The 137,462-nt window shown below is 27.0% G+C and overlaps 1 protein-coding gene across 1 annotated transcript; it reads left to right on the top strand.

Annotated features, from left to right (window-relative positions):
- Positions 1 to 55,311: 55,311 nt before the first annotated feature.
- On the top strand, positions 55,312 to 137,105 carry LOC147806831 (puratrophin-1-like). Its single transcript, XM_087167266.1, is given in 21 exon segments — positions 55,312 to 55,809; positions 59,497 to 59,595; positions 62,695 to 62,804; positions 72,103 to 72,243; positions 78,089 to 78,164; positions 81,421 to 81,594; positions 85,412 to 85,501; positions 86,622 to 86,765; positions 90,245 to 90,322; positions 93,574 to 93,756; positions 99,680 to 99,857; positions 102,022 to 102,138; positions 105,493 to 105,696; positions 112,530 to 112,690; positions 119,294 to 119,409; positions 121,854 to 121,927; positions 124,075 to 124,278; positions 127,638 to 127,802; positions 134,498 to 134,583; positions 135,850 to 135,985; positions 137,021 to 137,105. Coding segments are annotated over 13 exon segments (1,647 nt in total). The 5' UTR covers positions 55,312 to 55,809; positions 59,497 to 59,595; positions 62,695 to 62,757; the 3' UTR covers positions 119,348 to 119,409; positions 121,854 to 121,927; positions 124,075 to 124,278; positions 127,638 to 127,802; positions 134,498 to 134,583; positions 135,850 to 135,985; positions 137,021 to 137,105.
- Positions 137,106 to 137,462: the final 357 nt, after the last annotated feature.

The raw sequence follows: 137,462 nt of genomic DNA, 5'->3' as shown, positions 1-137,462 counted from the left end.
AAAAAATAGGAGCTTTTTTTTCTAAATTTTGTATTTAGCTGTAAGCATGGACATCGGATATTTTTTAAAATTTAATTATGTAATAGGATAAGATTTAAATTAATCTAAGAATTCTAAAATAGCTTTCTTAAGAGCTATCAAGGTGCGTATCGTTTTTAAAGGTGCTTATTTTTGGTTTACGTTTCTTAAACTCTTGAGGAATCTTTTTCAATTTGGGGATTGTAAAAAGGGCTTTTTTTTTCAAACTGACAATTTTTCTCTGCCGTGTCGTCAAAAGTTACGAAAGCAAAATCATGATTTTCACTATTTTCCTTTCTATATTTATCAGAAACTAGTTTTTTTTATCACAATTATTTAAAGTCATGGAAAATATTTTTACATTTGGTTGTTTTTATTTTATAAATGAACTTTAAACAAACTAAAAAAAAACTTTTTTTTATTGCTGTGCATATCCTAATAAGGATTTTTTTTTTTTACGCAAGTGTTTGAAAATATTTTTAGATTGCTTGAAAATTACTTAAAGAGTGCTTATTTTTTCTTGGAAAGTTTGACTACGCACCCTGACCATGATGAAAACCTTACTAATAATTATTAACTTTCGGAGCAAAAGACGGTAACCTTCTCTTACAACCCTCCCTTTTTTTGTGCCAGTCTGTTTTCAACAATCACAAGAAAGAATCATATTGAACAAATATCCCTTTTATGCTTTGGAGATATCTAAACGTTAAAATGATATTCTGTTTAAGAACGTTTTTTCCCCTTCTTTGAGAATTATTTAGGGAATTTAACCTTATTGTCCCGGGCATATGAAATTCATTGAATAAAAAAATTTTTCAAACAAGTAGGGCAATGTACGTTTAATACGTGAATGGTATAAATTTAAGTAAATCGTTTTCTTTTCAAAAATGTTATGATTCTTTTATCATTCATTCATTTCGATATGCAATCATAAGATCTTAAGAAATATTTCATTATAAAAACATTATCAGAACTTCATAAATAGCTGAAATCAAATTAGTTATTTTCTGTTGCAAAATTTTATACAATTTAATACGTTATGGACTAGAGACAATAGTAACCTTTCCCTCTTTTATTTTTGTTCAAGACTTAATTTTGAAAACCGTTTGATTTTGTTGCATTGACTACTTAATAAAGTTTATGATTAACTCAGTAACTGTTTCCAGATTTTGAGCTAAAACTATGCATTCAACATACCAACTTATTCACGTGTCAACACCATATCTTTTGAAATCTTAAACACATTGAATGCCACGCTAATTTTACATGGCTTGCCCGTCTGGCCAAAATGATTTTTGTGTGTTCTATATTGCATTAATTTCTTCAAACCATTTTAGCAACGATAATATTATTAAAAAAAAAATATTAAAAATTTACTCGAATTATATGTTTCCAATAATCTTGGCCCCACGGGGGTCACAGGTGACCCCCGTGGCGCTACGAACAAACTCAGGCCGGACACCGGTGACCCCAAGTCATTAAACGTGTTAACACAGTTCCAGACTCGGGGACAAATATAAATCGGTATACACTCCACTTTTTGGGATTATTTTTAATAACTAATCCACACTTGGCTTCATGGAAAGGAAAAGTAAAAAACTTTCTATTAGCCCGATGATACTTTATAACTATACTGTAATGAATTTCCCGTCCATCGCTTCTGTTAATTATGTAGATTTTTATTGAAAAAAAGAGGAAAATAATATCTTCTAGTTTTCTGAAAAGTAAGGATTATTTTTTTTATCGTTATTACAAAAAGAGTCAATTGCTTTATCTAAATATCTTACCCCGTCGTATTATAAGTGTTCTAATTAAAAATACACCAGTCTTTGGTTTCATTTGAGCCTGAGGGCCTGTTTAAAAAAGATCAATATCAACTTTTATTTATTTCATTAGTATTATATTTGTATTATATTGATATTACATTTATGTTTCCGTTAATTCACTTAATTCATAATCAATCATTCGGCAAAAAGGAAATTGAAGCACTTTAAAAAAAATATTTTTAAAAAAAAATTCATGATTAAATTTGTTTTATTTACTGCGATTTCGAAACTTAAAGGTGGTTAGAGAATCGTAGAAAATTATTATAATTTTTTGTTAAACGAAATTAAATGAATTCAGTTATTTTATATTCATTACGATGTTGAAAATTGACCGATTGAAAATTTTTTCTATTGGCAATTTCTACTGGTGTATCCTTTACTATAATGAAAAGTCCTCCAATAAAATGTAGCAATAACTTTGCAAAATGTTCATTGTTAATTATATTAAATGAAAGTCGAAGTTTTATTAGCCTGAGCGTTTTTAGTTTGGCAAACGCAGTGATTTGAAAACACAAATACTTTTAATTTTCGTAGAAAAAGTTCTAGATTGCCATAACTATAGTAGTTTATTGTATATTTTCTTTTAAATTTACATGCCATAAATCTGCACTAGTTTCTTGTGATGATTTAAACTTTCGTTAATAATATTGCTGTAACACTAGAAAGGCAAACACTTTTCATAAAAATTTTAATATTTCAAACGTCTATCAAATCTACACAGTTTCTTCAAGTAAGCATTAGTACCACGTTTGATTTTTTTTTTTATGTATTACCTGCCCTTTTTCGAAAGAATAATCTGTAATATAATATTACATTATATTGTAACATTGTCATTGCGTAAATAATATTTTTAAAAAATTTAATCGCTAAAAACTATTACATATTGTATTTTCAACAATATTCATCTTTAAATAAAACATCATGTACTTCGAAAAAACATAAATTTCTTATGAGGGTAAAGACGACCCCAAATGGTGGTTTTAGGTAAGTCCAAAATCTAGCTGTTCTAGTATTAAGCAAATGTTTTTTATTCTTTTGAAAAATCAAGTAGTAGGTAACGGAAGAAAATATTAATTTAGTTTAAAAAAAATGATCATGTTTTGAATAGTTTTTTTTTTTTCGTCACGGAATATGAAAAATTAAAGCGTTAATGGGTTTCAATAGTTGTTAGACGTACATCGGTATTCCTCTGATACATAATAAAAACTAATTTATTATCAACATATGAGACTTTTCTCCTAAAAGGGGTGGAAAAATTAGAATTACCTATAAACAATTTATTTACTCAGAAAAATTTCAGCTGATCAAGATAGAAATTTAATTTTAAAGTTTCGATTTTTTGTTAACAAGAAGTCTGCAGAAAATTTCATTTCTCATGTTCACTTTTTTGTCGTATTGGTTTCTTTCTGGAATACTAAAAATATTTACTTGATTTCTGATAAGTTGCTAAGTCATTATAAGTTACTAATCAAAGTAGAGTTTTGTTCACATTGAAAATCTTAAGATGTAAAAGTATAATTATTAATTTTCTGAGTCTAGTTTTAAAACTTTAATATATATATATATATATATATATTAAAAAAAACATTTAGAGAAAAAAATTTAAACTTCGTTAAAAAAAAAAAAAAAAACGATCTTTCGAAGGTGCATGCTAAGCAACAGGGCCATGTAGTGTATAATAATTTCTTTCGATGAGATAAAATCTAATGAAAAAAAGAACTTCTTACTAAGCAGAAATTAATGAAATTAAACTTCGTGAATTAATGAAAAAAAATTTAGAGCCAGAAGTGTTTTTATTGCGCGAAACATAAATGTCAGATCTTGTTTATTCCGATAACAAAATTTTATTATTTTATTCTATTTGGAGTAGTAATCGATAATTCAGTCATGCGAACTTTAACATCGCCAATGTCGCAATCATGCAAAGATTTATAAATACGTACTGTTGCTTTTTTTTTTTTTTTTTAGTTAATTGCACGACAATTTAAAAGCTGTTTTGAGTTAAAGTTAAAAATATAAACCAGTAATAAAGGTTTTTTTATCTTGTGCATAAATTTGAATTGTCATATTAATTATTAAAGGAAAAATTAATGTATTTGAATTAATTTTCTAAAGCTATTCCTGTTCATCCTACTCTATTAGAATTTCAATGTTTGCTTAAACTGATTTTAAATATTTGTAAATGCTTAAAATCAATATCAATTGTAAAATTTCGAAATTTTCTTTAATTTTCCTTAGGGATTTTTTATTTCTTGCTATTTTGAAGTGCCGTGAAATTCTAGTAAAATCCATCGCCGAAATGACGCTTTATGCTTGTCGCCAAACTGTTACCAACGCCGAAATGACTTATTTACATTGAAGTCAAAAATCAGCGGCGTAGATAAAAGCATATATAATTGTTACCTGAATACGGAAAATACATAAACTTACAACGAAAAAAAAAGCAGTAACCTATCAGAACTCTCCAATCACCATCTAATTAAATTGCAAACTTTAACATCGCCAATGTCGCCAAATCTATCGTGCAAAGTTTACTAGGATTAAGCCTTAAGTGAAATTAATTTACTTAAAATATAGAAAACTCTTTTATTCCCTATTTGTTTTTACTAAGATGTGTTATTAAGTAAAAATGAACTGTAGGGAAATCATTGCATGTTATTAAAATCTAAAATTTTAAATTTAGTTTCATGTTTACATATTTTCCATTCTTAAGAGCCGTTAAGTTTTGCATTTTTTTTTATTGTTGATGATTTAGGGTATAAAGGCATAAAAATGCAGTATAAAAATTTTTCAACTTGTTTAAGAATACGTGATTAAAACTATTAAAATGAATGAATAATCTAATAAAATGCTGCAAATGAAACATTGCTCGAAAAGAATAAATCACATGAAATTTCTAAATTGAAATTAATTTCAAGAAGTCGTGAAAGAATAGAGGGGAAAAAAAATTCTTTCTTTTATTCTATATTTAAAAATTTTTGATTTCAAAGCAAAGTTATTACTAAAAAATATTAAGCGTTAAAATTGAGTTATAAATGTGCTCGTTAGTTTGCGTGGAGACAGAGTAAAACAATATAAATACTAAAATTTGTGAAAAATAATAATGAAGAAAACGTATCCAATTCTCCTTTATCAATGCGCATTAAAAGTTTGAGAGTTAATTTGCTTGAGCCATGTAAAACGTTTGGTTTATTCCATTTAAAAATTATATCCTACAATTATAAAATTATTATTTATTTATAAAAAGTTTCAGAACACATCAATTTGTTTAAAAATTTTTACTCACAACAATTTTTTTTTAAACTTTTGGGTACATGAAATTCAACTGTTCTAAATAAAATTGTATTGAAAATTATGGGAAGAGACTAACAATTTATTTTGGAAACTTATCAACAACAACTATTTTTCTGAAATATTTTTAATAAAGAATTATAAATTTTAATATAAGTTATTATTTCTTGTTTAGTGATATTTTTTTTATCTCCAAAATTTGGTGATATTTTAATTTTATAAACCAAAAAGGTTCAATAAGAAAACTCGCTGTACAACATACATAGTATGTTGAAAATATTTATTTGTTATGAGATAATAATTAATAAGATTAAGTCACTAATAATTAATTATTTTTAAAAAAAATCTAGTTTTAAAAAGTAAAAAATTCTATCAACAAGTCTTTTCAACATAACGTATACATATAGAAAAGGATAACGCCTTGATAATTTCTTTTACTTATGAAGAAAAAAAAATGGAAAGAATGCGCAATTAAATTTGAAAATGTGAAAACGACTTTTCAGTATGAAAGAGAACAAAAAATACAGCTTCTAGCTAATTTGTTTAAATTCTTGTAAAGAATAAGAGAGAATGCACTATAAAACGCAAAATGTAATTCAAATAGTTTCGAATGCAAAATCACTCTCGTACAATTTTAAAATCACAATATGAACACGAATTACGAGATTTCGGAAATTGGCGTTTTTCTTTGGATTCTCGTCACGCAAAGTTACATTTGGCGATAAAAATGTCAAATTTTTATATCTTTACTGTTGTAATTTTGCAGCCAATTTTCAGGCTATGGGTTTTCTATCAGAATACCTGTAAAATTCTAAGATTTTTAGCTTGGGAGCTTTTCCTTGTGAGTTGAATTACAAAAAACGCAAATGTTTCTGGAAAACAAATTTTCTATAGTGGTTGAAACAAAGAAAAAATTTTTATATTAGTTCTCAAGAGTGCATGAATATTTTAGTAAGCTTTTCTCAAAAATCATTTTCTGCCACAATGTTATTTATTCATGGGTGGAGTAAGGTAGCGCTGTTTTTATTGGGGTATATATTTAGTAAGAAAAATACCAAAATTAAAACGTGAAGAAATAACTTTTTTTTGGAGAAAAAATCTCTCAGCTTCAAACTCAGACTCAAAAAATCTAACTCAGAAAATGTACAAAAATTCCTCTTAGAAAATTAAAGCGTAAATGATATGTTCCAGGCTATTAAAAGTTTTTAAACACTAATTTATTTGCTTTTATTTAGATTTAAATTATAGGGTTTGATTACAGGTAGAATGATTAAACAAAACTGATAATTTTACAGAACCTATTGGTGTTTCGAACAATACACTCTTTTATTTTAAATGTAGATGAATGTGATAAAATGTACAAAAGTGTTCATCTTAGAAAATTAAAGCTTAAATGATATGTTCCAGGCTGTAAAAAATTTTTAAATACAATTTATTTGGTTTTATTAAGATTGAAATTAAAGGTTTTCATTCCAGGTAGAATGATTGAAAAGAACTGATAATTTATAGAACCTATTGATGTTATAAAATCATGCAGTCTTTTATTTTAAAAATAATGGATGAATGTGATGAATGAACTATTTTCTTTCCATCTCATTGTAAATTATAAGTTAGGAAAAATTTATTAGGCATTAATTTTTTTTCTAGTTGTTAAAAACTTAGTTATCAAATGTTATCATGTCGTTGAACACACAAAAAAGTTTTCTTATGCTATTAATTAGAAAACTTTACATTTTAGAGGTTCTATCTCATTTTATTTTTATGAGTTTGTCCTTGGGTTTCCATGCGCAAACACCTAAGGGAAATGTGCACTTTTATTATTAACTAGCCGCCTAAGGCGGCCAACTGTCCGCCACTCTAAAGGTTTTCACAAATAAAGTTTTTTAAAACATAGCAGGAAATCTGAAGATTAGTGGACAATTAAAGTGGTCTTGTCCTGCAATTTTGTCTTCATATCCTTGGGCCCTAGCACTGCTAGTAGAGACACTATCCTCTTCCAATCTTCTTTGACGTTTCTCTGATATTTCTCGGACCCTAGCATTGCTAATTGAGACACGATCCTCTTCCAATCTTCTTTGACGTTCCTCAGGTGTTTCTCGGGCCCTAGCATTGCTAGTTGAGACACGATCCTCTTCCAATTTTCTTTGACGTTCCTCAGGTGTTTCTCGGGCCCTAGCACTGCTAGTTGAGACACGATTCTCTTCTAATCTTCTTTGACGTTTCTCTGATACTTCTTGGGCTCTAGAATTGCTTGTCAAAATTCGGTCATGTTCCATCCGTCTTTCACGTTCCACAGACGTGTCTTGGGCCCTTCTTCTTTGAGAATCTCTTAATATATTTTTCTTTGACAAAATACAAAGTTTTTTGGAAGGCGGTTCTGCCATGTCAGTAATCGGGTTTTTAAGAAGTCAAAGAATACTTCAGAACAACAATTACTATGAAAGCAAATCATGAAACTTCAATATTAAAATCTAAGTGCTTACCTGCAAACTGAAGCTTTTCTGAAAATAACTAATTACATTTAATAAAAACTGTTAAAATAAAGAATAGAAAAACCAAAGAGATCCAAGGTAAGTGTGATCGTTCCTTCAAAAATAATTAAATTCCTATTTTATATAGCTACAACGCTTAAGAAGAAAAACACTAAAATGCTAAGTACATGAAAAGAACACGAAAACGAATTAATTTTTTATGGTATCAATTTCTATTTCTATATAATTTTTATGGTATCAATTTCTATTTCTATATCGCTACAAAAATTATCGTCTTAACTTAAGAAAAAAAAATAGAGCGTGGAAAGAAGAAAAAAAACTTATTATAACAATTATGCACAGCGACAAATAAATCAAAGCGAAGCGTTCTATTTACGTATCGAATATGTTGCCACATTTTTAATACAAAAGTTAAACTTTTATCCACTTAAACTAATGCGAACCTTACAATTAAATTATTAATTCCTTTGTATATTATTGGTTTAAGTTGTCGAAAATTAATATTTCAATTGTAAGGTTCGCATTAGCATACGTTTATAAGAGTGGAGAAAAGTATATGCATTTTTTAATAGTTTTCTGAATATGGCTCTTTGAAGAAGAAAAAGCATAGATTTTCTTACAAAATGACTGATAACTAAAAAACTAATCCAAATTTTTGAAAAAGAAAAAAAATACTTCTTCATTATGTCAAAACACAATTATGTGCCGAGTTTCGTGCCTGGGCGAGGCTTCTGGGGCGATATATTGTGATTACAGACACACACACACACACACAGTCGCGTTTATTATTATGTATAGATTAAACTTAATTGTTATTAACTTAATTTTACCATTCTTAATACAATAATTGTTTATTTTGGTTAGTAATTTGTTTTAAATTAAAATATTTATAATCAGTGTCTGTATAATATTAAAAAATTTTCAAAATTTTTAATTGATGCAAAATTATTATCTCCTTTTAAATTGCATTTAAAACTTTCTTTTGGGGATATAGCATTTTCAAGAAGCATTCAAAATAAATTTTAAATTTTTTAGTATGTAAATATTGTTATTGTTCTCTTTTGATATAACATAGTTTTGAATAAAAAAAATTCGAACATTTTTTTACAAAAAATACAATAATATAGTAATAATAACATAATAATATAGTAATAATAACATAATAACATTCTTTTATTTATTATTTCAAAAATATCAACGTACAACAAAAAATTTAAACAATTATAATTAAATTAAAATATAGTTCTCCCTCAATTATTCACTCGTGTAGACAAGTGATAAAAAATGTAACAGTTTTACAAATAATTAAAAACATTTTTTTAGTGTTGGTGACTTGAGTGTGTTCAACTTGTTTCGGCTTAACATGTGTAAGCCTTTTAGTATTGTTAACAACCTTTTGTGTAACAATAATCTAATTGTTAAGAAACACAAGAAAAAAAATGTTTAACAAATTGAGTTGCACTTGCTTAAAGCGGGTTTCAAATGTCGTTAATACACTTTAAATTTATTATATATTAATGATTGTTTTTAATTAAATATTGTAATGATATTTTGACTTCCTTGATTAATAGTTTCTATAATGCTCATATGTTTGGAAAGCTTTTGCGTTATTAGTTAAAGTAAATATTTACAAACAATTTAAAAAAGATTTAAATCAATTTATTTTTTAATGGATAAGCATGTTTTCATCACTGTTCTTTTCCTAAAATTTTTAAGTGGTTTAGTTGCTTTTGTTAATTGACTTGACAAATTGTTATAATGCAAAACAATCAAAATACAATATTATTTTAAGAAGCTTTTATATTTAATCGATTTTCTTATTCAATATTTTTCAAGACTATAAATAAGCAGCCATGAGTTTAAAACGAGAATATGAAAGAAAAATCGTATACTGTTGAACAGTGTTTGCAAGATTCGTGCGTATTTTTATTCTCATTAAAAAAGAAGTCATTTCAAGCTTAAAGCAAATGTCTTCCCATATTTAAACTGGTCGTAATGTGTATTTCTGCTATTTGATTTAATAAAACAAAAGCGAATTTACTCTTCATACTCATCAGTTTTACAATATTGAGAATCTCGTCCTTAGCCGCGATGTAGTTAATACCTCAACTGAATTCACATTTTTAAATTAATTATAAAACAACTTCTTTTTTTAGAGTGAATGAGCTTGGAACTAATAGTTAGTAGGAAGATTACTATTACAATTACCGATAGCACTAGTATCTGTTTCATATATTCTATATTATAAATTTTAAAAACTCGTCAAATTGAATACTTTTGTCAGTAACAATGTATATTGCATAGTTAATAGAATGCATATTGCATAGTTCATATTATGCATATTGCTTAGTTCATGTAATGCAAGTAACTGCTACTCGTGATCAAAGGTGACATTCTTACTATCTGGCTTATTTAGGTTGTTGCAATTCAATTATTACCTTTTTTTGTAACAATTTCCGTGTACTAGAACATTGTAAAAGTCATGTTTACCATAACATTCGAACATGTTATGTGATATTTAATACATATCCGTGTATAGTAATTAGATATGCACTAAAATTTAAATTTTTAAAATTACTGTTATTGCTTTACGTTACACATTCCAAAATTATATCTGTAAATTACTAGGCGTTGACGTCGAAAATTGCAATTTATTTATTTTGAAACAATTCAGCCAAAAGCAAACTGTTATTATTATTATTTTTATATTATTATTTTTATATTATAAATCTTACGACATCAAACAAATTTTCAGTCAATATTAAAATACAATTTTGTAAATATATTCCTAAGAATTTGTAAACTTCAGAAATTTTTTTATTAAAGTCGTGCAGATTTCAAATCCAGGCTTTTGATTGCTAGAATTGTTCCCCTCTTGAATTAAAACATTAAGTTTTAAGTAGATTTTTAGTAATCCTTTTAATTTCTTTAATTGTATTTTAGATATTTAATGAATTTCTGAGTAATTGAAATTTATTTTACTTGTGGAATCATAAACTTTATTTTACAAAATAGGTAGTCATTTATTTTCCTATTCCATTAAAGAACTTCTATCTATAAGTAAATGTTTAAGAATTTTTTATCGAAACTAATGCAAAAGCAAATAAATTTAAATTAAATATCATTTATAATGTAATATTACACATACCTGTATTAGGTATGTGTATAAAAATGTTTTACAAAATTCATATTTCAGTACAAATGATTGAAAATTTTTATTTTTTTTTCACTAAAAGTTAAAAAATTAACGCATTCATCGCGTGTGTTTAAATGAAAGCTTAAACACAACCCGTCAAATAGTACTTAAAAAACATATTCAAACAAATTAAAATACTTTAATTCAAGCATAAAACTTACTGATTTTGTAAACGATTCACATCATAGTACGTGTTTACTAAAATAAATCTTGTTTTCAATCACATTGTGAATGAGATCTCTCGTATTAATTTAATTGTGAAAATTTCTGGGAGACGATATAAATCGTTCTTAGCGATGAATGCGTTAATTTCAAACATTTTTTTAGTTTCCTTTATGTAATTTTTTCCTAGATAATATTTTTTTTAATCTTGTTTTAATGCGTTAAGTGCCACGCCAGTCTAAGGTGACTTACAATTGAACTTTTTTTTTTCTAGTCAGGTCACCGTAGACTGGCAGTGTAAAATATAATATAGAACAAAAAAATTTACATTGTTTTAACCGATTATTAAAAAATTTACTTCAAAATTACTTAATTTTTATGTATTACATGTCAATTTTTTATTCGTTTCATTCTGTTAGTAGTGCACTTGTAAGTAAGCGCTTGGTCTGACGGAGATTTACGTTAAAAAAAGAATTTAGCTTTTATTTGCATAAAAAAACTTAAATGTCTGATTTGTAGATGTAGCAATACTTTACTCATAATATAAAGATCGAAATTTATAAATGCGATAAATGTATATACAGTACCTTCATGAGATGCTTAATATTTGTCTGCATTTTTTATGAACTCTCTTTATAGGTGAATAAATTTTCAAATAATTCATCTTTATCAAATAATGTAAACTTATTTCTGTGAATTACTAAAATAAAGAATGTGTATTGTTGTGCTCAAAAATCGACAGCTTATTGGAGCTTGGATATTCTCTAAAAGTAAACTGTTTCAAAAATGTTAATAAATACGAAGAAGTTTCTTAAATTATAATACCCAAGCTGACGAAGAATGCTGAGAGTTCCAAAATTTTAAAGGTAATGAAATACTAAGGTATGAAAGATTAAAAATTTTTATGTGAATTAAATCAATTATTCTAAATTAAGTCTTTGTCTTCTATCTAGTCGTAAAATGTATAAATACTAAAAAGAAATTATTTGAAAACAAGTAAATAAAAAATAAAGATATAAGAAGAAAGAAAATGAAGGAAGATTAAACAAATGAATAAATAAATTTTTTTTTTAATATCTGGAGCTAGTGAAGGACATTAGTTTATCTTCCTATACTTTATATTCATCTTCAAGTATATATATATATATTTTAATTAGATTATGCTTCTCATATTTTATTTGAAATTTTTTTAAAAAGTAAATTAGATTATTTTACTTTTTATCTCATTAAACGATCAATTCTATCAAAAAATTATTGAACTTGCATTTTACTTAGATTCTTGAGCACAAATATCTGATGTATTACTGTGTACTAATGCAATTTGTCTGATATATATGAGTTTTTATGGTTTAAATCATTAAAAATATTGATCCTGTTCTCTCATATTATGATTGGAATACACTTGTGATTTTCTTTGCAAGATTGAGAGCCCCCATCCTTTTATGAACATAACGTCAAAGACTTCAAATTAGTACTATAAGTTTTCGTGGCAAAAGAAAATCTTCGCCGTTAATAAAAGAAAGAAATAGAAGTATAAATGTGTTGAAATGAAAAAAAACCCCAATAGTTTATAATTTGATGACAAGTTAGTGCGAGATATGAGATAGTGCATGCGACACTTGCTACAAGACTGACTGTGGATGTAGCATTGTCTTGAATTAGTGAATGAAAACAAAAATGCACAAAAACTAACTGAATCTGGATATTAATATAGGAGTTAGTGCACACAACACTTCTTCTAAGGCTGACTGTGGAAGAAGAATCTCTCTAAATCTGGTTAATTAAAAAAAAAAACAGGACCCAAACTAGATTTTTGAGCTATTGATGTTAATAAGTGCACGCAAAACTTCCTACGAGACTTGGATGAAGCATCCTCCAGGATGTGGTGAATGAAAAAAAAAAAGACTGACTGTGGAAGAAGAATCGCTCTAAATCTGGTTAATTAAAAAAAAAAAAAAAAAAACAGGACCCAAACTTGATTTTTGAGCTATTGATGTTAATAAGTGCACGCAAAACTTCCTACGAGACTTGGATGAAACATCCTCCAGGATGTGGTGAATGAAAAAAAAAAAGACTGACTGTGGAAGAAGAATCGCTCTAAATCTGGTTAATTAAAAAAAAAAAAAAAAAAAAAAAACAGGACCCAAACTAGATTTTTGAGCTATTGATGTTAATAAGTGCATGCAAAACTTCCTACGAGACTTGGATGAAGCATCCTCCAGGATGTGGTGAATGAAAAAAAAAAAGACTGACTGTGGAAGAAGAATCGCTCTAAATCTGGTTAATTAAAAAAAAAAAAAAAAAAAAAAAAAAAAAAAAAAAAAAAAAAACAGGACCCAAACTAGATTTTTGAGCTATTGATGTTAATAAGTGCATGCAAAACTTCCTACGAGACTTGGATGAAGCATCCTCCAGGATGTGGTGAATGAAAAAAAAAAAGACTGACTATGGAAGAAGAATCGCTCTAAATCTGGTTAATTAAAAAAAAAAAAAAAAAAAAAAAACAGGACCCAAACTAGATTTTTGAGCTATTGATGTTAATAAGTGCACGCAAAACTTCCTACGAGACTTGGATGAAGCATCCTCCAGGATGTGGTGAATGAAAAAAAAAAGACTGACTGTGGAAGAAGAATCGCTCTAAATCTGGTTAATTAAAAAAAAAAAAAAAAAAAGCAGGACCCAAACTAGATTTTTGAGCTATTGATGTTAATAAGTGCACGCAAAACTTCCTACGAGACTTGGATGAAGCATCCTCCTGAATGTGGTGAATGAAAAAAAGAAAAAAGGCTGACTGTGGAAGAAGAATCTCTCTAAATCTAATTAATTAAAAAAAAAAAAAAAAAAACAGGACCCAAACTAGATTTTTGAGCTATTGATGTTAATAAGTGCATGCAAAACTTCCTACGAGACTTGGATGAAACATCCTCCAGGATGTGGTGAATGAAAAAAAAAAAAAGACTGACTGTGGAAGAAGAATCGCTCTAAATCTGGTTAATTTAAAAAAAAAAAAAAAAAAAACAGGACCCAAACTAGATTTTTGAGCTATTGATGTTAATAAGTGCATGCAAAACTTCCTACGAGACTTGGATGAAGCATCCTCCAGGATGTGGTGAATGAAAAAAAAAAGACTGACTGTGGAAGAAGAATCGCTCTAAATCTGGTTAATTAAAAAAAAAAAAAAAAAACAGGACCCAAACTAGATTTTTGAGCTATTGATGTTAATAAGTGCATGCAAAACTTCCTACGAGACTTGGATGAAGCATCCTCCAGGATGTGGTGAATGAAAAAAAAAAGACTGACTGTGGAAGAAGAATCGCTCTAAATCTGGTTAATTAAAAAAAAAAAAAAAAAAAAAAACAGGACCCAAACTAGATTTTTGAGCTATTGATGTTAATAAGTGCACGCAAAACTTCCTACGAGACTTGGATGGAGCATCCTCCAGGATGTGGTGAATGAAAAAAAAAAGACTGACTGTGGAAGAAGAATCGCTCTAAATCTGGTTAATTAAAAAAAAAAAAAAAACAGGACCCAAACTAGATTTTTGAGCTATTGATGTTAATAAGTGCACGCAAAACTTCCTACGAGACTTGGATGAAGCATGCTCCCGAATGTGGTGAATGAAAAAAAAAACAAGCATTGACACTACATATTGTAACTTTTAATACAGGAGTTATCACACGCTGCACTTCTTCTAAGGCTGACTGAGGAAGAGGAATCGCTCTAAATCTGGTGAATTAAAAAAAACAGGACTCAAACTAGATTTTTGAGCTATTGATGTTAATAGGTGCACGCAAAACTTCCTACGAGACTTGGATGAAGCATGCTCCTGAATGTGGTGATTGAAAAAAAAAACAAGCATTGACACTACATATTGTAACTTTCAATACAGGAGTTATCACATGATGCACTTCTTCTAAGGCTGACTGAGGAAGAGGAATCGCTCTAAATCTGGTGAATTAAAAAAAAACAGGACTCAAACTAGATTTTTGAGCTATTGATGTTAATAAGTGCACGCAAAACTTCCTACGAGACTTGGATGAAGCATGCTCCTGAATGTGGTGAATGAAAAAAAAAAGACTGACTGTGGAAGAAGAATCGCTCTAAATCTGGTTAATTAAAAAAAAAAAAAAAAAAAAAAAAAAACAGGACCCAAACTAGATTTTTGAGCTATTGATGTTAATAAGTGCATGCAAAACTTCCTACGAGACTTGGATGAAGCATCCTCCAGGATGTGGTGAATGAAAAAAAAAAAAGACTGACTGTGGAAGAAGAATCGCTCTAAATCTGGTTAATTAAAAAAAAAAAAAAAAAAAAAAAAAAAAAAAAAAACAGGACCCAAACTAGATTTTTGAGCTATTGATGTTAATAAGTGCATGCAAAACTTCCTACGAGACTTGGATGAAGCATCCTCCAGGATGTGGTGAATGAAAAAAAAAAAGACTGACTGTGGAAGAAGAATCGCTCTAAATCTGGTTAATTAAAAAAAAAATAAAAAAAAACAGGACCCAAACTAGATTTTTGAGCTATTGTTGTTAATAAGTGCATGCAAAACTTCCTACGAGACTTGGATGAAGCATCCTCCAGGATGTGGTGAATGAAAAAAAAAAGACTGACTGTGGAAGAAGAATAGCTCTAAATCTGGTTAATTAAAAAAAAAAAAAAAAAAAAACAGGACCCAAACTAGATTTTTGAGCTATTGATGTTAATAAGTGCACGCAAAACTTCCTACGAGACTTGGATGAAGCATCCTCCAGGATGTGGTGAATGAAAAAAAAAAAGACTGACTGTGGAAGAAGAATCGCTCTAAATCTGGTTAATTAAAAAAAAAAAAAAAAAACAGGACCCAAACTAGATTTTTGAGCTATTGATGTTAATAAGTGCACGCAAAACTTCCTACGAGACTTGGATGAAGCATGCTCCCGAATGTGGTGAATGAAAAAAAAAAAAAAAAACAAGCATTGACACTACATATTGTAACTTTCAATACAGGAGTTATCACATGATGCACTTCTTCTAAGGCTGACTGAGGAAGAGGAATCGCTCTAAATCTGGTGAATTAAAAAAAAACAGGACTCAAACTAGATTTTTGAGCTATTGATGTTAATAAGTGCACGCAAAACTTCCTACGAGACTTGGATGAAGCATGCTCCTGAATGTGGTGAATGAAAAAAAAAAGACTGACTGTGGAAGAAGAATCGCTCTAAATCTGGTTAATTAAAAAAAAAAAAAAAAAAAAAAAAAAAAAAACAGGACCCAAACTAGATTTTTGAGCTATTGATGTTAATAAGTGCATGCAAAACTTCCTACGAGACTTGGATGAAGCATCCTCCAGGATGTGGTGAATGAAAAAAAAAAAGACTGACTGTGGAAGAAGAATCGCTCTAAATCTGGTTAATTAAAAAAAAAAAAAAAAAAAAAAAAAAAAACAGGACCCAAACTAGATTTTTGAGCTATTGATGTTAATAAGTGCATGCAAAACTTCCTACGAGACTTGGATGAAGCATCCTCCAGGATGTGGTGAATGAAAAAAAAAAGACTGACTGTGGAAGAAGAATCGCTCTAAATCTGGTTAATTAAAAAAAAAAAAAAAAAAAAAAAAAAAACAGGACCCAAACTAGATTTTTGAGCTATTGATGTTAATAAGTGCACGCAAAACTTCCTACGAGACTTGGATGAAGCATCCTCCAGGATGTGGTGAATGAAAAAAAAAAGACTGACTGTGGAAGAAGAATCGCTCTAAATCTGGTTAATTAAAAAAAAAAAAAAAACAGGACCCAAACTAGATTTTTGAGCTATTGATGTTAATAAGTGCACGCAAAACTTCCTACGAGACTTGGATGAAGCATGCTCCCGAATGTGGTGAATGAAAAAAAAAAAAACAAGCATTGACACTACATATTGTAACTTTCAATACAGGAGTTATCACATGCTGCACTTCTTCTAAGGCTGACTGAGGAAGAGGAATCGCTCTAAATCTGGTGAATTAAAAAAAAAAACAGGACTCAAACTAGATTTTTGAGCTATTGATGTTAATAAGTGCACGCAAAACTTCCTACGAGACTTGGATGAAGCATGCTCCTGAATGTGGTGATTGAAAAAGAAAAAAAAACAAGCATTGACACTACATATTGTAACTTTCAATACAGGAGTTATCACATGCTGCACTTCTTCTAAGGCTGACTGAGGAAGAGGAATCGCTCTAAATCTGGTGAATTAAAAAAAAAACAGGACTCAAACTAGATTTTTGAGCTATTGATGTTAATAAGTGCACGCAAAACTTCCTACGAGACTTGGATGAAGCATGCTCCTGAATGTGGTGATTGAAAAAAAAAACAAGCATTGACACTACATATTGTAACTTTCAATACAGGAGTTATCACATGCTGCACTTCTTCTAAGGCTGACTGAGGAAGAGGAATCGCTCTAAATCTGGTGAATTAAAAAAAAAACAGGACTCAAACTAGATTTTTGAGCTATTGATGTTAATAAGTGCACGCAAAACTTCCTACGAGACTTGGATGAAGCATGCTCCTGAATGTGGTGATTGAAAAAAAAAACAAGCATTGACACTACATATTGTAACTTTCAATACAGGAGTTATCACATGCTGCACTTCTTCTAAGGCTGACTGAGGAAGAGGAATCGCTCTAAATCTGGTGAATTAAAAAAAAACAGGGCTCAAACTAGATTTTTGAGCTATTGATGTTAATAAATGCACGCAAAACTTCCTACGAGACTTGGATGAAGCATGCTCCTGAATGTGGTGATTGAAAAAAAAAACAAGCATAGACACTTCATATTGTAACTTTTAATACAGGAGTTATCACACGCGGCACTTCTTCTAAGGCTGACTGAGGAAGAAGAATCGAGGAAGAAACACTTCCTATAAGACTTGTTTCAAGCATCCTCCTGAATGTGGTGAATGAAAAAATGAAATGCTACCCTAAGTTGACCTTCGTGTCATTAGTAAAGAAAGCTGCTGTTCAAGAAAATTTTATGGAAACATATGAATGTTCCACATTTCTTAATATATTTGGCGAATTATGAAAAATGATCACCGCCGGATGTTGTGGAGACATTGATAAAAGTGTATCTTCAAGAAAATGTTGTTGTGAAACTGACTGGGGACAGACTTAAATTGAAAATTTGAATTTTAAAATTTTGGATTGTCAAAATCACTAAATAAATGAAATAGCATGAGCCCATGCTATTGCCTGGAAATCTTAATAGCTTCTGAGTAACATAATAACTTCTGACTGAGAAGTAATAATAACTTCTTATAAATATAAAAGGAAACAAGTTTGGTTGGGGGCTCTATGTTTACAAAGACATATACTGATGGAAAGAAATCCTATTGCTTACTTTGTTCTTGCTTTGTTTTATTAGTTACGTAAATATTAAATTTTAAAAAAAATGATCTTTTTCAATTTCTTTTTCTTAAAGTTCTTATGTCAATTTTTTGGTTATAAGGTTTAAATGTTACAACTGTATGCACGCAATAAAGATTTAATATTACAAAGTTTAAAAATTTATATATATTTTTAAAAAAATTACTTTTTATTTTAACTTTTTTATTGTTTTAAATAATTTGTTCAGAAAATACTAGTTAAATTTAAATACTTATTACATTTTACTAATTTGCTTAATTATAAAAATTCTGCTAGCTTATGCACTTAATTCCTGGAGTAGCTTTATTATTGCATAATAATAGCTGTATGTTATAAAGAATAACCCTTTCGAAATTGTCACTTTGACGTAAATTTTCTGAGTTAATTTAAATTTGCTGAAAACTAATTATATTTTTTATAATGTTATTTTTGTGCACTTTTCATAACATTTCATTTGGACGCAATGCTTACCACCAAACCGCAATCGGTCACGATGTTGTGGGGCCTTAATCTCAATGATTTTCCTGATTCACAAAGGAGTGTCAAAAGAATATTTTAAGTGCCTTAAATTTTAAGTGCAAAAAAAAAAATTTTTTTTAGTTATTTATAATTCGTTTTTGTTGTAACTCTGGTATTGTCTTTGATAAGATAATTGATTATGTATTTGTATAAAATTATCTCATGTTTTAAACCTGACTTCAGTTTGCAAAAAAAAAAAAAAAAAAAAAAGAAGAAAAAAAAGTATAAGAAATTAAAAAAAAAAAAAAAAAAAAAAAAAAAAAACAGTATAAGAAATAAAAAAAAAAAAAAAAAAAAAAAAAAAACAAAAAAAAAAAAAACAGTATAGAAAATAAAAAAAATAAAAAAAATAGAAAAAAAACATGACACAAAATAAAACGAAAAATATTTTTAAAAAAAATAGAAAAATATTGAAAAAAAAAAGATATAAAGAAAAGTAAAAGCAAACTGTTTGGTCAGTGTTTTTATTGCTACATATCTTTTGCTTGTGTTTTATATTTAAAAATGTTGCAAAATAACTTTGTGCTTAATTTCATTTTGAAGGTACTGTATTAAGTTTAAACGCGTTGAGAATAGAATTTTATTTTCAATCAATTATATATTCATAAAATTAATGTTTGTTAATCTTATTAATTTTCTTTTAATTGAGCTATCATATTTAATTATTTTTATTTTTAATAATATTACTTTTTGTACTGAAATATATCTCGTAGAAAAAAAAACATATTTTTCAAAATATCAAACTATGTAACTAAAAACATAGTTCTGCTCTTGCATTAGGTTTGTGCATAAAATTCTTCAACTTTGATAAATAGATCTCTTAGAGATGAAAATAAAATTCTTAACTTTTAAATAAAAAACAAGTATCTAAACTACTTTTCAAGATATTAAGAGGATACTTTTAAAAAAAGTTAATTTAAAATGTGTCATTTGCACTACCAAATCATTTTAAAAAAAATAATAATTAAATTTAACTAAATTTTATAAATATTAGTATTTTAATTATTTATAATTAGTATTTTTTGTAGGCATTTGTCGCTTTCAATGTCAGCATCAATTCACAGACTTCTTATTGATTTGTTTTTCGAATATATACGCATTAAGATTCATTTGACTACCGTTAATTAAAATTAACAATCTTGTGAGATCTGCTTTTATTGTGAACATTATTTTTCCTGAATTTAATTTGAATCTGCTGAAAAGTCAGTTATAGCATCACTAATTCTAATATGTATCTTTAGATTTTTATTCTATTCTAGTCGATTATTCTAATTTGTTTATTCTAGTTAGTTAATTTAATTTCGGGATACGAATCGATTGATTGTATTATAATCTTTTTATAAGTTTTTAGTACTTCATTCAATCCGTAATTCTTAAACTGTTCAGTTTAAAGAGTAGATTCGAATCATTTTATTCAAAAATAATAACCTGATTCAGTTCTTGATTAAAATTCACTTAATAAGCGTATTTAATTGATTTGAAATTTCTTACAAAGGCTCATTTTACCTAATTTTTAACTCAAGAAATTCAATAAATTGCGAGTAGTAATGAATGGTAAAATTGATCATGAGTAGTGGATATTTTGTTGATAATGCATTTTTGTTCTATTTCAATACGTTAACAAAACGATATTTACTATTTTATTTTAAGTTAAAAGTATTTTCCGTAATCTAACATTAAAAATTTTAATTAGCACCATTATTTAAAACTTTTTATAGTTTGAAATTATTTCGAATTCTTTTTCTAACTCAAAAATATATACGTTGTAATTTGTATGTTTCATTTTTGCATGCGTGATAAAAACAGTTGAAATGTTTAGCACCGTTGTTCTAATTGGAGGAAAAGTTTTAAAATTTGACAACTAATTGTTTGGTTTCATCGAAAAAATAAATAAATAAGGGAAAGCTAATTAGAATCATATTTTAGTGAAAAAAGTAGTTTGAAAGCATGTTTTGTCCACTAAAAATATTATAAAATTACCTTCTAAGAGTAATTTTTTTTTTTTGTTTTATATTAAAAATTTGGGTGATTTAATAGAATTCATTGCTTAAGAATCTTGTAAAATGTTTTGACGGAATGTAATGTTAATAACTAACTTGAACAAGGGAGTCAAAAAGCGTACATTCTTTCTCTTTCTCTCTAAAAAAATAATTAAATTAAAAAAAACTGCTAACTGTTAATATGAGGATTTTTGGGTAAATTTTTTGAAATTAGTGCAAAAGTCTAGTTTATAATAAACTATTTTAAACGCACTACAAATAAGTACAATACAATAGATTACATTCTATAACTTAAAGGCAACAGTTTCCTAAATTTGCCTAAAGCAACAGATGAAATTAATTGAATAATTCAGTTGAATTTAAATTGCACTACTAAAAGACATATCGAAAGATAAACCATGAAAACTAATGTTCCTCACGCTACTGTAATTTATGATAGTTAAAGGTTCAAAATGAATGAATAATGAATTAAAATTCGAACTATCTAAAATGTATCAGTGTCTGCATGGCTAAGATATATTTATCATGTGTGTACAGTCACCAATACTAAAAAATGCAGCAAATTTTTTTAAAAAAAAATTTCTGCAAATGATGTAAAAATAATAACACGCAAAAAAAAACAATAATTAGATAAAATAAATCGATAGATAAGAAAAATGTAACATTATAGTTTATTCACTAAGCTAAATGCTGCTAAAAATATCTTTTTTTTACTAATGACTTCATATAAATATAATTGCACACAAGATAAAAAAAAATAAATGAAATAAATAGATAAATAAGAAAAATTTAACATTATGGTTTATTCATTAAACTAATTGCTTATTAAAATTTGTACCATTGAAGCGCAAAATGAAAGTGGGTAAAAGAAATTTTTATCCAAATAAAAGCGATTTTTAATAGTGAAATAATGACGTCATATGTCCAACATCTTTGCAATCAGATAATTAAACTCTCTAAAAACACGAGACATCTTGGAATTATTATTACCTCTTATCTCCTTCGGAATAAGGATATTTCTAACATCACCAACAAAGCTGCTAATACTATAGGTCTTAAACTAAATTTTTCACATGCTGAAGGCATAATACTTGCGCATTCAAATGGATCAGCATTCGCAATTTCTGCGCATTGAAAATGTAAACATCTTTATCTACGAACGTTGCGAAAATTTTATGATAAGGCTTAAGACTGTGCAATCAGCAATTTTAACTAGTTACTTGACGTGATATAAATTTTATTCCTAATTTAGTCCTCCTACCGCTCATTTTCTTGCGGTGAGCCTGCCTTAAAACCAATTTTTATTTCATTTATATTATACATTCATAGATTTTACAGTTCAATGATCTTTCGGTATGCGAGAAACACTTAGGGTGGGTATCGGGGGATCAATTCATTGATAACTTTACCGTTATGAATAACGTAGAAACGAGTGGTATTATCGAAACACCTGGGTTCATTTTAATTAACTTTAATTAAGTTCTATTTAATTTTATATAACTATAAGTGACTTTTAATTTTTATTTTTAAATTCAACTCAAATTTTAATTTGTTTTGAATTAAAAAATATCTGCATAAATTTTTTAAAAAATTTTATAGCTATATCAGGAAATTAGATTTATAGATTACATTTTGTTAGGTGCATAGAAGTAAAACAATAAATAAGGAGTTGAACTTAAAAAAATTTCTGAAAATGTTAGAAGTTGATTTTAAAGTGCTAAGTCAGTTTATTTTAATCTCTTTCAAAGATTGCTCTTTTTAAAATATAACTTTCGCTTTTTTAATGTCTATTGCCTATATGTGGAACAAAAGGTTGAAGAAAGTAGCCTAATCAGGAGGTGATCAATAATTATTGATATTTTATTTCATTAAAGGTAATACTAATGTGATTTTTTTTATTTTTGATAATAGATTTTAAAGTTAATATTTCTAAATAATTGTTAGTTTTGAAATAGCTATACTTTTGATATAGTTATAACTCTTTGTTTCGTAGCAGATTGAAATCGTGAGAAAAATATTGTAAAAATTTGTTAATCATTTATAGAAAAGTTAATTGCTAGTATTCGACATTTAACTTTCAAAATGTTTAACCTCGCTCTGAAATTACTTCCCAACTTCTGCAATGATCTTTGCGTGAAATTAGGCTTTGTGGCAGAAAATGTTTTTCAGATTTTAAGCATTAAAATGGAGATTTTACATTTTCATATAACATCCCGCACTTTCACACATGTTCTACACAGCGCTGTTAACACCTAACAATGTCGGTTCTCTACAGTACATGCGCAGAACCTACTTATGTGATCGCGCTAAAACATGAAAGTTCAAAATCACTAAAATAAACTATCCCAGTTTAAAACGCAAAAGAATTTTCATTAATAATAATTATAATTCTACTTATTATGAGGATCACATTCATAATTAAAAACTTAAAATTGTAAATAAATTCATTCTTAAAATCCAAAAGCAAAAATATAATTTTCAGTAGTTAGTATACAAAGCTTTAAATTTATTAAATATTTCGTTCTAATATTTTTTTAATGTAAGACTTTTCGCAGTTTCTACGATTCAAATAACTGGCTTTTTCTAATTCTAAATTCTAATTCTAAGTATTTCTTACATGTTCCATATACTCAAGAGGGAATTTGATAACTGCCCTTTATTATGTGTGGGTCAGGATAAGGAATGAAATCAAAATTCTACTTTGGAACCAGGTTTTGCATTTAGATTTTATTTACAGATTGAGAATGGTAGAACATTTTTATTCACTACCAAATTATCAATTTGAAAAAAAAAAGGATATAATATTGATCACCGTATTTCAAGCATACTGAAGTTTATTAGTGTTTAATTGTAAAGACTTTTAATTTCAATTTGTGATGAACAGGAAGCATTAAAAGAGCTATAAATCAATCAAAATATTAATAGCTCTTTTTATGTGCTTTTAAATTGTTTCTACGGTAAATGTTCAAAAATTTGCGCTTATATGCTAAAACTAGGCTTTTTATTTCAGCTTTATTTATAAATGCTTCCTTCCTTTTTTGATGCACACCTTTTTACAACTTATGTATATATATTTGATGCAAAGGAAAAAAGAGAAAAAATGCTTGCCATGCTTGTGAAAAAATGGCACTTCAAATATAAAATTTTCAAAATATTGTTAGAACATTTTAAAATTTTAAAGCTCTTGAATCCGTCATGAGTTTTCTGAAACAAATTATTTTTTTTAAAAGAAAACTTAATATTTACCATTTTTACCCTTATTTTTTAAATTTAATTGCTAAATGATTGTTGGTAAATGTATAATTTAACTGCAATAATTATTCATAGTTTGATTTGTTTTTAAATTCTTTTTTAAAAAAAACTTTGTTATTTTTCGAAACAAGCTCTTCTTAAAAACTTGTGAATAAGAGTTACTTCAATATAAAAGATAAATTTTTTTTGTTTTTAGTTCGAACTTTCAAACTGTTCTTTTTTTGTAATTTTTCTGATTTTTAAACGATTTCTGAAATGTTTTTGACCAATTAAATGTGGTTACCTAAAATAATAAGAATAAAGTATTCGTCCCATACAATATCTGCATAGAAGGTATACGTTTCGTAGGAATGGTTACGTACATTGTGTAAGAAATCAAACATGAAAAGCAATTTACTTCAGTTGTTGTAGGCAATGTTTATTTCAAAATTAAAAATTAATGGGTTGATTCATACTTTTTTGAAAATCTTTTTAATTGTGTAGCTTTTTAAATTGATGAGTCTCATTTTATAGCGAGAACTAGTGTTCCAAGTAAAATTTTATTAGTTTAAATGTGCTTCCTCTTCTTGATCCAATATTTTAAAAATAATTGTTAACTAATTCAAAATTGCCCGATCGTTTCCAATAGTAATTTTTTAGCTATTTGCTAGTTAGCCGCCCCCCCCCCCAAGAAAACGCAGTATCCTGAATTTTTTATGTTAATGTGCCCAATACCTGTTTTTAAATATTTAGCCAATTATTATAACAGCAATTGATTGTCTGTGAAAAACACTGACATTAATGATTTGCTTAAAAAATAAAATTACCCCTTGTATAATTATATTTTTTATTAAATATTTATTATCTCGATGGTTTAGTATTTGATCAAAATATAAACTACAGCAATGAACAGTAATTTTTTTCTTAAAACTGCTGCAAGTTGTAGAATTTCAAGTCGTTGGTTGAATAATCATAATTTCAAAAAGAAACCAATATATCAAAAAAAAGCTTTTATTTTTAAATTCTTTTTTATTCACTTTATATTCAAATCAATATTTTTTTTGCTTAAATGCAATAAAAATTCATTGCATTTAAAAACATTTTAATTGTATATAACAAGAAACTGTTTACTCCCTTTTATATTTAGTCCTAAAGACAGTCATTAAAGTTCACCATGGTTTGTTTATGATCAACAGTTAATATGTAAATTGTTATCATTCAATTTAAGCTTGTAATGAGTTTTAAAACTATCATTTTTATCGCATTTTTTAAGTTGTTAGCAAATTATTCAATGCATATTGCAAAAACGAAACCGATATCCTGAACATTTTTTATGATTTAATGCAGAGGTCGCCAAAGTGGTCTATATAGACCCCCAGGGGTCTATTTAACAAAAGCGGGGGTCGATCTGAGCCAGGGGGTCGAATGGGGGTCGATCCGAATCGGAAAATCACACGTACTTCATTGAGTATGCAAAATTTGTGAATTTTTTTATAATTGATTTAAAATCAGTTTCTTTATAAAACATAAATTAATAAACGTATCGGGTGAAACAAGTATTTACGTACCAGCGCGCAGTGGCACGAACTCAGCACAGTTTATAAGTCAGATGCATATGTGCGCTTGTCCAAATGTCACGTGTGACAAGCATTGACGTTACAAACGCAAACGTCATGGGCAGTTTCAGCTATCTCTGCAAACTGTAAATAGAGTTGAATATTTGCAGTGTCATTCATAAAACTTTTATAGTTTTGGATAATTAGTTATTGTTTCGATAAAAACCATTCGTTTAGTTTAGATATCAATTTTAATTATCAATGCATGTAAAAAAAGAAGGTAAGCATTAATAATATGGATTAGTACAACCAGCGACAGAAGTATAGCACACTTTGTATTTTTTTACGAAAATTAAAATTGACCAATTTTGAGCCCAATATAGCGAATTTTGCAAAAAAACACCACACACACCCATCTCATTGATTAAGAAGCAAGAAATCTGTAGTTACTTTACTTATTATTTCCACTTATTCGTAATTACTTGTTATTTAATAAATATTAAGGTATTTAAATTTCAACATTAATATAGTTTTCATAAAACTATTGTTACACAATGTACTATTACTTTAATAAATGTTTAAAATCATTAAAAACACAGTATCTAAAAAAGTTTTATTTTAATTAACAGAAAATTACTTTTATGGGGGTCGATGGAGATTTCGAAAAATTATGTAGGGGTCGATGATCAAAAAAGTTTGGCGACCCCTGATTTAATGTGTTTAAGACCTCATTTCACTGAGTATTAAATATAAAATAAGAGGCATGGAATTTCGCAAATGAAATTCTTTTTTTTTTATGCAGCTACATTAAATACATAAAAGAAGTTATGTATTCAGATATCGACTAGTTATAAAGTATTCACTGTAGTGAATTAAAATCATTGCTGAGTATGACTACACAGATTTCCCAAAATGGATCAAATCTAAGCACAAAACGATTTCACACAGATCTATTTTTTTACATCGGTTTTTCTTTATTTTTAGATAATTTTCATACACTTAATAATGTAACTGTAAAATACACTTATAAAGCAAACTTGTAATTTACCATTTTTGCTAAATATAAAGTGACAAATTATCTATATAAAAATGTTTTAAAAAAGCCTTTATGTTTTGTTTTAAATTTTTTTTTATGAATTTCGCTATAATAAAGTCTTTTCAAGCTTTTATCCTCCCTCTATAAATCCTTTTTTTTTCAGTTTGAGGAATCTGAAAATTAAAATATAATTTCTAAAATGGTTCATTATTCCTTGGATAAATAGTGCTTCTATCTGTATAGTATCAAATATCTGTGAAAGGCCAAATCAAGTAATCATATTTCGTTTTTCTGGAGCGATAAATAAAAATGAAATTGCCAGTTTTTTTTTTTCTGAGTTTGTAACTATTAAACTAAGTGAAACTGCCTTCGGGATATTCATAAAAAAATTCTCAATATTTTAAGCAAAATTGAGTAAAGTTCGAGGGCTTTTTTATAGTGTAAAAAATACAGAATCCTAGAAATTGCCAATACGGTTTCAACCATTAGATTTTAATAAAATTGTTATAAGTAAAAAATATACAAGAAATGATATATCTTTTAATTTTTATTTATTCAAAATTTTATAAACTACGAAAGATTTGTATAAAAAAATATACTAATCCTCAAATTTAGTAATTTATTTGAATTCATTTCGAGGATGTAAGTATTCTTTATGCTGTTGGCAGGATCGAATGATGTATAATTCACTTCTCGTTGTCGCAGATTCGATGATTTGTTTGAGACTTCGAACATTTAAGATTTAATGAAATGATGTTTGAAAATTCAAATTCGTTTTCCAAGTTTTATCCAAATGTTAACAATTTATCTCGTATTTACCTTATTATTATAACCATATTAATTAATAAGTCTCAAATGTTAACTAATACAGGACCGGCAACTTTTTACGCTTTTTGTAAATATTTATTCTAGTGGTAACTATGTTTTAATTTATTATTGTTCATTCATTTAAACTTATCTTCCACACCACTACGTGCAAACGATTTAAAAGTTACTAGGTACGTGATGAGAGCTGTAAACTTAATACAGCTGTCACGACAGACGTCTCACAAGCGCTCAAAATCCTGTAAACTTAACATAACTCTCCCGGTCTTTTGCAAATACGGTCTTTTGCAACTGATGGTATCCGTACATCGATTTCTATGCCTGATAAAATTTTGATGGGGAAGTATTGTGGATTAACTACCACTTCGATTATTAAACATCGCTTTCGAATATTAAACATCGCTTCACTAGTTATTATTAACATCGATTATTAAACATCGCTATCGATTATTAAACATCGCTTCACTAGTTTATAACGATTAATTTGAAGAAAAGGATTGTTGTGAAACGCTTCTTACTTTGTTAACAATGTACCAGTTTCGAAATTCAAACCTTGATGACAATTTGTAAAATGAACTTAATTTCGCTGCTCGAACAATATGCTAACACTAAAGCATGATGGTACGCGGCTTGCACCAAACAGTAATAAACAAGTTAAAAAAAAGAGGCCAAATTGGAACTGCCAAAAAAGCGAGATCTTTCTAAATTTGGCAAACATGTCACCTTTTTTTAACAATACTTTTCTAAAGAACTAAACAAATTTTCACTTAAAACTCACTAACATTAATAATTTCATTAATTTGTTATGAAATACAATAGATTTGAGCTCAGAAATTATGTAATTAATTTCTTTTATTAAAAACAAAATTATCTGTTTGAAAATATGGCCTCGCAGAATAAACTGTAGTAAGCAGCTGTATACTTTCTAACAGGAAGTAGAGCAGGTCAAGAGACTGTTGTTGTTATATTGAAAACACTCTCCATTATGATTCATTAAATGTTGTTTATCACTATTTTTGTCGTTGAAAGTAGTGTTTAATAGCATAATTACTGCAGGCACTTACACTGCTTCAAGCACTAATCACAGTTCAATGTAATGAAATCATACGGTGATATGAAATAAGTTTGATGCAAAAAAAAAGAGGGACAAAATAATTTGTAAGTCTCATGCCCATTTTGTGTGAAAAATATAATTTTGAAGGAATTATTTATTTCAATGCATTTTTTTTAAATATTTCCTTTACATAAAATAAATGCTAATTATTTTAAATAAAATCTCGGTCCAGCATTCATTACTATTTTTAAATTAGTATTTTTTTTAATATTTCATACGTACTGCATTGGTCAAAGTTATAACGTAATTAAAAGAGCTTTAATAGAGCTTAGTTTGGAGAATGACGTCATTGCCAAGATAATACTTATTTTCAAGTGTTCCATTAAGCAATAATAAAAACCGTACGTATGAACCTTTTCTTAAACAGCCTGAACATTAAAAATATATTTATTGTTATTGAAAAGGAAATGTACGTAAATTTAATATATATTTTCGGAATTAATCTAAGGAAATCCTCATAATTTTGTCTATAAAAAATATTTGTCATTCGAAAAAGTCCTATTGAATACGTTATCGTATTAGTTTGAAAACAGTTATTCAGCTTAAGTATTTATAAACTCTTTTTTTTTCAAAGCTTTATTGTGAAATGTTTCAAACTCAATAGTAACGAATTTTTTATTTATTCATTTTAGAAAAAAAGAAAAGCGAATGTAACTTTAAAACTAATGAAGATTTTTGTAAACTTTCTTATACATACTTACATTGATGAAGAAATTGTTTGGTTAAAATTTAACCAAAAAATTATTATTGATGTGTGATTCCTGCCTGCCACAATACTTAGGAGCATACAGTGTGAAAGAGACCTCATCGCTCATCAGAAAGGAAAACCTTTTAAACACCTTATCGCAGAAACCAAAAGCTTAAAATGCTTTTATGTCTTGATTGAAACAATCTGGATCAATTTTGCAATAAAGGGATTCCAGTTCAAATTGCGACAAAAAGTACCGCCACTCACTATGCTGGTACTTTTCACAGTAAAATCCTTTTTTACCGGAACATGTTCATTTTTAAATAAAAAAAATATTAAAAAAAGATTTCGTCTGACACGTTTCATGCTAGTTCATCTAATTAGTAAAAAAAGTTTATATTGAGATTCATATTTTTTATTTATAGCTCTTAAAACAAATACTGTAGTGTGCCTATCACTACAAAAATACAATTCCACTTCGCTAATATATAAGACATATTAACTCGATTCTATGCTGGGGTTCATAGAATTGAGTATTTCATAGATGAAGGTTAACATCCATATTTATCTTGAGATTAATATTTTTTTTTTTTTTTTAAAGATTCATATATTTTAAAACAAATACATTCCAAATTTCTTGATCAATAAAAAATATTTTTGGATTGGTTACACTTTTCTCTCTTGTCCAAAACATATTTAAATTGTGTTTAAAAGGCTACCGTTTTCTTAATTAAGAAAATGATTATTTCTTCATTCAAATTCTCCTAAGAGTTTTTTTCTTTTTCTTCAACCAATCTGTTTCAGGAAGGTTGCATTATTACGCAGGGTGCGTAGAGTTTTTAGAAAGTGTTTAAAGGTACTTATTTCTGATTAACGTTTTTTAAAAAGCCCTTAAAGGTGCTTTTTGTTATTCGGGGTTTGTAAAAAGTGCTTATTTTCTATCTTTTAAAAGGAGAATTTTTTCTTTACCGTGACGATTGTCGTTCTAAATTACAAAAAATGCATGATTTTTTGCACTTTTCTCTGCAATATTTATCAGAAACTAGTTATTTTATCATAATTACGTTAAAATTTTTGAAAATTCTTTTGAATTGTTTTGATTTTTTGTTTATAAATTAAGAACTTTAAGCGATAGAAAATTTTTTTATTTCTGCACAGATCCAAATTAAAAAAAAAAAATTTTTTTTTTGAAAAGTGATTAAAAATATTTTTTGAGTGCGCAAAAAGTGCTTATTTTTTGTTAAAAACCTGGCTACATATCCTGTTACATAAGATCGTCAATTGAATAAAACAACTATTGCAAAATGAAAATAGCTGTAATTTTTAATTGTTTGATTCCTTTTCTCCAAAAGAGAGACGTTACTAATAATTAATAAGATAATTTCTATTCTAAGCCTATTTGCCTAAGCCTATTATGGCCTAAGCCTATTTGAATTTGACAATAATTGTTTTTTTATACTTATCAAATTGTTACTGTTTCTATGAAAGTGGCCGTAAAAATTATTTCAAAAAATCAAATGACAACGAATTACTTAATAAAATTTTATTGTACATAAGTATGATTCATACTATAAACGTAAATTTATTATTTTGATATTCATTTCTACTTTAAAATCCTATTGAACAATCATAATTTAAAAGGGTACAAAAATCGTAATCCCATATCTTAAAATCTAAATTAAAAACAAGTGTTTGATTCAAATTACATCCTGTAAAATAACTGGAATATTTGAAATAGCGTTTAAAATTTAAAAATTAGTTTTCGATATAGATGGATCAATATTTACAAATTTATCATTTTTCCAATAATTTATCGATTATTTCCAATAATTTATCGCTGTTCTGTTTGGCACCTCATCTTTTAATGACCTTTAATTAAAGTTAAGATAAAGTCTTCTAATTTTTTTTTGAAAAAGTTTAAAGTATTAAAAGTCAAATAGTTTTAAAAAACAGTATTGGTTTTGAAGGAAAAAAACTAAATGTTATAAACAGCTCTTTTGAAATATTATGATTGATATGATACTGAAATATTATGATACTATTATTGATAATTATTATTATAATTTTCAAATTCTTTGACAGTGCTGAAATCTACTTGCGTTGTTGTTCACAAAATCAGTTACTGCTATCAAAGATTTTTGTAAGGTTAATTACACTAAAATAATCGCAAAGTTTTTTTGTTCGTGACTTCTGTGCAATCGCCCACTTAACTGGCAGAAGAGAATCGTATAACCCCAGAAGAAAGATAAGAATTGGACATGTGTCCACCAATTCTTTTGTTTCTATTACTTCAGTTGCTTTATTTCCTGGCATACCTTAGTTTGAAATAAAGCACTTATTAATTGATTAACGAGTGATCTAGCTTGGATAAATCATCAATATTTAACAGCAGCCTAAGATACGTTTTAAATTCTTTCCACAGTTCATCATTACATTTTAGATCAGGGGTTTCCAACTTACATGAGGCCAGGGGGCGCAATTAAAACCACCAGTCAAATGGCGGGTCACCACTTTATCAAAATTTTATATAGGACTCTTTTATGTTTGAAGGAACATTAAATATTATGTCAGATTTTGATCAAGTTGTACAAAACAAAAGTATTGAATCATAAATTAAAATAAGTAGATTTTTAAAAATATTTAATTGCGTATTAAAAATTCTGGCTGCTATAACTTCAAAGTGCACCTATGTATTAAACAGTTAATGTGCAACAGATAGGTAACACAACTGACACTCATTAGCGCCTGCAACAAGGACTGAGGAAGTGTACTTGCATTCGAATGGAAGCTTAATAAAATAAGAATTATATTTTGTCTTTAAATATAAAATTTCTCTTAATATTAAAAAAAAATAACAAGCATTACAAATAATGTGATTACGTATCATTCTGAATCTTGCCAAAAAGAAAAAAAAAATCCTCGAGCATCTGAAATTAATTTGTTTTCTTTTCCGCTTAAGCCATATTCAATTGAAAGAAATTAAAGTTTAGTATGATACTACATGGTGGTCCACTTATTGTATCAGCAGTATGTAAAGGGTTAAAAAATCAGCAGCAACGGAAAGAAAAAATGTTTCAAAAAGCAATTTCCTTGTGTATATGGTAGCAGAAACCCTGTTCCATAATCACGGAAACTGCAGGATTTATTTGTTTTTAACTCCTTGGGTGAAATAAAAAAAAAAAAAACATTATTTGAATATAAAACGTTTGCATAAAACTGTCAAATTCAAAAATTTTTCTATACATATTTATGCTTTAATACTAAAGTTTTTTCATTAGGCTCAGCGTTAGACCAAAGCTATTCATTTTTAACAATACCATTTTTTTAAAACGTCTTTAAACTTTTTTTTCAGTCAAAAATATATAGCTGAATTAACAGAAGAGCGAGAATAAATTGTTTGTTATATGCTAAAGTAAATTTAAGGAAAAAAAATTTCAAATTAATTTGCATTTCTCGCAATTTTTGGAAACTTCAATTTCATAAGTTAGAAAGAAAGAAAATTTTGGGACGGGAGAGACGAATAAGTACAGTTGGCGAAAAGGGGATTACTCCCTTTGTATATGCAAAAATTTTGAATCCATCCATAAATTCTAATCTGAAGATATAAAATTTATTTTCAAACTGTCCTGTTTTTTTTAATTGATCTAAAAATTTTCAAAATAAAGAAAATTATCCAAAAAAATATAACAGAAATTCCTTTTATTAATTTGCAAAAAATGTTGATATATCGATAAATTTGGTTTTTTGTCTAAGATGGTTGAGCTCGCGAATTTCCCACATAATCAATTTCAAATAACTTTAAATATCAGAGTTTTCTTAGTTCCTAATTTTTTTTTTACTTTTAAAAGGAGCAAAAATAAATTGTTCAATCTTATATTTATTTACTTCATTAATGAAATAGTTTAATAAATACAAAAAAACGAATATTTTTCTTTGAATGAGTCAAGATTTTGAAATTTTTGAACAGTTTTAAACATTTGAAATTGCATCTAGGAAATTATCAAATAATTCAACTTTTTTTATCAGTTCTTGCACCAATTTTTCAAAAAAAATGTTCTAGTTTATTTCCCATTTATTAATTTTTACTGAAGACGTTCATTAAACTGAGCAAATAAAAAGAAATTTCAAATAATTTATGAGCATCCATCAATCACAATAAATTAAATCAATTTTAATATTTCGGCTACTGTAAGCATTTAAAAGTTTGTACTGTAAATCTTATTGTAGCTGTTTAATATCACTGAAAGACAGTAATAAAAATATATTTCTTTTGCTGATCAATTGTTTGGTAAATAATTTTACCATTCATGGTTTGCATCCCTTTATATTCTCTAACCTCGCTCTTAATTGTTGAGTGTTTCAATCTGAATGTCGTAAATACCATTTTCATTTTTCTTCAGTTCCAGAACGTAAATGGTAAAAATCAATATCCAATTTTTTTTTTGACAAGCATTGTTCTCCAGCATGGCATTTTTACCACGATTATCTCATTGGATATTTGTCTTTTCCTACAAGACATATTAAAAATCGCTTTAACGTGGTGAGTATGTTAAGGTTCCTGCATTAATTAAGAGAGAATTTTACATCAATCTTAAGTCTTTCGAGATTTTATGTTCGAGATATAATAGAGCATTGTTTAAATTTATAATTTTTTATGGTGAAAGTTTAAAAATATTTTTTTACAATGTTTTAAGATATAATGAAATTCTAGATTGAAAAAAAAATGTGGCAAAGGAGCAAGATCTAGCAGAGTTTGACTTTTTAACATCAAATTCAACTGAAAATACCAATGAAATTTTTATTTTCCCCTTTAATATTCATAATTTCAAGGATGGAATTAAATAATTGTTCATCCCATTTTTCTATTTTATTAAAGAATAAGCAGTCTCTGACAATGAATTATTTTGACCTCTCAATTAGTGTACATAAAAGATTGATTGAAATGTGTTAAATTTAATGCTTTCTCGATGCCATGGTCTGTCTCAGGTAATTAAATTAGAACAGGAACCCTGATACTGCATCCAATAAATGCTTGCAACCAATATCAGCAAAATTTTCGCCAAAGGAAACTTTTTAATAGCTTGAAATTGATAGGTAAGAATAACTAGACTTCTTAAGTTAATATATTCTTAACACTTGCAAAATAGTGGAAAAAATAAATCACATTATTAAATAATTCAGATGTGCCCACAATCCATTTTTACGAGTCAATTTTCTGCCTTTTCTTATTAGTTTTTGAGTAGAAAGCTTAAAAGTGGCGATGAAGAAAGTGGCGAATGTAAAAATAATGGGTCCATGATTATTAAAAACAAAACGAATTTCGTTCTGTCCAGAAAGAAAAAAAAAAGAATATGAGATGCAGAAATAGTGAATAACAGAAACCGATGAGAGGATGTTGGTGTACGCTGATGTGAGGAGGAATCAAAATAGGTCATTGCTTGTTTCGAATGCCTAGAAAAAAAAAAAAAAAGGGTTTCTAACACGAATTAAGAATATGCCCCTGAAAAATTTCATTTTTCCGACCATGAATGATGTCATGGAGTTCCTAGATCTTCTCAATGAACTAAAAAAAAAAATATTTAGACTTTAAATACAATGCAAATTCCCCTTTTTTGATTTCTTTTCTTAGCAATTGAGTTTAAAATTCATGGCCACACTTTCTGAAAAGGAAGTAAATAAAAGTAAATTCAAGTTAAAAAATTTTGTATTTGTAGCCTGGGTGTGGCCTGATGTGACCACATGCATATTCCGAGTAACGTGGAAATGGAAATATCCATCATTGCCTCATTCTATGAAGTGTCGGGGAAAAAATATATGGACGCACTACTCTATGAGAGCATCATTAGGAAGTCCTGCAATTTATGGGGTGTAACACTCTGCCACGGTTTCCTTAATGCTGATTTCATATAGAAGTGCTTTCATATGTATGATCCGTGGCATTCCATTGGTGAGGGGCTGTGATAGATGTTCCAACCATACTCATAGAGTATATACGTGAGAAAATCAGGTCGCACTTGCGAAATTTAACATAGAGTTACTTTTAAATTAATGCATAGCATCAAAATTTAAGGGGGAAATTAAATTTTAAATATATATTTTACAATTTTCCTGTATATTTACTTCCTTTTGCATGTTTTCCTCCCTTTGCATGTTTTTTACTTATTTTCCTTAAATCTCTCGAATTATTTTTCCAGCTAATTTTTTTACTTATTTTTTGCTCGCTATTTCGAATTATTTTATTAAATATATTTTATTTTATATTCAATGTTTTTTTAAACTAACCATTTCTTTTCCCGTTTACTTCTAACCTCTTACCGCTCCCTCCTTTGATTTTGCTTATTTCTAATAACTAGATTCGTACTTACTTTTTTTATTCTTATTTTATATTTACTATTTGAGAGTTTCTACAGAGGTTTCGATGCAGTGTTTGAAATTCTTTTGAAAATGCATAATCAATTTATTGTCAATGTTAAAATTTGATATAAAAAATAAATTTTTTTTACATAAGTTAAAAACTTGTTTGGAAACTGTCTTTTAACTTATTTTAATGTATATTTAATGTTTAAAAGTATTTTCTCGTTTTTAGGTTTCACAAAATATTGCCAATGATCAAATTTGAGAGCTATATGTTTAACTGAAAATGCGAAGCTTGTGACAAAGTCCACACGCGCCGAATTGCTTTCACTATGTTTTTAACGACATGCAGAATTGACGTGGAATGTCACATAGCGATTTATATAGAATTTAATACATTATCCATAAATCCTCGTAATTTTGAACTGAACTCAGAAGCTTAGAAATGCATTACCAAAAAAGAAATTTGTAAGCGACGAAAGAAAAAGTTTCCGGTTGGTATAATCCCGATGAGACTATAATGTATGATCTGTTTCTGAAGACTTATCTTTTAAAATATACGCGAGACAATTAAGCATAACGCAACTCTCAAGGCCGAATTTCGGGTCACAAAACAAGAGATCATATTGACTTGATTTTTTTTTATCAAATTAAAATTTTCCCCCAGGGGATTTGCTTAACCCTACAATGCGTATTTTTTTTAAAATATTTTTTTAAACTTTATTCTAAATTCTTCACTTTTTTTAAAAATTCATCTTGTGAATTGCTTTCGTTCATGTGTAATTCTCTTGAAAAAAAATTCTATTTTAAGAGTAAAAACAACTTATTTTTAAACTAAAAAATAAAAATATTTTATTTTCATAAAAAAATTAAGTTTTGAAAATTTATAAATTTTATAAAATTTAAACATTTAATTGCAAAAATGTTTTAAAAAAATTTTAATTTCAAAAGTCAAATTTCTACGTTTCAAATAAAAAAAAATTCTTATGGGGGAAAAAGAAAATTGAAGATCAATGTGGAAGAACGGTTTATGTCCATTTTTTTCAAAAATGAAGCTTGATTCGTCATCTTGTGCATTTTGAGGGCATAATTAAGTTTTGACAAATCATTAAACGTGCAAAATCTTCACGAGAGTTATTACACTGTGAAGATGGGCCGTGCATGGAAAAAATGGTTCCTGTATAGACGAAAGCTAAGAAAACTATAGTGAAGACCAATGAGGAAGGGGAATAATTAGTGGGATATTATTCTGAGGAGAAACGATCCTTGTCCAACCCGATTTAAAATTTATTTTTCGGAACATTAAAAGTTGTAAACTTTAAATTTAAATTTTCAGTGGACGTGGATAAATGCTTGCAATATTCGTTTAGATTTTTATTTTTTTCGAGTTTGCTTGCTCTGAAAATTAGCTTGCCTTGAAATTTATTTTTCTCAGAGTCAGCTTTCCTCCACCTTTGATCTATACTTGTAAGTGCGTCAGCTAAAATTGTAGTGTTAAGCAAATACGGGCTTCACGAACCCGGGTGCCCCAGTGACGTCCATCTTCGTTTGTGTGCGTAATTTTTTACTCAAGTCATCTTTGAGGCATTTTTTAATTTTGGCCGTGTTTACGTGTTTCCATTTACTTCTAATTGCCAGAATTTTGACTATTATTCTTTTCTGAAAGAAAAGTTATGTAACCGAGAGCCGTGTTGGGGATAGAACTTTCCATTTAGATGAACCGCGTTCGAATCCCACCGATATATTATTTTCGCCCCACAAAAAGGGAGATGGACGGTTCCGTAATAGTTTTTTCGGTTTAGGAAATTTTGCAACTTTTTAAGAATTAGTTAAGATATTATCTCAAAAAATAGCTTCTAAAAAATTATATTAGTCCTTTAAATAAATGATTTTTTGCATATGCACAATATATTCGTTTTAGATAGCTGCACTGAAAAATAATCAAAATTAGTAGAATGGTTTCATTATCCAGCTTTACTTATAAAAGATTGTCTAAAATACTTCTTTGATTAAAGAAGGTTTAATATATTTTAAAGAAAAGGAATTCTGCAATACTTTCATGGTTTTGAAGATCTAGAGCTTTCTATTTTTAAAAATGTTTTTGAATTGTGATATTTTTTAATGTATGGAAAAACAAATGCATTCAGAGGAAAATATTTTCTAAAAATCTTAATTATTAACATTTTGAGTGTCTATTTTAATGGGTTTTTTTGGTAATTGATTTAAGTCGAATCAACCACCAATTTCTCTATATGATCATAATCTTCCGATGAAGGAGTGAAAATGTTCACCAAGTTTAAATTCCGATGCATTTGTTTTTCCAAATTGGAAAGTTTCTGTTCTGAATTTAAAGAAGTGTTTTAAATCACAACTGATAAATCTGTTTAGCTCAAAAATTGCATTTTGGTTTAAAACTGAGCATAAAAAGTGGTTAAAAAAATCTCATATTTATTTTAAAAATTATATGCAAAATATCTTACAGAATAATCAACGTATTTTTTTAAAAATAAATGAAAGAAAGGTATGGCTTTTAGGAAAGTAATGTTTATTTTTGGAAACAGATGCATAAAAAATAGCTTCTTTAAATGCAGAAACTTAATCATTTTTGAGTTAATATATTTTATATAGTTCAATGTTTTAAAATACTTTTTCTAACATAAATAGTTTACTAAATAGTTTTCGACAAATCTTTTTTGTACTGTTGTAATTTTTTCAGAAAAAAAATTTTAAAAAGTAAGTGAACCAATAAATGGAATAAATTTCATTATAAAAATAAATTTCTTTTCATAAATTAAAGAAAAAAACAACAGATTATTCATTTTGAATAATCTTTGTATTTAAATATTCTTCATTTAAATAATTCATCGTTTTCCCATTTGAGAAAACGATTATTATTCCTGAAAAAATTTCCTCTTCTGTTTCTTTTAACACAGGGGTTTTTCTAAAAACAGTATAGAAAGCATTTTGTGAATATTAAGTATAAATCATATTGAAGTATCAAGTATCATAGTTAAATTGGTATTTAATTATCGCACTTGATACTTATTTCGAAATACAATTTAGAAAATATTGATTTGTTGAAGAAATTTTGTTTTACATTCCAATAAAAAAATATTAATTATATTTAAAAAAAGAATGCGTGTGTTAGTATTGTACTCACTGTTATTCTAATTGGTTTTTCGTTTATAAAAATAATAGCTTTTCCCCCTTTGAGATAGTCTTAAATTGAAATTGTCCTAAAAAGAAATATCTTAAAATTTTACATCTTAAGAAGGAAATGTTTTAAAGAAAATTTCATATTTGTTATTTTCAAAATTCATGTTTAAACATACATATATTTAGGTATCTAAAATGTATCTTTGAAACAATAAAATATTAAATTTACTTTAATTTAATGTTAATTAAGCATGATATCAAAACGTTCAACAAATATAAGATCTGCTCTTTGCTTAGATTTAAAAAGCAGTGTAAATATTAGAAGCTGAAGTTATTTTTTATTGTGACATTTTCGTATTTTCATTGTTACTATGAATAATTGAGAGAAAAACAATTCTATTTTACCTCCTACATTGCACCAATTTAAGACATTTCAAAAGGAAAATTTGAGTAATTGATTCAATCCAACGTTTAGTTTTTTTTTCCTTCCTGGATTTGAATGAGCCAAACTGTGGTTATTTAAATCTTGAATCCTTTTTGTAAATCTGAAATTCGTGTTTTTACAATATTGTATAATGTAAAAACATAAATGTTAGCGCATCATGCATTATGTGTTTTTGATTGGATGACAAGATTTTGTTCAAATTGTTTTCAAATGTTATTTTTAAATAGAAAGTTTCATAATTAATCCCGTATTGCACACACATAACTAAAGATTTTCAAAAAGAGGAAAATGATAGTTTGGTATTTAGCCGAAGTTTGTTTAATGTTGTTAGTAATTATTTCAATTAAAAAAAATGATGACATTTTTGAGTTCTAAACACAGATTTTTAAAATATCAATGTTTGGTAGATATTTTTAGAACTTAAGGAAATAAAGCAATGCTCCCACTTTTAACATTTTCCGTTTTTACGAATAACAACTTAAATATAAAGGCACGAAAGGTTAAAAAGACTCACAAGTACCTATTTTCCAACTTTATTTTTATTTTAATTGGACTTAAACAAAATATTCTTAAAATTTCCTTAGAATTAAAAAATCCACATTTTTATTTTTAGAATGGTAAACAATTGTTTGATACATTAACGAAGCGAATTAGCTTTATATTTTGAAACTTTCTATTTATTCTTCGACTTAAGGAGGTGCCAACCATTACGATTTATCCGTAATTATTATGGTTTTGTAATAAGGATTACGGTTTTACGGTTGAGAAATGAGAATTTTTATTGTCTGTTAAAAATATTTTTTCCTTTGACTGGTATGAAATTATATCGTTTGCAGCTTATGTTTGAAGAAAAAGTAACTCTTAAGTATTTTTTCATTTTATTCTAAACTAACATATATAATATTATTAGATATATACATATATAGAATTAAGTAGTTAATTTGATTTTATTTCTTTAGGTTATATATATTATTGCATACGTTATATGTTATATGTATTTAGGTTAACTATATTATTGTATTTGTTACCTGTTTTGTATGTATAAATTTTATATATTATTGCCTATATTGTATATATTATTGTATATTAGTGATATCTTGCTCGGAAAGTTGGCACTTCTATATAATTTATTGATATTGAGTTTTCTTTCCTTGATTTTTAAAAACCCTAAATTTTCTGATTTTTTTTTCTTTCTATTTCTTAGATTTTTGTTCTAATGCAAAAAAGTGTTATGATTTATATTAGTCTTCTTGAATATGTTTTGTGATATTCTCTGTTTTCCTAAATAGAAAGCTTCTAGAAAATGAGACTGTTGGCTTAACATTCAAATCAAGAGTTCAAAATTATCCATAGACTAATAAAATCGGATTAGACTGCTACCCGAATCATAAGACCCACCCCTCCTCTTAAAACTAACTATCCCTGATCAAATTAATTTAATAAATAACTTTTTTAATACTTTCAAAATTTCCTTTTTTTAAAAAAACATAGTTTATGTAGGTTAAAGGAATTAGAAAAAATTTAAAAAAAAAACTGAAGCACAAAAAAGAGAGGAATATAGCCAGCTGTTTCTCATGATTGAAAGATTTCATTAAATTTTCTATTTTTTTTCTGCGCAACTAATAAACTTATTGTTTTAAATTGGGTTGTGAAAGAATTAGGAAAATTTTCTGAGAAACTAGTAAACTTATATAGTTCCAAATTGAGGTATGGAAGATTTAAGTAAAGTTGTTAACCACGATTTTAAGTTTAACTGGTAAGTTTAGTATATTTTAAATAGTTAAGCTGTTTTGTTTTTGTAAAAATGATGAGCTGTAATTAAGGACAAGCAAAATTAATTTACGCAGACCAAAATATAATATACAATTGAAAAAACAGACAAACTAATTGCAAATTTTAATTTACAATGTAATTGAAACAATTGAAGACAGTTAAAAAACTTCCAACAGTTTGTGCGAAATATAATATTTTTTTCTAAAACTAATTTATATATTTAATTTTAATCTAATTGTTTTCAATCGAATGTTGAATTTAATAGGAAAATATTTTCTTTATGAAATCTCTGTTTTTTGTTATGGTTCCGTTTTTAAAAAATAAATATGAAGCAAAATTCGATGCTGCGAAATTATTGAATGTTTGCTCAAATTGAACTTATGTCACCTGTCATTAAAATTTTAAAAACCCTTAACAAAAGCAAAAATTAATTTTCACGCATTTGCTTATAGGATATGAATTCGGATAGCTTAGGTAATATCTTAAATGTAAATATAAATTAAGAAAAATATTGAACTAAAAATTATAAGTTTACAAGTTAATTTTGTAAAAAAATTTTGTAATTTATTCCATAACGTAATTGTTAAAAATCCAGCATATATTGAACTTTGAAGTCTTTACCTCGTTTTAAAAGAAAGTATGAATTATTTTATATCCAATTGCAATGAAGTAATTATTTAAAATACATTTAAAAATACTTTAAAGCACCAATATTTTCATTTATAAACGTATTATTAAACACCCGTTACATTTTTTATAAGTTTGTGAGATATTATAGAATTTCCTTTTGATTTGTCTGGTGATTAAATACGTTGCATAGTAATTTTCAGTAAGAAAATATTGATTTTTTATTTTATTGTCGCTTTGAGTACAATTAACAGTATGCATTATATATAATGACAATATATATATATATATATATATATATATATATATATATATATATATATATATATATATATATATATATATATATATATATATATATATATATATATATATATATATATATATATATATATATATATATATATATATATATATATATATATATATATATATATATATAATGGCAATATATAACAATACATAAAATGAATGCAAGTATAGAGTATAGCTCGAATTTTATCTCACTAAAGAAAATATTTTATCACATTAAAGAAAATATTAACCACCCATGAATTTTTTTAAAGGATATTAGCTGGATAGAGAACAAGTTAAAAAAGAAAGAAAAGAAAAATCACGTAGAGAAGGGAAAAAAAACATTTTTTAAATATTTTTAAAGAAATTAAATATGAATTTTCGGGCTTTTTTATTTGGCACTAATATGGGGTTGACTAGATTCACCAAATGCTATGTCCGGTCCTGCCTAAACACAGCCATTATTGGCCATTTGGTCATAAGAGTCTTTCTTTTTGGCAATCATAAATGAACAGTCTACCTATATTATTATTCTATGAAAGAACTCTTCTGAATGTGGAGCTAACTCTATTTATTCTGTTTTGTGCCATGCATAAAACAGAAGGTAATATTTTAAGTGAATACGGATAATGGAATGTTTTAATGCTTCTGAGTTTAGAGTTCAAAAAAAAAAAAAAAAATTAGAGCTATGCAGGTAAGAATTATCGTAGGTTATAAGAGATGAAGAATTAATACGTCTGGAAAAAACTAATTGAAAATTTTATCCACAAATTTGAATTTTATTTTACAAATTAATTATATTAACGTGCAGTGTTATCAACTGCTCATTTCTTAATCACCAAATTTAATCTAGAATAATTGTTGTTCATTTTTAAATTTACGACCTCGATAGTCATACGTCTACTTTTTACTCTTTAAAAACTGTTGCACAATGTTTACTTTTTAATTAAGTATTTCATTTTAGATTTTAATAGAATTTTTTTTCAGGTGAAACTAATGAATGTCTTAGATTTTTTTTAGCTTATCGAAGCCGTTATCTTGTGTTCTCTGATATTATTCGTATGGATGAATGGCTTTTTGAATGCATAGGCGCAGGTGAAGAGAGCAAGAAATAATTAGAAAATTCTCCAGTCTTTTAATATATCAGGTAAGTTTAACAATTATATATGATAGTGAGTTCATACTAATTTGAAACCGATTTCCGTAAAAGTTGTTGTAAATAAATATAATTTTTTTATGTTTACAATCGAGTAAAATCCGCAGTGCATAAAAGAAAACCATAAACGAAATTTCCAGATTATCTTTTGATCTAAGTTTTACGTAGTATGGCTCAATCTTATCGGTTCAAGGGTCAAACCTTAAGTATGCTAATTAATTAGTGCAGACGATTTTTTTGTTATGAAATCAGTTACTAAAACGTACTTTCTCTGAACACAAATACCTTTTCCCCCCTTAGAATTCGGTTTGCCAACCCTCAAAATATGTGTAGGTTTACCCGGAATTGGGAAAAGAGTATAATCTGGAACTAGTCTATCCAGTTTGAACTTTAATTTTACTTTTTCCGTATTTTGCCATATCGTATTCTGCGTATTTTGCCAAAATTTTTCCACTCAATTATGAAATTTATTTAAAGATAATTTGATGCAAAAAATATTTTTAATAATTATTTATAATTTATTTTCTTTATTTAATAATGGTCGAAAAAACTTGAATAGTAAATTATACATGTTTTTACATCATTTTGACGAAAACATTTTTGAATGATAATAAACAAAATTTCTACAAAATCGGCCGAATAGTTCTTGAGAAATAAAATTTTAAATACATCGCATTTTTCACGCACTGCGCGCACTAATTCACGTTTTGTAAACTGGTCCATATATTAACTCTTTATTATTCAAATGAAGCACAGGAATCAAACGATGACTAAAGTCAAACTTCTCTTCATTCCTAGTTTAATTAAATTCTTTTAAACTTAAACTATGATAATGTTTGCTTACACGGTCGTTTGGAAAGATTTTAAAGAGTGGTATTATAATATAACTTTCGCTTATGGTGTACCAGTTAAGCCATCACTTGTGGCCCACATGTTGCACCAGCCATAAACAAAAGGTTAAGGTATTTAGAGTTTAAAAACTACTTCAACATTCTAAAGTTACGTCTAACTCGTGAGTTCTAATTTTTTCAGTAATGGAGCCCTAAACTGTCAACCTTTGTTTTTGTTTGTCATGGATTTTAGGATTTTTGGGCTGATATTCATGATTTTTGTTTGTATTCAAAGCATTCAATTTTCAACGAATACAAAAGCGAATTTTTTGCAATAGATTTAAAAAATAAAAATATTTATATTTTCAATCTAACATCTTTTAATTTTAATACTGCTAGTAAAAATCGCTAGATTCAATTGTTGAAACTTAAAAATCATTCACGAATTGCAGTCATATTCACAACTTGCAAAATTTAAAGATTCTAATTTTATGGGACTTAGGTTGGAGTTTTGAAGTTTCATAATTATTGATTCTTCGCTTTTATCAAATTAAAAAAATAATGGATTTCTGTCAACAATACAGTAATATCATAGAATTTTTAATAGATTTAGGAATCATGCACAAATTACTGCTGTACAAAAATGGGAAACGGCATCTTCCCTGTGTTTTTGTTCCGAGATTATTAAAATCCTTTTAAATTATTTGAAGAAAGAATACTTGAACTCAATTAGAACTAATATAAGCGATCACTTATTAATATACACATCGATCACTTACTAATATACAGAGCAATCACTTATTAATATACACAGTGATCACAAATTAATATAAGTGATCACTTATTAATTTACACAGCGATCACAAATTAATATAAGCCATTCTTACGGATATGTTTGAGAATTAAAATTTCAGATAATGGAAGATTACTTAAATGTTTTCTTTTGCACTTAAGTATTAAGGTTACAACTAAAAACTAAAGTGTGGAACAGTTTCCATGTTGAAGAAAATTCGATTGTTGAAGTGTTGAACAAAATTCCACAGCAATACACTGCACATTTCAACGTATTTTTCAAAGCAATCTTTACTGCATAAAAAAAAAATTTCTCTTCAATTTTTAAATATATAGGTGATTCTTTGGAAGCATGACAATTCGGAAATTTGGAAACATGACAAAATAAAATTTCTTCAAATTTAGTCTTCAAAATAATCTGAATTTTTTTTTGTATATTTATTTACTTACATTTATTAATATCTTACAGACAGCAGTGTAGTTTATTGACATTTGCTCAAGAAAAAAAAAATAGGAATTCACCAAATTTTGAATGCCAGGAAAATGACATACTAGCTTCAAAGTTAAGAAACCAGTCATTTTAAGCTAATAGTAACTAACTCAACTTAAGAAACTCAAAAAGACAAAGTTGAAAAGTTAATTTTAACTTTTTATGTAAATGAATTCCAAAAATAATTATTGTGAACAATTTTAAAAAAAAGGTTTCTTCTCGGCTTCTCGTTTTTTTTCTCGGTTTATTTTTCCTTGATTGTTTTTAGGCCCCATGTTTTGAAATAATCTATTAAAATTAATTTTATAGTAATTTACATCAGAAATTTTTTATTATATTATTTAAATTTAAAATATTTCAATTTTATTTTACAACTTTATTACATTTTTTAATTTATACACCCAAGCAAAGTTTAAAGACTCTGGCAGAATTAAATTGTACAGTGATGTTCTTAGCTTATCCTTTATATTTTAACTATCTGCGTTTTGAAGAAAAAAACCTAAAGCCTTGTGTTAGACGGACCATGAATTGCTTAAATTAATTCTTTTATCTACTGTCAAAAGAATCAAAAATGCTTTTGTTGTTGACATGTACAGAAGGAAATTTTGTACAATAAACAATCATTAAATAAATAAATAACTTTGATTACATATACAAGCATATTACAATCTTACATAAACTGAGTTTTAGGTTAATATTTGCTTTCCCACTTTACATTATACTGTTTAAAAAATTTTATGGTAACGACAATTTGCCATTTTACAGCATTTAACTTTAATTTAACATTTCAGTCTAAGAAGTTTACTTTCAGCAGAAAACAACAGAATTTCTTGAAATAACTCAGGAAAATCTATGTAGTTCATGTTATTAATGATTTCAAGAAGACAGGAAAATGGCAACATAAAAACCTACTCACCTTTAAAATTTTTTGAAATGAATTTTGAACCAGAAAGTTGGTTCTTTATTCCTGAAATAAGACATGTTCTGATAGGATGGTATTCTAATCAATCTCTTAACCTAAGGTATTGGTTGCTGGCCCTATCTATTTTGATTATAAATTACTAAAAAAAAAAGTGGTCATGAAAATGACTGATTTTCATATGACAAACAAATTATTGACTTAAAAAAAAATCTTTTAAACTAAGTTTTTGGAAATAATACCCTCCGCATATATTCTAGAAATGCTTACAACGGTTGAGATAAAAAAAAAAATTAGACATTGAAAAATCTATGGGAAGTTTTGAAGCTAGTTATTATTGGAAATATTGTTTGTGACATGCCAGGAAAATGACATTTTGAAATTCAGTTAATTTTTTTAAATATACAAAACAGTAAATTTTGAAAGTCATTTTAAGTCATGCAAAGTCATTTTAAAATGCAAACAGCAATACTATATTTTTTTTAAAAGTTCTTTTAGTAGTATAGTATTAGATCTTGGAGCAAAAGACTGTCAATTGTCGTATTTCGTGAGAATCACCCATATCTTGTTTAAATAAAGAATGTTACGCTTAAGGAATAAACTATTTTTCTTAGAGATGGACAAATTAATAAGTATTAATACATGACCGCAATGCACACTTCTTCCATTATGAATGAAGTTTAATTTTCTTAATTTTTCCTCCCTAGAACCTGTGAAGAACTCTAGTAAGTACCCGGTCTCACCTATATGAATGAAATCAGTAGTGTAGAGTAACTGAATATTGTTGGTAAGTTTTAATCCACATTAAAAGATTTCTTACGTGACGTTCAGAAAATGTAAGTAAGTTCATTAAACTTAAAGTAAGTAAACTTAAGTAAGCTCATTATCCACTTATTTATCCTAAGTTCTGCATGGTGCAATAATGGAAGTGAAAGCTCATGCATTATTGCATGGTGCAATACTAGAAGTGAACGCTATGTATGAAGGTAAAATAGCTTTGTTAAATGCATTTCTTTTTTTTTTCTTTTTTTGGATAGAAAACAGAATAAATTTTAATCGGTTATTTTTTCCCTCGGTGATTAGCTTATTTCCATTTAAATGTGCCGCTCGCTAACAAGCTTTCGAGATTTTCCCACTTTTAAATCAGACGCGACGAATTTCAATCGGTTTTCGTTTTTTCCTCATTGTTTTAATGTTTTTCATCGGGATCACACGCGGTTTTTTTTACATCGGGTTCACACGCGACGAAAGTCGATCGTCGAATGTCGCCGATTTTACCATTATTTCATGATTAAGCGTTTTCCGTTTTTTCCCTCATTATTCTATTTTTTTTTATCGGGTTTTCAAGTTTTTTTTTAGTATTTTTTCTCTTAGTTTTTCTTTCCTATTTGTGTTACAAACTTTCTCTTCTAATGTTTGTCTTCTTTTTTTTCCATCTAGTGTAGGTGTTCCATTTTTTTTTTTTTTTTTTTTACACTGCGTTAGTGCTCCGGATTTTTTCCCCCAGTGTTTGTGTTCCGAATTTTTTCATCCAATGTTTGTTTTTTAAATTTTTTCGTCCAGTGGTTGTGTTCCGAATTTTTCTATTAATGTTAGTGGTTCAAATTTTTCAATTAGTGTTTGGGGTCCAGATTTTTTCTTCCAGTGCTTGTATTCCAAAATTTTTTTTATCCTGTGTTGATATTCCAATTTTTTTTCATCCATTGTTTATGTTCTAAAATTTTTTATCCAGTGTTTGTGTCCCAAATATTTTCGTTTAGTGTTTGTTTTGCTATTAGTTTCTTTCAATGTGTGCTTTAAGTGTGTTTTGCATTTTTTCAATGTTTTTCTGTAGCTTTTCCAATGTGTTTTTCAAAATTTTAGTTCAAATACATTCGATCGAATTCCCCCATTCTTTTATCGCCTTGTTTTTAACGACTCCCTCTTTTATGCCTTTGTTACGTGTTCAGTTTTTCCCCATGTTTTCAATTTTTTGCATTCAATTATTTATCATTTTTCCAATTTCTGTTTTGATCTTTCAAATTTTTTTATTCTTGTTTTCCAATATTTTCTACCATTTACTGTTTTTAATTGTTCCAAATTTTTTCGCCTGATGATATGTTTAATTTTTTTCATCCTTTGTTTTGTTCAAGTTTCTTTCTTCATTTGTTTGTGTTCTCAATTTTTTCATCTGGTGTTTGTGCTCCAAATATTTTGATCCTGTACTTGTGTTTTAAATTTTTCCATCCAGTGTTTGTGATCCAAATCGTGTCTTCCAGAATTTGTGTTACAAAATTTTTATTCTAATGTTTCTGTGTTCATATTTTTCCATCCAATGTCTGATATCCAATTTTTTTCTTCCAGTGCTTGTATTTCGAATGTTTTTATCCGGTGTTGGAGTTCCAAATTTTTTTCCCGCAGTCTTTGTGATAAATGTTTTTTGACCCAGTCTTGGTGTTTCAATTAGTTGTTTCCAATGTGTTGTGTTCCTTTTTTTTTTTTTCAATGTGTGCCTTATTGTGTGTTTTGAAATTTTTAAATATTTTTTGCAGCTTTTTCAGGATGCTTTCTGATTGATAATACAGTTTCATTCAAGTGCATTCGATCCAATTCGCAATTTGTTTTATCGCCTTGCTTTTTTTTTTTTTTTTTTTTTTTTTGTGAACAGCTCTTTATGTATGGTTTTTACGCATTCATTTTTTCCATATTTTTTATTTTTGCATTCAATTTTTTCACTTTTCTAAATTTTGTTTTCGAATTTTCCAGTTTTCTTTTCCAATTTTGTCAACGACTTCCTGTTCTTTTATTATTTTTCCTATGTTATCCATTGCGTTCTAGCTTTTCATCGATTTCTTTAATATAGACTCTGTTTTTTTTTTTTCAATTTGAGTTCTACTTTTATTCCTAGTGGTTTCTTTTCAATTCCCAGTTCATGTTCTGATTTATTCAAATTTCATTTTCCAATACTTTATTTTCAAACTTATAATTTCCAATGCACGTTTCAATTTTTTTCTTTCAATGTGTAATTCATTTTATTTTTCTTTCAATGTGCGTTTCAACATTTTTGTTTCAATGCGTGTTCAAATTTTTCTGCTTTCAATGTTTGGTTAAATTTTTATTTTCCAATTTGTGTTTCAAACTTTTTTTCAGTGTTTTTTGTAATTATTTTCTTTTTATCCAGAGTTTGTGTTCCAATTTTTTTCACCAAATGTCTATGTTACAATTTTTTCACCTCCTTGTTTGCATTCCAATTCTTTTCACCCAGTGTTTGTGCTCTCAACTTTTTCATCTAGTGTTGTTGCTCCAAATATTTTGAACCTGTGCTTGCGTTCCAAAATTTTCCATCCAGTGTTTTTGATCCGAATCTTGTCTTCCAGAATTTGTGTTCCAGAATTTGTGTTCCAAATTTCATTTTCCAAGTACATTTCATTTTTTTCCCTTCCAATGTGTGTTTAATTTTTTTTCTTTCTATTAATGTTTCTGGTTTCAATGTTTGGTCCAATTTTTATTTTGCATACCGTTGTCCAAATTTTCTCATTCAGTATTTGTGGAAATTTTTTTTTTATACAGTGTTTATGTTCGAAGTTTTTTGCCCGGTATTGTTTTTTATTTTTTTGTCCTATGTTTTGCTCTAATTTTTTTCGTCATATGTTGCAACTTTTTCATTTAGTGTTTGGACTCTGAATATTCTGATCCTGTGCTTGCGTTCCAAATTTTTTTCCATCCAATGTTTGTGATCCAATTTTGTTATCCCAGTATTCGTGTTCCAACTTTTTCGACCCAGCGTTGGTGTTTAAATTAGTTACTTCCAATGTGTGTGTGTGTGTTTTTTTTTTTTTCTTCAATGTGTGCCTTATGTGTGTTTTGACTTTTTCAATATTTTTCTGCTACTTTTTCAGAATGTTTTCGGATTGATAACATTTTTTTTCAATGTGTATTTCATTTTCTTTCTATGTGTGTTTCAACGTTTTTGTTAGAATGTGTGTTTAAATTTTTCTTTCATTGTTTGGTTCAATTTTATTTTGCAATGTGTGTTTCAAACTTTCTTCCAGCGTATTTTTGTAACAGTTTTTTTTTTCTATTCTGTGTTTGCGTTCCAAAATTTGTTTTCATTTTTCATATTTTCGATTTTTGATCAGTCCAGTATTTTTTTTTACTGCTTATTGATTTACTGTTTGCTATTACTTAATCAATTCTGTTAAGTGTGTTCTATGTTCCTTTCCCATGAATGTTTTTTTTTTTCAATATGTATTTGTTTGATTTTTCTCGATATTTTTAACTGTCTTTTTTAATGGTTGCTTTTTTTTTTTGAATGAGTGTTTTGTTTTTCCAAATGGTGTATCACATTTTGTACTATATTCCTTCGATTTTTTCCATTGTGTACTCTAGTTTTTTGGATTGGTAAAATTTTTGCATATGTGCATCTGATCAAATCCATTTGTTTTCATCGACCCGACATGGTGTCCTTGTTTACATTTAGTTTTAATTTTTCATAGGTTTAACTTTTTTTTCTAAATTAGTTTTTTAACCTTTTTATTTTTTGTGGTTTTTTTATATCTTGTTAATTCTTTGCTTTCTGTATTGCTCCCATTTTTTTTAAATTTCACTTTTTTTTGTATGTTTTTAGATTTTAATCTCTATTTTAATGTTTGGTTTTTAAAATTTTTTTCCTAATGTGTCTCATAAATTTTTCTAGAATTTTTTTTTACAGTTCTGTTTTTTAGATTTTTTCAGGTTTTTATCGGATGTAAATTAGTTTTTCACTCCATGTATTTTTTAGTTTTTATTTCCCTCTCTGTTTAAGTTTAGTAATTAATTTCAGTCGTTTTTCTTGTACTGTGTTTGTTTCAATTGCTTTTAATGTCGTAAACTTTTATTTTTTTTTCAATTTTATTTTTCTTTGTTTTTAGAATTCCTTGATATTAATTATGTCTCTTTATTGTAATCCAATGTTATTAAGCTTTGTAGGACTCAATAGTCTAACAAATCGGGAACAACCTGACAAAGTGAGATCTTTGAGGTTTGGAATCTACATGACTGAGATGAATCCATTTCCTTATGAAATAAAAAGATGAAGCTAAAAACAGAAGGATTATTTTTGGTGAATGCATCTTCTGATGTAAGTAAAGTTCAATCTATTTTGTCAACTATTTCAAATATTGCTATTAATTTTAAATATGAGCACGCATTTTATGCTACAGTTTTTTTTTATATGCACTTTAAGGGGTCACACTACCCCAAAATATGATCAAAATATCGATTTTTGTTTTATTGCTTATAATAAAACTTCAAACTATTTCAAGTGCACTGAAAAAAAATCATCTCTCTATCTACATGTTTAAAAAAGTTATGAATGATTTTAGATTGTCCTAAAACAGAAAGTTGATCAGCAGTCAGACTTTAAAGTGCTTTTTCTCATAGATGATAATTTTGTGTTTTAATCTCAATTAAATCCCTCACAATTTTTTTCTATTTAAGATAAAGCTTTGAAGTGAACTATTTTTATCTTAAGTATAATACACTTATTTGAACTGTGCATGGAATAAGCATTTTATGAGGTTTTAAAATTTTTACAGCATGTTTTGTATACCAAACAGGAATTTTTAGTCTTTTTTTTTTTCTTCATTTTTACAAAATAATCTATAAAAAAAAATTTCTAATTGATATAACAAACGAATGCACAAAAATATTAAGATGAATATCTTAAGGACTAAGAAATTTTTTTTTTGATAATGTGTCTAAAAAAAACTTTAAAAAATTTTGAATTTTTTCATTTTTTTCAAATTTTAATAAAATTAAACAGTTTAACTATTTTTTGAAGATAAATTATTGATTATAAGTTAAATCAGCATGTAAAGCATCCGCGAAATGAACCTGTATTTAAAAAAACTTTTGCAAGGCTACTGTGACCCCTAACCCCAAAAAATGAATATATATCTTTCGCAGCTCACAGAAAAAGAAAAGAGTGACCCCTATGATTGAATCTTTATGTTCTGAGACTCAATCTCAAAGGTTTGAGCGGCTAATTAGTTAGTGCAGATGATATTTTAAGTTACGAAATCAGTCATGAAAACGTACTTTTTCTGAAAAAAAACATACGGTTTTTTCAACAGATTCAGAATTCTGACACCCAAGACATAGAAGGAAGCCGCAATCAGGGAAATAGGGTCCCCATAGCAAAGAATATATAGGGGAGAAGAAGGAAAGCTAGGGAGAAATCGTAACTCCGTCTCTGGGATGTCGAGTTTGATCAGGAAAACTGTTCCAAGTTTTGACTCCTTAGTTTTATTGCGTATTTCAACATATCGCGAGATTTTTTTAAGCGAAATGAAACATTTTTGCACGCAATTATAAATTTCGTTTATTCATAGATAATTCTGTGCACAAATATTTTTAATACACATAAATTTTTTTTTATTGCTTCATTTAACAGTCTAAAATTTTTGAAATGTAAGATATACAATTTCTTACATCATTTTAAGAAAATTTTAATTTAACATTGCTAAAAAAAAAAAAAAAAAAAAATTGTGCGAAATCGGTCAAATAATTCCTGAGAAATCGTATTTTAGAACAGTCGTATATAAAAATTAGATTTCTCAGGTACTATTTGACCGATTTCACTCAAAATTTGTATAATTTAAATTATACAAATTTTACATGTAATTATACTTGTAAAAATTACATTATTCAGAATGATGTAAAAAGTTGTATGCATTATAGTTCAAAACTTTTTCAACTATTATTAAATAAAATAATAAATACTTACTAAAAGTTATTTTTGTGCATGAAATTATCTTTGGAAAACCAAATTTTATAATTGCGTAAAGAAATTTTCTTTTTTATTTCGCTTAAAAAGTTCTCGAAATATGAAATATGGTAAAATTAACATTTAGGGATCCAAATTTTAGATCGCTGTCCTGACCAAACTATGGGGACTATATTGCGACCTGCATCTTGGGTGTCATAAATCTAAATCCGGATTTTATTCAAAAGATCGGCTTTCATTAAAAAAAAAAAAAAAAAAAAAGTTTTTAAATTATCATTAAGAGTCTCATAACCCGCTTTTCTGACTAAACAATTGCGGTCATATTTCCCATAGTGCGGTTCCTCTTTTTATTTTGAGGGTAAGGAATCTAATTCCCTCGAAATTTTATCCGCATAAATAAAGTTTCATTCCACAGTGAAGTCTACTTTTAGATCAGCCCTCTGTATGAATGTGCGAATAATGCAATTTCTTTCTAGTATGTTCAAAATAGTGTATTTTTAAATCACAACATTTACGAGGTTTTCCTCCAACATATACAGTGTGCAAGAAAAAGAAGAAGAAGAAAGACGGACCACCCTGAATAATTTTCAATTTAAGGCTGCAAAGGACTTTAAACTTTTTTTTTTTTTTTTTTAGAAATTATCAAGGAATTTATTTGAAATTCTCGGTATGCATTTATATTGTTAAAAACAACTTATATACAAAATTTCAAAAAATATTTTAAAATTTAAGAAATTAAAAACATAAATTTCGATTTTTTAATGTTTTTCTTAAATTATTCCTCACGTCTGAAATTTTGTTAAAGTAACAAAAGTCTTTTAAAATATTACATATTAGGAAATATAAAAAAAAAAATTGTTGGGAGTACTTTTTTAATTTTTTATTATTGAAAAAATAACAGTAAAAAAGCAGCAAAAAGCCAATATTTTTATTAAAAAAATGATCATACAGCTATAAAATATCATGTATAAAAATAATACTATTTACTTAATTCAAAAAACTTTTCAAATTCTCAGGTCAATAGAATAAAAATTCATTTATATGAAACAGTTTGAAATTTGTCAAAAAAGACATTTTTCGAAAAATGACTTTTAATACTTTTTCATTGACTGTGACTTTTAATAATGTGACTTTCAATGACTTTTAATAATTTTTCATACCATTCAATATTTTTTTTAATGTTCAGTTAAATGTCTAGATTTCTAAAATATAAGAAGTAAAAAATCTATTTTTTGACAAATGTCTGCTTATTTGAAAGTCCCTTGTCACCTTAATGATCCGGTCTTCACGTTCTGGAACTCAATCTTAATGATTCGAGGAGGTGACCTCAAATGTGCTAATTAATCAATGAGGTTGATGTTTTAGGCTGAGCGAACGATATTTAAATATCGTCCAATCTGTTAAATATTAAATACACAAATTCCTTAACAGTTCGATTTCTCAGGAACTATGCAACCGATTTCTTTCAAATTTTGTATTTTGCCATGCAATATTACATAAATGTAACGTGAGAAACTGTAGTTTGTCTCTTATTAAGTAAAATAATAATAAATATTTACTAAAATTTATTTTTTGAATGGAATTATCTTTTGATAAACGAATTTTACAGTTGTATGCCAAAAATTTTCAATTGGGTATAATATGAAAAAAACACAACTACTTCGATTTAGTAGGAACAACATATGACGCAATGCTAAACGAATGGAATTTAGTTGTTGTTTATTTAGTTATTGTTATTAGTAGTTGTTGTTATTTGTTTTAGTTGTTGTTGTTTATTTAGTTGTATTTAGTTTCAATAACTTTTCTTTATAATGCAATAAAATCTGGCGAGCAGCTATTTAAACGATCGAACACTTCGTTTGTTTATTTGTGGCTTGAAGTTAGGCTCGCAGAAAATGCCGTTCATGGGTTAAATTTAGTAGGAACAACACAACCTGTGACGTAGGCTATATTATACCCAGGGGTCCAAACTTTAGATAGCCAAACTATCGGGACACTGTTTCCAAGATTGCGGCTATATCCTCTATAACGTAGAGGTCCGAAATTTGAATCCGTTGAAAAAAAAAATCTATGTTTCTTCTGAGAAAGTATATTTTTGTTTCTGATTTCGTAACTTAAAATATCGTCTGCATTAATTAGCATATCTGATATCATTCCATCGAATCATTAGATAGTCCTTGAATGTGAAGATCCGATTATTAAATCCCATGATATAATTATTCGGGTCCGATGATATAAATAATAATGAATAATTTATTTTTTGTGCACTATACATGCACTTTATTTAATGCAACTTTATTAAATTAAAAAGCACTTTTATTACAGTTTTCTTCAAAATTATGAGGCCCCTTTAATGCTATTGGGAGATTTCGCACTTTTAAGTTAGCTTCCGTTCGATCCTGTACATAAAATTGAAGCTACTACGCATGCTCGTGTTTATTTTCTTTGCGTTATGTTGGCGTCGTTTACGTTATGTTGGCGTGACAAAGCTGTAAACATGCTCTTAATAGCTATTAAATGTCGTTTTTTATTTAAGTTTGCCTTGGAACTAAAACTTGAAAATGGAATGCGAATTTGAGGAAATATAGTGATGAAATTTAGAAATGAATCCTGTCGCCTTAGAACCATTTGTTCATTCTATAACAGGGGTTCCCAACTGGCGCCCCGCGAAGCCTTTTTTTGTGGCCCGCGAACTAAAATATATCAGTTGTCATTTTTCTGCGGGCAATTTTAGTAAAAATTCTATATGGGTTTAAAATACTTTTCTCGTTAATAAAAACCTAATTTCTTCGTTTCTGTAAAATTTAACATACCAACGGTGCAAAGAAATTTATTTTTCAGGTTTTCCATCCAAGAAAATATTTATTCAAATACAAAAATAATCGTGTATGTTGCTCTTTTTTATTTAATTTTTTTTTTTTTTTTTTGTATTTGTGAATATAATTTAGCGTGTACGTATCAAAAATTTTCTCGAAGAAATTCTCCGATTTAACTTTTTGAAACCACTCATTTTGGGCGAAAATACTTACACACATATTTGTAAATTTAAAATGTAAATATCGATTCTCTGGTGGTAGCAGTAGACAAAGCTCAATTTTCTCATTGAATATTTTGTGTGCTACTATGTATATTTTAATTCCTTAACAATTAGATATCTGTTGCACATTAATTGTTTAATACATAGGGGCACATTAAAGTTATTGTAGCCCGAATTTTTATTATTTATGTCTTTAAAATTATTATTAATAACAATTAAATATTTTTAAAAATCTACTTCTTATTTTAATTTGTAATTCAATACTTTTGTTTTGTACAACTTGGTAAAACTCTCACAGTAATATTTAATGTTTCTTCAAACATAAAAGAGTCCTACAAAAAATTTTGATGAAGTTGAGGCCCTCCATTTGACTGGTGTTTTTAATTGTGGCCCCCGGCCTCATGTAAGTTGGAAACCCCTGTTCTATAAATAAATAATTTATTGGTTTTTGTTTATGGTAACAAATATGGTTGTCTTACTGCACTAGTTCCATAAGAAACTTAGATATATTTTCGCTATTTCAAAATTATATACATTTAACTATGCAATTTAGTTAAAGGAAGTTCAACAAGCAATGGAATTTTAATAATATTTTTTAAATATTAATAATAGTAAGATGCATTCTTTATCACTGAATTCATCGAAATCTATAATCTACCAAATTTTTCTGCTCACAGATCCATAGCTTTACGTCGAGCAAATTTTGAATCGTATGCCTTAAAGAAATAGTCTTTTTTTTTTATACATCCATTGTAAATGTTTGTTTTGATTTTCTGGTCTAAGTTAAAAGGATGTGCCACTACGTCCAGAACTGACGCATGCGTACTAGAAGAGTGCAACGCACAAAAAAGAGGGATATATTTGAAACACGTTTTAGCTCAGGGGTTTCCAACTTACATGAGACCGGGGGCCACAATTAACAACACCAGTCAAATGGCGGGCTGCAACTTTATGAAAATTTTAAATTGGGCTCTTTTATGTTTGAAGGAAGGTTAAATATTAGTGTCAGATTTTTATGAAGTTGTACGAAACAAAAGTATTGAATTACAAATTAAAATAAGTTGATTTTTAAAAATATGCAATTGCATATAAAAAAAATTCTGGCTACAATAATTTTAATGTGCACCTATGCATCAAACAATTAATGTGAAACAGATATCAAATTGTTAAGATATAAAACCCATATAGATTTTCTACGAAAATTGTCCCCAAAAAAATGACAACTAATATATTTTGGTTCGCGGGCCAAAAAAAAAAGACTTCGCGGGCAGGATGAGGCCGGAGGGCCGCCAGTTGGAAACCCCTGTTTTAGCTGAATTGTGACCTACAAAAAACAGGCGAATTGTAGGAAATCCTTAGCTCACGTGACAAAAATTTCTGTCTAAAACAACCTTTAACCGATTTATGATCTAGATGGAAAGAATTCAATTTCCCTATGATTTTTCCCTTCGAAATAAAATTTCTAGCTGCAGCTGTTAACTGCTAAAATCTGAAAGTATCAAGTACAGGGCTGCGTGCCTGTGTTATTATTTAACCTACTTATGTTAGAACAACAAAAATTTTACGAAGATATGGTCAAAATATAATAACTCATTTTTGATTTTCTTCCAAATATTAACGGTTGGTAGGGGATCATTAGTCTGTCAAAATTTCTTATCTTATACTCAAAAAAGTTACGGCCTAATTATCCTGCATCCTACCTCCGATAAATTTATTAATTTTGATAAGAATTTTGATTTTAACAAGTACCTTGAAATTATTCTACTATACGTTAGCTCATCGAAGAAAATCGTTATCCCACTTTTTCCCCGGTCAACTTTTAGAAAAAATTATACATTTTAGCAAATAAAATATCAAGTTTTACCAAATTTTTGTTCTAAAAAACAAGAGAACATGTTACACTTATCAACAACTGGAAATGTATATAAAAAAAAAGAAAATCCATACAGACCTACCTATATGTAACACTTGCATTTACAAACCTAACTTCAATAATTAATCGCAAGCATGCATTGTAAGAGAAGTAAAAACAATACTTATGTTTGATTATTTTTACTTTATTAAATTACTACTATTAGTTCAAACTTTCCCTATTTCTTGCTTAAATGTTCAATCGTTAAAAAAACAATTTTCATTCACGCATTCAAGTTCAAATATATTTTTTTGAACTTGTCGCGGATGGCACTTAATGTTAATACAGTTTTTTCTAATAATTCATTCATTAAATAGGGATGAGCGAAAAACGAAATGGAATTTTTTGATGGGTTAAGCTGATTGTTTTAAATTTTACTACAAGCGATTCCGTTTTACACATATTTTAAAAATAACAACAGTAATAATTACTAACTTATAACTCTATTTGAACAGAAAAATAGTTTATTGCTCACATTTAAATATTTAATTTATTTATATTCGCTGTGTCAGATAAGTTCAATAAAGTACAATACGTATTAGCACGTGTGGTCCTCGTCACCAAATTTATACTTTTATAGTTGTCTGATACCAGTCGCTTTTTTTTTCTTCCTATTATTACACATTCTCCATACATATTTACATATCTTTAAAAAATATATATATCAAGTTATATTTAAATCTCAAATTATATCTTAATATATTTAAATTAAATATTTATTATAATTAAATATTCATATATAAAATTTTCAATCGTTAATAAAATAATTTTTATACGATAAATTTTAAGCTGTTTTTATTTTTAAAAAACTTAGATAAAGCTTAAATTATTTTTTTTATTGTTTGGATTCCGCCATTAGTTAAGGAAAAGATGGTTTTAAGTTGTTTTTTTTTATTATATTCATCATTGAATAGGCGACCCAATTTTTTAGGTTTACGACTAATGTTCAACTCCGTAGCCTTGTAATTTTGAACTCAATCCAGAAGACAAGGGAACTCCTAGATCAAGTTTTGGGAGAAATTTGATCTAGTCTTGAAATCTGATCTTGATTTTTGGAAAATTTGAGTTACCCTTTACATTTTTTTTTGTTACATGCAGGGGAAAACCTCTTACACTTAGCCTCACGGCAAGGGACTCTAACCCATGATTCGTCTACTTCTAAAGATATATTTTACGTCATCACTGTGGGCAGTGGAGCCGGTTGCAGAATTCGAACCCAGTTAACCTCATTGGACGGCTCTATCCCCTGAGCAATCGCAGCTTGTTGGAAGATATTGAGGAGGATGTTAAAAACTGAATACTGGAAGTTTAAAATCTAAAACTGTTATTAATGGAGGGCCATACTGAGGCAGGTTCGAGTTTTCAAAGGTCTGTTAAAAAACTAATGATTGTAATACTGTGGTAACAAACCACCTTCATTTTAAAGCTCTGATTATAGACACTGTAAAAATAAATATAAAGGTATAATAGTACCCCATGTCATTAATTTTTTAAGCAATTCTCTAGACATGTTTAACCACTGTAGTATACAATATTCCTGTATAATTTTATTTCAAATTTTAAAAAAATTTTAAGTTTATTTTATTTATTCTTCTTAGATATATATATATATTTTTATCTTTAGGCTATAAGTTTGGTCTGGAATGGTTAACTCCAACCTGTGAAGTTAATCTTTGTGGTCATGCAACTCTGGCATCTTCAGCAGTTTCATTTTTTGCTTTAAGTATGTTATTTCATTCATTTTTTTTATATAAAATTTAAATAATTGTTTTCAAATTAGCAGTAATTCTATTTTTTAAAAGAATATTTTTTCATGATTTGTTTAATGATTTCTTTTTTTATAATGTGGTATTTTAACTTTATTATAACTTAATTTAAAACTGATATCAGTTACTAACCATCAGCTGTGGATTGCTGAATGTATTAGCTGAATGTATTGTATTGTGTATTGGATTGTATGTAATGGTCTCATTTTAAGACAAATTATCCGGGCAAACACCGTCAGGCTTTGATGTGTAATTTTGTGTGTGTAAAGATGTGTAATTTTAAAATCTATTTGGCACCTTGGCGATTGTAGCTGGTGCGACAGATCACGATACGGAAATATGCCCTTATATTTTTTTAGAAAATTAAAGAGTTTAGGAATATGTTTTGAGTCTTGAAAAGTACTTAAGAGGTGCTTATTTTTTGTTCAAAAATTTGGATAAGCACCTTGATCTTAGGTGCATCCTTGAGATTCTATTATTTTTAAGCATTGCTGGAGTGTTGCAATTCTATGTCTGAGTTAAGGAACTTAAAATTTCTATCTTAAAAGTATTTTTTAATCCATTTTTATTTCTCAATTTCCATTATCCTTGATTTATTGTGACAAATCATTATTTTATAATTTTGGATTATACATTATTATTAGGAACAAAAAGTTTTTTATTGTCTGCCATGCTTATTCTTTTGCTATCTATTAAAGAAATAAAAAAATTTTTGCATGGTTTCTGATTTCTCAGAGTAGGGTTATCATTTGCCTTATGTAAAATTACATTTGCTTTTTTTAAAATTTATCTGCTTTCATAAAAAAATAACGACAGAATATTGTTTATACGTATGCATACTTTATTATTAAGAGGAGAATTAGAGCATTATTTATTGTTAAGATATCTTTTTTTATGAAGCAGGTTGCAGCTTCCTCCTTTTACAATTGTTACATTTTTGATTCCCCAATGTTTTGAGATTTTTTTTCCTCTTCACAATCATTCATACTCAATAAATGATTTCCTTTAATTTATGAATTTTAAGATAAAGAATTTTTTTAATTCCTGTTGATCACATCATATCTTGCTTTGTCCCAGGTTTTAATATTTATCTTAGAGCTTCTTTTAAACAAACAATTCTGTTTGGTAATTTATTAGGGTTGTTTTTATTTAATTTGATTAATAAATTGACCTTTCATTCTAATAATTTATTTTCTTTGTTATAATCATTAGTTTTGTTTTATTATTTAATTTAATAATTTTATTAAATCTTTCTTTTATTATAATTTGGTTTTATTTAGCTTATTATAATTTAGTCTTAATTTCTATTAACTTATATATTTTTATTTATTTGTTTGTTCTTTAGTTTAATATTTATCATTAAAATAAGATTTTAAATTTTTTTATTTAATTTCGCAATTTTATCCTTTTAATTAATATTTTGCTATTTATCCATTTTGCTTTATGATTCTTCTTCTTCGTATTATTTTATAAATAGAAGATCTTTACTTATTACATTTTTATTGTTTTTTCCTCCTTCTATTTTTAAGAAAGTTTGTCTGTTGATTGAATATGTTTTAATTTCAATTAAATGCAGATTATTTCTTCAATACTTTTAGTAATTTAATATTTTTTATAATTTTTTTTGGTTGACTTATTTAAAAAATTGTTCTTTTATTTTATAGATTCGTCCTTTATTATCAGCTTTCTTGCAGCTTTGTTTCTTATTTTAGGATTATATTTATTTTATAGCTAAGGATTAAAAGTATTAAGTTATTATCATTTATTTATCTATTTATTTATTTATAAATCTATTTATCCATTATTAATTATTACTAATTATTTATTTATTTTTTTACTTATTTGATTTTATTTAATTTATACATTATACTATTAACTGAGAAAGCTTAATCGGGAACCAAAATTATAATTATGATGATACAACATTGAAGTTAATGTTTAAAAGGGAATGACCTTCCATTGACGTAAGCTTACCCTATTTTTTATCATCCTCTTCTGAACTATTATAAATGTATATGTCTCCCATTTTTATCAAAAGGGAAAAAATACCTAGGAAAGGAATATTTGCTGAAAAGTCTTCTAAATTGAAAGAGAACTTTTTATATCTGAGAATGAACAACTTACTAAAAATGTTTTTATGGTCTGAATAAATGTTATCAATGTTTAATATTCGAAATGTGTTTAGAATTTTGTTTTTTAAATAGTTATCTTTTTATTGTATAATTTGTAAAATCTTGCAAATTTTTTAATTTGTGGAAGTTGGCAATTATACCTTACCGCTTAACGTCTTTGTGGATAATTAGGACTCAGACAACCAATATTCTAGTTCATTAATATTTAGAGTTTTAATTTGGTATTTGACTAAATTAATTTGACTGAAATTTAATAAAGTTTTAACTTTCGCCATAGCTTAATGTAGTGTGTCTACCACTACAAAAATACTATTCCAATTCACTTGTATACAAGACATGTTAACTCGATTCTATACAGGGATACCCTTTCATTGATGAAGGTTGACCAAAACTCTCTCCCCACATTGATGTTCGTGATGTGAAAACGCCTACCTTGACAGAAACTCCCACTTCGATTTGATCACGTCTACTTTGATGTATTGTCCACATTGAACAATTAACTTGCGATTTGTGACTGCGACATTATCCACCTCCTCTTGCTGTTGCTACTCATACTTGATCACACACAATGTTGGCCTGTTTACACTCGACTGCTAATGTCAACGCAGGAGGGACCGCGATTTTTATACAACTCTCCCGGCTTCTCACAAAATAGCAATGATTCAACTAGTGGCATCTGTTCACCGAATTGTATCACAGATATCATTCTGGTGGAAGAGTACTGTAATGTGTCTACCTCTACAAAAATACAATTCCAATTCACTAGTATATAAAGACATGTTAACTCGATTCTATGGTGGGGTACCTTTTCGTAGATGATACATAGTCGATAACTACTATCCCCAACGCTAAATTTAAAGAGTTTTTTTGCAGATAATAGTTTATTTATTTTGCGATTTTTAGTTATTTATTTTATTCCTGTAGATAGCAAATCAGAAATTATGGAATTTGGAACTCTTAGTGCCATTTTGAAAGCTAAAAGCCTAAATGATAACAAGGTGCAAATTGATTTGCCTGTCTATAATTTTATACCAGTAAGTTATTTTTTCTAAACTTATAAGTTTACTGACTAGTTTTCAATTATTTTCATCGCATAGGTATCTACTTTTCCTCCATTATTACATAGTCTTCTTGATTTTAAGTGCCATTTTAGTGTGTGTCATGCGTATCTTTCTGTTTTTATCAAAATTGTGAAAATGTCTATAAAAAATCTAAAAAAATTTGTTTTACAGGAAGAACATGTATAATAAATATTCTGTACATGTTTTATATATAAATATGCATGCTTTAAATGAATGATATTAAATGTATTTGTTGAATTCCATGCCAACTGAAGCCTGTAGTGAATTTTTAAAGTTTAAGCAATATCCTTGTATTTGGTATCATTTTAATGGAAATTTGTTGTAATTTGTGAATACGGAAATTATTTTTTGAAGGTATGCGTGATTATAGTAAAATTTATCATAAGTAGAGGGCATTCATGATTTTGATTTATTCTACCAAAAGCAAACTGTCTGTTTTAAAGAAGAATACATTATTAAAAATATTACTACTTTGCATATACTTCGATCTATATTGTAAAGAAATTGTTCCTGAGGTTAACTAAGCAGTGATTTCAAAAAAGTTTTCTTTTTTTATAAGTCAAAAATTATCTCAAATATACATTTGTCTCCTTTGTTACAATTATTCTTTAAAGTTTATTTTATTCATTACACAAGAAACCTTTAAACTTAATACTTGGTCTTTAGTATAAAGTCTATTAGTACAATCATGTTTAGGAAGGTCCAAATCACAGAATTTAGCAGAAATAACAGTGCATCTCAAAAATGTGGGGTATTATTTGTCCCCTCTGTTACAAGTACTTTTAATTGACTTGCAATTTAATTATGGGCCTCTTTTATTATTTTATGCCAATTAATTAAACATTGCACCCTAAAGTATCATATTCTAGTAGAATTTTTGTTTCCAAAAATATTTAATGTATTTTTTAGAATAAAATACTTGTCTGATTTCCCCTCTGTTACGCTTGAAATTCAACATTTTATTAATTTGTAAAAATTTATTAATTTTGTTAAATTTAAAATGACAATATGTTTTGTATTAATTTTCTATTTCTTAAAGGGCTTGATACGGAAATTTTTACGTTTGAAAATAAAACATAAAAAGAGTTTTTTTTTAAATTTTATTTTTGAGGTTTAAATAACTAGAAGAATTAAAATTTATTTCTATTATAGTTAATGGGGAAAATATATTTCATATAAGTATAAAAAACTTTGTAGAACTATTTTTTTTTTTAATATCCTTATAAATGTCGTCAATGGTTAATATTAAAAATGAGTTGTGAAAAAATTGCTTCTGTATAATTTTCTTCTTGTAAAGTAATTTTTTATGCAACCAGGACGCTTTGCTATCCTATCCCCATGATTGCCAATTTATTTAAGTTAATTTTCAAAACGATCAAAAATAACAAAAAGAAAAATATATAGTTATTATAATTTTATACAATCGCATTTTATAAAATTTTTAATCCTAACAAAATGAAAGATTGTCTGGATTTGAAAGTAATCAATTATACTTGAAAAAAGGAAACTTTGGAAAAATATGTTACAATAAAAAATAAAATGAAATAATTTTTTGCAATTTGATTGCAATATGTAATGTTTATCTTATATGACAGTTTAAATTTGATTTTTTTTTTTTTTTTGATTAAAGCTTTTATTAAGAATTTAAAGAATAAAGAATTAATTCTTAATTTCTTTAAAGTCTAAATGAAGAATTCATTAATTTAATAATTAATAATTTAAATATAAATGTTAAGTTATTAAACTTGGCAAATTGTTCTTTTTGCTCTCTCTCTTTTTTTACTTTCAACATCAACTCAAGTGTGAGCATATGAAATGAAGATCTAAAGAGAGAGAGAAAATTGTCTACAACATGAATAAACAGTTATTATTTAAAGCAAAAAGAATGAAAAAAATTTCTTTGGAAAAACAGTAATTTTAAGAACAAATTACAATTTTGAAAAAAAGTTCTGAAAATTCAATTCTTTAGTTGCATACCTGAGGATTGCAAGGTGGCTCGCAGCGTATCTTTTACTTCAAGTATAATAGTTACTGATTTTCAAACTAATTATCAAATGTAGCATTCCTTGTTAACTTGTACATTTTTTACATACCTCTGTGAATTCAAGTTTCTAAATCTTATGGAATTGGTGCAGAAAAACGAAATATAAGTTGAACCCCCAAAACAGCTGTGGCCAAGTCTCTAACACATTTTTAATAAAAAGAATCTCTTTTTATTTTGTAATATTAATATCTATAAATTGTTTTGTCTGCAAATTTATTTTACTCAAAAAAGACTAAATTTTTAAATTCAAAACCATGTTTCAGTCACTGAAATAATGTTAATTTAAATGCTAAGTTTTGCTTACATTTTCTATAAGACAAATAAAATCAATCAGTCTTAAAAGCAATTGATGAAATGCTAAAAATCGGAAACTGTGTTTTTGGCTCTATGTTGATTCATAAGAATCAATCCTTAGAGCCGTGCATGTGATTCTTCTGTTAATTTACGGAATTTTGGGAATCAATAATTTAAGTTCCGACAAAAAAAATATTGTAGTTTTGCTAATCTTAAATTTACATTTTGTTATTTACACATACCTGCCAAGACTCCTGTTTTTTTACCCTTGTATTTTTCAACTATTTCCTGTTCACCCCTATATTCTCAAATTTCTCCTTATTTGTTGAAGAAATAGAAAAATAAAATTTTGGCGATAAAATATCTTTTAATGGCAAAAATATTTTTCTTATTCTGCTAAAGATGGTGATATTGCTAGTACCGCAGTATGTTGAGTGTTTATAGTTTAAGTAATTATAAATAATGTTTTTAAAAAATCTTCTTTAGATTAAGATTTATATACATATTTTTTTTTGCTTATATTACAAACTTCAACAACACAAGACTGGAAAAAAAATTCCATAATAACTTTGTCTGGAATTAATGAATTAGTGAGTCAAGCACTAAAGTATAACACTAATATTCTAAAAAGTAATTCCAAAATAGCAAATTTAAAAGTTTTTTTTTTCTCATTGTTTTGAAAACTTATACTTTAACGAGATTTTGTTTCAAATTCCGATTTGCAATTCAAGAATCATTTATTCAATGGCATTTATTTGCCAGCAATTAGAATGAATACATTTTTAATGTGATCACACAACATCTAGGAAATTTCTAATTGCACATTCAATGCTTGCGATCCCATAACGAATCTGTGTTTCGATCTCTTTTTTTCTTCTTTTGCAATTAATGAAATTAATTTTCTCCTAGTTTTTAAAATTTCGATATTATTACAACTTACAAAATTTTAATTATGCCTTTGAGTAATTACTTTTCGATACGCTTGAGTTGTGCGAATAGCATCATAAGTACTGTGATACTATTACATCCTTGCATTACTTCAATAATTTTATTGGCTATTAATACTAAAAATTTTCTCAATGTTTAAACATTGCTTAAACATTGTTACGATTTGCAAAATTCTATTTGTGCATTGATTAGTCACGTTTTGACCCGACGCCACCATTGTTTTTTTAATAACTTTCTTTTAGTTATTGCGACTGATATGCATGCATTTTTTTAAATTCATATTATTAATTTTACATACAATAGCTTATAATTTTACTTACAATATTATTTAGAAACGAGGAATTTGATTCTAAGATTTGAGTAATTACCTTAAACTGCGCTTGATTATCACTAAATCCGAATTTTCTTTTTTTCGCAATTAAAACTGCTGATTTTCAAATTCTTTTTTAAAATCATGACATTATTATGAAATGAGATATTCAAATTGCACATTTAAGTATTTTCTATTGATATTTATGTAATATTTCAACCAATTATTCGGCAGTTATCTCTACTTATTATTGTATATTTTTTAAAATTTCCATATTTTAATATGTTATTGAAAATATTGAGAAAATGTCTGAATTTTGAAACATAAATTTAATTAACCCCTTTTTTGTCGGTTCTGATTCATAGTAAATACACTTGAGTTAATCGTTATTCTTTTTTCAGTTATTCTTATAAATTTGAATTCTTAAAACTGTTACTTGATCACCTAAGTTTAAAATACAACATAGATTCTAAAAAATAGTAGTGATTAAAATATATTTAAGGATATATTTCATATGTTTTGCTTATTATATCTATTTATTTATTATTTTATTTATTATATTTATTTAAACTTATGTTCCAAATAAACCTGGTAGATTTCATTAATAATTATTTTTAAGTTTAATGACTTTGGTTAAATTTTTAAAAATAATTTTCAATTATTTTGTTAATTTTGATACTTATTTATTTGAATGAGAAAAAAATGCAACATTTTCAAAACTTTACTGTGTAGTAATTTTTGAAAATTTTGTATTACTGTAAATTTTACTTTGATTGGAAAGTGAGACACATCGAACTGTTTCCTCTGGCTACAAAAAAAAAAAAAAAAAACCTACAGTAAATTGTACCTCAATTCTATGTATTCTATCTATTTACTATGATTTCTACTAAAACTGCAGGATATTTGGTTATACATTTAAACTTTTTATATGGATTTTAACATCACTTTTTTTAGTTTTAATTAAAAAATTTATTAAATTTATTTAAAAAAAAAGTTTATTTTAAATTTAAGGAGGAATATAAAATTACATACCAGTCAAGTCTCCTGTTTTTTAACAGAGACTCCTGTATTTTACTTCTATCTCCTGTTTATCTGTACACTCTAAATTTCTCCGTATTTGTTGAATAAATTTTAAAAGAAATTGGCAACAAAACATCCGCTAATGGCAGAAATACCTCTCTTATTCCTCAACAGATGGTACAATTGCCAGTACTACAATAAGTTGAGTGCTTATAGTTTAAGATATTGTAAATAATAATTTTAAAAAGAAATCGACCTTATTTCTTAGACAGTATAAAGAACAAAAGGATCAAAGCCCTACCAGATAATTATATACAGTATTTAACTAAGATATTTACTGATGTCTGTTGTTGAACTTCTTTTCTGAAATATTGAAATATGGAAAACTGCAAATATAATTCTATGTCCTAAACTAAATAGAGATTTACTATCTCCTGCCTAATTTGTTTACAGTTATTTTGCACAAAGAAACTTTCAGATTAGAATGAAAAACCTATGCTCCACGGTGAGGAGTATAACTGCAGGCGTACCACAAGATAGCATACTCGGACCAATTTTATATATCCTTTTTACGCACGATTTCCCAATCAAACTTAACTGCGTTTTATGCAGATGACACAGGTGTCATATACTTCATTCCACCTTAAGTTGGCACTGGAGAGGAGGGTAGGCAGACCGGATTACAGACGTTGTCATGGAAACTGGGTTACTCTTGAAGTCGGTTGAGGGATTATATTATTAATTTGCATGTCAATTTGGTTATGACAAGTTTTATACATTATTAGTTCAGCTATAGTTTATATTATATCCTTGCTTATTTTATACACTTGCATTTCAATTTAATTATGACGAGTTATACTCTTCAGGAGTCCAGCTACAGTTTATATTATGTACTTTCATATGCTTGATAGTATTTTTTACTTTCTTTTCAATTTAATTATGACTAGTTATATTCATCTAGAGTTCAGCTATAGTTCATTTTATGAACTTGCATGTATTGTACACTTGCATTTAAATTTAATTATGACAAGTTATATTCATCATTAGAGCAGCTATAGTTTATATTATATACTTGCTTATAATATACATTTGCATTTCAATTTATTATCACGACTTATATTCATCGTCAGTCCAGCTATAGTTTATATTATATACTTGCATATATTTGCTTATATTATACACTTGCATTTCTATTTAATTATGACAAGTTATATTCATCGTTCAGCTATAGTTTATTATATTCTGGCATTTATTATCTACTTGCATTTCCATTTAATTATGACAAATTGTGCAATCAGCTATAGTTCGTTTTATGTACTTGCATATATTATACACTTGCATTTAAATTTAATTATGACAAGTTATATTCATCAGTAATTATAGTTTATATTATATACTTGCTTCTATTTGCTTATATTATACATTTTCTTTTCAATTTATTATGGTGAGTTATATTCATCGTCAATCCAACTATAGTTTATATTATATACTTGCATATATTTGCTTATATTATACATTTGCATTTCAATTTAATTATGACAAGTTATATTCTTCATGAGTCCAGCTATAGTTTATATTATATACTTGCATATGCTTACTTATATTATACACTTGCATTTCAATTTAATTATGACAAGTTATATTCATCATGAGTCCAGTTATTGTTTCTATTATATACTTGCTTATATTATACATTTGCATTTCAATTTGGTTATGACAAGTTATATTCGTGTGTCCAGCTATAGTTTATATTATATACTTGCTTATATTATACACTTGTGTGTCAATTTTCATGGCGAGTTATATTCATCATGTGTCCAGATATAGTTTATATTATATACTTGCATATATTTGCTTATTCTGACAAGAGAAGACTCACAAGCTGACCATCCCAAGAGCTTCCATTCTTAGAATTGTCTGTCTTATCTCTTAAGAAGTCAGAGATGTAACATTCTTATCTGATTTCATTTCCTACATGCTAAAACCTGAGTCACAAATGACAACAAGTATCACATTAACACCTGAAAAACAATTTTTACTATAAAGGGTGGGTGGAGCACCATTCACAAACTAAAATCATTCTCGTACTTTGTACTCTGACAATAACCCAGTTTAACTGTGCAGGTTTTACTTATTTTGATAAAACTAGATTCAATTTTTAATAAATGATTATTTATTTGATAAAAAAATATATGTAACTCAAAATAAATTATTATTGTGTCACTTTTTTTGCACCAATATTTTGCCTTATATTCAAAATTTAAGGTATTGAATTTACTATTTCTTTTCAAGTAAAGCATAAGTGCACTTTTTTAAGTGATATAAACACAGAAAATAAAAGTTTATTCTGTTTTAAACTTTGGTGTCGTTTAAAATATAATATGACAAATTAGAAATATTTTTATTTCATAAATTACTAGACAGGGTTCCCACTGTCCTTAAAAACTGCTTAATTTTTATTTTGGAAAATAAGGGCCTTTAGAAGCACTTAATTTTGGTACAAGGTTCTTAAAAGTGCTTGATTTTTCAATATCAGTATGGTAAACAGGAACAATTTTTCAGTCTTACAAAAATATTTGAAACAAAAGATTGTTCTTTTATCACCTAGAATGTGACCATGCATCGAGTGTAGAGCATTTTAGGCAGGCTGGAAGAAATGTGTGTGAAGGGGATACAGGCAGAAAAGCAGGTCCTTTCATTATTATATTCTTTCTTTTGCTTAGAATTATGAGGAGAGTAAAGCATTCTAAAATAGAAGAATAGGGTGTGGATAAGGGGGATACTGTCCTTTTTTTATGGGCGGAGGGGCAGTTAGTTCTAAGTAGAAGACCCCACAATTACCTTTGAAATCAATAGAATTAAAAAAAAATTCGGTTCTACTGGTAGCACGTTTTTATAGGAACAGAGTAAAGCCTTAAGATAAGAAGTATCAGAAAAAAAGGTTTGAACTAGAATCCTAAACAAACATTTAGATTGTTACCTAAAAATTTAAATCTTCTCAATTAAAAGATCCCAAACTTTTTGTTATTAATGTCTATTAGATTAAAATTTAAAGTTAGATTTTAATGATCATTTTGTTCAATTAACATTGCAACTTAATATCATTTATAAAAAAAATTCTATTCAATTTTTTGTTGCTTTAAAATGAGTCCGTGTTTATCTCTAGATTGTTTAGTTATCTTATGTAAAGTTAATTCTTATTAACAGTTTCGGCTGGAAATAATTTTATGTGTTATGTCATAATAAAAGTAAATGTAAAACATATGCTGCTTAGTAATAATTTTAAAATGGTTAAGTTTCATACTGTTTTCCAAAATGTTTTTCAATATTTTTTTTAAAAAATGTTAACTGATGAGGTGATATTACCGGATTACTTTATAATAAAAGAATATCATTTTCAGTTTTAAACTGTTCATTTGGGATAAAAAATAAAATATCAAATCATAATAATAGTAGAGAATAATATTAAGAAAGATAGAGGAAGAAATATTGCAAATAAATATTTGTAAATGATAAAAAAAAAAAATTTTATCAGTATTTGTTAATTAAGAAACCTCACCCATTTTTTGGCCGTAGGAATGTGTTGATAACTTTGAAAAATCAGTTTTAACCGTTTTATTTATATATTCTACTGAGAACTATTATAAATGACTTATTGGTTTAAAAATTATAAATCTTCTTGAGCATAATTGTATTTTTATTCTATAATAATTTTCATAAAAATATTTATTTCAATGAAATTAAAAGCCTAATGAAAAATAGTGGAATGATTGAAGGTTCTTAGATATTATTAGAGCCTGTATTTATTTGAAATAGGACTTCATTTCTACTTTCATGCAGAACTCTTAATTGAATTTTTTAGTATTATATCTTTTATTATATACCCATGTAATATTCTATTAACAGAAAGAATTCTATTGGCATAACTGAATATTTAGCAAAATTGTTCACGACTGAATATGTGATGCAGTGAAATAGAAAAAATTGTTCTAATAATTTTTTTAATGTTTTTATCCAAATTTCTTCATTTCATTTACTGCACAGTCGAAAGTACTTTTAAATGTCCTTTTATTTTAAGTAATAAATTAATTTCTTAGTTATTATTTTAATGACTTTTTTTCCTCCAGATTATGCTGCGCTATAGTTTCTTATTTATTATGTGAGCATTTATTCATTTATGTGAAGATTATGTGCAATGTGGATCAGAATTAGTTTTCTTTTACATTTATTTTAAAGAATCTTGTTTCTGAGGTCGAGACAATTCAGGTTTGGAGATTCCTCTCCGTTTGTAGCCCATGCCTGATATCTCACTGTTTTTTTCTTTTCTTTTTTTTAATTTCTAATCAACTTGTTTGTGTCTTAATGTTTTATTTAATTATGCTAATATTTTTGGCCATGTTTTTAAATTGAAAAAGAAAAAAAAAACGTTGTGGGGAGGAAACATGTTGCACAAAACAAAATTTTCAAAGCAGTGTATTGCACTATTCTTTTAGCTTTTAAATTTCTTCTAAAAATAGTCTTGTATGTATTTCACTACCAATATTCGAATTTCGAACCGATATCATCATTATTTTTAAATAAGATTCGTAACAACCGTATATACTAATAAGTTGATTATATATTCTAATCTATAGGATTGATAGCAGTGAATCCTCCGAGGATATCCATAAAAAATCCTATTGCCAGATAGATTCCAGCCCGGTGCCTGTCAACACTCATCTCACACCTCCCCCCCTCTCACCTGATGAAACTGCCTTAGAGTCAAAATCCAAGAAGTGAGTGGAAGTCTTCTATAATAGTATAAAAAATTCAATGATCATCTGATTTACTGTCAAACAGTGCATGCTTAAATTTTGCATCTTGATTCAGTTGATGATTGTTTTCTTTCAAACCTTTTATGTAATTTTGCTCACTATTCTTCACACAATTTTGATTGTGTGAAGTGAATGAAGTGTGCAAAATTGTCATAAAACATTATTGAGAAGAAATAGTGAGCATGCTTTGATTTCGCTTTTTGATTACAACTTAATTCAGTTGATGATTGTTCTCATTCAAACACTTATTTAATTTTTCTCACTTTTTCTTACCACAATTTCAATAAAACTGTAAAAAAATTGAGATCAATTTAGAAAATCTTAATGCACTTCCTTTAAATTTGTAATTTTATTCAATTATGTGTGCTTTATATTTGAGGCTGCTTCTTTGAACCATAAAGGATACTGTAGCAATTGATCCCATAATCCTAATCCATATTGTTATGGTTGCTACAATATGGATTTGGACTATGTCATCTGTACTTGTTAATTCTTTGCTTTGCCCTGTCTGGTCCATTTATTGTGACAGGCATAAGTTAAAATCTAATCCAGGGTGCGTAGGTTTTTTAAAAAGTGCTTAAAGGTGCTTATTTTTTAGGAGCCCTTTATGGTGCTTTTTTTGTTGGATGTTTTTAAAAAGTACAAAAATGAGATATTTTTTCGTTACCATGTTGATTTTCGCCGTGACTTAGGCAAAAAGCATGGATTTTGCATTGTTTTATTCAACGTTTTCATAATTCATTTAATCACAATCGATTTCGGCGTAGCCCGACGGAAAATGCCAATCGATTTTGATAAAATACTTGAGCATATTCTGAGCTGGATTCAGTGGCCAGAATTCTTGCATTCTCATGTACAACAAATCATTTAATCTTTACATTGAAGAAATACTGAACCAAGTAGAAAATTTTAATTAAAATGTATTGGGGCCATGCACTAATTTACATTTATAATATGATTTTATTAAAGTTTTCTTAATAAATTTTTTACACATCTATATAAATTCAGTATGATCAATAATGTTAATCTTGAATATGCTTTAAATAATTTTTATATAAATCTAAAAAAATACAATTGATAACCTTTTTTAATAATAGTTATAATTTTGAATAATTTTTTATACATAATTAAGCAAAGTAATTATTAATTTAAAAAATAGAATGTACCACTCAATATTGAATATATTTTAAATTGTGTATGAATTGTTTTTTTTTGGTGGCTTATATAATCAAGGAAAGTGTTAATTCTCAGAAACTAGCGTTTTTAAAAAGTACTTAAAGGTGCTTTTGGGTGGGATTTCATTTTTAAAAGCCCTTAAAGGTGCATTTTTCAGCTGGCGTTTTTAAGAAGTGCTTTTTTTCTCGAATTATCATTATTTTTTCTTCAGTGATATCTGGTGGACCCCATGCATTTCACAAAAAAAGGGGTGTTTGCTATGGAATCAGTCACGCGGATAGAGAATTCGGATTGAGAATATTAGATCCTTATGAAAAGTTTTTCTTTTAAATTTATTTTAATTTTTTTCTTGTTTATTTTATTTTACTTCTACCACTTTTTTTTGACGTAGGGGATAAGGGTACTTTTTTTCTGAGTTCAGGGTCAATTTGAATTCATTTGGATTGGACCAGTGATTTGGAAAAGTAATGATTCAGGGTGGCCACCCACCTGGAAAACCTTGAAAACCTAGAATTATCAGGGAATTTTTTTTATACTGGAAAAAACCTGGAAAAATCAGGGAAATATGGATTAAAACCTGGAAAACCTGGAAATTTTAAAGAAAAGCTGGAAATTTTTTCTTATGTATTTTTATTCACTAATTTAAATTATTTGCTAATAATTTTCTTAATTTAAATTGTTTCATCCATTATACCCACATTTTTTAGACGGAAATGTATCTCCAAACAGTTAAAATATCATCAACTTACTTTGCTTTCGTCAAAATTTCCTCCATTATAACCCTGTTAAACTAAAATACAACATAAAATTCTCCCATGCAAATGTAGAAACCTTTGATCTCTATGCAGACTGTGCAATTTAGGAAAGGCAAAGATTATGGTGGATGTGGAAGACGGGGTTAGGATTCGGTTTTTAAATTCTGTCCGTGTTCACACAATGATTCAAGTTTGTTTGCAATTGAGAGTGATAATTTTTTTCTATTTTGACAAAATGTTTTTGTATTTTTAACTTTATTAAATTCTCTAAAAATTAGTTGGTTATAATTTAATAATAATAGATTTTATATTGCACTCTTTTTCTGAAAGCTTTTCAACTCCCATTCAAAGAAATCTGTAAATTATTTTTTCTCAGCAAACCAACCAATCACGCATTTCCCCCCATCACTAACAGCAATGTTTGTCGACAAATTGTTACAATTCTTGCATTATTGCTAATTTTTTCTATTTCATTTTAACCTTTTAAAGTATATTTTTATTTTGAAAAAAGTTTTTTTAGAACTAACTATATATTAATATCAAATTTGACGGTTTTGTTGGTAAATATTAGTTTTTTGATTCAAAATTCGAATTGTATAGTTATCCCAATATCGATAGTTCGTAAATGTTGCTTGCATTCCAGAGATGATATTTCAAAACTATTCCTCTTTTTACCTAAAAAAGCTGACAATGACTAAGAACTTACCTAAAAAAGCTGAATATATGAAACATATTAAATGATATATATACATAAAATATATATTTTTTTATTCATATGTCTTTAGTCAGGAGAAGAAAAACGAAACTTATTGTTTTAGTTCTGCACTGTACAAGATTCCAGTTGTTCAAACAAAAACAATTAACTATGCTAAACTAAAAAACTGTGTGTTTAAATTGGAATTCTTTAAATGTTTTAATTTCAAATAAAAAAAAAATAAAAAAAGTATAAATTTTAAGGAATTTTATCTATTTTTTTTCTTCTATAGAGTATAGAACTAAAAATTAAACAATTTTACATTTCTGACATTAATTTTTTTATACTGAATCTCTTAAAATAAAAATGCTGTTTCAAAATACCATTATTTAAAAATTTGACTTGAGATATTGGTTTAAGAAAAATATGATCAGTGAATTTTATAAAAAGCACTGGTAAGATGAAATACAGTATAATGCAGTATACAGTACAGCTTTATATTGAATTGTAATTACAGTGATTCACAAAAGTGTTGATACACTTATGACTTTCAATGAAATAAGATTATTCATTAATTAAAATGAATGTTTCAGAATGTATATTTAATGATAAAAAATGTGTTCTAATCTTAACAAAACTGAAATATTTTAAATGACAATATGAAATATTTTAAAAACATATTTTAAAAACAAAGGAAAAGTTTATTTTTAAGGAATCAATCATCAAAATGTGACAAAAACTTTATCCCGCAAAAGTCATCATACACTTTTAAAGAAAAAACTCAGTCTATTAGTAATCAAATTTTTCGTTAAATTAACATTTAGTGGAGTTTCCTTTAGCATCTACAATAGCTTTTAAAGGTTGAAAATAAGTGTAACTAGTTTGTTTTTTTTTTGTCAGGTGAAATTCGCGCAGAATATTTTTTAAAAATTTTTACAGAAACTTTTACTACACTCAATTGCAAATTTATGAATTTTTCCACAAAATTTATAATTTTAATCTCTGATTTGAAGTCCTTCGTTTAAGCATTTTATCACATATTGCACAGTTCAATTGAATACAGTAAACTAATTTAACATATTCATTACTGATTTACCTCTTAGGAAGACAAATAATCAAATTTGGTCTATTTTATTACGACTACAAATCATCTTTAAATGATAAAATAAAATATTACGGAGTTAACAAGCAAAAATTAAAATATAATTTTGCTATTATAGGTTTGATACTAAATTGCTAATAAAGAAATGAAAAATAATTAAATAAAAATAGCAATAGAGGATAATTTTAATTCTGAGATCCAAAACATTTAAATGTACGATGACTTTCGTGGGGTAACATTTTTGTTACTATTTGATTAAAAAATTAACTTTTGCTTTGTTTTTAAAATATTGCGTGCAGTTTTGCTAAGAATAGATTATGCATCTTATTATCAAATACCCATTGTAAAATATTCATTTTGATTATTGAATTTTTATTTCCTATTTCAATATAAGTTATAAGTGAGTGAGCACTTTTGGGAGCCACTGCCATTATTAAAAATTATTGACATATAATCACCTGAAACGGTTTTCTTTTCCTTAATGAAAACATATTAAACAATACTTATCCAAGGTTTTATTTGTTATTCTGATTTTATCATTTTGTAGGTACACTTTGAGCAAATACTACTTAAAGTAACACATTAAATTCAATAAAAACAATTAAAATTATTCAATAAAAACAATATATTCTGCAAGCTAAGCATATAATTTTCTCCACGTCCTAATTTTTTAAAAATTTATGTTGTACCAGAACATTAAAAAATAATAAAAAAATATCTTGTAAGAAAAATTTTTTTTTTCAAGATATATTTAAAAAAATGACATTTTGAATAAGATATTTTATAATACAGACACTTTTCTTGTACACATCCTACACTTTATAAGAAAAAGGGAAAAAAACACAAACCTGGAAATTTTAAGATTTTAACTGGAAAACCTGGAAAAATCAGGGAAATCTGAAATCTGTTTTGAGTGGCCACCCTGTGATTGTTTCGATTTACGTCTGTTTCTTTTTGGGTTTTTTTAATGCTAAAACTCTTTATAAAATTTTTTTGTTTTTCAATAATATCAAAAAAGGGGAAATGTATTTTTACCCCTTATCATTGATTGTGTGTGAATTTAAAAGGTGCTTATTTTTGATTGAAAGATTTGGCTACGCACCCTGCTTGCTTGATCATGTCTTTGAAAATTGTTTTGCATTTTGTTTATGCATATGTGAAGAACTTTTAATAATAGAAAGAAAAAATATTTATTAGTGTCTATATCCTGATTTTTTGAGTAAGTCCAAAAATTTTTTGAGTGCTTAAAAGATGCTTATTTTTTCTTGTAAAATTGAGCAACGCACCCTGTTAATCAGTTTAGTTGAGGTGCAAGATTCTCCCCAGAATTAAAAGTTATATAGGATGTAAGTTTTTCTTTTCTTTTTTTTATTAATTTTTTTTTAAATTTTGATACTGTACACTACACCCCTGCTCTTGTTACTTCTGTAAATTGCTTCCTGTAAATTAGCAGAGGTCTGTCAAGATATTTTGTGAAAGGTCCATTTTTGTAAAATTGTAAAAAAATGACGCGTAATTTGTGAATATAAAATAAATGTTAAGTCACATTCTTTCAACCAGGGTCCGCTTTTGTGAATTTGTGCAAATAGGGTCCGTTATTGCGAAAAAACTTTTTCAAGGAGTTTTCAAATTGTAAAGACATACAAAATTATGCTCAACACTGTAAAATTATAATTAAAAAAATTAAATTTTAAAAAATAAGCAGCAATTGCAGCTACTAAATTAGCGATGCAACGTACAAATATTTGGTATTTAGCCTATACTGCTGAAAGCAGAATATTCATTTTGGACGAATAATGGAAGAAGCGTCTGCCGAAGACAAAATTTAGTTCGTTTACATCTGTCTTTCTTCCCCCCTTTCCTGGGAAGGGTTTATTGCTTAACAAAACAATAATGAAGATAAACAAATTTGTGAAGGGACCGATTAAAAGATAAATTATTTTGTGAAGGATCTGTTTTTAACTTAAAATATTTTGTGAAGGGTTCGTTAACGAACCCAAATTTCTTATAAACAGACTCCTGATTAGATACTTATAATTTGTGCAAAATCCCACATAACTACTTTTCTGTTATTTACAGGACTTTAATGAATGTCATGAAAGAATTGATTCAAACTGAGATGGACTATGTAAATTCTTTGGAGTACATTATAGAGGTACTGTTTGTTGTGAATTATGTATTTTATGTTTTTCTGATTACATTATATTTACTGGTTGTATGTACAGAAGGGTTAACTATTTCTGATTACATTATGTATATTTTCTATCGCATTATACCAGGATTGCCACTCCACAGGGAAAACCTGGAAAATACAGGGGGTTTAAAAATCACCTAAAATAAGAGGGAAAATGCAGGAAATTTTGCTTTTTTCTTTACAAACTGGAAAAATACAGGGCACATTGTGTCTTACTTTTGTCTTTAAAAAAAAGGTGGCGACTCAAAGCGTAATCTATGGTATATTTAACCATGATTTTTTAGCTATACTAAACTATTTAATTTGCTATAGCATTATTTAAGTATGTTCCGGCAATTAAAAACTAATATCTAATATAGTTATCCCACTATAGCTGACCCAAGAGCATAGTAATTGTTGTTTCCTCTTAATATAGTGTGTATAATATGTAAAGGGTAAACACGGTGAATTTTTTTTTTAACCAGATCATGTGAGTGGCAACCCTGTATACCCAATATTCCTGAATAACCCTGTGGCAGAATTGATATTTGAGTTATGCAGTTAGATAATCACTTTTTGACTCGCTCAACATACGCCGAAAGTATCGTAAATCGCTGTAATATTTTGATTGTATTTTCGGAACCTTGTGTATTTTGATTGTATATTCGAAGTATTTAATTTTTAAGGCATTAATATTTCGATTGTATAAGGCGATGTAATATTTCGATTGTATTTTCGACAGTTATTGATATTGATTTTTGAATATCCCGATATATTTCAAACAATATGGAAAATTCGAATTGTGCATTTGAGTATTTAATTTTTAAGGCAATAATTCTATCAAATTTTTGGCAGTTATATTCTTTATATTTTTTTAATCTGATATTTCTTATACGATATTATTTATAACAACAGCCCAATCTCGAAAGGAAACACATACTCAAGGTCTCCGATGCGTGTGATTTCGCCGTCAATCTTTTTTTACGGCAAGTACCGCTGCGGATTTTCTGATTTTTAGTTATTTTTTTTATTGCGATAATTATTTACAAAATGCCGAGGATATTATCTGTGCATTCCCCCCTTTCGACAAAATGTGAAAATATTACCTATAATATTAGAATAAAAATTACATGTTCAATTAAGAAAAAAATATATATAGTATATTTTTTTTTTTTTTTTTTTTGTAAAACCAGCGTTTTTGTTATTTTAAATTAGTAGCATATATGTTTGTTATTAAAAATATATTGTAGAAAGATATTAGCACTAGAGGGGTATGTCACAGATTGCTAAAATAAATTCTGCCCCAGGCCTGAATACATTATGTATATTTACTGATTGCTATGTACAGAGGTGCTTACTGTTATGATCTATCCGCTATAATTACTCTCTGATTAAGATTTGCTGATTAAGTACTGTCTTGTGGTTGAGTAATAAAAATTAAATTTCCTTTTACTATTTTTGTTATAAACTATTTAAAATAAGTTTATTTATTTTGTTTTATTTATTTTATTAATTAATTAATTTATTTTTTTGGAAATCTGCTGTCAGAAAGACAAATGTTATTATTTAAAAGTCCAAAACAAAAACTAATGGAGAGCTGAACTTACTGTGACTTTTCATACATCTGGTCAAATTTCAGTTATTACTAATTGACTGGACTGTATCATTTATTTATGTGGGTTATTCTACTAAAATATAAATATTTGTATTAATTGAAATATTTGCTTTGTTTTGAATCAATGAAAAAACCTCTTGTTCACATTTTTACACCCTATATTCAATTATGCTGGAAAAAAATTTTAGGCTTTAAAAAAAAATTATTAGTGAAACATCCACTCACATACATTTCTCTTATATCGCAGAGAATAAATATTTAAAACAAAAATTGATTTTTCTTTGAATTCCTCTGACTAAAATGGAAATAGCACATTAATAATATAAAATTTCAAATGAAATAATATTTTTAAATGAAATGTTATTATTCTGTCAGCCCCAAGGTTATTGATAAAGATTAGCATGCCGAGAAAATAGTTGTTCATCTAAGACAGACTAAATTTTTTTCAGTTATTTAACCTCTTTGCGAGGGGCGAATCATCTATGTGAGAATGGGGCAGTGCATTTTAAGCTGAAACAATTTTTAATAACCCCTAGATGGCACCCTGTGTAGCATTTAAACTGAACAAAGTTTTGATCAAAAATAAATCAAAAGTCATTATGGAGAAATCTTCAGAGGAAGGCATTGGCCAGCTATGATGATGATAGTTGTTCATCAACAGAACATTCCAAGGTTAAGAAAACTGAGATGGGCATAGTAGGCCCTGACCCTCTATGGGTTTAGTTTTAGCTTTCATTGTTATTTGGGATAGCCTTGATGCCAGAGAAGGCATTATTTATCAGAGGATGAATATACTTGTATGATAAATGTACCAATGAGTGAAAGTTATGATTCCTTTGCTAAAGAGTTAAAAAGTGATACAGTCTTCATTTTAAATTTTGTTATTTCTTCTTGTAAATTGCTTTTGTTGTATATTTTTTATTCATGTAAATTGAGGGAAAAACATTATTAAAGTCTGGTTTTAATGTATATGACAAATTATGTAAGAATCTAAAATGGTATCAAAAATTATGGCAGCAGTACTTTATTATTTGTGATTTTTTTCTAAACTCTGACCTAGTGGTGCAAAACTTCGGTTCTGGAGTATAATTCCTTTCACTTCTGCTTCGTCCTGAGTAAGCATTTGAAACAATGGTTAAATATTAATGATACAAACTTTTTAGTCTATGTGATAAGTTCAAAAGTATTTAATGATCACTTTTAATTAAGAATAGAATATAAAGAAGCGTTTTGCTGGGATGAATTCCAAAAATAGGTAACTTGAGAGAGCAAATGGTTGCACATTTTAAATTGTAACTTCCTTCGAAAATGGTGGAAATAAGAAAAAAGATAAACATCTAAAAAATTCATTATCAAGAGGCAGTCATTTTGCTATATTTAGAATATTATGTTACATTATTTAATGATCTAATTAAATATTTTGTTGTAGGGGAAATTTGCAGTATTCAAACTGCAAATTTAGCTAATTAATAATTTAAAGAAAAAAAAACTTGTGTATTATTGCAAACATTTTTGTTCAACAATACCACTGAACAAATATTTTAGATATAGTGGACCCGTTGATGGTTCAACTGTTTTATATAGAAGAATGACTAAGTTTAATAGTTTTATTGTTGTTTTTAGAATTATATACCTGAGCTAACAAGAGAAGACATCCCCCAGGCACTCAAAGGAAAAAGAAATGTTATTTTTGGAAATATTGAAAAAATCTATGAATTTCACAATCAGTATTTTTTGGCAGAGTTAGAACACTGCGAAAATTCACCTTTCACTGTGGGGCAATGCTTTTTAGATTTTGTAAGTCTCTTTTTGTTTATTTTTCATTTTTCTAGAGATGAGGTTTTTTTTTTTAAAGATACTTTAAAGAACTAAAGTTTATAATTAACTATACTTTACAATTTTAACTAAAATATTGCAATACATTTCAAACAAATTTAATGCATTAAAAATTGTTTCACTGTATGTGTAAATGAATTGAAAGGTAAATTTATTTCAAGAAAAAATATATTTTCTTGAAATGATTTATTTCAAGAAAATAAAGGTAACAGAATTTATTTCACATTTGTTTTTTACTATTTGTAAATGACAAAAATAGTTTCTTTCATAAGTTACCTTTATTGTAGATTGACAGATATTTCTATGTGAAGTAACTTTCTATTTTAAAAAAAAGTTTTTTTTCTCAATTTAAAACAATTAAAAAAAAAATTCTATTTGTAAGGTATAGAAATGCACTTACAATATTAAATTGTAGTTTGAAGGATTGTGTTTATGTAATCATTTAATTACCAAGTACTAATGTAATTTTACTAATTGACACTTATTAACACAGCAATATATTAATAAGAAATTTTAAAACTATGAAAATTTTTAAAATGTCTCACATTATAATGATTTGTAAGTTTCTTAATTTAAAATATTCTTGATCTTGATTCGCTAGTGATGCATTTGCTTGTAATTTATAATTTGCACTTAATATTTGTACTTAATATTGTACTCAATATTTGTATAACAGTGGGAAAATAAAAAATTCCTAAAAAATTTTTTGTTAAAAAATGTGTTGCTTTGCAAAACTTTTTCTTGTTCAAAACACATAAGTCAATTTGTGTATTTCTTAGTTTGAATTCCTTAAGTTAATAAGTGGGATCTAAATATTATTTAATAAATTATTACTATTTCAATATATTTTTATTATTTTACAACACATGTGCTTGTTTATTCAAGAATTGTGTAAAATCAAATGAATTTTTTTTCTTGTATAAACTTATTATCGAAAAATATGAAAAAGTTATAGTTCTGAAAATTTTTTTGAAACTTTTGGGGAAATTTTGATTTTAAAAAAGAAATATTGTTCATAGGGAATTTTACGCTCTTGGAATTTTTTGCACTCTTGCTTATGTGTACATGAATATTTCCAATATTAGTAATGTTAATTAATGTATAATTAGTTCACTGATTAGTTAACTAATTCTAATTTATGAGAAATATAAATGTTTGTTAAAATGAGTTAAATCAATCAATTCAAGGATTAATATTTAGTAGAGATATTAGAATAAATTTCCTAGTTACATGTTATTTTATTGTGTTATAATAAGGTCTATTTTCTATACTCTGCAGCTTAACATCAATCAAAATAATAGTTTCGGGTTATTCATAGAAATAAAATGAAATTAGGAGTACACAGGGTTTCAAAACTGTTTATTATTATTATTAAGAGAAAAGAGGAGTTAAAATAGGTGTAAATCTAAATGGATTTTATATAGAATGAATAAGGTTGTTGAATGTTTTTTATTTTATTAAGCTGATTGTTTTTGTATTTTTAATTTAAAGATGATTTTTTAATGATTCAGTTAGTTTTTTTGAATTTTAGTATGAACAGCATGTATAATTCATAAAAAAGTAAAAAGTGGTGTCAAAATTAACTTTTTCTTAGTAATGTTAAATATTAAAAAAGGCAACACTATAAAATCTGGTGCATTATTGTGAAAAGAATATCAAACTCTGCCCATCTTCTAGTTTTAATTCTTGATAAACATTAAAAAAGAAAAAAAAACATAGAAAATAAGTAATAATCAATATAAAATTTAACAAATAATTCCTTCAAGATTATTGATACACGTCTCTATTTTAATCATTACAAGTACTTCAATGATCATTCCTGTGCAAATGTTTAAAAAAGTAAACAGTGGTGTCAAAATTTAAGTTTAATTTCTAGTTTATAAAATGTGTATGTAAATATACATTGAAATAAAATAATGTCCCTTGGTATTAAACTCTTTTAATTAAACATATTTTATTTTAGATGTTAGCAATTAATTATTTCTCTAGAATTTATTTTATCATTTATCTATTTGTTACAGATATAAATGAAACAAAAATTTAATAACGCTTTTCTACAAAAAAAAAATAAGGATAACTAAAAGATTCCTAAAATATAATATTCTTTAGCTTGAAAAAAAAAGTTAAAAGTGGTGTAATTAGTAAACAAATTTTTTTTAGGGAAAAATGATTTCTTCTCTAACTTGATTTCAATACAGATTGTAATAAATTTTGGTTTTTGACAGTAATTGTCAAAACAAAAAGACAATTTAATTTTCAAAATAATATTGATTGATCACTTATAATTTTATATATATGTTTATTTATGAATACTTCTTATTTATGATAGCTAATAATTATCCTTTGCTCTAAAATTTTAGGTTTTTGACTCATATCAAAAAGGTATTTTTAGCACAAAGGATAGTCATGGTTAAAAATAGATAAAACCACCAGTTGTCAAACACTTGCCAACCCTGATACTGTGTACATTAAGACCATTGTTTTGTGCACTCCTGTCAATTAAAAAATTATAATTTGATAAAACTTAAGTTTAATCCTGCTAACAAGTCATTTACATAAACGTGATTCTTCTGCCAATTTTATTCTTTTGGTTTGATGGATTTTTGCCACTTTGAATATTTGGGACTGCGCCGGTATCAACTAATGTTGCGATTCATATTCACACGATTTTAATATCAAACATCGATTTTCATTCGATTTACTTGTTTGATTTCTATTCACTTGTTTAAAAGTCCAATAATTACACATTTTAAAAACCCAATATCGCGATTCATTTTCACACAAATTTAAAATCCAATTTCACAATTCCTACTCACACGTTTTTAAAATCTAACTGTGATTTGTATTCATGTGTTTGTTGTATCAAATATTCATTTTCATATTTATGCGTGATATAAAAAATATGCATTGCAATTTTTATTCACATGATCCAAAAGTTATGCATTGTGATTAATTTTAATGCGATTTAAAAATGAAATCTCACGAATTGTAATTAAGCGTGTTTATAAAACCCAATATCACTATTTATATTTACACGATTTGAAAACCCAATATCTCGATTCATATTCACGCGATTTAAAAAATATTATGTATAGATTCTTGTTGGAAGTAAGTTTTTTAAAGAAGTAAAGTTTGTTTTTTGTTAGTAAGAAGTAAGAAAACATTTAATATTTTGAAAAAGGAACAGCACATTTCAACTTCTTAACTCGAAGGCGATAATTTAACTTCTGTTCACTTACATAACTGTAGTTGCGTCAGGGTTATGGTTAAATTTAGAGTCAAATAGTACCTCGGAGTTTATCATGCTTTATGTTCCTATTTTTGTTTTTAGCAAGTTGACAGCTATGGGTATTTATAAATAATTCAAAAATTACATTTATTATCTTTAATGTGGATAACTACGTCCGCCAATTATCAGTCTAAACTTCTCTGTAATTCTTAAAAAAATTTGTCAGATTGGCAAAATTATGTTACCAATTTCATATGCAGTTGTATGAGTTGACGAAAAATAAACAAAAATATCTTTTTGTTGTACTGTTAAATGTCATATCTTTTTTAAAACTAATTAATTGACAATTTCAAATGTGTTGGAACAATAGTATCTCAAAGAAGGATCCTTAAAATTGTTGAATTCAGAATAAAAGTCACAAAATGTTTTGTGACTTGATTCTTATGAAGATAAGTTTTAATTGTAATTCTTAATATTGTAATGTCATTTAAATTTAATCTTACTGAATAATTTTCTGTTCTAAAAGAATATGCTTCCTTTGTTTTTCAGCAAAATGAATTTTATTTATATGCCTTATACAACAAGAATAAACCTAAGTCAGATGCATTGATGTCAGAGTATGGAAATACATTTTTTAGAGTATGTTATTTCACTTTCTTTTCAAGTTATTTCATCATCATATCAATATTTATCATCAAGTTATTTCATCATCATATCAATATATTCATCAATATTTTAGGAAGCTTATTTGCAAATGTCATTTATGCAAACTTATTCAAAAAAAGGGAATTTTTGTGAGGCGTCATTATTCCAATTTTTAAACGGGCTGTTTTGAATATTTAAAAGTTTTTTAATCTTATGAAGGACTGATTTTAAAAGTCTGCATCCATAAATGGTGTTCCTAATTTTTTGTTGACAATTATTGAAGGAAAATCATATTACTGTTAAAGGAGCTTAGTTATCTGTTTTAAATTGCTTAAAATACAATTCTTATTAGTGAAGGGTGAGCTAAGTCCAAGCATTGAACAATTGCTAAAATAGTGAGAAAAAACTTCTGCACAATCTGCAGTGTTTTTTTTTTGTTCATTATTGAGAATGAATGAATGCATCACAGGGCTGCCTCTTCACAGGGAGAACAGAGAATTTAAAAATCATCTAAAATAACAGAGAAAACGTCGTGAATTGGGATATTTTCTTTACAAAATCTTTTTTTTTTTAAATTTGTCTTATTTTTGTTTTTTAAAAAATGGTGACTACTCAACGTGTAACCTACGGGATATTAAACCATGATACGGGATATTTAACCAGCTATACTAAGCTATTTCTTTTACTAAAGCATTTAAGTATGTTCAGCTGTTTTTCCAGCAATTAAAACTAATATAGTTATCCCAATATAGCTCACACAAGAGCATAGTAATTGTTTCCTCTTAATAAAGTGTGTATAATATGTACAGGGAATTTATTTTCCTGATTTGAGTGGCAACTCTGATGAATTTTTGCTAGTCAGACCAAAAAAATGCTTGTAAATCTTTAGGATAGGAGAAAATTAAGTACCGTGGTACATTTTACCATTCTCCATAACATGACCCAGAAATTAGAGTTAAAAATGAACATAAGTGGGTGCACTTTTTTGTTTATTTTGAACAGCTTTCTTTACCTATCAGTTTCTTAATAGACAACTGTTAGGAATGAATACTTGTGTAACATAATTTTAATGGATATATGTTATTAATAGTATTTTTCATTTGTTGTTTATTAGAAAATGCAATTAAAACTTGAAGACAAAATGGATTTAGCTAGTTACCTGCTGAAACCAGTTCAGAGGATGGGAAAGTATGCATTACTCCTTAAAGAATTGCTGAAGGAATGTCCAGAAAGGGAGCCCAGCCACCACACATTAAAGGTTTTTCTTTTTCAACCAAAATCCAAAAAACTTGAAAAATGAAACTATTTTTTAAAACCTAGTTCTTACATTTTTTTTTATAAGAAAACATACAAATGTTTTTTGTTTTTTTCCCCAGAAATATACGTAAACACTCAAGTGTATATTAAGTTTTAGAGCATGCTACTGTATTATTTGAAACTTATATACATGAACAAAATGATGAGGTGCTAGGAAAGTGGGAAAATTAGTAAAGGCTCAGTGTTTCCTAAAAAATGATCGAAAAATGGTAGCCTGTAAGAAATCTTAGCTAATTTTAATAAATTGTTTTTTAAGAAATATGATTTTTTTGGAAAGTTTCTTTACAAATATAATTCTATTTTTTATTTATATATATTTTGTGTTTATCAGTGAGAAAGAGAATTTCTGAACAAAAAAAAACCTGAGATAATGGGAAAAATTCAGAGTTTTTTTATTGGGGGGGGGAGAAACTAAATAGGGTTGTTCAGTGATTCCGCCTGACTTTAAGAGCTACTAATCCTTAGGACCCAGGACTTCCAAATTTCTGAGTTCTTTCTATTTAGAGCAGGTTTTTCAAATTTCTCATTTAAAAAAGAAATAGTACCAGGTCTGCCATCCTTTTTGGTAAAATTTCTTCAAGTGGTAACAAAAAAGATGTTCTTTGTTTAGTAATTTCTGCACACGCAAAAGATTCAAAAGTTTATTTTCAAATACCATTTCGTTCCAGGTCCCTTGTGGTGAGGCAAACTTACAAAGTATTTTGAAAGTTTTGTCTACCACTCTATAAAAGTATTTAGAAAAAGTGTATTAGTCCTTTAGTACAAAAAATGTGAAGAAATTTATTTAGTAAAATTTTTAACAAGCAATTAAAGTTTTACATTAAATGCAGGGTATCTGCGCACCTGGAGAGTCATGAGGTCGCTGGAAAATCTAATTATTAAAGTGGAATTTACCCCCCAATTTTATGGTGTTCCAAATATCTGAATTTGTATCAAAATCCCCTCTAACAGTGCTATTTTATTTAAATATGAAATGTTTTTATCATGTTCTTTAAAAATTATGGTGTTTTTTAAAAAAAGAAAAAAAAACATCATTTCTAGAGCGAATTATCTTTTAAACTTTAGTGATTTCAGAATTTTTATTATGTATTTATTTTATTTTATCAATCTAACTGAAGCAAGCCAGTCATTGGCGAATTTTTTAATTCTAAAATGAGAACAGAAAAATCAGGAGTGTTTCTTTCCTTTCTGATGTACAGGAAAAGTATCATTAATTCAGTATATAATTCTGCAGGAAAAAAAGAAAAAAAATTGCTTTGGTATTTTTTTTAGCTCTTTTATTGTTTAAACTTTACTCTGTTTTTTAAATCTATAAATATGAAGATGCAGAGTATAACAGTTTTGGTAATACCTATCATTTCAATGAACGTTATTATAATAATTTTTTTAAAATTTATTGATGTGTTATTGTTGGAGAAAATAGTAACTTCATTAAGTCAAGAAAAATTCTTGGAATTTGTCATGAAAAGTCGTGAATTTGAAAATCTAAAATGTAGCAGATACCTTGGTTTTGACATGTCGTAGTGCATCATTGCATCAATGATTTATGCATACACTTGCTGATAACTTAAGGAAACTAACTATAAGGGAAAAAAACTGCAATAAAAGTCTTGATATACATACAATGTGAGGTCAATGAATTCAAAAATCATGTTCATTCACATGATCTTTGAATTTATTTGTAGCTATGAACACAAAGTTATAGTCAATTGTAAACACAGAACTTTCCTACCAACAAAAAGAAAAGAAATCTATTCACTTTTGAATGCAACTGTTTTATGATGTTTTAATATATTTACATTTTATCTGGTTTTACTCACTTTTGAATATGTCTGTTACATTGTATTCAGTTTTATAAATTCCATGTGCTTTTAGGAAGAGAAATTTGTAGTATGCATTTACCTAAGATTTATTTTAAAACCGTTTGTTTGGCACAGTATGTCCTTTTGTGGACTTTGTGCCATTAAACCCTTCAAATTCAATTCAAAGAAAATAAATCTTATGACTTAAATTAATTTTATCTATAAAGCTAAATCAATTTCCATCCCAAAAATATTTTAACGTAAGAAGAAAAAAAAGGCTCTTTAGAAGATTAATGAATTGTGCATAACATCTCTAAATTGTGCATTTCATTTTTAAATTGTTCTTTAAAGTTGGTTTTATTTGACCTGATTGAATCTTATATTATTTTCCTGTCAATTATAATTTAGACAGTTGTTAAAATTCTCTATGATGATAAACTCTGTTTGTGGTGACTGTCGGGAAACAACTGAAATTTGGACACAAGGATTCAGTTTAAGCACTGGAGTATGTTTTTAATTTTGATTCATAATGAATTTTATTTGACTATAAAATTATAGTGGTCAAGAAATGAAGGCTTTACAAATTTTGCTTTCATCTTGCGAAATTCTGTTTCTTACAAAATGTTATATTTATGGTGAAATATTGTTGCGTACAGTGCAAATTTGCTTTATTATATATGCTACGATTAATCTGGCTATTATTATTTATTATAGACAGATAGGTTAAAGATTATAACATTACCCAGACTTTGTGATGGTACATTAACCGGTAAATAATAGATCATTCATTTTCATTGACTCACATGGTTATTACCATCAGTTACTATTAATCGGTTAATTTATTGATCGTAACATATATTCGTTGAAAAGATTTTATTTTTAAAATTAAGGGAAAACCCTGATTATAGAACTTCCATTAGAAGGAATATAATGTATATATCTAATTAAATATATAATCTTGTTCCTGATTGTTATTTTGATCCTGATTGTTATTACCTCAATATTTAGTTTCGGAAATTTGATTTAAAATATTTTCACTCCTAGGATCTATATCTGTATGTACAGGGCTAAGAATTTAAAATTATTAGCTAAATATCAAAACCTATTCGCCATTTTTTACAATTAATTTTTTTCCCTATAGAAAACTATCTTACGGTAATTTGTTTATATTATTTGGACCCAATTCTAATTGGATATGGCACATCTATCGAAAATTACTTTTTTTGGGTTAAAGAAAATTGCAAAAAAAAGTTTGCTTTAATTTATTACTGTTGGTAGGGACATGTAACGTGAAATATATATAGAAGGAATAATCTAAGTTTTATAATATCCATCTATGGCAAATTTTGGTAGTTTCTTTCAAATAAATGTTGAAAAATTTTCTTTTTATCTTTTTTTCTACTTAAATATTTTAATGAATATTTTTTTTAAAAAAAAAAGGATCTAATTATTGAATTGTGGAAGAGTAATTTGTTTGTCAATTTGTTTAATTTTATTTATTTATTTATTGTTTTGAAGAAAAAAAGGTCTGTAGCTCATATGTTGCAATATCTACAATAATGTAACTGTTGATCGAAATAATTTTACATGGAATTAATATAATATACTCCTAATGTAGGCTTCTGAGGAAATGGTACGTTTCCAACTGAGGCATGGTAATGATTTGCTTGCAATGGATGCATTGAAAGACTGTGATGTAAGTTTGTTTCTCTGGACTCTACTTTATACCTTTACAATTCTGCAACTTATTTAATGCATTTAAAGGATTTTGTATTTGAAATAGAATTTTTTTTATAAAACACACAATTAAGTTACGTGAAGTTTCGTTTAAAAATTAGTCATGTGGGCTTGAGGAAAAACTATTTCATTTATATCAATGGATTTTTCGAAATGCTTATATTTTATTTGCATAGTCTGTTGATACATTTTTAAGGTTCGGATTTTTATTCTTTCTGAAGGTTTTATCTAGAGATGGAAAGAAATGCCCTTAAATTGTTTTTGATTTTAAAGAGTAGTCTGAAAATTAATGAAATACACGTGGATTAAATTATAACTTTCCTTTTGGTGTATGAAAAATAATTTGTTATATTTTATGCATATTTCAATTCCGTTTTATGTTTAAATACAAGTTCTTTTAAAACATTTGTATGAATAATGTTTTGCTTAGAGTAATTTAGAATTGTTTATTCTTTTTTTATGCTTCCAAATCTGAATTAATTTATTCTGCATTTGATGACTAAATCGGGTATTTGTCTTTACAAATTCATAAAAGTATTCAGCTATAAAAAAAGTATATTTTTTGTTGTAATAATTGTATAATAACTGAAATCATTTGAATTGGAAATATAGTTTAAAATTAAAAGCTAAAGTTTATTTTTCGCGTGAAATTATCTTTGGTTAAAAAAATTGCATAATTGTTTGCAAATTTTTTTTGAATCACTTAAAAAGTTCGCAAGATATGGCGAAATGTGTAAAAAATAAAATTATAATTAAGGGATCCAAACTTTGGGTTGCTCTCATAACCGAACTATGGAGACCCTATTTCCCAAATCATGGTTACCCCCTATACTTTGAGAGTCAGAAATTCAAAGCTGTTGGGAAAAAAAGCATGTTTATTCAGAGTAGGTATGTTTTTATGTCTGATTTTGTAACATCATCTGCTCTAATTAATTAACATATTTGAGATCTCCCCCTCAAATCATTATGATGGATTCCTAGAACGTTAAGATCAGATCGTTTGATCAAAATTTAATCAGGGTGGTCTGTTTGTACATATTTTATGAATTCGAAAGATAAGATGTTAAATATCTGATAGAGGTCAGATTTCTCTGAGCAGATTGTGTTTCCAATAACTGAACTGTTGATTCTTTGCAGGAGTCTGTTTAAAAGAAATTTGGGTCTGTTAACGGACCTTTCACAAAATATCTTTTCATAAAAACAGACCTTTCACAAAATATCTTTTCATAAAAACAGACCTTTCACAAAATATTTTATTGCTCTTTTAAATTTTAAATTTTTTTTATTTATTTTTACAGTGTTGAGCATAATCTTGTATCTCTTTACAATTTAAAAATTCCTTGAAAAAGTTTTTTGCAATAACAGGACCCTATTTGCACACATTCGCAAAAGCAGGACCCTGGTTTATAGAATGTGACTTAACGTTTATTTTATATTCACAAATTACGAGTACTTTTTTTCACAATTTTACAAAAACGGACCTTTCACAAATTGTCTGGACAGACCCCTGCTTTGTGTAAGCAGGGGTCTGTCTAGGTTTTTATGAGAGGTACCTATTTTGTGAAAATTTGGACATAATTTGTGAAAATTAAAAATTATATAAAAAACCAACTCAAAAATATGGTAAAGTAAGAAAATATTTTAAAAAATTGTCTACAAATAAAAATAATTCATGACTATCAAATTTGTATATATTTTTCCCCACATATTCAAAAATAATTTTGCTATTGTAAAATTTTGAGCTTAAAATTGTATCCAAATTTAAAAATCCATAAAAGTTATTGTCCATTGTTAAATTTCAACTTGAATTTAAAAAAAAAAACATGCATTTAGCAGTTCTTGCTTTAGAAGCTATTTTCATTATGAGAACATTTCCCATACGGTCATACAGAAACAAGTTTCAAGGAGAGAAAATGTTTAAGAAAAAAGTAAATGCAGGGGTCGCATTCCCCCTAAAATTCATAAAATTCCTAAAAGTATGTGCAAACCCTAAAAATCTGATAAAATTTTGTTGGTGTTCCTAAAAAATTAGAGTTATAGGCTAAATATAAATAAAAAAGCAATAATCTAAAATATAAGAATTTAACTACGTTAATTAAAACTGTTTTAATTTTGCCACATGGGAATTCTGATCCTGAGAGAGGTTTTTCGATAAATAAAGCAATGCTTAATGTGAGTCACCATGAGTTTACTATTATGTCGCTTAGACTAATCAAAGATACCATTCGAAATTATGGAGGAGTGTTGAAGATCACCACAACACTATTGAGGGCAGTAAAAGAATCTCACAAATCATATCAAGAATATTTTAGAAAAATGATCATGATTAATTTGTTTTTCTCTAACTTCTAATATAAATTGCTGATTTGAAATCTAATAATATCACACAATAGTTTTTCTTAATAAAGTAAGGTTATAATAAAATTTTGATTAAGAAGGTAAAAATTAAATAAAAATCCAAGTTGGTGTTAATTTATTTTTTCTCTTGATTTATTCTCACTTTTGCCTGTTCCTGAATTATGCACTTAACTTCTGATAGGTAATATGTAAAGTTGAAATTTCATTTTTACACTTTAGAGATTTCATTCTTGACTTAATAAATTTCAGAGCTTTATTTTATGGCTTGCAATTATTTATGATATGTGTGGATGAATTGTAATAATCTTCTGTTATGTAATAAACTACCGTGTGATCTGTTTTTATCCTAGGAAAATCATATATTACCCCTAAAATTTACCTAAAATTTTTTGAAAAAAGTTCCTAAAATTACCCTAAAATTTTAAAAAACTTTGCTGCTACCCCTGATATCTATTAGAATAAATTTAGAACAATTTCAAATATTTAGAATAGTGTTTGAATTTCAACTTCTTGTAAAGTTCACAAAGGGAGCTCCTCATTCTTTAATTTAAAAAAAAAAAAAACTCTGCAAAAAAAAAAGAAGCTTTCTATAATATGGCGTAAGCGACTGTTTAGGCTTACCACTCGGCACTATCTTGCGAAGCACGTACTACCTTTTCTTGCGGGGATACAAAAACAAAATTTTAAGAGGCGGGGAGGAGAATCTTAGAACTTGCTTTTTTCAAAAGTATTTTGTGAAACTACCATTTTTCCTAGAGTTGAATTTTAAGGGTACCTCTAAACAGTAGTAAATTTTCCCTGGACAGACCCCTGGTAAGGTACAGAAAAGTTTAATAAAACATTGTGTTTCAGGTAAATGTGAAGGAACAAGGCAGGCTATTGAGACTGGAGGAGTTCATTGTGTGGCACGGGAGGCTGAGGAAGAATATGATGCTTCACATCTTCCTTTTTGAGGATCTCGTTCTCTTCAGTAAAGCACAGAGAGACCCCCAGAGGAAGGGATATGATGTCTACCACTACAAACACAGCATCAAAGTATGCATTTTTATGATAATTTAATTTTCTGACATCCTTTACAAGACAAATGTTGTTCAGATAGCCTTCGCATAAGTAAAAGTATGAATCATATCTATTAGATTAGAGTTGCACAACTTGTGATCTGCGGGCCACATGTGGCCCACCAAACCCATGATGTGCAACCTGAACAAAAGCAGTTCAGGTTTCGGCAGCAACCTGAACAGAATTTTTAAAAAAGAATCGTTATTTTTTCTGGAAGAAAAATTCGGAATATTTAAATTGCGTATTTAAGTTTTTGACTTTTAAGTTGGACTTTTGTAATATGTAACATGATTTAAAAAAACATGATTTTTCCCATTGTTTTTAATTATTTCAATTTATTTGTAAATTTTTTTTTGATAAATTAATTCTGATTCTGTTTATTTTTCTGAGTAATCAGTTTTGCAGTTTCTAATTTGAAATATTTAAAAGTATTTAATTTTATGCAAACATATTACAAGGTTAACTGATAAAAAGAAATGAGTGCCTAGAGCAATGATGTTTATTGAACAATTACTACCAACAATTGCTGTCAACATGTCTGTCTAAATACTTTAGCATGTGACCCTTCATTGGCTCATCTGCTTCGCATGTGGCCCTTCATTTCAAAAGTTTGCACATCTCTATATTAGATGTAACACTCCTATGTAATTTCACTGGTGTAATTACTATATTATAAATGCATTTTCTAACTGTACGTATATAATATCAAAATTATTGTATTCCCAAAATATGTAAGCCCTTGGGATAGAAATATGTTGTTGCAATTAGATTTTAGATTCTTCCACTAATTTGTGTGCATATATCAAGACCATTGAATTGCTGTCAATAATTTATATTCGGACATCAGAAATTATCACTGAAATTTATTTAAAACATAAACTCTCTTCAGGGTTCCCACGGTCCTTAAAAGTCCTTAAAAACTGCTTAATTTTTATTTTAGAAAATAAGGGCCCTTAAAAGTACTTAATTTTGGTATAAGTTTTTTAAAAGTCCTTAATTTTTTACCATCACTAAGGATAAGCAGAATGTTGCATAAAAATTTAAATATATTCAACTAAAAGATCCTCAGATTTTAATAATCATTTTATTCAGTTAACATTGCAAATTAATATACTGTTTTTTAATTTTTGTTCAATTTTTGGTTGCTTTAAAATTAGTTCATGTTTTTCACCAAAATGTTTAGTAGCATTATGTAAAGTTAATTCATAATAACATGTTTGGCTGAAAATAATTTTGTTAAAGTTTATCATAAAAGTAATGATAACACGTTTGCTGGTCTAGTAGCGAAATATAAAAACTTCCTGTAATAATTTTTCAATGTTTTTGCCAATTTTCTTTATTTACTTTTTTTTAGTATGCATGAAAAAAATTGCTTTTATACATGAAAAAATTTCTTTTTTTACTTTTTTTTTAGTATACATGAAAAAAATTGCAAATCTTAATTTCTGCACACTTAATTTTACAATTCAATTTCAATGAAATCATTAAAAATGGAATACAGATTAGTTTAATGTGTTAACTTTTATAATCTAAATGACGTTAACTTTTAACAATCTGAAATTTTTTTCTTCAAAAAACCCGACCCGGGTTTGCAAAAATAGCCTGATACTTCTTTGCCGAGCCCTGTTAATTAATACAATTATATCAGTGCTTACATTGTAATAAAATTATTTATTATTATTGTTTTTTTATTGGTGTTTTTAGAAAGGTAAATAATTGGCATTGTCACTGGTTGCATAAGTTCTTAATTTTTCAAAAAAGTGCTTAATTTTTTCAATAAAAAGTCCTTAAAAGTGCTTAATTTTTGCTTTGCTAAAAGAGTGGGAACCCTGTCTCTTCCTCTTTATCCATCTATTATTTTTATTTGTAGACAAAACAAAAGACTTAAATTTGATCAATTGAGTCTTTTAATTAGAACTCGCCTGCATTTATGGTAAGGCAACAATGTAATATGATACTCAAAAGTATTCAGATACTGATATGAAATCTATTTTTATGTGTTGGAGAATTACGTGCTCCTATAAAACAAGGACTGGGTGATAAATTGATGCTTTGGAAAATATTGATTATGTGCAATCATCGCCGATCCGATGTTTTAATTGGCAATTTTCCGAAGCATCGGAAATTGGAATTTACTGAGACGTGTATGATATTTCCCGGTGTAACATTTACATCGTTGTCAACACGCTCTATGTTGAGCATTGTTCCTGATGGCACAGGGATGTCTGCAAGCTTGATCGAATAGCTTTTTCCTGTGTGCAGTGATAACTGTGGCGATGATCGTTATCTTTCCCTGATTTTTTTACGTAGTGACTCATGGTTTTGCTGACCTGAATCTGAATTGTTGTAGAAATCTTGTGTGTGTGTGCAAATCCTGTTGGGTGTTTTTTACAATCAATCCAGCCGTTTAATGTTTTTTAACCGCTATTTTTCTGACATCTTTAAACATTGAGAAATAATTATTCAAAACAAGGCATCATTTATTTTAAAAAGAAAGCAACTTACTAATTGCGAATTTACACAGTACTAGATATTAAGCATTAATGTACCAAAACGTTGTGGTGAATCAAAATATTGCTATGCTAGCGTGACGATGCATCACGATACCAAAATCTTAGTATCGCCCAGTCCTACTAAAAAACACAATAGCTTGTTTTCTTTGTCCTCTCTTCAATTCTTAGTGTATTTCAAATGCTTACAGTACTAAAGCAGTGATTTAAGGGATGTGCTGATAATGTATGTGGCTTGAACATGTAAATGCGATAGAGATGTCCAAGTCCTCTTCTGCAGTTGTGAATGCAACATAATAATATAACATACATAGCCAGACTAATTTGCCTGGTTATGTATGTTCTATAATCTTTCCTTTTAATTTAAGCGGGCTTTAAAAATCATGAAAATCAAGAATAATATTTCTTTCTAATAGTTGCCTTTTAATGTTTCATTGATGAATTTCTTGGTTAATTAAAATGGCTGTAATCTTTAAATATTTTAAAAGGTAACACCATCATCAATGACTCGACAGCCCAGGGTGGGCCTTGGCCTTTTCAAGAAGTTTTTTCCAGGCTAACCTTTTTGCAAGTGTTTTCCAGTTTTTAGTTTTTAAGACCAAAAGGTCTTTTTCTAGGCAATCTCTGGTATACCTTGGTGCATACAGACTCCTTATACTCCTTGGAAATAAAAAAGTCTCCAAGGAGTACTTGGAACTACTTAGGTTTCCAAATAAGTCCTTAGAAACTCCTTAGATTATTCTGTTGCATAGATGAACTTACTTAGTGTGCTGATGAATTTGCTGTCCAAGCAGGGAAACTAAATGATATGACTTAGCTGTCAAAATCTAATAGTTTAAGAAAAACTTTAAAAGAAGAAAAAAAATTGAATTGCAAGAGTTAGAAGAAAAAAATAACAGCAAATAACTTTAATTTTGCATATTATGTACAAGCAAACTTAATTAATGTATATATATTTTTTTTAAATGCCTTAGATTTTCTTATGTCTTCAAATTTAAAAATATAAGATTGATAGGTTTTCATGTTAATCTTTAGCATCTGTACTTTAACAAAATTTATTAAATTATTTGAAACTGGAAAATGTATTTATGTGTAAAAGTGATAACTTTATTTATTTTTCTTGATGAAGTTTAACAAAGTCAAAATTTATATCAAAAGAGCTAGAAAAAAATATGCAAAATAGTCATTTTTGCAAGTTCCTTATAATAACTGCTTTTTAATTTAAAAAAAAAAAAACTGCTTAGTTATCTTTTACACATTGTTTTTAAATTTTTGATAAGTCCTTAAAACTTTGTATTCCTTGGATTTCTTCTTCTGATCACTGTATAAACAAATTAAATTAAGTTATAAAGAACTGTTAAAACATCATAATCAAATTTTGTAAAATTTTATTTATTAATTTTTTTTTAAAGTTACTTTTTTGTTAGCGAATCACGTGTATGCATTTCTACGAATCGCATTATGAATACTCAATTACAAATAGCATACTAATTTTTGTAATCAAATACTTTAAAATATGAATACTCAAATAGACTCTTTAATAATATATATATATTTTAAAAATTTTGTATAAACTGAAATAAATAGGAAATAAGTGTTTTTTTAAGAGTTAATTAGAAAACTTTATGTTATTTTAGAAATTTTAATTTTTTTAAACCTTATCTATCTTTATAATACTTAATTCTAAACAATTGAATTAATTTTTAGTTTCTTATGTTCCAGAAGAAATAGGTTTCTTACAGACCAACCCTGATTTCAAATGTATTTATTAGTTTTCTTATATAGTTAATCATAGCCAATGTTGATAAGTTTTTGACGCATGACCATTTTTACCATGATTTTTACAGTCATAGCTAAAACCTCTTAGTCAAAAAAATAAAAAACTTTGGTGACTTTGTGTTTTTATTTTATTTCACCATGTTAAATATTAAATTAAAAAAATACTTTTTAGGAAAAAAGCTATAAAAGGTAATTGATAAATGACGACTTAAGATAAATTATAAAATATATATTTAAAAGTATGCACTTGCTAATGCATGCTTCATCACAACTATCTTGATTACTAAAAATGCCATTTTTTAGTTCTGATTTACAATAATGTAGATTTTCCAAAATAAGTTAATTGAAAATCAGGTACAACAGCAGTAGGTTTTTAATTAGAATAGCTTTAGTTACAAACTTTAGATAAATATTTCTAGGTGTATTAAAAAAAAGGCTGAATGGATCTGAGTACCTAAATAAAATTTGCATACAATTTATTAAAACATATTTTTAATGTATTATCAGTATTTTTAATGTATGTTGCAAATCAACTACAACTTTTTCTGCAATTTCTTATAATTCATATTCGATACTATGCTAAAATAATTATATAATAAATATATATGTGCATAATGGCAAAATTAGTCGTTAAATGCTAAAATAATACTAAATTAATGTCTGCTTAACCACATTAACACTAAATGTACCATAACCGGTCAAATGACCACTTAAGAACTATTGCATCAAAAATGCGCTTATGATCTTATCGTTTTTGCGCATTTGACTGCGCGACTTTTTCTAACAATTATAAATAGTAAATATTCTATTATTATTATTTTTTTGTATTTTGTTTGTTTCGAACAATGCTTGTTCTGTACCTATTTCTTCCACAACCGGTCATTTGACCGTTAGAACAATATATTGCTTTATAAGGTTATTCGATCAGAAATGCTCGTTTAACGTATTGCATTCTATGAGTTGCACATTTTTGCAAAGACTGTTGCGTAGTTATTTCAATCAGAATGACTGTGAATGTTAATTTCTATTAAGTATCTAAAATTTTCGATTGGCATTTTTGTGTCAGAAAAAGAGACAAAAACTAAATATTTTGGTAAATAACTTATATTTTATTTAGATCAGCTTTACTTCATTTTTAACTAACTGTTAATTTTTACCCACAAAAATGTCTAAACAATCTGGACTGCGCAAGTTCTTAGAAGATATAATATTAATCATTAGAATAATAATAATAGGAATTATAGAAATAATAATAATTAGAAGAATTATGTTTGCGGAAAATGTACAATGGAAACACCCTTTATAATGTAAAAAATTGCGTTGAGTAATGAATTAAAAATTCTTATTCTTTGTGTTTGTAATATATAAAAATTGGCAATACCCAATTTTTTTAAATTATAGTAAAGTTATTTTTAAGTTTATTTCCTTCTTAACAGCCATATTTCATACATTTCAGTCAAGAAATATAAAGTTTGGTCATTTGACCGGCTATGGTAGAAATAGATATTTATTATGTGTTGTTATGTTTAGTGTTAAACACAAGGGGGAATGTTTTTGATGTTATGTTTTTGACGTGTCAAAAATTGCACTAATTTGTTATTTCTTTTTAGATGACAGATTTGGGACTGACTGAGCAGTTGGGAGACAGCCCAACAAAATTTGAGATCTGGTTCCGAAAGAGAAAAGAGAGTGTGACGTTTAAGCTTCAAGCACCCACTCCTGAAATCAAAGCTGCCTGAGTGACTGATATTAGAAAAATACTTCTCAGGCAGGCCTGCATGAATAAAGGTTATTTATTGATTGGTGTTTCATTCTTATTTAAGGTTTAAACAGAGATGATTGTGCTCAGGAAAAAATCCAGATTTCCGGATTTTTCGCTAACTGTGATCTGGAAATCCAAGATCCAGATGTTCCAAGAAATCATTGATCACATTTATAAATAATTTTTGTATAATTTGTATAAAAATGTTAGAACTAGAACTTAAACTTGCATTGCATCTCTTTCATTTGTAAATATTTTTTCTGGTAGAATAATGAAAGTTATTAGAGATAAAAGTAAACTTATACATAATTATTCATTTAAAATATGCTGTATGTAATTTCATGTTTTGAAAATATCAATGATTTTAATTTATCAAGACATTAATTTTTTGAAATGCTTCATTAATGATTTTACTCAAGAAATTTTAAGCATTTTTGAGTTGGGCTCGCAATCACCCCTGTTTAAATGATAAGAGAGTGTATTATTTAATATTCAAAGTAGAAAAAATAATAAAGACCAAATGTGGAGTAAAGAATGTGAAACTTATAACTTTTCATTAGCTGTATTTAAAATAATTTTCTATTTAATAAACATAATTCAATTATATCCATTTAGTTTTATGTCTGTAAAATTAGAAATACCTTATTAAATATGTAGTGTGTTTGTTCTGCCAAGAGTAAATATAGAATCTTTTTATTTTTATAGTGGCAAGTTTGGTAATTAGATAATAATTTTAACTGTTTGAGTTTGAAATGTTAATATATTTTATTTACTTTATTGTATAGTGTTGCTTTTAAATAATATTAAGCATTATTAATATATTTTATCACAGCTTTGAGTGGTATATGTTAAAATAAATAAAATTAAATGTAAATTAAACAGGGATATTTTTTTGCCAATTCCGTAAAGTAATCAAACACAACACAAAATACAAAACTCAGGTAGATTCTAATCAAGATTTCACAATGAAAAAGGTTCAGGTTATTAATGTTTTCAATTTGCAAAATTAAAGTTTTAACTCGTGTAACTGTCTGATATTTGAAAAGGAGCTATATTCATGTTTGTTGTGAAAAAGATAAATAATTAATTTTAAAAAAAAATGCTACAGGAATCAATATGAAGTGTGACATTTATTTTTACCAACATTCACGCAGGTGTTTGTTCGAGGGGAACTATTTTTTTTAGTGGTTGCAGCACTACAGCCACCTGGATTTTATTTCTGGTACCGTCAGCATTTGCTGCAGGTCATTTCTGACAAAGCGCAGTTTTCATTCGGTGGACTTTGAAATGTCGCCTTTATAGCAGCAGACGAACATTAAATTGTTCGTTATTCTAGGTGAATCTTCTGATATGCTTGAAATTCTGAAGAAGGCATATTAAGGGTATCTGCGCACCTGGAAAATCATGGAATTCGGTATTGAACAAAATTTGTCATGTTTTTAAAGTAAAACAGTTGTTATCAAACAGTTTTGATATGATTTTTCAGCTTAAATATTAAAAGGTGTATCTTAATAGTTTTATGAATCTAGTCATTGCTTTGATAATGAAAATTCAATAATTTACATTTAAACATAAGTTTATTTTATAAATTATAATTTACTTATTTTATGATTAGGCTTGTAAAAATACAATTTGCTTTAAAAGTGGAAAATCACAAATACCTTTAGCCTATTTAGTAAGAATTATATTCGTATTTTCAGTATTTGTACTTAAAAGCATTTTTTTTATTAATGTTTGTTCTTAAAAGCACTGTGTGATTTGTAACATAATACAATAACATATGATTTGATTACGATATTTTAAGTTTTTTTTTAATTTAGCCATTAAAGGCATTTCTTTTTAAAAAAATTCTCCATTTTTTTTTTATTTTAACGTATATAAAATTGTCTTATTAAATGACTTTAAAATATTACTACTATTTAAAATAGATTGCAGTTAAAAACTGATTTAAATTTTAGTACTTGATATAATTGATATTTAATATAATATTTGTCTGTATTAAAAAGGTACATACTTGTACCTTTTTAATGTATTTACAAGTACTATGCCAAAGGTATAATACTTGTCTGTATTAAAACTTAAATTGGAAAAAACTAATTTATTCTGCGGTGCCTTTTTCCACTGTGGAAAAAAAGACATGCCACCTGGTATAATTGTTATATGCACTAACATGAAGATTGCCTTTTACAGCGAATCGCCAGGCAGAGAATCAGTCTATGGGAATAGGGAACAAGCCATGCCTTGATGTAAGACCTAGTGAAGATCAAATAAGCGATCATTCTATTAGTATACAACAACTCACAATAGGTAATATATTTCTAGAGGCCTTTCTAATGTTTTTTACTCTTAACTTGGCAAACAACTGATCAACTCCTTTGTATATTTGACATTTTGTTAATAAGGTTTGGCCATGCTATAAAAATATGGCCAGTAGGGAACTTGAGATTAACACTGCTGAAGGAAAAATGTGTGACTCAAATGTTCACATTATTTTTGGTTGGCTAATCTGATATAAATCTCATAAATATTGAGTAAAAATGTGAGAAATTTTTTAATGTACAATTTTATTTCAGTTGTTAAGAAGACTATTATAACATTTATTATAGGTGACACATATATGTGTATGTGCGTGATAAAGATAAAGAAAGGAAAAAATATTTTTTTTAAAAGAGTAGTATAAATATACATAAATAGAAAACTACATATAATAAAAATAATTATAAGAAATGTTTTAAAAATTTTAAGGGCCAGAAAACAAAATTATGAAAAGATGATTCGCTTGCACACAGGATACTAATTAGAGTGCTTTCAAATGTAATATAATACAGATATCGGATTTTTCGCTATCTTCGATCTGGAAATTTTCAGAAATCCTAGGTCCGGAAGTGACGAGAAATCAGTGATCACATTTGTGCATAAAAATTCCTGTTTATTTTATTTAAAAATATTAGAACTAGAATTTATACTTCGTATCTCTTTCATTTGTAAATATTTTTTCTGGTAACAATGTAAATAGAGTAACTATGGTAAACAATGTGATTAGACATAATAGTAAACTTATACATAATTATTAATTTAAATTATGCTGCATATAATTTGTTAAGAATTTCATATTGTGAAATTATCAATGATTTAAATTTATTAATTAAATTCATTATTAAATTCATTAATTTTTTGAAATGCTTCATTAATGACTTTATTCAAGAAATTTTCAGGAATTTTTGAGTTGGGCTCACAATCACCCCTGGATGTAACTAAAGCAAAAGACATCAGTGTGATGAGCACGAAAAAAATAAAACGTATCAAGTAATATACAAAAATTTCTGAAATAAAAAATTCAAGAAAAGTAACATAAAGCAAGTAATACATTCGTAATACAAGATCATACATCTGTTAACTTATCGACATCTATACACAGCAAGATTATATCTTTTTGTTATTTCTCTTTCTAGCCTTTAAATTTTTTTTTTCTTATTTTAAAAAAAAACTTATACTTTTAATAAATACTTTTTCTTATTTTCCTTGTCTTTTTTTTTTTTTTTTTTTTTTTGTATTTTTATCTTATATGGATTCTATGTACTGTATAGTTTATGCACAGTTAATAAAACTTATTGCAGGTATGCGATTCTTCTGCTTTCAAAACTGGATTTGCTGACTGCTGCAAATCAATCATTTATGTTCCAACAAAATTTTCTTGGCAATATCTTTTCAAAATTTCTGCATTAATCTTAAGTTGATATTTCGTTACCTACAGAAAATCTCGTAAATAAGACATTAATTTCCCCCTGCCAACATTCTCTTTTTTTTTTTACCTCATTCACGCACGATAATTTTTAAAAAAAAAATTTACCGGGATTTGTTAGCTAAAAATACAACAAGCATTTAATCATTCACTGGGGGAAAAAAAAAAAATTTTTTTTCTCATTCATAATTATATTTTAATGAGTAGCAATTTATTACAAAATCTAATTTATAACAAAAGAATTATTTAATCAATGTGATATATTCAGCCTTTTTATTACTTGTTTTAAATTATATTGAATTAATTTTTAATATGAAATTACGTAACGAAAATTTCGAATCACTCATTTCATTAATCATTTTTCACATGCTCAATGCCATCCAAAATCCGTGTTTGACCCTTTCTTTTTTTTTCCTTTTGCATTTAATGCAATTGTTTTTCTCATGATTTTAAAATTCCCATATTGTTACGCCACGGTTCTTTAAAGAAATCACTTTTTGATACACTCGATTTGTGTCAGTACCATTGTAAATCTATGCAGTGATTATTGCTACAAATTTTTGCAATGTTTTTTTTTAAAATCCTTATATTTTTTATACAATATTATTACGACATGCAAAATTGAATCCATGCATTTATTAGTTACTTTTTGATGCAACAATAGCATTTTTTCACAGTTATTGCTACTGTTATCTGCTTTGTTTTCTTTTTTTTTTTTTTTTTAATCAAGATATTTTCATGCGAAAGTCGAATCCCAAATTTCAGAAATTAAATTTTGACACACTCGATCGTGCTTAATATATGCAGTGTGTAAAAAAATTTTTTGTTCCATTTATTGGTGTATGATTTATGATACGGGAAGTTCAGATCGCTTGCATCCTGAGTATTCTCAATCATTTTTCGGCATTTATCACTGCTGATTTTTGCATTTTTTAAAAATCTTGATATTTTTAATGCGATGTAAAAAATAATTAGTGCATTTATCCCCTACAAAGAATATCACCTACAGTATTAGAATAAAAAAAATTGCATTTTCTGTTAAAGAAAATTGTATACAATATATTTTATCCAAATAGGTTTTTTGTTTATAAACACTACACTTTTGTTACTTTCAATTAGTAGCATTGTTATTGTTAGAAGTATTTTGCAGAAAGATATTAGTGCTAGAGAGACTTGTCGCAGAGAGCCGGAAAAAATTCTGTCACTATGCCGATCGCCACCGATAGTTACTTTATTGTTATAATTATGTTTAAAAATTTTATTCTTTAAAAAAATTAACTTTCTGAGCCATATTTTGAGAAATGCTTCCAAAAATATGTATACTGGATTAGGCCAGATTTTCCTGGTCTACAGGTTTAATTAAAATTCTCCTGGTTTTTGTACATTTTAGAAAATTCCCTAAAATTGAGTAAATTTCCTAAAAACATCCTCATTGAAATAGAATTTTTGCACAAATTACTCCTTACTTGAATATTTAAATAAGTATTGATAATACATAATGATGTGAACCTCATTTATAAAAGTTAAGTTAATTAAAAGGAAATCTTTTAACTATCTTTGATGAATTTAATGCCTATTAATGTTCGAAATTATGAGTTAAGCATAATATACAACATTTAAGTATGTGTAATGTCAATCAGAACTGGAAAATAATGCAGTTTTTCTTTTTTGATAACTATAAAAATCCCCTATGTGAAAATATTTTGTACATACAATTATTTAGTACAACAATTAGCGTGAAATTTATATTGCTTAAAATCTACTGGTTTTTTTTTCCTATCCATGTTGGCAGTTATGTATGTTCAATTTTTAAAAAGTGGTCACTGTATAAAATGCCCTATAGTTGATGTCTAGTGTGCATGTTTGTAATTTCAATAAACCTCTGGATGTTATGTACAACTAGTTCCTTCTTTTGACAGCCCCTCGATATCGGGGATCAGGCACTTTTGAGTCTAGGAAAGACAGGAATTCGATGATCTCAGTCTGCTCTTCCTCCTCGTCCAGCAGCAGCAGCCAGTCGTCTCCCTTCCCTTTCTTCGGAACACTCAACCTCGGATTCGAACCCGGTGACAGCCCTCGTCCCCTGCAAAGATCTCTCACCCAACAGTCTCAATGTTCAACAGGTGATTTCTCTTCCGTACTTTACACATTCATAATTTAATACACTTCTAATCTGGATTTTAATGAACGCTTTTAGTGGTTCCGTCCAAACTCATGATATAATTAGAATATTGCTATACCAGAGATGCTAACTTTTACAGATTGACCCTAATTATTACAGTTTTTAGTACGGTTACGGATCAAGAGTATACTGTAATTTGTTAAAATTTTCATATAATTTTGAAATCCAGAAATTATATGTCTGCCAATGTTCCCACGGGTCAGGGAGAACAGGGAAAACCTGGAATTGTCAAGGAATTTGATTTTAATTCCAAAAATCAGGGAAAGTTACAATTATTTTACAAAAACCTGGAATATTCTCCTATATCATACCTGGAAAATAATCAGTAACAGTATTTAGTTATATATTCTTAAAATAGTCAGTAACAGTATTCAGTTATTGAGATTCAAGTTAGATATTTCTAACATCTATTACAATTATTTGTTGCGAAAATTTCACATTTTAATCAAACCATCCATTCTCATGTTATAATATTTTCTTGCACAGAAAATTTAACATTTCACATTCAGGGATGAGATTTTTCCGCTTTTTTTTCACTTTTGTCTCTCAAATTTCAGCCTTTTTATCAAAAACTCCGATTCTCTTAAAATTTCACTTTTTTTAAAATAAATATTCCGCTTTTTCAGAAAATTCAGCCACTGAAATATAATAATTATTTTTATTTCCGATTTTCAAAGGTAAACAGGAAATTCAAACTACAAAGCTACCAACCCTTTCCGCATTTTTACTTATTTTAGCTATTTTCTCCGCTTTTACGCACAGAAGATAAGATTTTCCGCATTTTTACCCGCCAGCCAGATATCTTGTATTTTCGTAATTCAACCGACGCTGCTTCAGACAAGTCTTTTAGAAGTCGCAAGCCTGGAATCTGCTAATATCTCGATTCTTATTCACGCAATTTTAATATCAAGCATAGCTTTTCGTATTTACGTGATTTAAAAGTTGCGTGTTCCGATTCTTATTTACGAGATTTAAAATCCGATATCGTGATTTGTATTTACGCCTTTTTAGAAACCTATGTAGCGATTTGTATTCACAAGAGTTTAAAATCCAATGCCGTGATTCGCTCATGCGGTTATAATATCAAACATCGATTTTCGTCTTATACGTGCTTTAAAAATAAGGCATTGGGATTTGCATTCAAAATTATGTCTCATAATTCTTATTTATGCAATTTAAAATTTACGCATAATGATTCGTATTTACGTGATTTAAAAATTATGAATCGTGATTTGTATTTACGCGATTTAAAAATTTTATATCGCAGTTTGTATTTTGCCATTTTCAAAATTGTATATCTAGTTTCATACTCACGTGATTTCAAAATCCATAATCATGATTCATATTCACGCTATTTTAAAATCCAGGATTGCCATTTGCATTCGTGCAATTTTAAGATCAACTATTGCGATTCTTGTAAGAAGTAAATTTTTTCTTGATTTAGTTACTCTAAAGGTAACTGTTTTTCTATCGACGATTATTAGTATATGTAGGTGTTACAACATCAGCGAAACTGGAATAGAATATATTCAAAACTTTTACTCTGGGCTTGCAAGGAAGAAAAAGTAGGATTTGTCACAAGATGTTTGAAGATGGACTAACGACTAAATATAGCACTTAAAAAGTGATTCAAATTTTTTTTTTTTAATTTTTTTTTTGGAAAAAGAGTTAATTAACTCAGCATCAAAATGCAAAATTTAAAAAATAATAAATTTAAAAAATAATGCTGCTGTTATTTATGCTATGAAATGCAAAGTTCTTATCAAATGAAAAATAATTATCTAAAGAATTGCTGATTGCCATGTAATTTTTCGAACTAAAATAGCAATTTTTGTATGTTAAGGAGTTACTATATATTTTTACTTCGCAGTTATTGACATGTTTCACAGGATCAGATTATAATATAAACATAGTGATTCTCCAATTGTAAAAGTTTTGTTAAATTTTCTTTTCAAAATAATTTAAAAAGTCATGTTACTGATATATTTGCCTTAAATCATGTAACAGTATTTATTAACAGAAATGGAATGTTAATGTATGTTCTCAGTAGTATTAATTTGCTAAACCAGGCAGTTTCTTAAGTAATAATTGTCTCTTATGTGAACTGAAGAAAAATATAATTTCTAGCTTTATTTTTTCAATTGGTAATTTTTATTTTTACTAAATGTTAAGTATCGATGTAATCATTTATATAATAATAAATTAATACACAATTTTATGTCAACACATTGTTATTTATTATCTTAAACTGTCTGGAATTTATTGTTAACTGATTGCACGTACATAAAATTTACTTTCTTGGAAATTCAGCTTTTTTGCCTTTTGGCCAATCTCATCCCTGCACATTACAAATAAAAGAATCAAAATTTTCTGGTGAAAATAGGGTCTCAATTATCATTACAATTTAACTGGTATACCTGGAAAAGTTAATTTTTTTTTTCTGAAATTGAGTGGGAACCCTGTTTTATTTATCATTAAATCATTAGTTCTAAAATATTAGTATTTAGTTATATATTCTTAAAATAGTCAGTAACAGTATTCAGTTATTGAGATTCAAGTTAAATATTGCTAACATCTATTACAATTATTTGTTGCGAAAATTTCGCATTTTAATCAAACCATCCATTCTCATGTTATAATATTTTCTTGCACAGAAAATCTAACATTTCACATTACAAATAAAAGAATCAAAATTTTCTGGTGAAAATAGGGTCTCAATTATTACAATTTAACTGGTATACCTGGAAAAGTTAAATTTTTTTTTTCTGAAATTGAGTGGGAACCCTATTTTATTTATCATTAAATCATTAGTTCTAAAATATTATTTTATGTGAACACATGTATGCAGCCAATTTAGTCTTTTTTAGTCCATTCTATTTTCAATGATACTTTCTTAATTGCTAAAATATATTACCTCAAATGCTCTCTTTACAGTTTGTCTTCATTTAATTGCAAACAAATTAGTGTTATTCTTATAAAGTATATTTATAATGTTATAGCATTAAATAACGTTAAAGTATGATATGATTTACTCTTTTGCATGCATTACTAAAATACAATAATTAGATGTTGAATTTTTATTTGCATGTTTCGTAGTGTTGCAAGTAATACGAATAAAATTAAAATCAGTTTTTTCAGAATATATCCAATCGTGTGAACAAAGTTTTAGGAATATCCAGACACTCCTGGGGGAATTTTTGGTCTAATTTAGAGAATTAAAAAAAAATAATAATAACAATGTAAAAAATTTTATTGTAAAAAAAAGTTCCTTTGCAAAATTTTTCCCACAAAAAACATGACTGAACTACAGTATTTCTAATGCACAGTGTGCAAAATTTATAACTTCTTACCAATTTGAGTAACTTCTTGGTGCACTCAATTTGTGCCAATTTCATTGCAAGCCTACACAGAGTTTAGATAATTTTTTTGGCAGATATTTCTACAAAATTTCTCATGTTTTTTTTTGTTGAATTAATTAATTTATTTTTTTTACAATCTATTTTTCAAACTATATTATTACAGCACTTGAAATTTGAGTTGCACATTTGAATAATTGCATCTAGAGATTTCCATAAATCTGGCCTTGCCATTGACCTCTTTCTTGGCAATTGGTTATTCTTGTGTTTGTCACAGATTTCAGCCTTTATTACAATCCTGCTAATTTGTTTTTCAAACAGCAAAAATATCGCCCATAATATTGTGCCATTATATGTGCAGTAGTAAGTCATACATCAGGAATTGCTGTGATTTCGGCAAATCCTGAAAACAAACTTTTCTGCATAATAGGTTTTTTTAGGTAAAAAAAACATCCTTCTTCAATTAAAGATAGACAATAATTAAGGTGAATTTCGATCAACAACGTATAAAATCCGCGTGGAGTCTTGCTTTTCTCGGTTAGCCATGATTCCCCACTGAATCCATGTGGTTTTGTCAATGCTTTTATCCATGGTTATTAAAACAGATGGTTTTTAAAACAATGTTATTTTATTGGGCAAACTTCATTTCACACTCAATTATTAACTGAAAGCCAAAATAGTCGCAGAATTATTAACTTTTATTAAAAACAGAAACAAAGTTTCCATGGTAAATTATTTAAGAAATATGTCTGAAAAAAATTTAGTTTTAAAATAATTGCATCATCATCATAGTTGGCCAGACAGCCCAATGTGGGCCAATGCCTTCTTCTGAAAGTTTTTTCCATAACGACTTCCGATTTATCCTTGATCTCCAATTCTTTTCATTTATTGCAAGAAAATCAGACTCCAAAAAAGTAACTGTACATAGAAGAAGAAAAAATTTCATTTGAAAGTAAAACTATCTAGCCAGTAAATTTCTTTAAATTTTCTTATAATTTTGAAATCCAGAAATTAAATGTCTGCGGAATGATAACAGATTGTTTTATGAAATGCCAATTTTTAAAACCCTTTTAAGAGAGTTCTGAGACATGGTCAAAAATATCATTTTCATCAGATCATTAATAGCATGCATAAGGAGAAATAGCTTTTGGGTGTTTTTATCTTATAGAAATTAGACTACTTCATTTCCTGACTATTGATAAATCTTAAATTAAAAATTCAGTATTAAATCAAATAAACAATTGGAAAGGTGACATCATTTAAATATTAAAGTATACATTTTCATTGTTTGACTTAACATAATTTTTTTAGTAACTTTTATGCCATATTAAGAAAGAAAAAAAATTTTTTTTTCCTTTCATATTAAACAGAATACAAATAACTTTTAATGTCAATTTGCTTATTTATGGTTTGTACTCATCAAGCCAATATTTTGATTGATATTACTTTTAACACACATGCCAATTTATTCAAGAATTGTGTAAAATCATGTAAAAATTTTTTCATTGTATTATTTATTTTTTTTTAACAAAACTTTAATTTCTGAACTTTATAAAAAATGCACAATAATTTCAAGGGAAATTATGGAACTGCATTCTAAGTAATTATTTCTTTAAAACTTTAATTTATAAAGTTTAGAAAATAAGGCAGGATAATTTTAAGGGAAATTTCAAAAATGAAATATCTATGTTCTGAGGAATTATTAGGCTCTGAGAATTTTCTCCTCTCCTGAGTTATTCTTTTTCAATTGTTGTTGAATAATATTTATTAGTAGTTAGAAAGTCTTTATGAAATACTCCTAATGTTTTAATTAATTTGTTTTATAAAATAATATTTTGTTTTAAATATACCTTTTTTTTATTTTTAAACTTAATTTTGATCCTGATATGTTTTCATAAAATATTGTGTGCATAATTTAATATTACAGAATTATGCTAAAATAATTAAACTTTTAGTTTTAAGTTAGAATAATAATAATCATATAATAGCAGTAGAGAATAATATTGAGAAGGGATGATAAATATTACCTTTAAATAATGAATAAATAAATAATTCTAGTTAATAAATACCTATACATATTTATTTTTTAATTTTATGCTCAGGACAATTCACGAAATCTAGATGTTTTTAATTAGAAAAACATTCCATGTAATTTTCTGGCTAATAAGAATATGCTCACAACATTGAAAATTTGTTTTAGACCATTTTATTTATATTACATTATGAAACAAAAAAATTTCTGATAACACCTATAAGTTGCCTATATATGAAAGATCTTCGTTAAAAATTTTAAATTTTCTTTTTCATAATTGTATTTTTTGTACTATAAAATGTTTTATAAAAATATTCGACGTAACAATTTTAAGTAGTATATTTAGCCTAATGAAAGGTGATAAAAATTAAGTGCAATAAATTAAGTTTAAATAAAGCAGTTAAATCGGCCAAATTGACCTCTTTAACCGAATTTATCCTAAATCTGTTTAATCTGTATCTTGTAATCTTTAATCTGTTTATCTTGAATGAAAATAAGTCAAATTTGTCCTCAACTGTTATTCTACTCTCAGAACTCTTCATGACAAAAGGAAAAAATAAAAAACTCTGGAATTTTGTTAAAATAGTGTTAAGAGATTAGTTGGTGAGTAAACTTTATTGAAAAACAATTATCGTACATAATAACCTGTATTAAATACATACGTTTAAAAACATGATATAAAACACCTGTCTATAAGTCCTATCTAAGTTGCAGCGATTAAATTTCAATGGGTATTTGTAGTTACATAGCTGCCAACTCTACTGGATTTTCCAGTAGACAACTGGATTTTGCTAGTTTCTCCTGGTCTACTGGTTTAATAGAAAATTCTCCGAGTTTTTGTAAATTTTGAAAAATTCCCTAAAATTGAGTCAGTTTTTCAACAAAAAAAAATAATCCTTATTGAAATAGAGTTTTTGCTTGTTTGAATATTTAAATAAATTTTACTAACATATAATGAAGTGAGACTAGGGTATAGAAATCAGTTTCAAACTTTTTTTTTTGAGAACTCCCTTTTTAAATGAATTAAAAAATCAAATCTTAAATATTTTATATGAATGAAGTGCCTATTACTATTCAAAATTATGATTAAACATAATACACAACATTTCAAGCCTATTAATGCCAATCATGACTGGAAAATATTGCAGTTTTTTGATGACTATAAAATTCCCTATGTGTAAAATATTTAGTATATTAAGCAATAATTAGCGTGGAATTCATATTTCGTAAAATCTACCAGAATTTTTTTCCTATGTATGTCTGCAGCTATGTAGTTATTTAAAAGCTGTTTCAGATCTCAAGATAGGTATTATTATTGATATAATTCTTGTTTCAAAATTTTTGTTCTTCTGCTGTAATATGAATGCAATCTTTCTTCATTGACAGAGAGTGGTTTTTATACGGACATGAGTACAGCAGGAGACTCTCCAGAAACGGATCCGCCCCGTCACAAGCGAGCTGAAAGAAGCGATAGCCTGCTCTCTAGCGACTCCCTCGCAACAAATATGTCACCCACTGAAAGTCTAAATAACCACTCTTTAGAAGAGGTAAGATTTGATACTGAATATTATTCTGAAATTATTATGTAGTTATATGGTTGAGTAATAAAAATTAACTGCTTTTATAATCTTTTAAAATAATCTTCCTTAGCTCTCAAGAGTTTTTGTTTGCAATATTCGATATCACTTAAGTGTATTTTTTTATTTATTTAACAGTTAATTTATGCATAATAGTATTAATATTAATTATATACCAATGTAGAATTAAGTATTAAAATTGCACTTGTTTCAACTTTGTTAATGCAGTGTTCGTATGGTCCTTAAAAGTCTTTAAAAATTGCTTAATTTTTATTTTAGAAATAAGGGCCCTTAAAAGTACTTAATTTCGGTTCTAGGTTTTTAAAAGTCCTTAATTTTTTAGCATCACTATGGTTGATAGAAACAATTTTTCAGTTCAATTTTTCTTTTATCGCTTAGAATTAGACCATGCATGGAGGGTAAAGCATTTTAGAGAGAGACAAAAATTTATGTGTGTAAAGGGGGGGGGGAGCTACAGGCAATGATAAGAAAACATATCCTTTCATTTATATATATTCTTTCATTAATATATTCTGCCCTTTGCCTAGAATGACACTCTATGAGGAGAGTGAAGCATTCTAAAAGAAAAGAATAGTGTGGACAAGGGGAATACTGCACATGGAAGAGATAGTGCTCTTTTTTTGGGGGGGGGGGAGTTTTAAGGTAGCTAAGTAGAAGACCCACATTAACCTTCAAAATTGACAGAATTCAAGAAATTAAGTTCTACTAGTAATGCATCTGCATATAGGGATTAAGTAAAACGCTAAGAACAGAAGTATCAGAAGAAAAAAAATTGAACTAGAATCCATAACGAAAACTATTTCCTAAAATCTCTAATTAAATAAATTTGTTTAATAATTCAATGTGTAATAAGTAACTGTATATTTATAGAAAGCAGTAGCATTTTTTAAAATTCATGATTGTACTAAAAACTAAACAGATTTGTAAGAAACAGAGTTTGAAAAATCACAGCCCACCTAGGTTTTTCATCCCATTAGGTATTTTCCTGAGTACTAAATAAAAAGGCATGATTTACTTCTAACAAGAAAGTTAAATATTTGGTCACCATTTATAATTTGTTTTGTTGCAATGTTAATATTTTTTAAAAGCTTTAGATTGTTACACTATTATATTTATTTCTTAAGGATGAGCAGATTTGCCTGGTAATGCTTTGCCGAGCCTGTTAATTAATGCAATTATATTGGTGCTTACATTGTGATAAAATTGTTCTTGTTTTTTTCATTTATTGATTTTTTAGGAAGATAAATAATTTGCACTGTCACTGATGGCATATGTATATTCAATGTTAAAAAATCACTCTATTTTTTAAAATCCTTAATTTTTCAAAAAAGTCCTTAATTTCTTCAAAAAAAAGTACCTAGAATTGCTTAATTTTTGCTCTGTTGAAAGAGTAGGAACCCTGCAACATTATGTGTAATATTGTAGATTTGATTACTTATACAGTAAAACCTCGCTACAACAATATTTTGGGACCCAATAAATATAGTGTCATAAAGGGATATATTGTCATATCGAGAGCCTAAATACTTTGGGGACATAATAAGATATTTTTGGAATTTTAATGATATATATGTATTAATTATAAATCTATTTATGTATATTATATAAAAATTTAATTTGCAAAGTGATAACTATGGTTTAATATGAAATCAGATTGGAATGTTATATCTGTGATTTCTTAAGACAGTGATACAGGGTTCCCGCGGCCTTGAAAAAACCTTGAAAAGTACTTTAATTTAATTTTGATTTAAAAGGGCCCCTAGAAGTACTTGAAAATGATATTAAATCCTTGAAAATTTCGAAATAACCTTGAAAAGTATCAAAAACTCAGGAAAACAGCCCTGTTTCCAGCATTTCTGTGTTTAACTTTTTGACGCACGTAAGTGTGAGAGAATAACTTCCCCGTCTTTCAGATGATGATACGTACTGTTTGATTTTAGGATTTTATGTATGTTTGGCCGATTTTAGGAATTTTAAATATTGGAAACGGCGCCAGATTCTGACAAAATCTAGATTCTTATTCAGGCGATTTTAATATCAATCATCGATCTTCGTATTAGACTTATTTAAAAATTATGTGTTGCAATTCGTTTTCGTGTGATTCAAAAATCGTACTCGCAATTCCCATTAAAGCAATTTAAAAATCTAATATCGCGATTAGTACTTAAGCATTTTTTTAACTCCAATATCGCGATTAGTTTTTCCGCGAGTTTGAAATCCAATGTCGCTATTCGTATTCACGCATTTTGCGATATCAAACATCGATTTTCATGTTTATACTTGATTTGAAAAACTACTGGTTGCAATTCATATTCACGTGACCATGTCAAGTGCGTATGATCGATGCTACTGAAAAAAAGTTAATTCAAGTATGAGTGGTTAATTAAAAAAGTCAAAGTGACCAAAATTGTTACTAAGAATCTATCAGAAGGTATTGAGGTGAAAGTTGGCAACTGTTTCAATTTAAAATGATAATTAAGCCGCAACATCCAATAATTGATTAATTTTCTTAAATCGAAAAGTGGTCAAAATTTCAAAATTATATTTAAGAACAATTTAAATTTCACTGTCTAAATGCTTCTGCCACTTTAAATATTAAATAAAAGTCTCCCTGCAGAGTTGTTTTTAAATATCTAATTGATATCACAGTATTATATAGAACATTCCCCCCTACCCCGTCTTCTGCCCGAATCTTTGCTTATTCAGAGGTTGTATACCTAGCTTAAAATAAGCCTTAATGCAAAATTCAAACCTGACGCTTTTATGCATCATGAATTTTATTCTCGACTTGATGCCAATCACCCTTGTTTTGTTTTTTTTTTAATACTTAGATCACTTTCCGAAATCAAGAGAGCAATGGAAGTCTTATTTTTCAGTACTGCTATTATCGTCTAACATTTATCGTCAACTAACCATTATCGTCAAAACATTTTAGTTTAAAATGTTAAATTTAAGTCTATCTTTAATTAAAATTTAAGTCCTTGAGAATTTTATAAAAGTCCTTGAAAAGTACTTGAATTTTATTTTTATAGTAGAGCATGAACCCTGGGGATGAGGTAGCAAAAAAAGGAGAGAAAGTGGCCAGTATTGACATTTAAGAAAGCAAAACGCCGATGTTTTTTTTTATTTTTTAAACCGAGAATCGTACTAAAATTTTGAACAGAATACAGAAAAGAACACGATTTTTTTTAGAGCATTTCTAATTATTATTATTTTAAGATACTAGTTGTAAGCTAATTTCTTAAATAGTATTTAAAAAGCAGATTTTCCTGTTATGATTTTTTTAACTAAACTGAACTAATTGTAAACAATAGAAAAAAATTATATTTGAAAAGTTTTTTTTGCTGAAATCTAAGTAAAAAATGGAGATGCATAGATGCCCATAAATATGCTGTTTCAAATATTTATTTTTATATGCTTACTTTTTGTAGCATATAGCTTTTGTATTAATTTATCCCACATTGGTGTTTTGTGGGAGAAGAAAAAGCCAACATAGGCAGGGAATCATTGATCATAAAAAATATCATACCTACGTTTTTTAATATTTACTGTTCTTTCTTTTTTTATAAATAAAAAATTCTAATTTTTTTTTCAGCAGTTTTTTTTATAATATAAAAATAATTTTTTCTGAAATATATTTGCTTTTTAGAGACGAAAGAACTTAACTAGAGAAAATAATTCTCAAAAATTGTATAAATTTGGATTTTTAGTATTATCTACAAAGGGAGCGCCTACTGCATGTAAGCCCCCCCCCCCCTTATTTTCAGCTGCCATATCCCACCCTCTTAGACTCAAGAGGAGCTCATTGACCAGTCCTGGTGGCTATCAGGTTATTCATTTAATATTTTATCAGTTGACAGTTCCTTCTGCAAACGTTTTGTGGGGTCACCCTGAATTGAATTCAATCCACAATTTCTTATGAGGAGAAATTCTACTTGGGTGGTTAGGCGCATTTTTCCAAAAGAAAATACATATTTTAAAATATCATATTTAAGTATAGTAGAATTAGTCTGGAAATATTTTGTCAGATACTGAAATATCTTAATATTTTCTACATAAGAGAAAGAATTTCTCAGATTTTTTGGCTTTGTATTTTAAAAATAATAATTTAAATATTGACTGGTTTAAATTGACCTTTCGGTGTTAAAAAAAAATTATGATTCACATTTTGTATCTTTTTTTCGAAATTATTTCAATTCCTATACTTACACTTATATTATGGAATTTGTATTTCAGATAATATTTAAAAATCCCTTTAATTAAACAAAAAAAATCTTACATTTCCGCCATCACATTATTAAAGTTCCTATAAAAAGCGAATTGTACGTCAGAGCTACACATGGCGCAAAAGACACATAATTTGAATCTTTAAGGAGATTGAATAAAGCGGAGAAAAAAATTTACTTTTGTTGTAAAAAAATAATAATAAAATCACATGTTGAATTAGCTACACAGCAAATATGCTCAACAGTCATCAGCTTAATAATATTCACCTGTCTATTTTTTTTTTTTTTTCATTCATCTGAAGGGGAAAAAAATTTCAATAAATATTGTACATGAGGTTAATATTTAGAAAATTAAATAATCAAATACAATTTTACTATACTGGTCTAAATTTGTTATTTTTTTCATTTATGAACAGGGTTTGTTGATTTAAATCACGATTTGAATTATGATTTAAATCAAATGATTTTTTCAAAAAAATCATTGATTTAAATCAATCGATTTTTTTATAATTGATTTAAAAAATTAAAGAAAAAGTGCTTTAAATTATTGATGCTTTTATTATTTCTTTTCTAAGTTTTAAAATTCATTTTAAATAAATTGCTGCATTAATTAATTTTAGCTAACGAAAATACTTTCTTGGTATGTGTAAGATTCCAACACATTTCAAATTACATTTTTTAAAATCTTTTGATTTTTGAGATTGAAAGTACAGATTAAAGTAAACATTTAAGTTTTTTTTCTCATTATATGTTTACAGTATCTTTGGCATTATCAGATTTTCTATATAGAAATATTGTGAAAAAAAATTTCAATTAGTACATAGACTTTTTTAAAAACTTTTTTCCGCTGAACTTCTTTTAATGAATGACTACACTTATAAACACAATCTGATACATTTACTTTGTCATTTTAAAAATCAAAAGAAAAAAAGAGAAATCACAATTTTAAATTAAATTATGGTTTGGTAAATGAAACTTTGTTTTAAAAGTTAAAGTATTCTTTTAATTCTCTCTTTCATCTTGGTCTTTAAATATCAATCATGCATTTGTTTCAAAATGGTTACTATGCATTCAGAGCTATGTTTTGTAATGAAAAATTGTTTTAGGTAGTTAAGAGTTTCTAAAATATTCTTATACAGTAGGGAACCGATTATCCGGAACGATCGGGACCATCGCTATTCCGGATAACTGATTTTTCCGGTTTTCTGAATCGCTACAAAAAGCCGTCTTTTTCATTGTTAAATCCAACTAAAAAAAAAAATAATAATTTCGAAATAATCTTAAAAAGAGGAAAAAACGATGAAGTAATACACTAATGATTATTTCCAAAATGATGGTAAGGTAAACATCTTTCAAAATAGAAAGAAAAATCCTAAAATCTTATGAGGAAAAAACATTTTTTTAAAAAAATGGCGGGAAATTTTATCGAATTTTGTTCCGGTTGTTTGGTTTTCCGGTTTTCTGATTTCCGGATAACGGGTTCTGTACTGTAATATAGTTTTAATATTAATTTAATTTTTATTAAACAATTATAATAATGTTTTGTTAGTCATAAATCAAAGTTCTTACAGTGTATTTGAATAAAAATAAAAAAAATCCGATTTAAACCAATAAAAAAAAGGGTGTACTTAAAAAAGGAAAGCAAGCTAAAGATTAATAACTTCAAAAGAAAAAAAACTATCCATTAATAAGTAATAAAATAATACAAATTAACAAAAAAACATGCTAACATTTAGTAACTAGCAACAAAAAAAGAAGAAAAAAATTTAACAAGGAATCACAAAAAAAAAAAAAAAAAAAAAAAAAAAAAAAAAAACAATTAATGCAAAAAAAAGTGATAAACTTATTTATTAAAAAATTAACGTTTTAGCACAAATTGTATCAAGGTCATTGAATTTACTTGAATGGCAAATAAGAATTTAAATTTTAAGAATTAAGAAGCATTCAAGTGATATGTTTAACTCAAAAGCTTTTTAAAAACTGTCTCAGCAAGCTGAGACATAAAATCACTATTTATCTTCCCTCCTATGTTAGTATTAATTGACTATTAATGGTAAACATGTTATTAGTTTTATTACTCTATTGAAGGAAAAAAATATTTATTTTGATACATCACAGTTTGAATTTGATAGTTAAGGACTAGAGGCACACCATTGAAATCAAGCATGTACTATGATTATAAAAATATATATATATTTTTTTTAAAAAACAAATAAAAATAAAAGAATTTGAATAGATGTTTGACTAACAATAATAAAAAGACTAATATTTAAATAAATTATTTATGTTATAATTTTGTAATTAATGTATCCTTCTATTTTTTCAGACTATTGTTAGCAATCCACAATATCCTTCATTTTCTGCTTCATTCATGCTATAAAAATTTTCATCAGAATTTTAGGAGATGGAGAATCACAATTCATTGCAGAAAAAACTACACATGTATGTATTTTCATGTCATACCAATGGATCATTTTGCATATTTTGATATATATATATGTGGGCAAATCTCTAGAACCTTTAACTTTTCATAATAAAACAAAATTTTAAAAAAATAATAGGCACACTATTTTTACACCTCCAGAATTGTTTGAAAATGTATGAAATATCAGAAAATAATCGTGAACATCTAAAATTTTTATGCCCTTATAAGTATAAACAAAAAATTAAAATTTTTGAATTTTCCTTATTTACCCTTCATTTTTCATCAAAAATTATTAGTATCATGAATGAATTGAAAAATTTTAATATTAAGTTAAATTGCTATAAAATGTATAAAAAGGCTTACTTTAATTATTTTCAGTCAAAAAATATTTTCAATTAATAAAACTTAGGGAAAAAACTAAGTTCAGATATGTTAAATTCAATTAATTAATCCTGAGGTTACGGTTTGACAGGTTACAGTCTGGACAACATAGGGAATAGATCAAAAACTTTACTCAGATGCAACACAATGCGATGCACACAACACAGAAAATAAATTGGGCAATGACAAACGTGTGATCAAAATTTTGATTGATTTTAACGTTTACTTTTTAGATCTGCGTCAGGTTACGGTCTTGACATCGATACTGCTACCTCACCGAATGACAGTTTGTGATAAATTTATTATTTTATAATTACTGCAAATAAAAATATTTATCTATAATAATGATACAAGTTGTTCTACTTTAAATAAGCTTTTGGAATATCACTAACATAAAACTCGCAGAATTGGATTGTATACCTTTTTTTTTTCAATTTTCGATGGTTACGGTTTGACATGTCAAAATTTCACGACAAACTTTAAGTGTTTGCAAACGTCAATATTCAAGAAAAATATCATTCAAGAAAATATGATAGTACAGCTGAGCTACTAAATTATGTTTTTAGTGATTTTCAGTTTTTTTTAAACAGAATACAAATAAAAAAATAATAATAATAAAAAGTGTGTTAAACACTCTAAGCGACATTCATGAAAAGTTGTCAAATGTAGGATTGAAGTAAGAAATGAAAGCCAAAAGCAAGTTACTCGCGATCAAAACTGTACGTATCTTAAAGTTAGTAATGCATAGTTACTCCTGCAATTTTATTAGAATTAATTTTCCCTTATGTTATATATTTATAAGAAAATATATATATATGTATAAGAATATATATATATATATATATATATATATATATATATATATATATATATATATATATATATATATATATGGTATATGTGTGTGTGTAAAATGATGCAGTCGGACCGAGCAGGGAAACAGACACAGGATTTTAATGAAATCAGATGTATTTTATTTAGATCATGTTCTTATGGAAGACCAGTGAAAAAAGATGTTAACTCCATTCAGGATCAGTCTTTCTGGTAGGGAAAATCTTGCAGAAATCCGAAAATGTCTCTATTTAGGGAATAGAGGGAAATCTTAGAAATTACTATTGGTTAATGAGCTTGCTCGAGTGATTCCCACGTCTTAAAAGGGAAGAAAGATCTTTATATAAATGTATGCATAGTTGGGCCAAAAATAGAATTAGAAACAGGATGTAGCTTTTGAAAGTGTGAGAAAGTATTTCGATTTGAATAATTAATTAGTAATAAAGTAGGAGTTGTTTTATAGCAAAGAAACTAACATAAAAAGATTAATAGAAACTTTTTATGTTACACACACACACACATATATATATGCATTGTTATTTGTTGAGTATTGTTATTTGTTGTTCTGCATGCATTGTTATTTGTTGAGTATAATTGAAATACATGAAAATAAAGAGCATGGATCTAGAAAAGTTTAAACTTCTAGGAATTCATTTTTATAAGCCGTACTGTGTGATTAAAAAAAGTGCTAAATTTTACTGAAATATTGGGTACAAGCTGAAATACTAGTACAAAAATTGCGCAAAGTAAAATTTATTTGGTCAAAATTTTGAATAGCTGAAAATATTTTTTGAAAACTAAAAATTTTCTTCTCTAGCATTATTAATTTACTTCTCTACATTTTATAATAATAAATAGAAGATTAAGAGTTTGTATTTCTTTCAAATTGTGGGAAAAGAGTGGTGCTTTTTGTTACAGAATTTAAAGTGAAAATAAAATTTGACTTACTGTGCTTCATCTCAAAACCAAATTTTTTATTTTAAATACTTGATACATTTTTTTTAAATTTTTTCAGTAATTACCTCACTACAAAAGATTGATGTTTACTTCTGAACAGATTATCTAACAAAATGTTGCTATTTATAATTTTGTTGCTTTTATAAGAACTTGAAGAGAAATTATGCAGATTCCTTTCTCAACATATATTTCCTCTATATGTTTAATGTTAGAATTTTGTGACTTCTCCTATACTGATTTTATTGCTGTTTAATGATTATTCAAGTATTCATATCAAATATTCATATTTCAGTTGGAAAATGAGGAAAACATTAGTAGTTTTTAGAATAATCATAGAATTTCATAAGGACACCATGCAGTGTGGAGGTAAGAATGTGTTATTTATGTGATTTATCATTTTCAATGAATTTGCTTTTGTATTAATATATTTCACAGTACAAATTCATTGCATTAATATATTTATGTGTACAGATTCATTGAAAACTTTTTTATTATTCAACTTTTGTAAATTTTTGCATTATATTGAGTGGAAGGTTTTTCTATAGGTTTATTAACTTGCATTTGCATGGGGAAAAGAATATTGACTTGAGCGGATGTCATTTGATAGCATACATAATAATACTAGTTATTTATCATTTTACATTACTCTGTCTACTATTTTTTTTATTAATGCATCTTAAACTAATTTTTTTTTTTAGATTTTTCACTTGTTTGATTAATTAATTATTTTGCACTTAAAAGTTTAAATAGATATTAATATAGACTTCCATTATAATGACAAATGCTTCTATGAATAATTCTTGATAAAATGAGGGAGTAAAAAAAGGAGAAAATAGAGGAAAGAGAGGAAGATAATTCTGCAATGATTCAATTTATAAATAAATTTTATTGGCCTATAATTTGCAATATAAATGTTAATGATCACAAGGAGTGAACTCATTTTAAATTCTCTGTACAGAAATTTCTTGGCAAATTGTTCCTAAAATTTTTTTTGTTTTAATTTCTCAAGATTTTTAATAGACATAGCTTAAAAGAATTCCATATTTTTTAGCTTTTACTAAATGAAAAATTCTGAGGAATATCGATGAGTATTGTTTTTTCAATCCAAATTGCTCTGATCCTTTAATATATATATATTTTTTGAATTATAACGAGTCTTAATCATAAATTTATTTTTTAAATATTATAAAATACTATTTTTGCACTAAATTTAAATGAAAGTCATAATGAAAAAAAAATATTGTGGGCTCTTTTTAATTTTGGTGTGAATAACTCAAAATATTAGGGGGTGTGAAATATCAATGATTCCCCCACAACACAACAGGACGATTTCATTAATACTTTGAATTATTTAAACTTTTTTGACTATTTTAAAGTCCAATGTGAAAGGAACCTTTAAAATTTTCATGATTTACTAAGTAGAGAAAAATAAATTAAAAAAAGAATTATGGAGAAATATAGAAATACTCTCTATTCAGTGTTTATAAGTTTCTCCATTCATTGGTAATTTGTTCTAAATAAATCTTTTTAATGTAATTAAAATCTCTTTTTTTTCTTCCATGGGTTAAATACTTCTGTTATTCACTTATTTTATATTGTTTGTTTTGGTATTCTTCACCATCCTGTTAAACCACAATATACCAAAACATCAAGCATATTAAAATAAAAGTTAACTGAGTGAGAAATCTAAGGGTTGCATGCAGTGATGTGAAAATAATGATATATTTAAAAAATTTAGCTATTACTAACACCTCTTCAACTTACAACAAATAAAAAAAATTCGTGAAGAATAGTATAATCATCGTGCGACTTCAAAGCAAAAGAAAACATGTAAAATATTAATTATGATATGGTTGTGTCGCTTAAAAATAGGGTTCAACAAATTTAAATCTATGTCTTAAAATAAAGTAGATTTCACCATAAATTTAATAACTTGCAAATATTTGAACTCAATGCAATTTTCTGCTGTATTTTTTTTTAAAAGAAACTATATTCTTTTTAATTTTCTTGTTGAAATTTTACGAAACATTTATGTGTTTTTTACTTCTAAAATTTTAATTAAAAATGATTGACTGTGGATGCTTTTTTTTGTTGTGTGCTTTATTTATTTAATCAGAATTGGCTTATGACAAACTCTTTATTGAAGAAGAAAAAATATGGTGTATAAATATTTAATTCTCTGCATTGTTCAATATGAATACATTTTTGTAATTATAAAACAAGCTCCAACTTTATTGTGATAACATATGAAATTATAATAATTATATGATGTGTTTACTATATCATATAATTATCATATCATATAGCATCATGATATTAATTATAATTATATTAAAAAAGGCAAAATATTTGAAAGAGCAATAGTATGATGTATGATTGTTATTAGTATGATTCTTAATAGCATCATGAAATCGGTTGGTTACATTATCATGCTACATACTGATTCTATGAAGAAAATATATTCTAAATTGTAAAAAATAATTAAGCTTTTGTGATTTTCCAATTATTTTTAGATACAGATGTTTCTGCTTTGTGTAAAGAATACTTACACAGAACTGCCTAATTACTTGCATCTTATATATTTGAAACACGACCTACTCCAAAAGTAAAGGATTTATCCGCAGCTACGTTGGAACCTTCATTGAAAGAAACATTTACCATAACACCGATTCAAATTCAGACAAGTGAAAAAAGGAACAGATTCAACTACTGAGTTGGTGAGAAAAAATAATTTTAGTGCCTGTGAATCAATTTTTTTTAGTTATTAAAATAATTATTAGTTCATATGATATGAAAATTTCAAGTCTTGTGTTTAAAAGCCTTTTTAATTGCATGTAGATTAGATTATTGTATTTTTTCTCTTTCATTTCCTGAGTAAGCAATAAAAATAGTTATTTGGCTAAACCATTATAAAATTTAAACTATTTGACGTAGCTTTGGTAATATTTAAAAATTAGCTTATTCACAAGTATAAAAGGGTTTCCATTCCTAAAAAAGCCTTAAATTTAAATATGGTTTTAGGAGCCCATTAAAAGGACTTTTTTTTCTTTCTAAACATCTTAAAGCTCATTCATATTTTAATTTTGAGGACTTCAATTGCAATTTATAATTGTTTTCATTATTATTCTTAGTGCTATTAAATTTCAAAAATGATATTCAAGTAAAATAAAAAAAGTTATGAAGTAACTTCATTTAAAAATTTAATGTGAGGAGCATTTTTTTCATAATTTAATTCTAAAACTTGCTTGTAATCTTTTTTCTTGCTTAACTAATTCGAACTTCAGGTAAATTTTTAGTGGCATTTACTTTATCGTCGCTTAAAAAAATCATATATGCATGCTTTCAATCTGTATAAGCCTTCAAAGTTAAGGAAAAATTTTACTATTATTATAATAGGTGCACTACCTTTTGACCTGAAGGGCCACATGCACAGCAGATTGACCTATGAAGGGTTGCATGCCTAAGAATTTAGACAGGCATGTTGACAGCAATTATAGGTAGTAATTGTTTGATAAACATCATTGTTCTAGGCACTAAATTCTTTTTATCAGTTAACCTTGTAATATATTTGCATTAAATTAAATACTTTTAAATGTTTGAAATTAAAAACTGATTACCCAGGGGAAAAAAACACAATCAGAAAATCAGAATCAATTTATGAGAAAACAACAGATAAATAGAAATAAATATAAAAACAAAGGAAAAATTCATGTTTTTTTTATCATATTACATAATGCAAAAGTCCATTTAAACACACATTTTAACATTAAAAAATTTTAACTTTCATATAATTAAATTTTTTTTAAAATAAATATTCTAGTTAATAAAATAAATGCAAGTTAAATTCTTTTTTTATGGAAAGTTTGTTGGGATAAAAATGATTAAAATTAAAGCTAAACCCTTTCAGTGCAAAATAAGATTCAACATTTAGTAGGGAATATACTCCAAATTTAAAACATTAATTTTAAATAAATTATAAGAGCAGGGACTGGAAGAGAGAAACAACAGAAAACATTAATTTTGATCTTCAGAATCTGTTTTTCAATTATTAAATAGTATCAATTTAATCTACTGATTTATCAACTTAATTACAATAACCAGGGCTGATTGTGCTCAGGAAAAAATCCAGATTTCCGGATTTTTCGCTAACAGTGATCCGGAATTTTCCAGAGATCGAAGGTCGAGACTTCTAAAAAATCATTGATCACAGAATCTTCCGAAAATCAAATTTTCAAAGGTGGAACTTAAAAACACAGTTTATTTTGTTTGTAAGGGAGAGACAGATACATTTTTTATTAGTAAATAGTTATAATCTTAAACTGAAGAAAGAAAGACATATTTGTAAATTTTAATTACTTCTGCAGGTCATCATAGGTATGTGTAAATGGTATAGTATGTGTAAAATTTTAAATATATTTTAAGTAAACTCAGAAATATTGAGAAAAAGGAAACAAACTTAGTTTAAATTTTTTTCTAGTTTTTCAATGTAAACATTTTTCTTTTTTTAAAAAAAGACTCAGGAAATTTTCTGCAATTTTGACTTGGGCTCACAATCACCCCTGAATAACTTATGGAGCTACCTATGATTTTAACTTGTAATTATACTATTTTAGATTAAATAGATACTGTACAAACCTTAAAAAATTTAACTTTTTAAAATTTTTATTTAAGAGTTTTTATCCTTTGTTCGATGTCTTATCCCACAGTTTTGAATTACCTCTACTTGTTTAGTTTTTTTGTTGCATTTTTGATACAAAGTTTTTAAGAGTAAACTTTTTTTAAATTAAGCTGAAGATATTTTAATTTTAATGATAACAATATTATAATAATATTTTATTTTTTTGAAAATTAAAATATTTTTTACAATGTCAGGCATTATTAATCTTTCACAGTATAAATATTAAATTAAATAAATATGAAAGATTTACATACAATTTCTTTTGACTACAAATTGCATCAAAATTGTTTGTTTTTTTACATTTATAATATTTTATAATTTTTTTTTAAAACATGCAGCTGACTTAACTATCTTTAATTACATATTCTAGCTAAAAAAAATTTTAAGTTAAATTTAGAATTTGGAAATTTATTCTTCAAAATAAGTTTTTATTATGTTTCAATTTGAATGACTTACGAAAATTGAGAAATAACCTTGTTAAGTCATTGAAGAGACACTGTATTAGTGTAATATTTATTTAACTTACAACATTACCTGTGTCCTTTTACATTGGGTTAGTTCTCTGCCTTGGAGGTTTTGGAACTTGCTCTTAGGTATTCTAGCAATACAATTCAAAAACAGAATGTTTTTTATTGTTTTAATCTTGAGCTAACAATTAGAGTTATTAAATTTTTTTTATTAACAAACAGTTTTGTATTGAATTAAACTATTTTGAAAATAAACTTTAATTTTTTATGCAAGTATTTTCAACAAAACACTGACAGTTTTTTATTTTTATTTTATCCTTTTCAAAAAAATAAAAATTCATATGAAACTAAGAAATTGAAAATATGATTGATGCATTTTAAACAGAAGGATCAAGCCAGAATTAGTAAGAATGTTCCTTAGGTTTCCAAAAATTGTGAATTGTATCTTTTTATTTTTTACAATTCTGACTTTTTTTTTCTTGTAGTTTGTTTTTCTTGATAGAATTATTTAAAATATTGTTAAAAGAATTATTAAATGAGGAATAATGATGTCACATGAAAAATATGAACTGGATTATTCAAAAAGTCAACTGTCAAATGATCGTTTACTTTTCAGAAACCGGAGGGACTTGGAGCAAGCTCCAAAAGCTCCCTGTCCCTGAACTCGGCCATCCTTTTATAAATGTCATACTTTGTTGCTTATAATACATAATGAAGGCATAACAATTTATTGTATCTATAAAGTTTAACTGGTAGTTGTCTTGACCTAATTAAATAACATGGTTCTCGAGTTTTATGTGTGTTTAAGGAAAAATGTTAAACTAAAAATTACAAAATTACTTTCTTCTATACTTTCAAGCATTAAGAAGTGTTACTTTGTGATTTATCTTTTTTTTATATATATTGTTCATATATTTGATTTCTTTTACAGGTCAATTTAATCCTAAAAGCTATTTCCTTAAAGGCACTGGCAGAGCTACCTATAATTGTTGTCTTGATGTACCAGCTATATAAAATGAGTGTTCATAAAGATGTCGAAGAATTTAATATCTTAGATAATGACAACTATTACTTTACAACCCACAGCTCAACAGAGGTAACTTAATTTTAATATTACTCACATATTTTTTGACAATAGAAAGTTTAATATTAGCGACTATGCTTCAATGTTGAAATAGTCTATGAAATGATAAAGTTTTAATAACTGTCTCTTTGTTTGCAAGCACGTAGGTATAGTTTTTTCATGGGGGGTGTTTTGTGATTGAAGAATTTATTAACTAGATGTAATTTAATTAAACCAGTTACATACATACAAGTAAACTCATTTTGGTTTTGATAAAATAATCTAATACAGAAATTTTCACTGTAAGCTTCATTTGAAACTAAGAATCACAACCAGTGATCTAAATGAGATCAAAATAAAGGCAAGACATAAACGTCGTTGATCGCTTCCCTTCGATTGGGACATAAGCGAAATTCAAATAAAAAGAACATTAAAGCAAAACCACCGTTATTGTCAAAAATTCACGTATAAAATATCAATAAAAATTCATCTGTTCACTGCAAATTATAATGCGTTTAAGCAGCCAAAATAATATATAAAAAAATGAATTCTTTACAAAGTAGAATATATGGGTAATTTTCAGAAAATACGACACATAGGAATTATTTTTTAAATTTTTAACCTTTTGGATTGGAATACTATATTTTTTTTTAAAAAATACTAGTTTATTAAGGTTACTCTAATTAATACCTTATAGAGAGCAATGTACAATAGTTAACAGGCATTTAACAGTTTGCAATTATTCCTTGGCATTCAAGTGCCAGAAAAATTACAATTTGTAATTTTATAGCTTTTACTTCCATGTTCCATTTCATTTTTAGTTAGTCTTTGTGCTATTAATCACAAGACTTTATTAAACAGCTTAGATAGAATAATATAGTTTATATTAATTATTTTGAGAACGCAGGAAAATGACAATGTGTAAAATCATTCCAAAAAGCTAATAATAATGGTGTTAAATAAACTTTAAAAAAATTTTCATTTTATTCTATGATATCAGATTTCAATGGCAGTTACATTAAATTGTAGCATTTATCGAAAATTACTCGTAGATATTGGTATGTTCGCAGAAGTCGGTAAATGAATATATCTTACGACAAATTTTTGTTTTTTTTTATTTCAATAATATCCTGTTGAACTACGTTACTAACTAGAAGGTGTAAAACTCTAATAATGTAACAAAAAATTATTAATAAATACAAAAGATATACAGCACAAGAAAAAAAAATTAGATACAAAGCCTCAAAATATTTCATAAATAAATTGAATGAAAAATCCATGTTTCGTAAGGTCGCGGACTATCAAATTTGGATTTTGATAGAGTGGCCGCAGGCATTTCAACATTTAAAGAATTACTTATCACTAGAGCCCGGATTTTGATGACCTAAAAAATATCAACTAATGCCCTTAAAAAGTGCAAAAAATGCCCTCAATAAGTGCAAAAATGCCCTTAAAAATGCGAAAATTGTGCTCAAAATGCCTTATGACATGACTTAAATAAAGTAAAAATATTGAACTAAAACAATGTTTTACTCTTTAAAATTATCATGAGTCATTATAAAAAATGTAAAGCAATGCAATACTAGTTCTACGTTCATTAAAGTTTGAAAAACATGTTTATATCCTAAAATAACAACAAAAAAAAGGAAAATGTATTGACTCCAAAACATTTTCATTTTGTATAGAAACTTTAATGAATATAACAACTTCCATCTCATAATATTACTAAATGTCAGAATTACATTGGATTATTAAATGATTTTTGATATTTTGAAATGTAAAAGAGCGTTTCTAGCCTGAAAGTGAATTTTTATAAATGGAGAAGCTTCTTTCAACGTCTACTGATGTTATTGGTGCGTACTTGAAAAAGACGGTCTCACTTACTGACAAATCTTCTTCAATTTGAAAAGATATTGCTTCACCTGTTAATATCCTAGAGATTTTCTTCATTGCTTGGTTGTTGTTGTTGTTCATTTACGTCGCACTAGAGCTACACAATGGGCTATTGGCGACGGTCTGGGAAGCATCCCTGAGGATGATCCGAAGACATGCCATCACAATTTTGATCCTCTGCGGAGGGGATGGCACCCCTGCTTCGGTAGCCCAACGACCTGCACGCGAAGACGAGCACTTTACGGTAGCACAGTTTAACGAGGACCAATACTGCACACCCTCGGTCCCTACGCAGACTGATCCAAGTGAGTCACCCACCCACACACTGACCGCAGCCAGTGATGCTTGACTTCGGGGATCTGCTGGGAACCGTGTCTTAACGATCAGTCCACTGCGGGACCTTCATTACTTGGAAGCCAGTGTTCTTCTCCAAAACTTTGTTCAATTTAGCTGCTACACTTTGTGCTATCTTTCCCTTTGCTTTTTGCAAAACTTGACTTACTACGTCAATATAATTTATTGTATCGCAAAGTTCCAATTCTTGTTTCTCCTAGCTTGTAATTGTCGAGGACGCAATAGCAAAGTTAGACTTGATAAATGTTAAGTTTCCTTCGATTTTATCAGAGACCAACACGTTTTGCGTTATCTTAATTGATGCAGCATCATCTGAATCAAGACAAATTATAAGACAGATCTTGCATTTCATGAAATAAAAATGCCCCAAAAAATAATAAAAATTGGAAAAAATTAACAAAAAACTTAAAAAATGCTTTAAAATGCATAATTTAAAACAAATGCCCTATAAATCTAAAAAAATGCTCTAAAGGACAAAAAATGTCCAAAAATGCAAAGAAATGCAAATGTCATCAAAATCCAGGCCTTATTTATCACACTAAATTAAATTTAAATGTCAGAGAAACAATTAATTCTTTTAAGTTTGTGGACTTTAAAAACAAGTTTTCGTTACTTTATCAGTATAATGCATTATGTGTTTAAATGTTTTATACGCACACACACACATATAATATACATGTTAAGCAGGGTTTAAATATATATATATATATAGAGAGAGAGAGAGAGAGAGTATATATATATATATATTTCAACTCCTGTATAAGCTTCACCATAGAATGGAATATAATTAATATTCTTACCATTTTGATCTTAAATTTTTGTATCATGTACGACAATAATGACTTGATGATATTTTTTAAAGCAATTTCTACTTAAATTTTATTTTTAAAGAGAAATAGATGATACCCCTTACATTTTTAATAATCTTGAAACATTTTGCTAAACAAAGATTTTTTTTCATTAGTTGTGTTGACGATAAATCATAATTAAGGCGTTGGATACTTCAAGTCAAAGCATAAAATATCTTCAAACTCTTAGAATTAAAGTATTATTTTTAAGGTAGTTTACTCTTTTATTTAACTTGATTTCTTTTTTTATTCAGTGTCAGACTTAGTTTAGTGCAGCGTAATTATTGTTAATTTTATTTGCTATATATATTTATATATGCATGTATAATCACTGAAAATAAACATTAAATGCGTAATTTTTATTTAGTTCAGAACATGTTGTCGCAATCTTAATTATACGGAAAATTTATGAATTGCGTTGAATTTATTATTACGAAAAATTTATAATTATGAAAAATATATTATTATGAAAAATTTATTATTGGTTAATAATTTTTTTCATTACAGGCTAGAAGCTCTTCGATACTATTCTGATATTTTGTAATTTAAACTGATATTATTTAATAAGTGGGTGTAAAGGTTTCCTGTTAATCTGTTGTGTTAGGGTAAAATATTCATTATTTACTAAATTTCAGTTGGCGTATATCTTTTTTAAGGATTTCTTCACAAGGTCTAGGCATATAATAGCTAAAGAAAAAGGGGGCTCGACTCTGCCATAAATATATTTGAAATTAAGTAGACAAAAAAATCTATTTGAGCTGATTTAAATCATTCTTAGAAAGTACTGAATTGTTTCTTTAATTAACAATTTCAGTCATTTTTATGATAATTTAAAGGTTTGATGACATTTGTTTTAATTTTATAAAGCTGTTATATATATCGCTACTTTTGATTATGCAATGAAGTATTATCGTTTAAAATTTTTCAATATCATAAGTAACTTCCCTTGCAATAAGATCCCAAGAAAAGAAAGTTAGTAATAGAAAGTTTTTTTAATTTTCTAAAAAATAGTTAAACTTTAAGTTACAACTTACACATTTATACTAAGACAGTTTGAATGATTAATTACTCTCAGCTATTCATTTATAAAATTTTTGCGTTTTATTATAAAATTAAATGTAACATAGATATTTCAATTCTTACTGAATTATTATAATAAATTTGTTTTAATTTTCAGTTTAAAACTTCAACAATTTTTAAGTCCGATTTCCTAATCATAAAATAAGAACAAAAATTGGGAATTAAAAATAAAATTATGCATAAATAATCAAATTTACTAAATAAATCAATTTGTTGTACAGTTTAAATGTTACGTATATGCGGAAATACAAAAACATTATAAATGTTACATATATGCGGAAAGATTGATTTAATACAAATATTTGCTTACCTCCAATATTTTTGATTCAAGTTCTTTATATAGCCAATGAAAGATCACATTTCATTTACAGAAACAGAATTACACAATACAAATTAAAAATTAACGGACGAAATTAACAAATAAAAATTAATCAGAAAGAAAATATAAAACGAAATTTTAAATAAAATGCTACATTAAACAAAAGGAAAAATCTAAAACTTAGAGCTTTTAGGATGAGTGTCTAAAACAAAGTTCCCAGACAGAATGACCGAAAAAATTGCCAAGGAAGTTTTTATGTCTTGAAAAGGTTAACATATATATGCAGTCCTAGAAATCCAAGAGAATTCTTTGTTTGAGGCATGCATTTTATGACCGTAAATAGGATCTGTGTACAGCCGATATTTTAAAAAGTAGATGAGATAAGATAGAACCCATTGGAAGAACATTTTCCCTTAGAGAAATATGAGCTGGGCTGGCTACTTTTCTGAGGGGAGAAGTTTTGTGGGTGGTAAATCAATGAGGGAAGGGATGCTATCTAATTTAATCACTCAAGATAAGCGTTTGTTGCTCTCTTGATGAATGGGTAGCAAAGAGGCAGCAGTGATTATTTTATTTCTGTTACAGACTAATAAAAGCCTCAAAATGAAATGTCATGGGAATTCTACATTTTTTTTTCAGTAAATAAAACATTTAAAAAGTTTGCAAAATTAAGGAAATATTATCTATAGTATTAAAAAAAAAAAAGAAACATTGCTCTGTACAGTGGGGGGTGTTTGAACACCCTGAACACCCCCCTTACCTACATCCCTGTTTGTTTGCCAAATTACTCTTAGATGATAATTTATCTATATAAGATAACTAAGAAATCTCTGGAAGTATTAAAAATGTTGCACATGCTTTAAATTCCGGAAATTAGAATCAGTTTTCAGTTGATAATGATCATTGTTAATATTTACATAACTTTTGATTTATCTGGCATTTATTCTCATATTTGCAATAAAGTATTTGTTTTATTAAAATTTTCTTGTATCTAAATAAAAACTAATTTAAATTTAGCTATGTGAAATATCACTAAAATATATAATTTTGATTAATTTCAGTACAGTCATGAAAAAACAATTTTCTAATTTTATAGAAAAACTCATACATCCAATAAAATTTCAATTAATTTGCAACATGTCCTATATAAGATAACAATAAAGTATTCTCTTTGATAAAATGCATCTCAATGTGGATATATAATTTTCTAATTCTTATTCTGTTTGGATCAAATCATCTAAACTTAGAATATAATTTTTTTTAAATATCTTACAACCAGCTCATAATTTAATTAAGAAATAGTTAGCCTTAGAAATATTTGTCAATATCACAGAAAATTTGATATTTTTTAATCTTTCTTAAAAATAAAAGCTTATTAATCCTTTTTTAAATAAAACAACTGTTGTATCCAAATGAAATCAGATTTATTTTATGGGTCTCAGTTTTTATTCTTGTCCTTGATTGAAGCTGGAATGTCTTTTCTTTTTTCTTTGAAAAGACTTGCCACAAAAATATTGCAAAGTGTAAGTTTTTTCAAAATATCTTAAAACAATGTTATATATTCAACTCAAAAAATTTTCTAAGGAATATTGACGATATCTTGTATAATGTATTTTATTACTTTGTTACACTTATTAAAAATAAAACTTTCTTAATTGAAACGAATATTTTACTATGGAGTTCAATGTAACTTATTAAGTTGATCAGCCCACTAGGTATACCAAGACTATAATTAACACCACTCTTGTATCACTTCTTAAAATACTGACCACTTCTCAAACTAGGCCATCAAATTGGTACATTACAAATTGTCAACTTGCATGATTTTTGCTGCAAAATCTATTTTATTGATTTTGATTGTTGTTTTATCCTTGACTGACTTGTCACTTTAATTTCATTTTAATAATGTTTACAGTGAAAATATTGCAGAAAATATCAAGAGAAACTTTTTGAATTAACTACTTGCATGCAGGATATACCTTAATGTCTTTCTTTTTTACTTGTTTTATGTTTTATACCAAATGATCAAGTCAGAGTGGTTTTATACAGTAAAACTCTTCAGTATTGTTTTTTACTTATTCAATTGAATTCTGTGAAGGAATTTTATGTTCGATGACTCTGTGGGACAAAGTTAAACATTAAATTGTATACATTTAATTTGTTCTTTGGGAAAAAAAGCAGCCAAAATGCAGAATGTATACAGAAATTTTATTTTTTGTTTTGTTTTATTTTAGGAGCAATCCATCTTTCAACAAAGAAGTTTATGCATGCACAGATAAAAACATTATCTTTTCTGGCTTACCTAGTTAGAATATATCAAGTGAGTAGGTCAATGACTAATATATTAAGAATCATTCTCTACTTTTTTTTAATAAATATTTTTCATAAAGTCAAGCTAATGAAAATAAAAATGGAGTATATTCATTTTCAAGCCAGATAAAAGAAAGGATTGATATGATGATATATTTGGTTAATCCCTCCACCCGTATTTCCTTGCTTACTTGTTTATTAGTTCACAATGAAGGAGGAAATTAATTTTGTTAGAACTATTTTGACTACCGGAATTTTTTCTGCTTATTGAATTCATTTTATTATGTTGTGAATAGAAAATAATTTCTGAGCATTTTATTTTTTTTTACTACTGTGATTTAACTGTATCATTAATACAGGAACTTCCAATTATAAACTCACTGAATTGTAAAATTAGCTGCTTTTTACTATTATTTCAGCTAGAACGGAATAATTTTAATATCAAACTATGTAAAAACCATCTTCTAATAAAATTATTATCGTTATGTAAAGACAAAATTTTGTATGGCTTTTGTTTAAAACAATGAAAAACTTTGCTGTTTTTGTTTGAATGATTAGAATTTTCTATATTCTCAAGTTTTGAATAAATATAAATAATAAATTGTTGTCTATGAACAAAGTTACTGGTTTTGATTGTATTTTGTGTTGAAATTGAAGGGCAAAAGTTAAAAAAATTAGGAAAAAGGGAGTATAAAGGAGTCAAAAAGAAAACTGTTTATGTGCTAAGAAAAATTGTAAAATGCCTATCATTCAATGTCATGGATCCTCAATCATTCAATAAAGTGAATCTAACTTCAATGGATTTAGGAAGAACTCTTGATTTCTTAAAATAAACTTTACTGAAAAGAAAAGGATATTTAATGTTTTAGAAACTCTGATATGTTTTCAAACTATGGTGAATCTTTAATTTAAAATTTTGCTTATCAAATATAATATTTTAAAATCCTCCTGCAAGTTAAAAAATGTTGCTCATGTTAATGTCAAATGTAGGTTTTGCAAGAATAATACATAAATGTAGTAATCAATTTTGTTTTTAATCAATTGAATTTAGTTTAAAATTCAATTTTGAAATGACTTTTTCCTACATTTTGGTTTTTAAAATTTGCTGCTTTTTAAAATCAAGTGTTCTAAAAATGGATGTGATTTTACTAGGCAGCATGCACTGTATTTATATTTATCTGAGTAATATTATCCTAGATTAATTTCAAATTTATTTTAATTTAAATTAAGATAATAATTTAACCCAGCTGTGATTTTAATTTGATTTTTTTTGTAGAATGTTGTGAATGAATATTCCTCACAGTTTGCTAAAGGAATGATAGGACTATTGTGTCTATGTCCGCAAGAAGTGGCCCACTTGCACAAAGAATTGCTTTTAGCTGCCTGTAATATTTTAGCCTCAGAGCCAAGAGGTAGTAAATGCTTTTTTTTATATTACTTAAATATGTCTTGTTTTTTTCCTTTATCCTGAAACATGTTTTCTTTAATTTTAAATAAATGACTCATTTTTGTAAAAAAAAAATTTAAATTTAGATACCATTTGAAAAATATTGTTTGAAATGTTCTCTGTGTGTACTAGTTCTCCTTATTTTTTGAGAAATTCTTTAATTTTTGTGCCATTTTCAGAATTGTGCATATCTCACTAATTATATCTAAAAATTAATGACTCTAAGAAAAGGAAATTTAATAAAGATATAATAGCAGGATTTTTCTAAAAAAAAGAATTATAAAATTATATTTTAAAACAGTCTTTCTCACTCCTAAATAGTTCATAATTTAAATACTATTATTTTAAAAATAAACTGTGTTATTATATATCTATTATTTGATAAGATTCTCTGCCATGTTTAAATGTGTGATTTTTATGGTAGTCATCAGTATCATTATTAGATTGGAAACCTAACTGGAAAATATTTAAAAAAAATTCTATTTTTATTACTATAAAAATCTCTAAAATTCCTTATGTGTAAAATATTTAGTACATTTTGCAAAAATTATCATGAAATTTATAATATTTCATGAAATCTACTGGAATTTTTCCTATGCTGATGGGTAAGAAACTAATTTTTTGAAAAGTAAGTACTTGAAAAATGAGAACTATACAAATTTCTTGCCATTTTATTTTTTAAAACTTACTGCCATGAAATAATAATAAAAAACAAGTTTGTTAAAGCTGGGGGTTTGTTAAAGTCTGTCGTCTGGGAGCAAAATTATCTACAAATTTAAATTTTATGAATATATTTTTTCCTTAAAACTCCTTTTTGGAAATAGTGTTTTTAAAATTAAAGCTCATGTTTTTCTTGTTTTTTTTCCATTTAACATTTTGTACTCAACATTTATTTTCACATTTTGTGCTTAATAAAAGTTTCAAAATTTAAAATAAATGTTGAGATTGTCCAGTTTTTTTATTACATATTGCATTGTTTAATTTTATTTAATGATTTCAGAATACAAAATGTTCCGTGTGTGATGGTTGCATCTTTCGAAGGTTTTCTTTATATCTATGAACTGAACGTTGAAATGGGAGGAGATCGTATTTAAATAAAACAGCACAGGTAGAAAATATTTGCTTCTTAAAAATAATAATAAACATGAATTGTGTATTATTCTCTTCAGAGTTTGGAATTTTTTTGCTGGTAAAACTTCCCATAAAAACTGTGGTTGGTTAGATTTAAAGACATCAAAACTATCTCAAAATTTTTTTGTTCGTAGTTAGACTTTTTTTATATATATATTCGTCGTTGAACAATCTACCCAATTTTGGGTTTACGACTACTGCTAATGTTCAATTCCGTAGCCTTGTAATGTTGAAATAATCCAGAATACAATGAAACTCCTGTATCAGTACTCCCAGAGGTATGATTTGTTATCGGAACATGGAGGACTTTG

This window comes from Parasteatoda tepidariorum, chromosome 7 (assembly GCF_982258835.1).
Source record: "Parasteatoda tepidariorum strain Cologne lab strain chromosome 7, Ptep-v5.0, whole genome shotgun sequence".
NCBI lineage: Eukaryota > Metazoa > Arthropoda > Arachnida > Araneae > Theridiidae > Parasteatoda > Parasteatoda tepidariorum.
The sequence above is the reverse complement of the archived record's forward strand: the minus strand, read 5'-3'. Positions and strand labels throughout refer to the sequence as shown.